Source organism: Dendrobates tinctorius, unplaced genomic scaffold (assembly GCF_039654945.1).
Source record: "Dendrobates tinctorius isolate UK_male_01 unplaced genomic scaffold, ASM3965494v1 ptg000270l, whole genome shotgun sequence".
In the NCBI taxonomy this organism is placed as follows: Eukaryota; Metazoa; Chordata; class Amphibia; order Anura; family Dendrobatidae; genus Dendrobates; species Dendrobates tinctorius.
Window position 1 is genome coordinate 11,240,904 of NW_027361937.1, and position 144,179 is coordinate 11,385,082.

At 44.7% G+C, this 144,179-nt stretch overlaps 1 protein-coding gene across 1 annotated transcript; it reads left to right on the forward strand.

The window, feature by feature from the left end:
- The first annotated feature begins 33,423 nt into the window (after positions 1 to 33,423).
- On the forward strand, positions 33,424 to 84,952 carry LOC141069662 (TLD domain-containing protein 2-like). Its single transcript, XM_073559437.1, has 6 exons — positions 33,424 to 33,566; positions 62,746 to 62,916; positions 68,878 to 69,030; positions 79,214 to 79,309; positions 84,251 to 84,327; positions 84,435 to 84,952. Exons 1-6 carry the CDS (start codon positions 33,534 to 33,536, stop codon positions 84,568 to 84,570), a joined length of 666 nt encoding a protein of 221 aa, XP_073415538.1. The 5' UTR covers positions 33,424 to 33,533; the 3' UTR covers positions 84,571 to 84,952.
- Positions 84,953 to 144,179: the final 59,227 nt, after the last annotated feature.

Sequence of the window (144,179 nt, forward strand, 5' to 3'; positions counted from 1 at the left end):
TAGATCGATTAAATATGAGGTACCGGTTACAAACAATTTGTAATATAACCACCAATTGGAGATAATTATGGTATGAACAAGAAATTGTAGTGCACTTGCTTGGATGAAGGAGTGCAGTTGCTGCTTGAGTTAATCCAGTGTGTAGCGTGCATCTAGCACATGGATTGTAGGCTGGAGTAGCTATAGAGCTGGAGTAGCTGTGAGGAGATAGTACAAATGGTGGCGCTGCACCAAGGGGGCGTCCCCCCTTAACTGGTGCGATGGTGCCTCCTGTGCTGATGGCTGCTACGTCGGGTAGGCAGTGGTGGCGAGCTCCGGCTGAGAGACGCCGCCCGTGAGCATCGGGGATGAGGAGGCGGGGTCAGGGTGACGTCACTGCTACTAGGGCATGGAAGGGAGCGTAAGTGGGCCAAACAAAGAGCCAACGCATTTCCAAGGTACTCAGACCTTCTTCGTCAGGGCTGTCAGCCCCTGCTGCATCCAACCCTTTATATAATATGGCCACCACCTCCTCCATCTGGCGCCACCATAGAAAGATCAATATTGAAAGGTGAATGGTAAGCGTGCCCTATGCTGGTATATAAACATAGGATTGTGCACAATAAAGCTAAAGGCATGTGGGTAATCTAAATGGTGCTAAAAGGGGAGACCATAGTAAAAGAAAGGGGGATAAATCCTTTAAAATTTACTACGCTATTTAAATTAATTAAGGGCAGAGCAGAGTACTGCAGTGCGCAGGTGCTGGGAAAGATCAGAGAGGTCCAGCGCCTGCGCACTGCAGTACTTTACTCTGCCCTCAACAGGGCAGAGAATTAAGCCTGCGCAGAAGCCACGACAGAAGTAAGAAGGCAGACGTCATCGCTAGAAGATGGGAGGCGCCGAACTGGACCGCAACACCCATCGGACCGGACCAGACCCTGGGGTGAGTATAATGTAACTCGTTTTTTTTCCTTCAGGTTGCATCGGGGGCTTATCTACAGCATTACAGAATGCTGTAGATAAACCCCTGATGGCGGTGGCCGGATCTCATAAGGGAAAAATGAGGTGACAGATTCCCTTTAAGACATTTTACATGTGTGTGAGAGTCAGTATTTTGTATTGAACTTCTTCACAATCATTATATACTTATTCTTATAATAAAAGAAATATTGCCTTTCTCTTGATTTTCACATTCAGTTGACTAGATAGCTCCTCCTCATCATCACTAATGGTGTAAAAATCTTGATGAAGATTGCGGTGGAGTAAGATGCCCCAAATTCATTAAGAGGTGCATCTTTTAGCTGCTATTCACCATGACAAGAAATGTACCCCAGTCAATTATGCTTTTTTTGGCATAAATTCTGATGAATTTGTTGGCCGTTCCCAGTCACGCTCCCTCACAGCAAAGCTTCACCCACTGTTCAATAAGCTGTTCAGGACTGGCGTAAAAGGAACATGATAAAATTGCAGGAGGCAATGGTTGTACTGAGACTGGCATCGACATATTGCAAATTAATACAAGCTGAAATCTTGCATAATTCCTTACACTTTACATTAAAAGTACTTTATAAAAATGAATATAAGAAAATTAATCTGATAGAATTTGTATTAGCCAACAAGACTCCTGACTGTTACCATTAGCAATCAACAGTATTGTGAATGTAACGCATTGGAACAGCAATTTGTGAGTTCTGTTGTTTAACCTAAATACAATATTTGAAATATTTCAAGTTTGCTTCTCATCACATGCAGATATTGCCTGTGGCTATACAAAAAAAGTACCTAACTAACCTTTAGTTTATTTGCTTCCAAAAAATACTTTTATACAGGTTCCATTTAATTCTACCTATGGATGGTGTCATATTAATAGCCTTTATAGTTAGCAATCTTGGACTGGAGATCCAGCTAATTATAATCTGCTGCCACCTAGTGGAATATAGTTAAAGTAAATTCAAAAATTGGCCTATTTGTAGCTATGGTAGCAGCCACTACATTGTGGGCCATTTATATGGATACACCTAAATAAAATGGGAATGGTTGGTGATATCAACTTCCTGTTTGTGGCACATTAGTATATGGGAGGTGGAAAACTTTTCAAGTTGGGTGGTGACCATGGTAGCAATTTTGAAGTCGGCCATTTTAAATCCAAGTTTATTTTTTCAATGGGAAGAGGGTCATGTGACATCAAACCTATTGAGACTTTCACAAGAAAAACAATGGTGTGCTTGGTTTTAACGTAACTTTATTCTTTCATGAGTTATTTACAAGTTTCTCTTTGTTTACAGCCATTGACATGTCGCAGACATAAGGATAGAAACTGTGTTGATGTCTGGTGAACGCAGTACCCGGGTCATTGCAGCAGATTTCAATGCAAGACACCCTACGCAAGAAAACTGTCACCATTCACATTTTATTTAGGTGTATCCATATAAATGGCCCACCCAAAAAAGTTTGCCTCATCACTGAACATAATGTTCTGTGTAAACTGAGGGTCCTGTTCCAATTTTTGTTTTGCCCATTCTGCAAATTCAGCGCACTGATCTGGGTCACCAACCATTCCCATTTTATTTAGGTGTATCCATATAAATGGCCCACCTTGTACTTTATTTCTGTAGATCTGGCCTAATGAATTTATAAGCTAAAGGAAGTCTAAAGCATGTCAATGTAGAATATATGAAATTTGAACAGCAATACAGCTATAAAGTACTAGATTATGGCCCGATGCTATCGCATCGGGAGGATGCGATAGCATCACACCTCTTGCCATGTTAACCCTCAACACACACACTCCTCAACACACACTCCTCTCACCTTTCACCATCTCCACTCACTCTTTCACTCCACATACGACCCCTTCTCTCACTCCGTCTCTCATACTCACGCCGTCATCGCCGCTGCTCCACGATCCCCGACATCTTCTTCCGCCGGCGCCATCCTGGATCCAGACGTTGTCCACGCCGGCGACATGTTCTTGCGGCGACGCCATCTTGAGTATCGTGAAATCCCGCAATAGTCAAGATAGCGTCGCCGGAAGAACATGTCGCCGGTGTGGACGACGTCGGGATCCAAAATGGCGTCGGCGAAATCTCGCGAGTTTTCGCCGACGCCATTTTGGATCCCGACGTCCTCCTCGCCGGCGACATGTTCTTGTGGCGACGCCATCTTGACTATCGCGGGATTTCGCCGATCCAAAATGGCGTCGCTGCAAGAACATGTCGCCGGCGTGGACGACATCGGGATCCAAAATGGCGTCGGCGTAATCTCGCGAGATTTCGCCGACGCCATCTTTTTGGATCCCGAGTCGTCCACGCCAGCGACATGTTCTTGCGGCGACGCCATCTTGAATCTCACGTGATTTCACGAAATCCAAGATGGCGTCGCCGCAAGAACATGTCGGCGGCCTGGAGAACGTCTGGATCCAGGATCGCGGCGGCGGAGGAAGATGTCGGGGCAGCGACGATGACGGTGTGAGTATGAGAAATGGAGTGAGAGAAAGGAACGTATGTGGAGTGAAAGAGTGAGTGGATGTGAGTGGAGGTGAAAGGTGAGAGGAGTGTGTGTTGAGGCGGTGTGGTGTGTTGAGGGTTAACATGTGCGTGTGTGTGGTGACGTCACCGGTTACAACTGGACGGAAGTTGTTACAACCGGAAGCTGCTTAGGGCATTTATTATTATTGATTAGGAAAAAATATGAGACGCTTAGCATATAACTTGGCCAAATCATATCTGCCCATCAACCAACATCAAGGTGGCCTCAAAATCTGATGGTTACCTACACTGTGTGAATACCTCTCTAAGGCTGATGTCTGAATTCCTGGGTGAATGAGGACACCTCTGTCAGCAATGCCTGCATTTATGGGTAAGTAGGGACCTGCTATAGTTAAAATCACCACCTGGTGGAGGGCGGAGTGCTCAGTCAGTCTTTTGTATATTAGCTTACTCCGCCCTCCACCAGGTGATGATTTTAACTATAGCAGGTCCCTACACGGTGGGCTCTTCACTCACTTCATTTGTTAGAAGGGTCTACGTGCATCAGCTGAGATGTGCTCCTCTTTGTAGTGGAGCTTCATGGATAAAGGTCCATATAGCATTTTGGGGCTACACATTGATATAGAAGAGTTGACTTGCTACGTGTGGCCGCCCGTAGATATGGTTAGGCACACTAGAGGGGCATTTCAGAATAAAGGTGAGCTGTCTAAAGTTGAAGTAGCCTTCCCACAACAATCCTTGGAGCTGGGCTGGAAGGATGCAGGCCTGTTCCTATTCTAGCCAGCTGATCTAACGGGTGAGAGGCAGAGAGCCTTCCCGCTACATCCTGTAGGTCTACCGGGTGAGAGGCAAGGAGCCTTACCGCTACACCTTGGCAGGCTCGCTCTGACTTGCTACGTGTGGCCGCCCGTAGATATGGTTAGGCACACTAGAGGGGCATTTCAGAATAAAGGTGAGCTGTCGGTAGAAAAAGGTTGAAGCCATGGCAACTTTTTCTGTGTACAGTCGGTGCCCCCAATGGGATCCAAGACAGCTATGCAAATTGTAAAAGACAGAGAAGAAAGGAAGCAGTAAAAACAAGTGGGACCAATATTGAAAAAGGCAAAAATACCAGAGTGTGAATGTTTGGATGTACAAAAAGGCACAGACAAGGGAAGAAAATAGCAAGTGAATAAATGATATTTGAGAATGTGCAGCAGTATGGAAGGTGTATTATGAATGTTTTGATTGACAAAGTGTAACCAGAGACCCAGACAAAACAGATGGACTTGTAAACACTGTGGTCAGACTCAGACAAACCCAGACTGAATAGCTACTTGTGTGACCTGTGCTACTGACCTAAGCAAATTGCACTAAATCCTATCCTGACAAGATCATAATAAGCTGGGTAGTGAGGACATAATAAGCTGGGTAGTGGGGACATTGACCTTTGAGGAGTAAGCTGACAGTAGACATCAGACGATCAACCACATCAGGACCTAGAAGGGCAACTAGAATAAGAAAGATGCAGGTGTATTATCCCTGGAGCCCCTCTGACCAGCTAGCTTTGTTGAAGCAGTTGCCTGACCCTGAGGACCAATCATTCCCGTTTTACAGACGCATAAAGGAAGTACAGCAGACATATAAGTGTACCTGGGCAGACCTAGAGAGGTTGGTGAGTTTAAAGGCAGGTGACGCACTAGGACATATAATTAAGACACACACAGATGTGACAAAGAATCAGGCTTGGGGCATGGATGATAAATCTGCACGATCTGGGGAGACATACTGTGAGTCACTAAAACAATGGGCTATAGTGAAACAATCAGAGCAGTCCGTTCTCCTGACTGACGTGACACAGCAAAAAGGAGAGAGTGTAGAAATGTACTTTGGACGGTTACAGCTGAAATGGGCAGACATGGGGTACATTTGCATAAACCCACTTGATGTTAGAATACTGGTGAATGCATTCATTGACGGTATGAACAAAGACTTACGAGACGCAGTACAGACAGCCAGACCTGAATGGAGATATGTAGATCCGAAAGACCTCCTTATGGTAGCTAAAGGAGTTGAGCAAACAAGGACAATAAGACGACCTGTCATGTATGCTGGAACACAAGGAAAAAAGTGGAGACGTAATAAGGGACCTAAGGACATAGAAACAGTGAGGTGCTGGAATTGTGGTACTTACAAAACTTATTGTTAGTGACAATACCCCTATAAATTTACTGGCAGCAGATGTGCTGAGTGCGATCCCGGCCACCATACAGTACTCTCCTGAGGGTATTACAGTCACAAGTCCCCTCTCAGATAAACATTTGTGTAAGATTGCGGCAATGGTGTATATGACAAAAGCAGTGAAACTAACACCTGACACCAAAATGCCTGAGGATGAAGAAATGGGACAGGTGCCCGACACTGTTTGGGCAAGGGGGGGAAAAATGATGTGGGTCGGTTGCCCATTCCCCCTGTCATGATTAACTTGAAAAAAAAAAAGGAACCACTCCTCCTTGTTTTAAGCAATACCCCTTGACCCTAGCCAAATCAATTGCCCCGAGCAGAGATATTAGAGAGTATGTTAAGGCAGGGATTCTGGTGCAAAGAAACCCCCCTGGACTGCAAAGATCTTCCCCCTGCAACACCACTTTGTATCCCATTAGGAAAAAAAGGACTCAAGGGTTTGCTGACACTTACAGAATGGTTCATGACTTAAGGGCTATTAATGATGTTACAGAGAGTGTGACCTCAATCGTCCCTGATCCACACACTATACTGTCACAGATCCCAGTGATGTCAAAATGTTTCACAGTCATTGATTTAGCAGGTGCATTCTTCTCTGTACCCCTGCACCGTGACTGTCAGTATCTTTCTCCTTTACTCATAAAGGTGAACAATATTGTTGGACAGTCCTCCCACAAAGGGGGAAAGAAATCCCCTGCCATTTATTCAGCAGTGACGGCAGGGATCCTTGAGTAGTGGCAATCACCTCATCCGCTGATTGTACTATTAGAGTATGTGGATGACCTTTTGCTGCTCTACCTGGACCAGAGGTCCTGCAGGGAAGCTATGGTTTCCTTGCTATGTTTTCTTTTTATTTTTTTGTTTATCAGGAAAGGGTTGCAAGGTCTCACGTGACAAATTACAGTATTACAAACAAAAGGTGACATTTGTTGGGACATTATATTGCCGAAGGTACCAGACACCTGACAGGAAACAGGCAATTCAAAATCTCCCTCTACCCAGGTCACATCAGCATCTATGCACTTTCCTAGGTTTAGTGACCTACAGTAGGCCTTGGATAAGGTCCGCTTCACAAATATTCCAACCACTTTATGACTGCTTGTCATCAGACCCGGGACCTCACACAAAATTGATTGTGTCTGTGCGGTAGGAGCAGCTGCACTACTACTAGGAAAGGCATGTGAGATCACACTGACGTTTCTTTTGACAATCTATTCCCCACTTGACATCCATGCCATACTCGTACAAGTTCAACCAAAACATCTGTCTATGGCCAGACAGCTCCGACTTGAGTGTGCTCTACTAATTCCTGAGTATGTCACCCTCAAAAGATGTAACGTTCTGAATCCAGCCACCCTCCTGCCTGTGGATTCAGAAAAGGGGGAATTGGTGACCATATTAGTAAGTGAGGAAGGATACTTTGACATGACGCATGAACATGTCTGCATAGAACTGAGACAGTTGGGTTTGCACACGTTCATGAAAAACCTGTTCCTAATGCAGACTTTGAGTTTCTTTTTTGTAGATGGCTCCAGATACCACCAGGATGGATGATTCTACACTGGATATGCAGTAGTATCCTCACATGAGGGAATCCGAGCGGAACCACTCTCTCCTCACATGTCGCACAGGAGGCAGAGTTGAAGGCACTCAATGAGGCGTGTAGAGCAGCTGCAGGTAAAGTCGCTAATATTTTCACAGATTCGAAGCCCATTAAAAATGCAGAGCTGGTGAAACAATTGATGGAGGCATTGATGTTACCAGTCCAGGTTGGCATTGTCAAGGTAAAAGCACACACAAAGGTGACTCCGTGGAGGTAGAGGGCAACAGAAGGGCAGATGAGGCTGCTAAAGTAGCACAAGGCGGCCTAGAGAGTCAGCGTATTCCAGCCACATTAGGTCTAGATGTCCTGAAATCCCTCCGGCAAAAGGCTGCCCAAACAGAGAAGGTACACCGGGGGAGACTGGGAGCTGAGCTGAACTCAAACGGAGTATGGGAGAATAAGGATAAATTGTGCCCACCAAAGTCCCTGTTCCCAATCATGGCGCAAGCAGCACATGGCCCCACTCACACCTCAAAAAGTCACATGTGTGCCAGGGTAGATGCCTTCTGGATCGCTCCTGGTTTCAGTCACGCAGCCGCGAAACTTGTACAATCATGCCTCATCTGTGCACAGCACAACCCAGGTAAAACAGTAAAAGTCCCTAAGAAAGCGACACCTAGGCCTCTCTACCCGTTTCAGAGACTGCAGATTGACGACATACAGCTACCAAGGTAGGAGTGTATGCAAATATCCTAGTATGTGTAGATCTCTTCTCTGGTTGGCCGGAAGCCTATCCGGTAAAATGTGCAAATGCTAAAACAACTGCAGACAATCTGATGAAAGAACTGATCTGCAGGTATGGTGTCCCAGAAGCCACAGAAACAGATAGGGGTACACACTTCACTGGAGAAATAATGAGGGAAGTCATGCAGGCCCCGGGTGTACAGCAAGCATTTCATACACCATACTTCATACAAGGTAGTGGGAAAGTGGAAAGACTAAATGGGACACAAACTAAAAATTAAAAAAGGCCATGGCAGACACAGGAAAGAGCTGGGTAGAGCCATGGCAGACACAGGAAAGAGCTGGGTGGAGTGCTTGCCTCTTGCACTCTTTGCAGACACACTCCAAATAGAAAGACAGGCTTGTCTCCCTTTGAAGTTCTGTTTGGTAGTGCACCAAAGACCGGTCTGTACTTCCCACAGGTGCTACAAATGCAACACGGTGCTATGACAGCCTATATCCAGGCCTTGCAGGAAAGACTTAATGTGGTGCATAAACATGTGTTCTCATACATTCCAGATCCTAATGCCAGTGCAGATGTGTATCAGCTGAATCCAGGTGATTGGGTGGTTATACGCAGACACGTGAGAAGGAGCCTGGACCCACGATTTGACGGCCCCTTCCAAGTCCAGCTGACCACATCCACCTCAGTAAAACCTGAGAGAAAACCCACCTGGATCCACGCCAGTCACTGCAAGAAGGTCCTTTCATCAGTAGAATGACTGTACTCCTCATCACCTTGCTGGCAGTGACAGGATTACTGCACTCTACAGAGACACAGGACAAACTCTTAAATGCTGATTGGGACAACAAACTTATTCGGCATCATGCTCTTCTTTTAAAGGACATGGAAGGACAGAAACCGAAGGACTGTTGGATCTGTACACACAGCCCTGTATCTGCGAGGACTATGCCGTACTTAGCCTTACCTCTGGAGCCATGGGAGGTATTAACCCCACACTGCATACACAATGAGACTTGGACTCAATCTAGGTGTGCCCCATGATATATCTGCCTCATTGGCTATAGTCGAATGGGCCGCTAATCCCTGGTTTCAGTTTAATATAACCTAAAGGTACAAATGTGGTGGCGGGAATATGACTCAGATGTCGGAAATATAGTCACCAGGAGGAGGACTGAAATTCCTCACTAAGACCCCATTCCCAATGATGGACTGTGGTTCAGTCTTCAACACACTGGAGCAAATACATGTGGTGAGGACAATAATTGCTTCCGTATATACACTCATGATCAAACACAGGTTAATGATATGGTGTACCAAGATGGTGTTGAAGGCTGTAAATCATCTACGGGTAAAATAATAAGGAAAGAAAGGGGTAAATGTACATCTGGTATAAGTGGAAAACAAATTAATAATACTTGGTGTGCCCATAAGCCTACAGTAGGTCAGGACTTTTGAGTTTATACCAATGTATACAGACCCCTGGTCACGTTTGTGTTCTCCCTGACGGAGTATTCTTGGTTTGCGGACATCGTGCCTACAGGTGGGTGAGCCCGGACATAACAGGGGTTTGCACTCTTGCCAAACTGACACCAGCCACTTTCATAGTTCCTCATAGTAAAATAGACACAGCAGCAGTCCCAATTCATACTTTGTATAGAAGGGCTGCAGACAATAAGCCCCGGCCAAATGGTAGGCCGCATCTAGTAGAAATGGGGATAACAAATAAAATATTCAGTAGTATGCTAATATACCCCTTCATAACACAACTGTGGGATAAATTAGTGGAAGCTACCGACTAGCTGGACAATCAGATTTTCCAGATTCTTGAAGTTCTTAACGAAACTAATACAATACAGAGACAATTAATCGTAGTTACTAACCAACATACTATAGTACTAGATTACCTGACCGCAAAAGAAGGAAGAATATGTCAAATAATTGGTCCCACCTGTTGTAATTATATCGGCCCTGCTGGCAATCTCCAGATCAGGGCCAGTATAGACAAAATAGGTGAACTTAGAGACCAATGGTTAAAACAACACAGTGCAAACAGATACTCCTGGTGGGGTAACACATTCTCTTTTCTAAATCCAGCAAATTGGTTTAACCCCTTCACTACCAAGGGTGGTTTGCACGTTAACTCCCGGGCCAATTTTTACAATTCTGACCACTGTACCTTTATGAGGTCATAACTCTGGAACGCTTCAATGGATCCCGGTGATTCTGATATTGTTTTCTCGTGACATATTGTACTTCATGTTAGTGGTAAAATTGCATTCAAATAACTTGCGTTTATTTGTGAAAAAAACGGAAATTTGGCGAAAATTTTGAAAATTTCGCAATTTTCCAACTTTGAATTTTTATGCCCTTAAACCACAGCGATACGGCACACAAAAAACTTAATAGATAACATTTCCCACATGTTTACTTTACATCAGCACAATTTTGGAACCAAAATTTTTTTTTGTTAGGAAGTTATAAGGGTTAAAAATTGACCAGCGATTTCTCATTTTTGCAACACCATTTTATTTTTAGGGACCACTTCACATTTGAAGCCACTTTGAGGGGTCTATATGATAGAAAATACCCAAAAGTGACACCATTCTAAAAAATGCACCCCTTAAGGTGCTTAAAACCACATTCAAGAAGTTTATTAACCCTTTAGGTGCGTCACAGGAATTTTTTGAATATTAAAAAAAAAATGAACATTTAACTTTTTTTCACAAAAAAAATACTTCAGGTTCAATTTTCTTTATTTTACCAAGGGTAACAGGAGAAATTGGACTGCAAAAGTTATTGTGCAATTTGTCCTGAGTACACTGATACCTGATATGTGGGGGGGAACCACTGTTTCGGCGCATGGCAGACCTCAGTAGGGAAGGAGCGCCGTTTGACTTTTTCAATGCAAAATTGGCTGGAATTCAGATCGGACGCCATGTCGCGTTTGGAGAGCCCCTGATGTACCTAAACAGTGGAAAACCCCAAGTGACCCCATTTTGGAAACTAGACCCCCCAAGGAACTTATCTAGATATGTGGTGAGAACTTTGAACCCACAAGGGCTTCACAGAAGTTTATAACGTACAGCGGTACAATTAAAAAATCATATTTTTTCCACAAAAATGATCTTTGCACCCCCAATTTTTATTTTTCCAAGGGTAACAGGACCCTAAAAGTTATTGTGCAATTTGTCCTGAGTACGCTGATACCCCACATGTGGATGTAAACCACTATTTGGGCGCATGGCAGAGCTCGGAAGGGAAGCAGCGCCATTTGACGTTTTTGGCTAGAATTGAGATCGGACACCATGTCGCGTTAGGAAAGCCCCTGATGTACCAAAACAGTAGAAACCCCCCACAAATGACACCATTTTGGAAACTAGACCCCCCAAGGAACTTATCTAGATGTGTGGTGAGCACTTTGAACCCCCCAGTGCTTCACTGAAGTTTATAACGTCCGGGCGTGAAAATAAAAAAATCGTATTTTTTCCACAAACATCATCTTTTAGTCCCCATTTTTTTATTTTCCCAAGGGTAACAGGAGAAATTGGACCCCAAAAGTTGTTGTCCAATTTGTCCTGAGTACGCTGACACCCCATATGTGGGAGAAAACTACTGTATGGGGACACGTCGGGGCTCGGAAGGGAAGTAGTGACGTTTTGGAATGCAGACTTTGATGGAATGGTCTGTGGGTGTCATGTTGCCTTTGGAGAGCCCCTAATGTACCTAAACAGTGGAAACCCCCCACAAATGATCCCATTTTGGAAACTAGACCCCCTGAGGAACTTATCTAGATGTGTGGTGAGCACTTTGAACCCCCAAGGGCTTCACAGAAGTTTATAATGCCCAGGCATGAAAATAAAAAAATCGTATTTTTTCCACAAACATGATCAATTAGTCCCCAATTTTTTTATTTTCCCAAGGGTAACAGGAGAAATTGGACCCCAAAAGTTGTTGTCCAATTTGTCCTGAGTACGCTGATACCTCATATGTGGGAGAAAACTACTGTATGAGCACACATCAGGGCTCGGAAGGGAAGTAGTGACGTTTTGGAATGCAGACTTTGATGGCATGGTCTGCGGGTGTCATGTTGCTTTTGGAGTGCCCCTGATGTACCTAAACAGTGGAAACTCCCCACAAGTGACCCCATTTTGGAAACTAGACCCCCTAATGAACTTATCTAGATGTGTGGTGAGCACTTTGAACCCCCCAGTGCTTCACAGAAGTTTATAACGACTGGGCGTGAAAATAAAAATATCGTATTTTTTCAACAGACATCATCTTTTAGTCCCCATTTTTTTATTTTCCCAAGGGTAACAGGAGAAATTGGACCCCAAAAGTTGTTGTCCAATTTGTCCTGAGTACGCTGATACCTCATATGTGGGAGAAAACTACTGTATGGGCACACGTCGGGGCTCGGAAGGGAAGTAGTGACGTTTTGGAATGCAGACTTTGATGGATTGGTCTGCGGGTGTCATGTGCGTTTGGAGAGCCCCTGATGTACCTAAACTATTGAAACTCCCCACAAGTGACCCCATTTTGGAAACTAGACCCCCCCACGGAGCTTATCTAGATGTGTGGAGAGCACTTTGAACCCCCAAGTGCTTCACAGAAGTTTATAACGCCTGGGCGTGAAAATAAAAAAAACATTTTTTTCCGCAAAATTATATTTTTGCCCCCAATTTTTTATTTTCCTAAGGGTAACAGGAGAAATTGGACCCCAAAAGTTGTTTTGTAATTTGTCCTGAGTAGGCTGATACCCTACATGTGGGGGTAAAACACTGTTTGGGCGCATGGCAGAGCTTGGAAGGGAAGGAGGACCATTTGACTTTTTCAACGCAGAATTGGCTGGAATTGAGATCAGACGCCATGTTGCCTTTGGAGAGCACCTGATGTGCCCAAACAGTGGAAACCCCCCAATTATAACTCCAACCCTAACCTCAACACACCCCTAACCCTAATCTGAGCCCTAGCCCTAACCCTAGCCCTAACCCTAGCCCTAACCCTAACCCTACCCTAACCCTAACCAGAGCGGGAAAATGGAAATAAATACATTTTCTTTTAGTTTTATTATTTTTCCCTAACTAAGGGGGTGATAACGGGGGGTTTGATTTACTATTTATGGCGGTTTTTATGTTTGGCAGCTGTCGCACGCTAAAAGACGCTTTTTATTGTAAAAATAGTTTTTGCATCACCACATATTGAGAGCTATAATTTTTCCGTATTTAGACCCACCGAGTCATGTGAGGTCTTATTTTTTGCGGGACGAGTTGACGTTTTTATTGGTACCATTTTCGGGCACGTGACATTTTTTGATCGCTTTTTATTCCGATTTTTGGGACACAGAATGAACAAAAACCAGCGTTTCATGAATTTCTTTTGGGGGGTGCGTTTATACCATTCCGCGTGAGGTAAAATTGATAAAGCTTTTTTATTCTTCGGGTCTTTTTTTATGTTTTGTCGGTTTTTTTGCAATGAAAACAATTTTATATAAAAAATAATTATTTTTGTATCGCTTTATTCTGCGAGCTATAACTTTTTTATTTTTTTGCACATGATGCTGTATGGCGGCTCGTTTTTTGCGGGACAAGATGACGTTTTCAGCGGTACCATGGATATTTATATGCGTCTTTTTGATCGCGCGTTATTGCACTTTTTGTTCGGTGGTATTATAATAAATCATTATTTTTTGCTTCGTTTTTTATTTTTATTTTTTAAGGGGTTCGCTAAAGGGGTTAACTAATGGGACAGTTTTATAGGGCAGGTCATTACGGACGCGGCGATACCAAATATGTGTACTTTTATTGTTTTTGGGTTTTTTTATTTTGAAAAAATGGATTTATTGGGGAATATTTTTTTTTTTTTTTACTAATTTATTTAGCGATTTTTTTTAATTATTTTTAACTTTTTTTTTTTTTTTTTTTTTTTACTTTATTACCTTGTCCCAGGTGGGACATCACTGTCCTGTGACAGATCGCTGATCTGTCACATCACAGATCACTGTGACAGATCAGCGATCTGTCACAGGCACTGCTGCAGACTTCCTCATGCCTGCGCTTTGCAGGCAGTGAGGAAGTCAGCTCCCTGCAGGCCCCCGTCGCCATCTTGGATCCGGGGGCCTGTAGGGAAAGAGCCCTCCGCAGCAGCGCTGCACAATTCGCGCCGTGGGGGGCTCAGGGAAGCACGGAGGGAGCCCCCTCCCTGCCGATGCTTCCCTTTAACCCCCGGTACACCGCGATCGCGTTTGATCGCGGTGTGCAAGGGGTTAACGTGTCGGGGGCGGTCCGTGACTGCCCCTGACACATTGTGCCGGGTGTCAGCTATGATAATTAGCTGACACCCGGCCGCGATCAACGGCGCTCACAACGTGGGCGCCGCTGATCGCTGGGACGTAATATTCCGTCCATGGTAGTTAGGTCCAGGGTCACATGGACGGAATATTACGTCCTTTGTAGGTAAGGGGTTAATGGCCTTGCAGGATGGATTTTTTATTTTTTTTTTGGCATTATATAGACTTGTATGCAAAGTTTGTTGTTTTGCTTATTGTTTTATGTAGCCGTAAAAGCGCTAATATATGTATTACTTAAGCTACTGAATAATGTACCCGTAAAAAAAGAATCTAAGGCTGAACCTTCTGAAGTGTATCATAGACCCCAGGTAGCCATTGCTGATGGGGAAAATGAGTGTCCACACTGAGGGTGGATGGGCGAAGCAGGTAGGAAGCCCCCTTATGGGTACTAGACCCATGAGACAGTAGCTCCTTTATGGACATCAGCTGACCCTGTGGCAAAGGTTATACCATTTACAAAAGGGGGAAATTGATATAGAAGAGTTAATGGTTTGCTTTTATATCCCTTTAAATGCCTTTAAGACTTCAATTGCCTTTTGCCTTATTATTGCTAGAATTATTCTTATGTAGACTAGTAGTCTCTGTCTTCAAGGAAACTATACTTGTTATCATATGTGTTCTCAACAACGTGTTCTGGGTACATTGTAAAAAAGGTACGACCCTGAGGTGATGGTGGGGGCCAAATGAGCTCCATAGAGTCACATATTGTTGTAAATGGTATAAAAACATGTCTTGTATTTCATTACGTCAGATAAACTGATTTGACCAGGGCTTGTGTGTCGAGTCCCTTTGTCTCCAAGCGCTTGTCATCAGAAGGGCGAAAAACCTCACAATTCGGACTCACTGGTGGTCTGGCGAACTGACTTTGGTCAGAACGAAAACAGCTACGACAACACGCAAACACACACACACACACAGGCATGTGCTCCTGAAGTTTATGATATTCTGGGTAAGCAGCTCAGACGTGCCACTAGAGTCTGCTGCAATTTGAAAGGACATTCATGGACTAGCAACTAATCTAATAAGCTGATTATGGACAATTTCTTTGTAACTACCTCACCTATTTAATGTTTTGCTGCAATGATTATTTTGGTGGATAATCCAATAAATTACTATATTTTTAATAAGAATTATCATGAGACTTTCTTTGCAGTATCGCATCTGGTAAGAAGTCCTGAATAAGTAAATACACAAAATAAGTATATTTAGCTTGGAGTCGACCTGAAAAGGGTGTGTGCAAATACTCTAAGGCAGTGGTGGGGAATCTTAGGTCTGCGGGATGCTTGCGGCCCTCGATGACTTTTTATCCGTGCCTCTGGCACATTCCTGGGGACCGCAGTGTTTGGGCTGGCAGCTGTATTTTGCTGGTCACTGGCCCATTAATTTTTTTTTACTCTGTAGGCACCTGCTCATATACAAAAAAAATCAATCCTTAAAAGATACTTTATTAACCAATCATTAAAAAGTTTTCAAAACTTCAAAAAACAGGCAAACAAAAATAGGCTTATTGCTGATTTTCAAAATCCAGCCACAAACACTAGAGAGTCGTTCCAATGTCAGGTAGAGGGTCACAAACCTATTTGTCCCTATAGGGCCCTATATCTCTCTCCTACCTGACAGCGGAGGTTGGCACCCTCTTGATACGCAAATGGCGCCCCCGCTCCTCGGCGGCTCTCCCTAATCACCCTGTTGACTCCTATCTAAATGACATCAGCTTGGAGTACAACAGATGGCCGGGGACAAAAATATAATAAATAATAACCCCATGCCACAAACCACCAAGACAAAAATGTAAGGAATAGTAACTGGAAAAAACTCTAATTTTTGGCAGATTTGTAAACATTTGCTTTGGGAGGAAAAGGGGTCTAAATAACCCTATTTAGGTGTCTCCCTGCCTGACAGCGGAGCTTTTACACCCTACGTTACTCTGGTGCCCCCGCTCCACGTGGGCTGATCCTTACTGACCCCTACACTTCTCACCCAGAAAGAGGAAAGAGGGTGTCAGAACATATGGCCAAGGGAGACAGGGGTAATAACTTAGAATTATCCCTGAAAAGATCCCCCCCAAAGACAAAAAATGATCAATCAGAACAGATACACAATCATTTAAATGTTCTTAAGCAGCATTAATGTACATTTCTCACATCACAAAACGCTGCTATTGCCTCTAATCCCCAACAACACATTTTTCATATTGCATCATGCCCAAAACAATGAGCCATTGATCGCTCAGGCTCAAAATTGCACTGTCCCAAAAAAAAAAAAAAAATCAGCAAATTAACAAATATGTAGGAACTTAGCTCATGGCCACTGAAAAATCACCTCAATATATATAGTGGGCGGGGTGATAGTACTTTGACAAAGGCAGTTTCAAATAAAGGGGGTAAGGTATCAATCAAAACAGATATACAACCATCTGAGTATTCTTAAACAGCATTAATAAACATTTCTCAAATCACCAACCGCTGCTATTACCTCTAATTCCCCATAACAGCATATTTTCATATTGCTTCATGCCCAAAAACAATAAGCCATTGATCACCCGGCTCAAATTGCACTATCCCCAAGTATTATATCAACAAAATTGACAAATATGTAATAACGCGTTTCCCTCCCGTAAAAGGAGTTCATCAGGAGGCCCATGATGTATTATGAATGCTCCCTCCGAGCATCAGATGTCATGCCTGGTTGCAGGTATCAATTTTGTTGATTTGGGCATGAAGCAATATGAAAATATGCTGTTATGGGGGATTAGAGGTAATAGCAGCGGTTGGTGATTTGAGAAATGTTTATTAATGCTGTTTAAGAATACTCAGATGGTTGTATATCTGTTTTGATTGATACCTTACCCCCTTTATTTGAAACTGCCTTTGTCAAAGTACTATCACCCCGCCTACTATATATATTGAGGTGATTTTTCAGTGGCCATGAGCTAAGTTCTTACATATTTGTTAATTTGCTGATTTTTTTTTTTTTTGGGACAGTGCAATTTTGAGCCTGAGTGATCAATGGCTCATTGTTTTGGGCATGATGCAATATGAAAAATGTGTTGTTGGGGATTAGAGGCAATAGCAGCGTTTTGTGATGTGAGAAATGTACATTAATGCTGCTTAAGAACATTTAAATGATTGTGTATCTGTTCTGATTGATATCTTACCCCCTTTACTTGCAACTGCCTTTGCTAATGCACTATTATCCCATACACTGTACACATCAGTTTGCAGATACATTTTTTTGTTATTATTATTAAAACATTTTTTGTCTTTGGGGGGGATCTTTTCAGGGATAATTCTAAGTTATTACCCCTGTCTCCCTTGGCCATATGTTCTGACACCCTCTTTCCTCTTTCTGGGTGAGAAGTGTAGGGGTCAGTAAGGGTCAGCCCACGTGGAGCGGGGGCACCAGAGTAACGTAGGGTGTAAAAGCTCCGCTGTCAGGCAGGGAGACACCTAAATAGGGTTATTTAGACCCCTTTTCCTCCCAAAGCAAATGTTTACAAATCTGCGAAAAATTAGAGTTTTTTCCAGTTACTATTCCTTACATTTTTGTCTTGGTGGTTTGTGGCATGGGGTTATTATTTATTATATTTTTGTCCCCGGCCATCTGTTGTACTCCAAGCTGATGTCATTTAGATAGGAGTCAACAGGGTGATTAGGGAGAGCCGCCGAGGAGCGGGGGTGCCATTTGGGTATCAAGAGGGTGCCAACCTCCGCTGTCAGGTAGGAGAGAGATATAGGGCCCTATAGGGACAAATAGGTTTGTGACCCTCTACCTGACATGGGAACGACTCTCTAGTGTTTGTGGCTGGATTTTGAAAATCAGCAATAAGCCTATTTTTGTTTGCCTGTTTTTTGAAGTTTTGAAAACTTTTTAACGATTGGTTAATAAAGTATCTTTTAAGGATTGATTTTTTTTGTATATGAGCCGTTGAATAATTAATCCAGAATTATATTTATTAAGAATTTTTGTTTCGCTCTGTAGGCACCTGTATGCAGTGTACACTGAAAAGCTGAGGGGCGTGCAATGAAAGATTACGTCCTGATATCAGTGCCAGTGTCAAGATGTACTTTATGAGTGGAGTAAGCAATTTGTACAGCCCCCGAAGGATGCTATAAATATTCAAATGGCCCTTGGCAAAAAAAAGATTCCCCAACACTGCTCTAATGGATCATTCAGACACCCATGCCAATAGGTCAGAGCACAATCAAGGCCCGCTAATACACATTCTGTCCGCAGCTCTCCCAACTCAAGCATGACAGCTTTATATATTTCCACGAAGCTGTCACGCTTGGGTCAGGAGACCAGCGGCCAGTCCATGCATTGTGGTGTGATTCTGGACAGGCTTGCATGAATGTCTGAATGAGCTTTTATATTTTGGGTTTCTCTTCCAATTCAGAAGCACAAAATTTTAATATAACTGATAAGTTGAACAAGCCATTGACTGTCAATGGGTAGTTTGAGGTGAAATGGTCAGTATGGGTCTGTTTAGCTTAGTTTGTTTCTTTAGACTTTTTAAATGGAAAAAAATCCCATTTTCGCCAGTAAAAAAAAAAGAGAAATAAATGAATCTGGAGGCTTTTCACTTAGGATTCTTTTTTAAGCACTATGGCAAACAGATTTTAATGGAAATCAGTTTGTGTCATGTCTTGTTTTAGTTATTCCATAAACCAAAAACTGATCTTTTAAGATGGAAATAATCGCCAGTGTGAACCTAGCCTTACTAATATTTCAGTTTTTATAGCGGCTTTTGTTTTAAAGGAATGCATATATTGTTTGCGACTATTAGAATGGGAAAAATATATTTCTTTGTATATTTTAAATTAATCATTTTAGTGAGCTACAGTTAAAAAAAAAAATTACTAAAATCCCTCATCACTTTCTTTGTCCTGGGGCCTTCACCAACTTGAATCCTGCCTTGCAAATGCTCATGTGTATGGGGGAGTCAGAAGAGGTAGATGTCAGCTATCTCATGTGAATGCCCAGCTCACTATTTGTACTATCTCGCTGTCTTGGACTGTAATTGCTCTCCCCATAGTCCCTATTTAAACAATACACCAACCTCTCCCTTCCCCCCTCATCCCTACTCACTGAATTAATTTAAGAAAGAGATGGATGCTTTTCTTGTGAGTAACAGTATAGAAGGTTACAAATAGCATAATATTATAGGTAGATGGTTGACCCAGCTTAGGAGTCGGGAAGGAATTTTTTTCCCTATGGAGAAAATTGGCTTCTACTCTGTGGGTTTTTTGCCTTCCCCAGGATCAACAATGCAGAACAGCTGCACCAAAAATAGGCTGAACTAGGTGGACATAAGGTCTTCCTTCAGACTTCAAAACTATGTTACTATGTTACTATAAAACATATAGCAAATAGAAAAGTTGGTCCAGTTGTCCAAAAACCCAAAATCCTCATTCATGTACAAATTCCTCAGCTACTTATCTACCTGCCTATGTTCCTGTGGCTTCTTTGTTGTGGTGCATGACACATGAATCACATCACTCATACATGCCTAGGTGGCTGTGGAGTTCAGGTCAGGAGACCCTCGGCTGATCTGAGCATAGTGGTCTCTACTAGTGGTGAGCGAATTTGTTTGGAAATCGGTCGCCAAACATAAATTCGGCACGAATATGGCACATTCGGATTTGTGATCGAAAACATGAGCAAAATATTATAAAATTGGAAAAAAACGGTAACATTCGGTAAAAAGCACGGTAAAATATTTGCGTTGCCACAAAAGTATTTTCAGCACTTTAGCAACAATAATGGTGGTGCATCTTGAGCGTTTGACACGTGTTTGAGGGAAGTGGGTTAGCAGTGCTCAGAGGCGCGGCGTTCTTGTAAATAGTCATTATTTTTTTTTCTTCCTAACTTTATGTGTGCACATTGAGACTAGCTAATCAGGGCGCAGGAAACACCCACAATATCCTGACACAACGGCTTGTGTCATTGGCTGCTGAAATCACATGTCCCTCTCCATTTAAAGAGTGGACATGTTGTTTTAGTGCCATTTGGACACAGTAATAGCGCAGAGAGGCTGCTCCTGACACTGGCACTGTTAGCAGCAAGATTTTAGCTAATTAGATATGCGGTTATATATCAATCAGATAGTTTGGCTAGCTTCTGTCCAGTGCAGCTGTGAAATTGACCTTCCATCATATTTTTGCCATTACTGAGGTCCACAGACAAAGCCAGCAGGGCATATGTAGGTACGTGTGCTAACTGGGGGGGTGGTCCCTTTTTCGCCGCCGAACAGACTTGAGACAGAACCTGAGGTGCGTTCAACAGGTCCTCTTTATTGGTTGTCCTCTCAACGACCACAGCACCACACAGCAGCCGCACGACAAACTTCGCACACAGGCCCGGGTGTTGTGAGTTCATTTTCCCCTTCACCGTCGAGGTCTGATGAACTCCCTCTTCTGGTGAAGGAAGGTAGTGAGGCTGATTACCAAACACCTGATCTGGTAGATGATGACTGGAACTTCTGACTGGATATAAGGCAGCCGACGCCCTTCTGAGTCGCTGGTGATTTCTCTGCTGGATTCTTGGAGACCAGTCTGATTCCTGCTTCCCAAAGATAAGTTTTTGCTCTGCTATTGAACTTATTAGTTTTGTTTTGTTTACCTTGTTTTTTGGAGTTCAGCCATCCCCGGTCAGGGGTGTGCTGAGTTCCATTTTTGTCTCTGATCAGTTTTTGTCTTTGCTCTGTCTTCAGAACATACCTGAGTGCTGATATAGTCATTTTGAAGTCCTAGCGACTTCAGGGCCTGTTTTTCCTATCAGACGGTTGGGACATTTTTTGGTAGGGTTTTTTTACGGATTGCAAACAGCAGCTTTCCTATCCTGTCCTTTTTAGTTAGCTTGGGCCCCATCGTTTGCTCAACCTATCTTTCTATCTGTGTTAGTGTTTTCATCTTGCTTCACCGTCATTATATGTTGGGGGCTGCCTATTGCTTTGGGGTCTGCTCTGGGGCAGTTTAGATTTCCCCTTTCTTTCTTTAGGCCTATTTAGTTCTCCGGCTGTGATCGAGGGGTCTAGGGCATCGTAGGAACCCCCCACGGCTACTGTTAGTTGTTGTGGATAGCATCAGGGGTCTGCAGTCCGATAGCTACCAACCTCTCCGGTTTTCTGGACTTAGCTGGTATTTTTGTTTTTTCCTCCTTCGGTGAATCATTCATAACACCTGGGTACCTTTCACCTTCTTCTCTGTCCTGATTGACGTCCCTCGCAGCTCTTTCACTGTGGCTGTCCTAGGCCTACCACCACAGTGTTTCACCTGTCCGAGTCCATCCGTCTCTGCTACCCCAGGCACTTTCTGTCCTGCGGCTCTCCTGTCAGGGCCACCCCCACTGATCGTCTCTCTCTCCTCAGTCCCTTCTGGAGCTTCCTCTTCTGTCCGTCTCTCCCCTCTGTCTTCTCCTGAGCTCCTCCTGGACTGGCTTGCTTCTGGAACTCTCTACCCCTTCTTATATCCCCCTCCCTGGGAATTCCCCTCTAGAGCTCCTGTAACTCCCCCCCCATGACTCTGCAGTTTCGTAGCCTTAAGCTGATGTTAAGCCCTTTCCTCACTGCTCCCTGCTTCCATCTTGTGGCCAAATTACAGTACTACACTGTCTTCTTTTCCTGCTGTCTCTGGTCTTCCCCTAGTGTGAAACCCAGTACTTCACCATCCTCTACTGTCTCCCACATTCATATACAGCAGCCCACGTCAAGCACATTGTACCTTTACCTACCCACTGCAGACAGGTCCATAGGTCAATCCACTTCCCCTACACATATGTCATACAAGTGAGTTGTGCCCTGCTTCTATTGTGCTCCATGCAGAAGCATAGCATTCTAAAACTTTTTTTTTCACTAGCTAAATGTGAAACAGCCTGCTGTGTCCCACCTTTGTCATTTAGCGCTGTGGTGATATGAAACTGTCTGCAGACCTAACGCACATTAAAAAAAAAATTCTGTTGCAAAATGTTATACAGCCCGCCATATCCCACTTTGTCATTTTGTTGGGTTGAAATTAAGCTGTCTGCAGATCTCATGCACATAACCAAAACATTTTTTCTGGTGCTAAACGTCATACAGTAGGGGACATCTCACTTTCAAATTGTTTGTAGCATCTAGTGTGTTACAGAGGCCTGATCCAGAGACCATCAAAAAATTATTCCGCTACTAACGTCATACAGTGGAGGACATCTCACTTTTAAATTGTTTGGAGCATATCTTCTTTGTCATGCAGGCCTCATCCACACACAAACAATTCTTTCTCCTGTGACTAACACGATACAGCATGCCGTATTTCACCTTGTAATTTACTGCCGGTGAAATTTAGCTGTTTGCAGAGCTGTTGCAGAGATAAATATCAAATTTTTGTTTCTAATACTTTGCTCCTACCAAACTATCTGAGCAACATAACTAGGAAAAAGTGAGGCCGTGGTGGAAGGGGAATTAGTCCTGGTGTTCAAGGTGTACGGGGAGTAGGTGGTAATGTTTGTGAAAGCACTAGTGAAGCAACGTCACGCCCTATGCAAAGAGAACTGACAACTTATGTTACTGGATGGGCTACTCCACTACCTTTTTTTGGCAGATGCACAGCGGTACACATTGTTGATGAAGCCCAGAAAGAGCATGTGCTCGAGTGGATGGCAAGCGCAGCTTCAATGGCCTCTGCTCCTCTTCCTCCACCTCAACATCACACCCAGTACAGTCTACAGAGATGGCACCCAAATTAACCTTGCTTCCCGCCGCATTCCAACTTTCCAACTGTATAACTGACTGTATGGAACCACAGATGGATGAGTCTGACGAGCTGTTCACACATTCTATACCATGGTCATCAGAAGTGTACTCAAAAGCTTCACAGAGTCAAGAGGAGGAAATCTGCACCGATGCACAATTTTTTTTTTGCTTGGATCCGGGGCAGGACGAAGTAGGGTCCGAGCAGCATCTTGACCCTTCATCATCAGACGTTAAACCCCTGGGGGAAGGTGATCCTGATGAGACTCAGATAGCTGAGGCTAGCATGGACTGTATTGTGCTGTCAGGGCAGGAACAGGAGGAGGGAGACTGCAAGGGCGAGGAATGTGATAATACAGAGGATGATGATGATGAGTTGTTAGTGTCATGATCCCAGTGCAGGTTTTTGACCTGCACATCAGGAGTTAATGTCTTGAGCTCAGTGCAGGCTTTGACCTGCATGCCTGGGGTTAATTATTGTGGCCTCTCTTTGGTTTAGGGAGAGCTTTTTATAGCCCTGAGAAACTCCAATCCCTGTCAGTTATACTTTTGCCTTTGGCCGAGTGTTTTGACCCCTGTGTGCCTGTTCGTTGTCTTATAGCTTACTTATATGGTTCTGATCCGGCTCTGTCCCCTGTTGTGAGTTTGCCTGTTGATTCTGTACTGTATATCTGCTTCTCTGGTTTCTGACTTCTTGGCTACATCTTGGCTATCCATTCTGTCTAGCCCTTTGGTAATTGTCGTGCTATCTCGTGCTTTGACCCCGGCCTGATCTGGTTTATGTCCCTGTTTATGCCAATTAGCAACGTTATTCCGTAGTTACCATTCTAGCAGCTCCTAGCTCCCTGGAGTTTAGGCCACACCCCCAGCAGTCACATTCTTCAGGTCCTGCGGGTCTGAAGCACCCATATTCTCTGCTGCCCGCTCCACAGGTATCTCTGAGCACAGTTTGCCTTACTCAGGACACGCGCACTGGCTCAGTGAGCAAGTGCAGTGCGGTGTTCCTGACAGTTAGATCCCAGTTGGTGTGAAAAAAAGGCACGTTGCTTAGTAGGTCATCTGAGGAGGAAGACGAGGAGGTTACGTTGTGCCGTACGTCGCAGACACACATCCTTTCTGAAAGCTGATGACTGTCGCAGTCCCACAGTACCAAGTGACCAGTCGCTATTACTTTTCTAAGAAAGCTGCGCTTGCGCTACACCAGCATGTCTCAGACAACATCACCCATTATTTGACTAAATCTATGTCTGCCAGGGTGCATTTCACCAGACACTTAGACAAGTAAGCATGGCCAAGGGTGTTACATCTCACTGACTGGGCACTTGGTGCCTCTGGTGGCTGTGGGGGCAGGCGCTGATCCACAAGTCTTGGAATCCCCAAAGCTTGCAGGACAAATCTCTACATTTAACACTTCCTCCACTTCTTCTGCCTCGTCCATCTGCTCTCTCAACCTCTGCCTTAATGAGACATGCGTTCCAACAGTGCAGAGCGAATCCCCACCTCCATACTGCATAGCCAGGGCTCAACACATTCAGGCAGTGTTAAAATTTATATGCCTTGGAGATCGCAGTCATATTGCTGAAGAGTTGTGGACAGCTCTCCAGTCTGAGTTTGATCAATGGCTGTCTCCGCTGAACCTGCATGCAGGAAAGGCCATGTCTGATAACGGTGAAAACTTGGTGGTGGCCCTACGGCGAAGCAAGCTCACACACGTGCCTTCGATGTCTCACGTCCTCAACCTGATGGTACAGCATTTTCTCCGCCACTATCCTGTTTTGGGTGAGCCGCCCCCGAAAGCACACAAGCTGTGTGCTCATTTCCGCCGTTCGCACCCCTCTAATCTTCGACTTGATTCTATACAGAGGTCTTTGTCCATGCCAGATAACAGGTTGATATGCGATGTGCCGACACAGTGGAATTCCACTGTGCACATGTTGCAGCGACTGTTGCAGCAGCAACGAGCCATGATGCAGTAAGTCATGTCGTTTAGCCTGGGCCAATGCAGTACGGACATGGCGCATATCACGTTTTACAGAGTGGGCACAGATTAAGGACCTCTCCACCCTTATACACAGTTTTGAAATGGCTACTAAGATGGCTAGCGCTGACAACGCCATCATCAGCATCATTATTCCGGTCATCTATATGTTGGAGCAAACTTTGAATAGCCTGCAGGAGGAGATGGTGGTCCCAGAACAAGAGAAGGAAGCAGAGGAGGATGCGGAAGGGATAACATTGTCTCTAAGTTCAAGACTGTCATCACACAGGTGGGTGCCAAGGGAGGGTGGATTACTGCGATCAAGGGGGGCTGGTGATAACAAACTGATAGTGAAGGTGCAAGATCCGAGGAACAAATGGAGGAGGAAGAAGTGATGGGAGAGCAACTGTCAGGAGATGAAGAGGATAGTCCTCCCCTCTCTGTTCGTGGTTGGCAGGAAGGGATGGAGGAAACAAGCATCAGTGTTACCCAGCCACCAATACAGCATCGGTTTGGCCTCATGGTAGTGTGGCGCCCCTGAGGGTTCAGCCGCCACAGAGGTACTGCACCTCCTCCTGAGGTGTGGTACCCCAACATCCAGGTAAGGTGGAGACACCTGAACACACTCCAACACCTGCACCCCACACCACAAAGTAGTGTAGCAAAGCACCTTTGGCGGCTCCCTGCTTGGAGTGTAGCATAGCACCCTTTGGTGGCTCCCTGCTTGGAACATGAAACGTGCTGGGAGGTGGGTGGAGCTGAGTTTACATAAAAGAGCGGGAAGAGTTGAGTCAGTCATTCATTCAGTCAGTGAGTGAGGATGTAGAAGGACAGAGAGTGAGACAGAGACGATCCCCGGGAGAGGGATGGAAGAAGGGAGTGCTGCAGCAGGCCACAGTGATCTGGGTCTGCTGGCACAGGAAAGAGACAGAGAAAGGAAGCTTGATTCTCCATTGGGAAGAAGGATTAGCATGGAACGTAAGGAGAATAGGAGGACTAAGGATCAGGGTTGGAAGAGAGACCCCTTCCCAAGTTCACAGCGCCAGGCCGGGGTTCGGTCCCCGAGGTTGTATGGATACTAATGGTCCTGCAGCAGATACCGGAGGAATAGAAGCTGTCATCACTTTATTCCCACACAAGACTTGGGGGCACAACAGCAACATAAGAGAGAGCTGGGACTAAGCAGTAAGGAGTCCCTGAAGTAGGCTACAGCTGTCTGCCGTACAAGTAGAGTTCATAGGAACATCTGATAGGAGTAACTCCAGTGTAACTCAGTACTGTGAGTACTTCACTAAAAGAGCTAAGAGGGAGACGTTCAGAAAAGGCACATATGTTGGCGGAGTGTTGGAAAGGAGTTCTTCATCTTGCCTGGAAGTTGGCTGAGCTCCTGACCCGGAGGACACGGCACGGATGCGGGCACCTGTACCTGCAACAGACTGTGAGTAAAGCTTTGGAACTACATGCCCTGGTGTCCTCCACTTATTCCTGCGCCAACCCGCCCAGCACTGCTACGTCCCTTACGCCCGACACTACACCATCTAAGTGTCACTTCACCTACTCTGCCCTGGGACTACAGCCCTGCCTGTGGAGGGCTATAACATCATTGCTGCACCACACCATCTGTCCCAGAGGATCTGTCTGCAGCGTCGGCTTAACATCTTCATTGCCAAACACCACAGGTGGCGTCACGAATCATTCATAAACTTTCCCCTTTTACAATGGGCGCCCAGGGCCACGGGCCGGGTCCCAGCTACCGTGACATCTCCCACTGAAGCTCATCGGGCCCGTACCGAGTACCCCAACAGCCCTGGGAGGGCGACCAGTAGAGCCTGACATATGACCCCCATATAGTTATGATTATAAATAGTGCTGACTACTGGGTTGCCACTCTAGTAGATGCACATTATAAAACCAAATTTTGGCAGATCCTTCTCACCCTGGAAAGGGACTCACGAATGCTGGAGTATTGAAACACGCTTTTACACAACCCAAGACAGCAGTGAAGCACACAGTTCGCATCATAGCTCTAGATTTCCAACCTCCGGCAAATGCCAAAACAATAGAAGCAATAGTGTAAGTGACAGAAGCAATTTCTGTGAGTCCTTTGACACTTTTTTTTAGACCAGCTCATGCACCAGCACAACCAAGTCCAAGTCTTACATGTGGTGAACGAATGGAGAGGATGGTGCAGGAGTATCTAGAACTGAATATCAATACCATCAGGGAGGTTTTGGACCCTTTCACATTTTGGTCTTCCAAAATGGATAAGTGGCCTGAGCTCGCCTCCCTCATACGCCTTAGAGGTTTTATCATGCCCGGCAGCCAGCGTTTTCTCACAACGTGTCTTCAGTGCTGCTGATGGTATCCTGATGGATAAGCGCAGCCGGCTGTCCCCTGAAAGTGTAGACCACCTAACTTTACACAAGATGAACAAGTCATGGATCTCAAATGTGTAGTAACATGGGGACAGTGTCACCGGGGTTAAACCCGGGGACGCTAACAGGGAATGTGCACCAATAGAAATGGTGTGTGGAGACTAATCACAGGGGGCTGAGCTAGCTGGTCACATGACCACAGGGGCGGAGCTACCCCGTGCGAGGACAGGGAGCTGGCCGAGGGAACTGAATGCAAGGCACAAAACCAATAACGTAGTCAGAGAGCAAAGCCGAGGGTCAGAAGCCAGACGGGAACGAGGTAACCAAGGACAAGACAGACCAGTAACCAGAGGCAAGCCGAGAGGTCAGATTATCATGAGGGACGAATGAGTACTGAGCAGAAAGACAGAGACAATAGTCAGGGAGCAAACCGGGTCATATACAGCAAACATACACACGCGGAAGAACAACAATACAGAGAGTAACCTGGATCAGCTACCTCAAACCAAGTAGACGGAAGTATCACCGACACTGGACCCAGGAACTACCAACATTAAATAGCCAACCCAGAACCAAAGAGAGGCAGACAGGCTTAACCCTGACCTGACCAGGACTGAGCCAGATGAAGCCAGAACCACAGCGTCCTGAGTCATGACAGTACCCTCCTCTCTACGGTGGGTCACCGGACCCCCCCAGGTTTCCCAGGAAATCGAGCATGAAAGACCGCACCAGACAATGCACAAGATACTGAAGGGAATTACGGACCATCCGATGAGCTCCACCTCATACTCCTCTTGCCTATCTACCAAAACGGTTGGCAAAGGATTCACTGACCCTTTCTCAACAGCCCCCAACAGTTTCAACAGGGACCTATGAAACACATTGGGGATCTTAAAAGATAAAGGAAGAAGCAACCGAAACGCCACCAGGTTAACCACTTCGTGATCTAATAAGGGCCAATAAACTTAGGTCCCAATTTCACTGCAGGAACCTTAAGCTTAATGTTTCTAGTTGACAGCCAAACTTTATCCCCAACCCAGAGAGTAGGTCCTACAGCCCGTCTCCTGTCTGCAAAAACCTTGAATTTCCTCTGAGTCTCCTCAATATTCCTCTTGACCTCCCGCCACATGTCCCGCAACCGCTGTACAGCTACATCAGCCCCAGGGCAACCGGAGTCCAAATAGGAGAACTCCCCGAAGTGTGGATTGAACCCGTAATTACAAAAGAATGGAGAAATGCCTGTGGAGTGATTAAGATGGTTATTGAAGGCAAACTCCGCTACAGGTAATGCATCACACCAATCATCCTATCTGGAAGTGCAGAGAGCGCAAAATTTGCTCCAACGACTGGTTGGTCCACTCAGTTTGGCCGTTGGTCTCCAGATGATAGGCAGACGAAAAGGACAACTCAACACCCAGCCTTTTGCAAAATGCTCTCCAAAACCTGGACACAAACTGTATTCCACGATCAGACACCACATTCAAAGGCACACCATGCAAATGAACCACATGCTGTACAAACAACCTGGACAAAGTTTCCACAGAAGGCAAAGCCACCAAGGGTTCGAAGTGTGTGTTTGGAAAATCTGTCCACAACTACCCATATGACAGAATTGCGCTTGGAAGGGGGAAGATTGGTGATAAAATCCATGGACAAATGTGTCCATGGTCTATAAGGAACTGGCAAAGGCACCAATTCCTCGGCCGGCCAGTTATGAGAGCTCTTAGTGCGGGCACAAATTTCACAAGCAGACACAAACTTCTTAACATCAGATGAAAGTGAGGACGACCGAAATACCCTTGTGATGGCCTCTCACATAGCCAAGATCCCAGGATGACCTCTTAGAACCGAATCATGGAACTCTCAAAGGACCCTGAGGTGAAACTGAATTGGAACAAACAGTTTATCAACCGGTTTGGATGAGGGAGCTTGAGACTGAGCTTCTGAACCCCTGGCTGAAGAATGGAGGGTGGAGTTTCAGAAGGAGAAACTGGATCCAGACTTCAAGGCATCGGCCTTCACATTCTTGGATCCTGGACGAAAAGTGGTCGAAAACTGGAACCGGGAAAAAAAGTGACCAGCGGGCCTGCCTCAGGGTCAATTTTTTAGCAGACTCAATGTACATCAGGTTCTTGTGATCATGATCAGTAATCGATGAGCAGCCCCCTCCAAAAATGTCTCCATTCCTCAAAAACCAACTTCACCGCCAGCATTTCTGATTGCCCACATCGTAATTTCTTTCTGCCGGGATGAATTTTTTAGAAAAGAAGGCGCAAGGTCTCAGATTGGTCAATGTGGCAGACCCCTGGGACAATACCGCCCCCAACCCCACCTCCTAGGCGTCAACCTCCACACAAAAGGTTCAGATGGATCTGGCTGATTCAGGACAGGGGCAGTCATAAAGCAATTTTTCAAAGTCAGGAACGCCGTTACTGCTGAAGCAGACCAGTTTTTCACATCAGCCCCCTTTTGTATCAAGTCAGTTAGGGGCTTGACCACCTGTGAAAACCTTTCGCTAAACCTCCGGTAGTAATCGGCGAATCCCAAGAAGCGCTGAAGACCCCTAAGGTCCCGGGGCCGCACCCAATCCACAATGGCCTGAACCTTTTTGGGATCCATGTGGAAACTCTCACCAGAGACAATGAACCTAAAGAATGACAGTTCTTAAACAAAAAACAAGCAATTCTCTAATTTAGTGAAGAGTCTCTGGAGAACAGCCCGAAGATGACCAATGTGTTTATCAGATGAATAGATTAAAATATCTATGTATATGACTACATACTGCCCAATAAAAACACAATTAATGAACACAATTAATGAAGTTTTGGAAGACCGCAGGAGCATTGGTCAAACCAAACGGCAAACAAGATTTTCAAACAACCCTTAAGAGGTAAGAAACACAGTCTTCCACTCATCCCCCTCCCATACCCGGATGAGGTTACACAAATCGGCAATGAGTGGGAGGGGATATGTGTTTCTGATCGTGATTTTATTAAGTTCCTGAAAGTCAAGGCACGGGCGAAGAACAACAGGAGACACAGAAGGCTGAATATGTCCTTTGCGGAGGCTCTCCGATATATATTCCTTCATGGCGACCCGCTCAGGACCAGAAAGGTTGAACAATCGAGCCTTAGGCAATTTAGCCCCTGGCACCAGATCAATGGAACAATCAAAAGGACGGTACAGTGGCAACCCTTCAGCCTGACATTCGTAGAATAGTTAAAAAAAAATCACTGCACACGTATGAGTTGGAAATTATGCTTCAAGTGAGGATTTATTAATAGTAATTGCTGAAGCGACAGGCAAAATGACGTTTCTGCCAGTTAATAGCCTTGATCACATAGTCGCCCATTTAATGAAGCGTCTTAGGTCAAAGATAGTTATTGTCCCTGTGGTGTAGTATTTCTAACCGCCAACAGATAGTGACAGCTCCACACCAGAACCTACTGTGTGGAACCTTCTTTTGTCAGCACCTGTGAAAAAATCCCTGTCCAATATAGAACCCATTACTCTGGGTACCTCACCTTAACACAGGTCCAGTCTTTACCAGTGGGGATACACCATATCATATTGTATGAAATGACACTGGCTAAAGGTGTGTGGCTAGCTTTTAACCCTTAGCTCGCCCCCTCCCATATTCGCCCCTCTGGGCCAAACTGAAATCTCCCCTGACCTCCTAGCTGAAATAATTCCCAATATCAAGGATGGGTCATAACTTCCTAGTGAGAAGTCCAAACGGAACGACTGATGTCTAAACGATAGCTCAGTCTCGATAGCTCAGTATCTGGGACAGCTAGAAAACGATGAGACATAGATGTGTGCGGAGGGCTCCCAGGATTCTGGTGGTATATTGGACTTAACCCCTGGATGCATGGTACTCTCATAATTCACCTCTAGGTGTCGGTGCCTAGCCATTTAGGGCATCCAGTGTTAGCTTACAGTCCTGCACAAAAGACAGCAGAGGGTCCCAGCTCTGTTCCTCCTCGAATTAATTGACACGGGACCTCTAGTTCTCTGGCCATATGGCACGTTCCTGTTCTTTTGGGAATTTGTGAATTTAACCCATGGATGGGGGCCACAGTTCGGGAGCAGAGGGAGATCTCTGGATAATATATTGGGCCTTAAATTAATAAATCAAAATACCATATATACTCGATTATAAGCTGACCCGAGGCACTTAATTTTGCCATGGAAAACTGGATAAGCTTATTGACTCAAGTATAAGCCGGGTATGCATTGTCCCCTCATCCCTGTCCTGGTATATGTGGCCCCCCCTGCTGTATCCATTGCTCCTCCATCCTCCCTCTGCTGTATGCATGGCTCCTCTGTCCTCCCCCTGCTGTATGCATAGCTCCTCCTTCCTCCCCGTCCTCCCCTTGCTGTATGCATGGCTCCTCCGTCCTCCCACTGTTGTATGCAAGGCTTGGCACGGCTCCCCCTCCTGGCGCGGTCTCTGCACTTCCCTGCTTCTCCGATGGTCTCCAGCGCTGGCAGCTTCTTCCTGTGTTCAGCGGTCACGTGGTACCGCTCATTAAAGTAATGTATATGCGCTCCACGCCTATGAGAGTGGAGACGCGTGCATATTAATTACTTTAATGAGCGGTACCACGTGACCGCTGAACACAGGAAGAAGCTGCCTCGCTGGACAAGAGAGATGCAGGGAGGAGTGGGTGAGTTTAATGTGACAGCCTCCCTCCCCCGCCGATCCCCTGGGACAATGACTCATGTAAAAGCCGAGAAGGGCACTTTCAGCCTAGAAAAATGGGCTGAAAATCTTGGTTTATACTCGAGTATATGAGGTAGTCTCCCTCATCCTTCACATACTCATGTTACTATCCTTAGATTTTTGTGAAAATAGTAGTCTACAAAATTTATATGATATTTGTGCCACCTGAGTGTGGCTGGGCATGAAAGCAGGTTGAGGTGGTGCATGTGGTATCAGGGCTCCTAGCACAGGAGGCCTACACCGATCCCTCACCCACCTCGTCTTACTGTGACGTTCAATTGAAAGCTGTAAATGCTGGCGGAGACCAACTGTGGGTGAATTCAGGCCACTTTCCTGTTGTATCCCCATAATTTGATGTGTTTTGGCAGCTTTTGGGGCCTCACATTGACTTAAATGGTGTTTGGCTATGTTGAGCGAACATTCGATGAATAAATAATTTAATATTGCAAATTTGGCGATCGTAATCTGAATCGAACATTGAAATATTCGCTCATCTCTAGTCTCTACTCTGACCGCGGTATATGGACGTGTGAATCCAGGCCTAAAGGCTTATTCAGATGTCCGTACAAATCGGTCCAAGGTCGGTCCTCATTACAAGGACTGGCCATGGCTCTCCTGACCCATGCTGGACAGTCTCATAGAAATGGCTAACACTGTCACGCTCAGGTAGGGAGATCGGAGGCCAGTCCGTACATTAGCGGTCCGATCTCAGACTAATGTGAACGGACGTCTGAATAAGCCACTAGGCTGACAGCATTAATCTAATTAACTAATATGCATTTTATTTCTAATTAAGAAGGAAAGACTGATTTAAAAAATGTTATGAAAAATATAATTTTTAACTCTGTACAGTTGGTCAGTGGAGGAATAACTGCTGAAACAATTTACCTTCAGTCAGATGTAAGATATAGACCTTTTTAGCTTCAACCTTAAACGAACAGTAGCTAGTTAGTGTACTAGCTACCAATTTTAACCCCTTAATGAGCAGACGTTGTTTACATTGGTATGATTTCCTTTGCTTTAGGGCATTGGGCATTTTTTATTCTTTTGCATGGTAAAATGTATTCTGGCAGATTTTGTTGTCTTAAGTTGCTTACCGTAATCTCAGGGGCTACTTCTAGCACAGAGCGCTTGTCTAATCAGGGCCATTTGACTGGTGCACTTTAAAGGAATGACATAAATTTCTTACGTGCTTCCAATACTGCGCTGACTGATCTGATTGACGTTATATGATCATAACTGAGACAGTTTGGGCAAAGGTCTGGGTGTGCATAGGTGCCCTTGCTTATGATAGGTGTAGAGTGTGCACAGTGGGTAGTGGGTGTGGACACATGTCACACAGCTCCAGTCAGCCAGCTGGCTCTTCTGGTTACACAGCATTGAGCAAAGCCTTGGGAGGATGAGAACCATTCGCTGCTCCTACACCCCTCTGGTGAGTGACACAATACAGCATGACCAAAAACTACAAATACCAGCATTGACTATAATAGCTGATGCAGCTAGATGCATGACTAGCTATTGTTAGGAATTACTGTGCCTCTCGCTCGCTGTCATGTCGATGCCTTGCAGTCACTATGTCAACAAGGGAATAGGAATGAATCTGGGGTATTGAGCGCAGTCTATAAGATCTGTACTCTGCAATATGGCTGAAAGGCAGAGCACATGGCAAATATAGTCCTAGACCAGAGCTACATGACAGATCAGAGTACAACCTGGACATACGTCCTGTTCGTATTGCCAGCATGTGTATAAAGGTACATATATACTCCATCAATGGACCAGCACCTGTAAACCTCATCCTGCAGCCCCATGTGCCATAGATTAAGACTACGGGGAGAATATTAATAATTATTGATACATGTTTTCAGTAATTGAGTCATAGAGATGTAAGGCCACATGCACACATTTAAGAATTTGCGTTTTTACCTCATTATTTATAAGCCAAAAGCAGGAGTGGAACAATCAGAGGAAAAGTATAATAGAGACATGTCACCACATCAGGATTTGTCACCCACTCCTGGTTATGGCTGGCAATTTCTGAGGTAAAAAACTGACCCAATCCTCAGTGTGTGCCTGTTGCCATACATTTGCAACCGTTTTATCAATAACATTATTCACTTGCTGTATTCTGGTTGTTGAATGTTTTGATGATAATAACTTCTAACTGCTGGGACTCTCACCATGTTCCATAATGGGGGTCTGGAATCCCCTGTGAAAGTGGAGCACTGGTCCATTCTCCATTCATTTCACGAGTATACCCCGTAAGAAGGATTTTTGAAAGAAAAGAAATGGTGAATATGCTTGTATTACTCCTGTTCATGTCAAGGAGGAGGAACTGTATTTTTTTTTTCAAACATTGGTATATGATATCACTGTAGTAATACAGGGTAGAAGAAAATTATTGTAGGCTAGGTGGCACATAAGCAGCGAAGGCATAGCTCCGGAGATCTGAGGCATCATCTGTAACAGGACCAACAACTACCACATGCCATCCTATAGAATTCATGTCTTCCTATGGGACAGAAATATACATGGGCACCCCCAGGTACCACTACAACCCTTAGGCTATGTGCACACGTAGTTTTAGGTCCTGCAGATTTTTCCACACGGATTTGGAAAAATCCGCAGGTAAATTCTCAGGTCAAAAGACCTGCAGTTTACCTGCGGATTAGCCTGCGGTTTAGCCCTGCGGTTTCACACCTCTGCAATGGAGAAGGTGTGAAACCGCAGTGGATTCCGCACAAAGAATTGACACCCGCAGCAAATCTGCACGGAAAAATCCACAGCATGTGCACAGCGTTTTTCAGTTTACCATTGAAAACAATGGTACTGTACAACGCACCTAAATCTGCTGCGGACCCGCAGAGCCTGAAACACTGCGGATCCGCAGCAGAATCCGCAACGTGTGCACATGGCCTTAAGCAGCTATTGCTATGTTTCTGCTTGTCCGTGAGAGACAGGAAATGGTTAATGTAAGGAATTTTTTGACCATGCCTGTGAACGCAGAATTTTGGGAAGCATTTTCATTTCTCAATCGCTTCAACATCATTACAGTTATGAATTTACAAGGAAAGCTCCTGCATCATTTATTTTACTCCCTTATATAGTGCCATCAACCCCTTGGTGGTATTTCCTGAAGAAGAGGTTGCAAAAAACCTTGAAACGCGTAGAATAAACCACTGTCAAACCTTATTAACCTTCTGGACTTTCATCATTTGGGCAGCGCGGACGAAATCCACGTATTCCTTTGCAGAGCTCTGTTTCAGATAGTCGGTGACCGACTTGTGGATCTGCAGCAGCCCTTATCTATACATGCTTTGAATACCTACTACCAGGTGAGCAGTTTTTTGTCAAACCGCTTACTTTACTTGTGGGATAAGACCCTATATTGCGCTTGTGTCTCCCTCTTTCCTCACAATACTAATCACCCCCTTAGTGACAGAGCCATTTTGCAGTTTAATGACCGGGCCAATTTTTATAATTCTGACCACTGTCTCTTTATGAGGTTATAACTCTGGAATGCTGATTCTGACAATGTTTGTTTTTTCGTGACATATTTTACTTCATGTTAGTGGTATAATTTCTTCTATATGACTTGTGTTTAGTTATGAAAAAAAATGGAAATATGGCAAAATTTTTGAAAATGTGCAATTTTCAAACTTTAAATTTTTAAAACCAGAGAGATATGTCACACAAATTTCTTAATAAATAACATTTCCCACATGTCTACTTTACATCAGCACAATTTTGTAAACAAATTTTTTTTTTGTTAGGAAGTTATAAGGGTTAAAAGTTGACCAGCGATTTCTTATTTTTACAACAAAATTTACAAAACCATTTTTTTTAGGGACCATATCATATTTAGGCTGTGTGCCCACATAGCGATTTTTAAGCGTTTTTGCCACGATTTTCGGCGCAAAAACATTTAAAAATCGTGTACAGAACGCACCCCATGCATTCCTATGACATTCCGCACATGCTGTGCTAATACTGCGCTTTTTTCCGCGGCGGAATCACATCGCGGAAAAAATCACAGCATGCTCATTCTTTTGTGCAGAATCGCAAAGAATTACCGCGATTCCGCACCCATAGGAATGCATGAGAATCGCTTACTTCCCGCATGTGGCTATGCCCACCATGCGGGAAGTTAAGCGTCTCATGTGCGGTTGGTACCCACGGTGTGGAGGAGAGGAGACTGTCCTCCAGGCCCTGGGTACCATACCCCTGTAAAAAAAAAATAAAAAATCGGGGTATATTTACCTTCCGGCGTCCCGCGCTGCCATCCCGGCCTAAGCGTTCCCAGTAATGCCTTGCGCCACAGTCCTGTGATGACGTAGTCTCGCGTGACTCTAGCGGTCTCGCAAGATCGCTATAGCAACGCGAGACTACGTCATCACAGGTCTCGCAAGGCATTACTGGGAACGCTGAGGCCCGGGATGGCAGCGCGGGACGCTGGAAGGTAAATATACCCCGATTTTTTTATTTTTTTAGCATTTTAACATTCTATCTCTTACTATTGATGCCGCATAGGCGGCCTCAATAGTAAAAACCTGGTCACACTTGTCAAACACTATGTTTGACGAGTGTGACCAACCTGTCAATCACTTTCCAAGCAATGCTTCAAATCGCTTGGAAAGTGCTTGAATATCGCACACGAAAATCGCGGCAAAATCGCGATCATAATCGCGGTAAAATCGCGGTGAAATCGCGCAGAAAAAAACGGGCGATTTCTGGGAAGGAGTCCGTTTTTTGGTGTGCGTTTTAACACGCACCGTGGGCACATAGCCTTCAAGTCATTTTGAGGGGTGTACATGACATGTACATGACAGAAAATACCCAAAAGTGGCACCATTCTAAAAACTGGACCCCTCAAAGTGCTCAAAACCACATTCAAGACGTTCATTAACCCCTTACATGCTTCACAAGAACTGAAGCAATGGGGAAGGAAAAAAATTAGCATTTAACTTTTTGCAAAAAATTTTCTTCAGAACCAAATTTATTTTTATTTTCACAAGTGTTAAAAGAGAAAATGAACCACAAAATGTGTTGTGCAATTTCTCCTGAATACGCCAATACCCAACATGTGGGGGTAAACCACTTTTTGGGTGCATGGCAGAGCTCGCAAGGGAAGGAGCGAAATTTGACTTTTTCAACGCAGAATTGGCTGGAATTGAGATCGGACGTGTGGTGAGCACTTTGAACCCCCAAGTGCTTCACAGAAGTTTATAATGCAGAGCTGTGAAAATAAAAAATCTTTTTTTTCCACAAAAGTGATTTTTTTAACCCCCAGTTTTTTTATTTTCCCAAGGGTAACAGGAGAAATTTGACCCCCAAAGTTGGTATGCAATTTGTCTTGAGTACGCTGATGCCCCATATGTTGGGGTAAACCACTGTTTGGGCACACGTCTGGGCTCGGAAGGGAGGGAGCACCATTTGACTTTTTGAATGCAAAATTGGCTGGAATCAATGGTGGCGCCATGTCGTGTTTGTAGACCCCCTGATGTGCCTAAATAGTGGAAACCCCTCAATTCTAGCTCCAACCCTAACCCCAACACAACCTTAACCCTAATCCCAGCCTTAACCCTAATCCCAACCTTAACCCTAATCCCAACCCTATCCCTAATCCCAACCCTAACCCTAATCCCAACCATAACTCTAATCCCAACCCTAATTCTAACCCTAACCCTAATTCTAACCCTAATGGAAAAATGAAAATAAATATATTTTCTTTATTTCATTATATTTCCCTAACTAAGGGGATGATAAAGGGGGTTGTTATTTACTATTTTTTTTATTTTGATCACTGTGATAAGGTTTATCACAGTGATTGATCAAAATGTACATTGAATGAATGAATGGAATCTGCCGGCCAGCAGATTCGGCGGGCACACTGCGCATGCGCCTGCCATTTTCTTCCCGGACCAAGATGGCGGTGCCCACCTGAGGAGGCAGGAGGGCCCGAGGACCACTGGGGGAGGGATCAGGGACCCTATTTATCTCTCCTCTGATGTGCGATCACATTAGAGAAAGTGAAAGCAAAATCGTGGCTTTTTTTTCCGGTTGCAGTTATACGGTTAATAACGGCGATCGCAAAAGCGGGGTCGGTAAAAACTGACCCGAATCATGTTCTCTGGGGTCCACCCCCGGCAGCCGGGACCCCGGAGAAAATCCCACTCTTGGGGGCGCTATACACTTTTTCCACAGCGCCGTTTAACGGCGCTGTGCATTAAGTACCCTTAACTACTGCCATTAAAAGGCGTATCGGTGGTTGTTAAGGGGTTAATTCTACAGCGCTTTACACACATTATTATGGCTGTCCCCAATGTGGCTTACCAGAGACATAGCTAGGGTTTTGGTTCGGTGGGGGGAGCTTCTGCGTGGGACCATAACCAGGTGACCCTGATTACAACAATGGTGGCTTCCCATAATAGTGGATGTAGGAGAACCTCAGCAGATCACCTCACTTTACTAATAAAAGTCCTTATACAAAGATCAACACTGATATTACCTGATATCACTGATGGAGTCACTCACTTTTCCTGTCTTTTACATCTGGTCCAGGACTCGGCAGCAGAGATTACAACAAAGACACACCTGACTTCTATCATTTCAGGCACCGTCCCCATCTATCCCCAACCTGCATAAACTCCTTATCCCACTTATACCCCAATACTGAACCACTAATGCCATATGTGTCCCTATTACTGCACCTACAGTGTGGTATTGTGTGCTCTCTAGACAGTAAAGCAAACCTAGTCTAGAATATATTCTTGCCCTGTGAAAGTGCACTAGAAAAATGTGCCCACATTTTGCCCCTAGAAAGTAATAATGCCCTCTGTGTGCCCCTTTGACAGTCATAGTAACCTGAGTTCCCCTATAACAATAAGTGCCCACTTAAAATTTAATATTGTTCTGAGTCCCCCCGTACAGCTCCCCTCTACACAGTATGATGCTCCCCTATACACAGTAGACTGACCCCTTAGTAGCACCCAAGCTGTTTGATGGCTCCAACACTGCATCATGAGCACCACACTGTACAAAAACCCCACATTAGCTTCCACACTGATTGTTGTCTCCCTCACTGTAATCCCCACATTGTCTGTCGGCCCCCTAAATAGTCTCCATATAGTATACTGCACTCCCCACAGGCCTCCATATAGTATAATGCTCCACCCATAGGCCTCCATATAATATAATGCACTCCACATAGGCCTCTATATAGTATAATGCACTCCCCCTAGGCCTTCTCCATATAGTATAATGCATTCCCCTTAGGCCTCCTCCATATAGTATAATGCACTCCCAATAGGCCTCTATACAGTATAATGCTCTCCCTATAGGCCTCTATATTGTATAATACACTCCCCATAGGCCTGCATACAGTATAATGCACTCACCATAGGCCTCTTTACAGTAGAATGCACTCCCCATAGGGCTCTATATAGTATAATGTATTCCCCAAAGGCCTCAATACAGTACAATGCACTCCCCATAAAAAATACAATACTAATTTCTCCTCCCTCTGCTGATCCGAGCACCAGTTCACCTCAGCACAGCTTGCGCCATGTACTGATGTCATCACCCTGCTGCTGAGTGCAACTGTATGGGCACACTGCGCATGCCGATACACTTAACAGTAACATAGCTCGTGGTTGCCCCTCAGCATGAGGCTCAGGTGCGACCGCCCCCTGAACTCCTCCGGTACCTATGCTACCGGGGTTCACAACCTAAATTCCCTGTTAGAATGTGTTTGGGGTGTGGGATGAAGCTGGAGCACCCGGAGGAAACCCGCGCAAACACGGGTAGAACATGCAAACTCCTTGCAGATGTTTTTCTTGGTGCGATTTGAACCCAGGACCCCAGAGCTGCAAGGTACCGAGTCACGATTTGTATTTAGCAGGATATTTTGGTGCAATTGTTTTAATTTACACTGTAAGAAAGTGAAAACTTCTGAACTTCATTCGAGCACTGTGAAGATGTGGTCTTATAAAGTATGGAATTTTATAGCATATTTCTTCTAATTTACATCAGTGTGAAAAAAGTAAGCAACAACAGTGCACATTTTATATGTATAGTTGTGGCCAAAAGTATTGACACCCCTGCAATTCTGTCAGATAATACGCAGTTTCTTCCTAAAAATGATTGCAAACACAAATTCTTTGGTATTATTTTCTTCATTTACCGTAATTTGTCTTAAATGAAAAGCCACAAAAGAGAATGAAGCAAAAAGCAAAACATTGATCATTTCACACAAAACTCCAAAAATGGACCAGACAAAAGTATTGGCACCCTCAGCCTAATACTTGGTTGCACAACCTTTAGCCAAAATAACTGCGACCAACCGCTTCTGGTAACCATCAATGAGTTTCTTACAATGCTCTGCTGGAATTTTAGACCATTCTTCTTTGGCAAACTGCTCCAGGTCCCTGATATTTGAAGGGTGCCTTCTCCAAACTGCCATTTTTAGATCTCTCCACAGGTGTTCTATGGGATTCAGGTCTGGACTCATTGCTGGCCACCTTAGAAGTCTCCAGTGCTTTCTCTCAAACCATTTTCTAGTGCTTTTTGAAGTGTGTTTTGGGTCATTGTCCTGCTGGAAGACCCATGACCTCTGAGGGAGACCCAGCTTTCTCACACTGGGCCCTACATTATGCTGCAAAATTTGTTGGCAGTCTTCAGACTTCATAATGCCATGCACACGGTCAAGCAGTCCAGTGCCAGAGGCAGCAAAGTAACCCCAAAACATCAGGGAACCTCCGCCATTTTTGACTGTAGGGACCGTGTTCTTTTGTTTGAATGCCTCTTTTTTTTCTCCTGTAAACTCTATGTTGATGCCTTTGCCCAAAAAGCTCTACTTTTGTCTCATCTGACCAGAGAACATTCTTCCAAAACGTTTTAGGCTTTTTCAGGTAAGTTTTGTCAAACTCCAGCCTGGCTTTTTTATGTCTCGGGGTAAGAAGTGGGGTCTTCCTGGGTCTCCTACCATACAGTCCCTTTTCATTCAGACGCCGATGGATAGTACGGGTTGACACTGTTGTACCCTCGGACTGCAGGGCAGCTTGAACTTGTTTGGATGTTAGTCGAGGTTCTTTATTCAACATCCGCACACTCTTGCGTTGAAATCTCTTGTCAATTTTTCTTTTCCGTCCACATCTAGGGAGGTTAGCCACAGTGTCATGGGCTTTAAACTTCTTGATGACACTGCGCACGGTAGACACAGGAACATTCAGGTCTTTGGAGATGGACTTGTAGCCTTGAGATTGCTCATACTTCCTCACAATTTGGTTTCTCAAGTCCTCAGACAGTTCTTTGGTCTTCTTTCTTTTCTCCATGCTCAATGTGGTACACACAAGGACACAGGACAGAGGTTGAGTCAACTTTAATCCATGTCAACTGGCTGCAAGTGTGATTTAGTTATTGCCAACACCTGTTAGGTGCCACAGGTAAGTTACAGGTGCTGTTAAATTAGACAAATTAGAGAATGATTTTTCGAACAGTGCCAATACTTTTGTCCACCCTCTTTTTTATGTTTGGTGTGGAATTATATCCAATTTAGCTTTAGGACAATTCTTTTTGTGTTTTTTCATTTAAGACAAATTAAATGAAGATAATAATACCAAAGAATTTGTGTTTGCAATCATTTTCAGGAAGAAACTGAGTATTATCTGACAGAATTGCAGGGGTGTCAATACTTTTGGCCACAACTGTAGCAGTAGTAATATATCACTGCTTCTTTAACAAGTGTTTTGCAACCAATCACAATGTGCTCTGCCTTAAGTCCCTCTAAGTTGGCTGCTGGACACATAGTGGATAGGAGATATGTATCACAGAGGTGCATGTCCTTTGTGATCTAAACCTAGAGTAATGACTCTGGTACACTTAGTAGTATGAGGAGTTAATCTGCCATGTTAGGGTCAGGTCTTATTGTGAACAGCGAAAGATTTTGGGCTGGGTAGCTGCTCATCATATCTCCACTGTTGCGTGTGGATCACTTTGTAAAATCTGTTTGTAATCTGTTACATGCTTCTGTGTATGGAGGTGTGTAGACCTCCTGGTGTCACGGATTCGAACCCAGCAGCCCTTGTGCACCAGGTGGCAGCTCTCCCCTCTGAGCTATTCAGCTAGCTGGACAGTTCCTTGCTAAATCAGATACTTGTACTTGTGTTGTTTCTGATGTCTTCAACCTGAGTTCCTGGTATCTACACCCCAACTTCCTGATTGGCTCACCCTGCGATCTACTGATTGAGCACCCTACTTAAACCTGGCATTGCACTTCCTTCATTGTGAGATGATTGAGCTTCAGTCTAGCTTCTTTCCACCTGCTGCTTATCCTCAAGATCCTACTGCTGCTCCGTGTAACGTCCTCTGGCTATATCCTGACTACGATTCCTGCTTATCTGCCCAACAACACTGCTGCTCCATGTACCGACCTCAGACTATATCTTGACAATGTTACCTGTTGGTTCTGCCCCTAGTGGTTGCAATATCACTACTCCAACTCAGGTCAGGCCTTTAACATCTGGATTGTGTGGCTTTGCTAAATGACTAAGAAACTGGACTCTAAGCCAAAATGGTGAACCCAAATTATTGTATGGACTGTTTACTTTTTGTTTCACTTTGAGCCAGGCAAGGGCTGTATTTAATTTTTCCTGTGATTTAGTTTATGAGGATTGAAATAAACCAGCTGGACATTTAAATGGAAATGGTTCCTGTGATACCTCATATCGCTCCCAAGTGAATAGCATTGTTACAGCCCATATATACATTAGGCTATAGTTGGACAAACCCATCTATCGGTAGGATCGGACAACAGTCTAAGGCCTTCTTCATTCGTCCGTTTATGTCCATATGCGGTCCATTTTTAAAGTGTGTCCGTGTGAAAAACCTGCAGACATGTCAGTTTTTATTCCATAGCACGGACAAAACGCGTGCCATATAAGTGCACACTGATGACTCACAGATGACATGTACCGGCACCTGGGAACAAGCGGTACAATTCACACTGTTCTCAGGCGCTGTTCCCAGTAGAGTCCACGCTGGTCCAAAGCGCCGACTGCTGAAGGCAGCTCTCATCATTTTCACAAACAGAAAAACTGATTAGCACATCCAAACTGATGTGAACAGGTGTTAGCTAACATAACAATTCTAAGAAAAAACAAAGCTGCACTTTGGTATGTTAAGAATAGTAAATTGGAACTGCATTACTGCCATAGAAAATAGGCAAGTGCTATATTATGCACATATGGAATTTTGGAAAATTGAAACTGCTGTATTGCTATAGGAAGATTTACAGTAAAAGAAGGTACTTGGCACATAAATTGGCCAATGTGTATGAGCTCAACAGCCACAATCAAGGCATACCTTATAGCTGGGACCCTGTCCTGATAGGAGACCTCTCTTGGAGTAAAAAAAACCTACAATTTATGGGACAGGAAGGAACCAGCTAATTAAAGCCACCTGAGGCTGATGGGAATGCACATGTGACAAGAGTTTGCTACAAACAGAAAAACTGACCAGCACATCCAAACTGGTGTGAAAAGGTGCCAGCTAACATAACAATTCTAAGAAAAAACAAAGCTGCACTCTGGAATGTTAAGAATAGTAAATATAGAAACTTGGAACTGCATTACTACCACAGAAAATAGGTAAGTGCTACATTATGTACATATGTAATTTTGGAAAATTGGAACTGCTATATTGCATTCGGAAAATTTACAGTAAAAGAAGGTACTTGGCACATAAATTGGTCAATGTAAATGAGCTCAACTGCCATTGTCGAGGCGTACCTTTATAGTGGGGCCCCTGTTCTGATAAGACACATCTCTTGGACACACATGACAGTTTTTTATTCATAGCAGAGACAAAATGTGTGCCACACACATGCTCACTGATGACTCACGGATGACATCCGTATGTCATGAGCATGACACGTACCGATGCCTAGGAACAAGCGGTACAATTCTCACTGTTCGCAGGTGTGGCGGCACTGAGGGTTCAGTCGCCACAGAGGTACTGCACTTCCTCCTGAGGTGTGGTACCCCACCATCCAGGTAAGGTGGAGACACCTGACCACACCAACACCTGCACCCCACACCACAAAGTAGTGTAGCAAAGCACCTTCGACGGCTCCCTGCTTGGAGTGTAGCATAGCACCCCTTGGTGGCTCCCTGCTTGGAACATGAAACGTGCTGGGAGGTGGGTGGAGCTGAGTTCACATAAAAGAGCAGGAAGAGTTGAGTCAGTCAGTCAGTCTTTGATTCAGTCAGTGAGTGAGGATGTAGAAGGACAGAGAGTAAGACAGAGAAGATCCCCGGGAGAGGGATGGAAGAAGGAAGTGCTGCAGCAGACGTCAGTGTCCTGGGTCTGCTGGCACAGGAAAGAGACAGAGAAAGGAAGCTTGATTCTCCATTGGAAAGAAGGATTAGTATGGAACGTAAGGAGAATAGAAGGACTAAGGATCAGGGTTGGAAGAGAGAACCCTTCCCAAGTTCTAAGCGCAAGGCCGGGGTTCAGTCCCCGAGGTTGTATGGATTCTAATGGTCCTGCAGCAGACACCGGAGAAATAGAAGTTGTCACCACTTTATTCCCACACAAGACTTGGGGGCACAACAGTAACGATAGTGAGCCGGGACTAGGTAGTAAGGAGTCCCCAAAGCAGGCTACAGCTGTCTGCCATACAAGTAGAGTTCATAGGAACATCAGACAGGAGGAACTCCAGTGTAACTCAGTACTAGGAGTACTTCATTCAAAGGCGCTATAAGAGGAGACGTTCAGAAAAGGCACATATGTTGGTGGAGTGTTGGAAAGGAGTACTTCATCTTGCCTAGAAGTTGGCTGAGCTCCTGACCCGGAGGACACAGCATGGATGCGGGCACCTGTACCTGCAACAGACTGTGAGTAAAGCTTTGGAACTACATGCCCTGGTGTCCTCCACTTATTCCTGCGCCAACACGCCCAGCACTGCTACATCCATTGCGCCCGACACTACACCATTTAAGTGTCACTTCACATACTCTGCCCTGGGACTACAGCCCTGCCTGTGGAGGGCTATAACATCACTGCTGCACCACACGATCTGTCCCAGAGGATCTGTCTGCTGCGTCGGCTTACATCTACATTGCCGAACACCACAGGTGGTGTCACGAATCACTCATAAACTTTCCCCTGTTTACAATGGGCACCCAGGGCCACGGGCCGGGTGCCAGCTGCCGTGACATCTCCCATTGAAGCTCATCGGGCCTGGTACCGAGTACCCCACAGCCCTGGGAGGGCGGACCCACAGGCGTCGGCAGCTTTCTTCATTGTGTCCTGTTCTCGCTGATTTCAGTGTGTTCAGGAGACAATGATGGAAGTTGTATTTAGCCGGTCTGTTCTATAAAGATATGTAATACAGTATATCCAGGGACAAATCTAGATCTGTCAATATTCTATTCATGTCTGTTAAGCCATGTGTTAGTCCAAAAATATAAATGCAAGTGGCTCTTGATATGGTCTTAGTACTACGGTGACATTCTCTACTACCAATATTTCTTCATTCTTGTCCTCATTCATTTAAAATCTGCATTGTACATACTTTATTGTTTGAATTGTTATTAGACTCTTTTTATTGTTTTACACTGACTGTTGGGGATGGGGAGTTAGGAGAAAGCCACTGCCAGAGGAGTATCTCCTTGAAAACAAATGTCCTGGGGAGAGTCAGTAGGCACAAAAAAGATTGTATGATCAGCTGGTCCCACCGAAATCATGCGGGTCTTGATTACTTTTTTCTAATATGTATGGGGATCTTTACACCTGTCTGGTGAATGTCTCTCTATTCAAGTGGGAATTAGAAAATTAGGTGAGCAAGACACCAATTATACATTAAGACTGGGGCTACCCGGCAATGTGTCATGTGACATTGAAATCGCAGTGATGCATTCAAACAATGGATGTAGTGACTTGGATGTAGTGACTTTCTATGGTGTCGCTCTGTGACCTGCAACATAATGCAACCATGACAGTCGCTAATGTTTCCAAATGCGTTGGATTTAGGCTGTGTTCACACGTAGCTTTTTTTTTTAGTTTTCGCGGTGATTATAAACGCATGATTTTACCGCGAAAACACAAAAAAAAGCATGTTGTGCTAATGCTGCGTATTTTTCCGCGGCTGAATTGCATCGCGGAAAAATATGCAGCATGCTCATTCTTTGTGCGGAATCGCAGGAAAATACGCACACATAGGAATGCATTGTTCTGCTTACTTTCCGCACGTGGCTATGCCCACCATGCGAAAAGAAAGCAGAACATTTGCGGATGGTACCCACGGTCCGGAGGAGAGGAGATTCTCCTCCAGGCTGTGGGTACCATATCCCTGTAAAAAAAGAATTAAAATTAAAAAAATTGTCATATTCTCACCTTCCGATGTCCCTCGCAGCGTCACCAGGCCTCAACGATGCTCCCGGCAGGTCCCGTTCCCAGTGATGCATTGCGACAATGACCTTTGCGAGACCGCAACGTCATCAAAGGTCATTGTCGCAATGCATCACTGGGAACGGGACCTGCTGGGAGCATCGCGATGATCGGGAACGCTGCGCGGGACGCCGGAAGGTGAGAAAAACACCATTTTTTAATTTTTTAAAATTATTTTTAACATTAGATCTTTTTACTACTGATGCCGCATAGGGAGCCTCAATAGTAAAAAGTTGGTCACACTAGTCAAACACTACTGTATGTTTGACGAGTGTGACCAACTTGTCAATCGGTTTTCCAAGCGATGCTACAGATCACTTGGAAAACACTAGCATTCTGCAAGCTAATTACGCTTGCAAATCGCTAGTTTTTCCACGGGAAATAGACGGGAATTGAAATGCGGTTTACTTGCATGTTTCCCGCGGAATGGAATTCCGGAATTCCAGCGGAAATTTCCGCGGCAATTCCGCAACGTGTGCACATAGCCTTAGGCTACTTTCACACATCAGGTTTTCGGCGTCAGGCGCGTTCCGGCGTCGTGCCGGAGCGCCGGATCCGGCAAATATTTCGTAAAACCGGATGTGACGGATCCGTTTTTCTGCCGGATCCGTCTTGTTCTTGACAGACAAAACAGGATCCGTCTCATCCGGTTAATCCGGTTTTTGTTCCGTTTTTTGACGGATTACGCCGGATCCGGTTTTTAAAATTGACCCTTGTGGCCTTCCGAACGGGATTGGCTACTGAAAAACTATATATAGCATGTTCCTACAGCCCTTCTTTGACAGGTTGTAGAGGAGAAAGTGCAGGTTGGAGAGAAGAGCAAGTTACTGGCGAAGATGGATGTTGTGATTGGAAATATTTTGAAGAATTTGGCGGATTTTACAGCGGAGGCTAATCGTTTGAGGGTGATTGTTCTGGAGAAGGAGAGAGCGAGACAGCAGCGCATCAGGCATCGTAGACGACGTTTGTGGATCCACCCCATCACAGCTAAGAGAATGACGCGTGGGGTCTATTCTACACTCTGCATGGACCTTAGACGAAACCCGGATAAATTTTTTGGATATGTTCGGACGAAAATGGAGAATTTTGATTACTTGGTGGAGCGCATTGCACACCTCATAAGAAAAGCAGACACCTATTGCCGCTTCTCTGTTTCACCCGCAGAGCGTCTGATGGTGACTTTAAGGTAAGCCACATTTATTGGATATGCTCGCATCAGAGCACACTTTCACTGCAATCTTGTTGGTGGTAGTTTGTATCTCCAAGTGTTATAGCTGAGTTTTGGTATGTAATGCTGTGATTTTAAACTAATTGATTGTTTTTTAATTCCCCACAGATTTCTTGCAACTGGAGAATCCCTTTCGTCACTGCATTTCCAGTACAGACTCGGGATTTCCACCATATCTGGAATAGTGAAGTACACATGCCGTGCACTGTGGGACTCCTTAGCTGAAGAGTTTTTACCAGAGCCCACAACAGAGAGGTGGATTGAAATTTCAGAAAAGTTTCAACAGATATGTCAGTTTCCGAACTGCTTGGGCGCTGTGGACGGGAAACATATCCGCATTGTAAAGCCAGCCGGATCGGGATCGGAATATTTCAATTACAAGAAATATTTTTCCATTGTCCTCATGGCCATCGCTGACGCGGAATACAAATTTATTGCTGTTGATATTGGGGCCTATGGCCGCTCCAATGACTCTCAAGTTTTCAAACTGTCTGCCATGGGGCGTAAACTGTATGGAAACATCTTCCAGTTCCCACCCCCTAGACCGCTGCCGCAAACATCTGGTCCACCTATGCCATTTGTCTGTGTAGGGGATGAAGCCTTCCAGCTGTCAGAACACCTTTTGAAACCGTACTCTAGCAGAGGATTGACAAGAACAAAACGCATTTTTAATTACCGCCTCACAAGAGCAAGAAGAATGGTTGAATGTACCTTTGGTATTCTGACAGCCAAATGGCGGGTCCTATTGACTGCGATCAACCTCAAGACAGAAACTGTGGATGAGGTGATCAAAGCTTGCGTGGTACTCCACAATTTTGTTATCTGCAAGGAACCCATTTCCATTGAGGACACCTCTGAAGAAACCACCTTGCAAGATTACCATGACATTACCACTAGAAGTTCTGTGACGGTTTCAGTAATGAGGGACAATTTTGCTCTATACTTTATGTCACCTCAAGGCAGAGTACACTGGCAGGATGACAGAGTGTGAAAGATTTGTGCCCTTAACCAAACTTGTGTACCTTCTGTACCAACAGTATATACCTTTGCCAACCAAAGTTGGCTATCTTGTCATGGTCTTACTATTTTTACCTTTAGGCCACAGGTGTGTACCTGGTTGTGTTTTATGCAAAGTATTTCACCTTGTAACAAAAGTTGTGTACATTGTTAGGAAATCACCAACAATAAACACAACTTTTTAGGTGAAATACTTTGCTTCAAACACAACCAGGAACACAACTGTGGCAAAAAGGTAAAATGTACCCACAGTTATATACCTGGTTTTGAATACCTTTTTACCTTTGAAATACCCTGTATTTAACCTTTTTTTTAAACATAGTTCGCCGCAGAAAGAAATGACAGACAACCATTGTGAAACGATAATTTAACTTTTATTTAAAATATTTTTTTTTTTGTAAAATGTTTTTAATGTGCAAAAAACTTTTTTAATAAAGGTTTTAAAACCAATAGGCATTTTTTATTAAAAAACACATTACAAATCTGTGTAGTGTGGGGTGGAAATACTGCTGGAGGGTCTGCGGGACACTTCGACACTGGGAGTGTGGAGAGAGGACTGGGATCGTGGTGGGGAAGGAACAGTTAGAGGTGAAGGTGTGGAAAAAGCTACAGAATGGGTGGACATGTGGGAGGCAGAAGAGGTGGTGGGCGGTGGAGTGGAGGGTTGGGCAGGGACAGATGATGTTGATGGCAAGTTGTATGGGGAAGGAGTTTGGTAGGGGGAAGGAGTTTGGTACGGGGCAGGTTGCTTGAAGTGGGGAGATGTCTGGTACTGGGGAGGTTGCTGGTACTGGGGAGGTTGCTGGTACTGGGGAGGTGGCTGGTGCTGGGGAGGTGGATGGTATGTAATAGGAGGGGGAGGATGGAAAGTGGCTGGAGGGGGTGCAGGTGGAGGAACTACTGTGGTGGGAGGAGGAGGTTGGGAGGTAACGTGCTGGAGAGCACCGTGGCATGAATGCATTACATGCATCTGCTGGGTAGGAGAGAGCGTTTCCATGCGCTCCACAACAGACCTGAAAAAGGTGTGGTTTGGCGAAGATCTTGCTTCTGAATGCATGGTTTGCAGAAGTGTCTTCACCTCCAGAATGCTGGAGTTGATCTGCTGAAAGCCTGCGGAGATTTGCTCTGACAAGACTTTTAGACAGTTCTGGAAAGATGCATTCAGATGCAAGAACTCTGGCGCATAAGTCTTTTCCTGACCCCTCTGCCGCTGCCGCCCAGTACCTGCAGGTGTACTAGAGGTGGCAGGGGCAGAAGGGTGGGGTAAAGGGAAAGCGATCTCCTCACCAGCAGCTTCATGTAATGTAGGCGGCCACGATGCTACTGTGCTGGTGGATGGGACAGATGGGTCGAATGTGTGGGAAGGCTGGGAAGGTGCAGATGTACCGGGGCGGTCGAAGTGTCCCTCGGTGCCGGTCTCCTCAGGGATCACCTCAGAAGGGTCCAATCGTGCAGGCTCCCGAGTGCTGCTCACCGTGCTGTGGAATAAAGAGAAAAAAAAACAATTAAAATAGTGACATGGTATGGCCCTGGCTGAAAAAAAAAAAGTTACATAGAAACATTTTTTTTCACATGTGCTGTGTAATATTTACCTTCTGGTGACCATTGTTTCCCGGAGGAACGACAGGGCTTGTGCGTACTTGTACTTGCTCCTGCGTCCTCCAGATCCACTCGGGGCCCGCATCTCTTTATTGAACTCCTTCTTGAAACGATCCCTCACAGACCGCCACCGCTTCACAATTCTGTCCCCTGAAACGAGAAAGGAGTGGTTAGTATACAACATCAGTGTTTCCCAAACTCCAGTCCTCATGGTCCCCAGGGGTCATGTTTTCAGGATTTCCATAGTAAATGGAAATCCTGAACACATGATCCGTGGGGACCACGAGGACTGGAGTTCGGGAAACACTGGTTTACATCAAGCAACTGGTACTGTATATACTTACGCTCTTTAATCTGGGCCCGAGCATCGAGGTCCTCCCAGCGGTCCACAAGGAGCGAACAGATTTCCTCCCAGAGTCGTCGGGTAACGATCAGGTCAGCATGGCGGCGGTCAGCCATATTCCATAGCGGCTCCCTTTCTCTGACGAGATCGATGAGGTGTTCCACATCAATCCCTCCATCCTCACCGTCAGAGTTGGGAGCACGCTGTGAAGGCTGTTAAAGAAAAAGACAAAAATAACATAATTAGCCTCCACAAAAGAAATGAAATAAAAAGTGCAAAAAAAAAAGCAAAAATATTTATACTTACACGCTGGTGACCGCCGCGTTGCTGTCGCCGACGACCCTTGGAGGCACTGCGAGGACCTCTTGGCCGAGCACCAGATTGGGAAGACTAGAGAAGAAAACAAAAAATGTTATGTCTTTGGATGTAGGCATTTGTTTGCTGTGTGTGGTCTGCAGAACATTGTTTTCTATGTGTTGTGTGTAGTGTGATGTTGTGTTTCTGCGTTTGATGCAAAAAACTTACCAATTGTGAGCCCACTCCAGGTGTCTGTCCACCTCTTCCTTCTTCTTCTGGGAGCTCCTCTTCATCTTGTGATTCCTGTTTTTAAATAAAAGGCAATGAATAGACATATATTACAGAGATGATGGATTTTGGAAATAAAAACTTACCGTCAAACGCTGACGATGCGAGGGAGGGCTCCCAGAAGATGATGTGCTGTCTTCCTGCTGGCCAGACTCCATGCCTGTGGGTGGTGTTACTGCTGCTGCCAGTGCTGCCAGTGCTGCCACTGTTGCTGCTGCTGTCCGGCTTTTTTCGCCGGAGACAAAAAACGTTACAGTAGCCATTTTTTCCAGACGCCGGATCGCGACACATTGCCGGATCCGGCGAAAACCGGATGTAACGCATGGCCATCCGGCTCGATCCGGCTCTAATGCAAGTCAATGGGGGGGAAACCGGATCCGGCATTGCATTTCGCCGGATCCGGTTTTTGTCAAAACTGCCAGATCGCGCCTGACGGCGAAAACCTGATGTGTGAAAGAGGCCTTAATGTTGCTGCTCACAAGTCGCATGCAACTCACTTGCCATAAATTTTAATGCAAACATGCGACTTGTCTGCAACATTACTATTTCTTTATAGCAAAATTAAAACTGTAAAATAGTTCCAAATAAGTAGCACAAATGTTTTTGTCTTGCAACTTTTGCATGAAATTTATGCCACTTGGAAAACCTCACTAAAAGGGATTGTCCAGGAACAGAAAAAAAGTTTTTTGAATCTATTCCAAATAGAAATTACGGTATTTGAACATACAAATATACTTTAATTATATTGAAACCTGATATCTCAAATTCAGACTGTGGTCCCAGTAGCTGTATTTCCATTTTGGTTCCAGCCCAGTCAGACAGCCACCCCCTTCTCTGTGTCAATTAAATGACTAAACCAGCATCTTTCTCAATGATGGTTGATGCATAAATGGAGAAGGGGGCTGGTGAGAGGATTTAAATTGTCTTTAGAAGCTAGGAGTAGTCTCTGGAAATGGAAAAGATAAGAAAAAGGTTGGAAAACAATGCAAAGAGAACGTGACGTCCTGTTGTGAGAAAATGAATAGTAAGAATGCCCTTCTTAAAGTTTTTTTAAGTTGTATGTTCAGAGGTGGTGCACTCTTAAGCTGGAGTCACATGCAAAGGATCACTGGGACCGGGAGCGTGGAGAGAGGCGGGATGGCTGCGCGGGATGTCGGAAGGTGAGAATAACAATATTTTTTATTTTTTTTATTTTTTTTTACAGCTGATCGCTGGTCTCCCGCCTGTCACATGCAGCGATGCATGCTGGCCAGCGACGAAAAATATGTCCAGAGGTTTCTTGCAGCGATCAGCGATACCGGCAGGGGGGCCGGTCGCTGATCGCTGTCACACACAGCGATCTCGCTGGTGAGATCGCTGTTACGTCACAATGCGAAAAGTAAGCAGAACATTTGCGGATGGTACCCACGGTCCGGAGGAGAGGAGACTGTCCTTCGGGCTTTGGGTACCATATCCCTGTAAAAAATAGAATTAAAATAAAAAATATTATTATTCTCACCTTCCGGCGTCCCGCGCAGCCTTCCCGCCTCTCTCCACGCTTCCGGCATCTTCCGGTCCCAGTAATCCTTTGCGAGAATGACCACGATGACGTTGCGGTCTCGCGGGAGCACAACGCCTCGTGGTCATTCGCGATGACGTCGTTGGAGCGCATCGTCTCGCGGTCATTCGCGCAAAGGATTACTGGGACCGGAAGATGCCGGGAGCGTGGAGAGAGCTGGGAAGGCTGCGCGTGACGCTGGAAGGTGAGAATAACAATTTTTTTTTTTTTTTTTTACATCCTATCTTTTACTACTGATGTAGGCAGCATCAGTAGTAAAAAGTTGGTCACACTCTTCAAACACTGTTTGACGAGTGTGACCAACCTGTCAATCAGTTCTCCAAGCGATGCTACAGATCGCTTGGAAAATGCTAGCATTCTGCAAACTATTTACGCTTGCAAATCGCTAGTTTTTCCGCGGGAAAATCGCGGGAATTTAAAATGCGATTTTTTATTTATTTTTTTCCCGCGGAATGGAATTCTCGCGGTACCTTCCGTGAGAGTTCTGCTACGTGTGAACGTAGCCTTAAAGGGTATATAGGTGGATATTAGCACAGCCAGTGGGGGAGGTGCCAAACAGTAGGTTCCCAAACCTTTAGAATATCTATACCAAATACTGGGCACACTCATGAGATTCTGATGTGAGAAAGTAATTTTAATACATACAGTAGCCACTGTATAGCTACTATATGTATTAAAATTACTTTCTCACATCAGAATCTCATGAGTGTGCCCATCTTCAAGCGATGACGTCCTCTTCATTACTTCTGCTGCGGCTCCTGCGCAGGCGTACTTTATCTGCCTTGTTGAAGGAAGAGCAGAGTACTGCAGTGCACAGGCACCGGGAAAGGTCAGAGAGGTCCGATGCCTGCGCACTGCAGTACTTTACTCTGCCCTCAACAGGGCAGATAAAGTACGCCTGCGCAGGAGCCTCAGCAAAAGTAAGAAGGAGAACGTCATCGCTAGAAGATGGGAGGCGCCGGACCGCAACAACCATCAGACTGGACCCCCGGGTGAGTATAATCTAACTTGTTTTTCTTATCTTTCAGATTACATCGGGGGCTTATCTACAGCATTACAGAATGCTGTAGATAAGCCTCTGATGGCAGTGGCATCTCATAAGCCAAAAATGAGGTGACAGATTCCCTTTAAATGCCGCTGTCAGAGATTGACAGCAGCAATTAACAGGTTAACAACCGCGGGTGGGCATATGACCAAGGGGCACATGTCAGCTGTTCAAAACAGCTGACATGTGTCGGGAAAGATGTGGGTTCAGCTCCCAAGAGAATGTGTTCATTTTCTCCTGGTAGTCAAGCTTTTAGTAAGGAGGTCGGGCAGCACTTTAACATTATTTACCTGCAGAATAGTAAATGTAGGTAAATAGCATTTCTATTGTCAGGTTCCCTTTTATAACAGTATTATAGCTATTCTTCTCTGCAGCAGTTTATACATCTATGTTCATATTTGCTCCACAGTTTCCATGCCTGCGCAGCTGTCTATGATAACAATAGTGTGATTATCAAACTGCACGGCAGCTATTCCATGTCTCGTAACCCAGGAGCCACAGGCAATGCTATTCTACATCTTGAAAGAAAACTGGCACATCTACCTTTGAATATTATATTACACTTCCTTTAGTCACTTCTATTATTATTATTATTATTATTATTATTTCTGTTATTGCTGTTCAGGAATCATCATGTCAAGCATTCATCCATGGTGGCCTTGTGATAATACATCACAGCCTATATGATCACACAGAGCTGCAGTAAAAAGGCAGGGAGAAAGGAACTGAGCAAAAGACACAAATGAAGCCCATAAATCAAAATATATTGTGAAAACCAGGGCAACAAAGCAGCCAGATACATTTTAAGGCCGGGGTCACACTGGCGAGGAATACGGCTGAGAGGCGCTAAAAGCACGCATTAGACACGGACCAATGATTCTCTATGGGGTCCCTCGCACCAGGCGTATATTTCTCATCCGTATTCTACGGTCTGTGCCACTCGCTGCATGCTGCGATTGTCAGCGTACTACAGCCGTAGTATGCCAATGCAAGTCTATGGGTGCGCTAAAAATACGCATTACACACGGACCACACATGTGACTTGCAAGAAATACGCACCAGGTGTCTTTTAGCAAAACCGGCAATTCAGTGCGCTATACAGTAATCTCACACTGACACGTTTAATAAAGAAAGAAAGAATAGATCTATACACACAGAATACATACATATATATATATATATATATATATATAAGTATATATCTCTATGCATTCTATGTGTCTATATCTAATCTTTCGTTTCTGTTATAAACCCTCTCATTGGGCTCCATTATATGTCCATTTTGCAAGCCTGCGAGAAAAACTCGCCATACGGATGTCATACGGATTACATACGGATGCTTACATGCGCAAAATACGCGACCACACCTTGATTACAGATGACATACGGAGCACTGTTTAGGGGCCATTCATCCGTATTACGCATGTAAAATACTGACCGTATTTTGCGTCGGTTAGTGTGACCCCGGCCTCAGAAGTTTTTACTGATTACTGATCAACCTGACTGCTGCTGCCTCTAGGAAGGTCCAATCCATATAGAGTAGACTTATACACAGCTCCTCTTATGGTCAGTAGTTGGCAATAACTGGAGGTACAATTGACTGAACATCATCAGATCATCTTTTAAGAAAATAAGTGACATCAGTTTAATGAACCATTAAATGTCTGTTTGACCCAATGGTCCAAAACATTGACTAGTAATCTTTCTGTTTTCCACATAATGATACTGTTGCCACTGAAGTAATGGCAGACCTGTCAAGCTTGTAACTGGAGCTCAGGCTAACATTACATGTAGCAGTTTTGTATAGGGTCAGTGGGTGGACTATTTACACTACACAATGGGATGTGTTTAGCCAACATCATAGCATTACAAAAATGTGTTTATATCAACAATATGACAGGTCATTGTGCCAGGCGGCAACATGGTGATATCACAAATAATTCCACATCCAGTGATGCAGGACAAGGGAGCAGTGTTGTGCAAACCTACTGTGGAGACACAGGGGTCGGCGAGCGCCCCAGTTGGCTAAACCGTATAGACCAGGGATCGTCCCACCAAAAGCCCACTCTCCCTTTAACGTGGGCATAACGCTACTCAGACAACACAGGGTGAGGGTAAAACAGTGTGGCAATGCTTTACTGAACTACAAAGCAGGCAGATAACACGTAGAACAGTCCCAGCAAAATACCCCAAGATGGCGCACATTACAATGTCTCACCCTTCCGCTGACTCGCCGGGATAATGGCAGCTGTTACTTCAGCGCTCCCAGTGTCGACCTCCCCACCTGTGGCACACACAGAGAAGAGGTAACGACAAGCCTAAAGGGCCTGTCACACTAAGCGATATCTCTAGCAATATCGCTATAACGTCACTGTTTTTTGTGACGTAGCAGTGATATTGCTAGCGATATCGCTGTGTGTGATACTTACCTCCGACCGCTCCCCCGCTGGTTATCGCTGATCGCGCGAGAACGTCCTGGGCTGTTTCTCGTCGTCAGCTTCCTGCTGGGCTTCCTGTTGTGACGACGAGCGACGCGTGGACGCGGGCGGGAGGATGTCAGGATCGTCTCGTCTGACAGGTAAGTAGCGACCCCCGACCCGTGCGATGTCGCTGGTGAGATCTGCCTGTGTGGCAGCTCACTAGCGACCACTTAGCGATGCACCAGCGATCCTGACCGCGTCATATCGTTGCTGCATCGCTAAGTGTGACAGTACCTTAAGAAGAGATGACAGTCCATTCATTATTCCCAGCACAATAGCCACAATCAAATATCCAAAGGTATAGTATAGGAGGACAAAAGCAGAAGATAGGGGGGGTGGAACAAAGATAAAGTTTTCCCCCAAATGCAAACTGAAAACTCTTTAAATGGGGAGGAAGGGGAGAGCATAAATCAATACAAATCCTAAAATTTACACTAAAATGCCAGAGAATAAGTAAAGTGAATAGGTTACAAAGAACCAAACATAACTACTATATTACCACCATGACCTCGACGCGTTTCTTTATGATAATACTAGTTCATCAGGAGGTATGTTTTCACATTGGTCATTAGCACTTTATTTGCCATTTATTTTGAATAACCTCTGCATGTGGTGTGTAGTTATGTTGTGTTTTCATGTACAATTTACTTGCTATTCCATATGGTATGAATATGCATTTTGTTATCTCTCATTGGGGGAGTTTTTATTAGGAAGGGTTGATTAGTTAACATAGGGCCTGTTCAGTGTCTCCTAGGGTGAGAAGACATGGAGCAGGGGCGCCAAATTGCGTTTTTGATCTAGGTTGCCAACCTCCGCTGTTGGGTAGGGAATTTATTTAGGGTTGCATTTGAGGGAAAGCTTTATCTTTGTTCCACTCCCCCCTACCTTCTGCTTTTGTCCTCCTATACCATATCGTTGGAGATTTGATTGTAGCTATTGTCATGGGTATAATGAATCTCTATCTCCTACCCCTTGCTTTGAGTCTGTGGTTTTTGGGGGGTGGTATTGTTTTCATTTGTTTCAGCTTTTAATTAATATTAATAAAATATATATTTTTAAATATTGGATTATTTTGCTATGTGAGATATTTCTTAACATCCTCCAGATACAATTTTTCTTGTTAACCAGACTGTTATGATCATCTGGTAGGACAACCCATTAAAGGCCCGTATACACATTTAACTAAAGTTGGCCGATCTTGCCTATTTTAATGTTTCATGTGTATGGGGGCCTCACAAACCTCCACTGACAGAAGATGCCAGGGGAAAAAAGGCTTCAATCTTACAATTGTCGATTCTTTTTATTTTCCGAGAGATAACCCCTTGAGTAGTCTGCTAGCAGCTCTCTCATAGAGACCACATGAAAGACTGGCCAAGCTGACCATTCCTGTCTATGGAAGTCAGAGGCAATCCTGTTATTGGTGTAAAACTACTGCTAGGTAAAATGCTTGTTCAGCTAACGGCTCTCCTACCTGACTTCCCTATGAACATGAATCATCCATGTGTTTATTATTAATGATATAAGGGACCTATGATGTCAGACTTATGGTGTCACTTAACTCATGTATAAACCAAGGATCAAACAGGTAAACCACAGAAAATATTTTTTTCATTCACTTCAACGGGGCAGAGATGTAGTGATCTGGCGCTGAGAAAATATGAAGGCGGCAGGTGAGTATGAGACAGGGCAGGGGACTAAAATTTAAGACACCACTCCAGCGGTGAAATAAAAAAAAAACCCGCTGGCCTGGTGCTTTAAGACTTATCAAAAGATCAGAAGTTTTCAGGTCATCAGGTTGTTGATTTCTCAGTGTATGTATTTCACAGATAGTAGTTTATTAACTACCATGAGACCGAAGAGAGAAGAAATGACGCAGAATTACAGACATGAAAGGACAAGTAGATAATTTTTGTCTCCACCCTTTGTCATAATTTTCTGGTGAACTGCCAGAGAAGATGAGCAATTGAGCAATGGCCTATTTTTTTTATGATGTCTGAAAAGTTATGTTTTACCCAATACACCGTCAACACTTCAAGGCCATATGTAGAAGGATCCTCATAATTCTTTTTATTGTGACTTCAGCATTCCTGCTTGGTGTAATATTAAATAATTTGTCCCCAGTATGACCTTGGGGGTTATGAATTGGACAATACTGTATGTCTTAGGTCAGGCTGAAATCTTCAGCGCAGCAGTAATCTATATATATAAAATTGTATGTATGTGTGTATCACCAACCAATCATGAAACATCTTTCATTTCACCAGATCTGTTTAAATGAAGCTGAGCTGTGATTGGTTGCTATGAGCAACAGTTTTCCTTGCAACCAATCACTAAGCATTTTTCATTTCAACAGAGCTGTTTAAAAGAAGCTGAGCTGTGATTGGTTGCTATGAGCAACAGTTTTCTCACTCGACAACACCTCAGCAAACACTGACATGGTGGGAGAAATCTAGCATCCCTGGGAACATAAGCTCCCAGGCATTGTCTGCCCCCCAGAAAGAAGCACATGACAGAAATGAATCACCCCCTCCCGTGCAGATATACCCATCACACATCCTCCATCCCATAGGCGCATCTTCCCTCTTAAAGGGATCTCAGTTATGGAAGTTAGGGCAAATCCCTCAGCCCTCTGATACTGACCCCAGGCCTCTCTTAAAGGGATCATTGGCATGGAAGTTAGGGCAAATCCATCCAGCGCTTTGGTTTTGACCCCAGGCCTCTCTTAAAGGGATCCCCGGTATGGAATTTGGACCGTTCCACTCAGCGCCGTGGTTCTGACCCTAGGGTCTCTTAAAGGGATCATTTGTATGGAAGTTAGGGCAATTCCATTAAGCGCTCTGGTTCTGACCACAGGGTCTCTTAAAGGGATCCCCGCTATGGAAGTGAGGGCAAATCCACTCTGCGCTTTGGTACTGACCCCAGGCCTCTCTTAAAGGGATCTCCGGTATGGAAGATAGGGCAAATCCCTCAGCACTCTGATTCTGACCCCATGCTTCTATTAAAGGGATCATTGGTATGGAAGTCAGGGCAATTCCAATCAGCGTTCTGGTTCTAACCCCAGGCCACTCTTAAAGGGATAATTGGTATGGAAGTTAGGGCAATTCCACTCATCGCTCTGTTTCTGACCCCAGTCTCTCTTAAAGGGATAATTGGTATGGAAGTTAGGGCAAATCCACTCAGCGCTCTGGTTCTGACCCCAGGCCCCTCCGGTATGGAAGTTAGGGTAAATCCCTCAGCGCTCTGATTCTCACCCCAGGCTTCTATTAATGGGATCATTGGTATGGAAGTTAGGGCAATTCCACTCAGCGCTCTGGTTCTGATCCCAGGCCCCTCCGGTATGGAAGTTAGGACCGTTCCACTCAGCGCTGTGGTTCTGACCCCAGGATTCTATTAAAGGGATCATTGGTAAGCAAGTCAGGGCAAATCCACTCAGCGCTCTGTTTCTGACCCCAGTCTCTCTTAAAGGGATAATTGGTATGGAAGTTAGGGCAATTCCACTCAGCGCTCTGGTTCTGACCCCAGGCCCCTCCGGTATGGAAGTTAGGGTAAATCCCTCAGCGCTCTGATTCTCACCCCAGGCTTCTATTAAAGGGATCATTTGTATGGAAGTCAGGGCAATTCCACTCAGCGTTCTGGTTCTGACCCCAGGCCTCTCTTAAAGGGATAATTGGTATGGAAGTTAGGGCAATTCCACTCAGTGCTCTGGTTCTGACCCCAGGCCCTTCCGGTATGGAAGTTAGGACCGTTCCACTCAGCGCTGTGGTTCTGACCCCAGGATTCTATTAAAGGGATCATTGGTATGCAAGTCAGGGCAAATCCACTCAGCATTCTGGTTCTGACCCCAGTCTCTCTTAAAAGGATAATTGGTATGGAAGTTAGGGCAATTCCACTCAGCGCTCTGGTTCTGACCCCAGGCCCCTCCGGTATGGAAGTTAGGGCAAATCCCTCAGCCCTCTAATACTGACCCCAGGCCTCTCTTAAAGGGATCATTGGCATGGAAGTTAGGGCAAATGCACTCAGCGCTCTGGTTCTGACGCCAGGCCTCTCTTAAAGGGATCCGCGGTATGGAATTTAGGACCGTTCCACTCAGCACTCTGGTTCTGACCCCAGGCTGATGGGATGATGTGGGATATTAAGGGTAGTAGTCCGGTGCCTCTGGCTGACGGGATGATGTGGGATATTTGGGGTAGTAGTCTGTGGCTCTGGCTGATGGGAGAGATTAGGGGTAGTAGTCTGGTGGCTCTGACGGAATTATGTGGAATATTAGTGGTAGTAGTCCGGCGGCTGTGACGGGATGATGTGGGATACTAGTGGTAGTTGTCCAGTGGCTCTGGCTGACTGGTTGATGTGGGATATTGGGGGTAGTAGTCTGGTGGCTCTGGCTGACAGGACGATGTGGGATATTAGGGGTAGTAGTCTGGTAGCTCTGGCTGACGGGATGATGTGGGATATTATAGTGAATGTGGCTATGTGGAGTGGGCGGGGCTATACACAGCTTTATATTATACAGTGGGGCAAAAAAGTATTTAGTCAGTCAGCAATAGTGCAAGTTCCACCACTTAAAAAGATGAGAGGCGTCTGTAATTTACATCATAGGTAGACCTCAACTATGGGAGACAAACTGAGAAAAAAAAATCCAGAAAATCACATTGTCTGTTTTTTTTTCATTTTATTTGCATATTATGGTGGAAAATAAGTATTTGGTCAGAAACAAAATTTCATCTCAATACTTTGTGATATATCCTTTGTTGGCAATGACAGAGGTCAAACGTTTTCTGTAAGTCTTCACAAGGTTGCCACACACTGTTGTTGGTATGTTGGCCCATTCCTCCATGCAGATCTCCTCTAGAGCAGTGATGTTTTTGGCTTTTCGCTTGGCAACACGGACTTTCAACTCCCTCCAAAGGTTTTCTATAGGGTTGAGATCTGGAGACTGGCTAGGCCACTCCAGGACCTTGAAATGCTTCTTACGAAGCCACTCCTTCGTTGCCCTGGCGGTGTGCTTTGGATCATTGTCATGTTGAAAGACCCAGCCACGTTTCATCTTCAATGCCCTTGCTGATGGAAGGAGGTTTGCACTCAAAATCTCACGATACATGGCCCCATTCATTCTTTCATGTACCCGGATCAGTCGTCCTGGCCCCTTTGCAGAGAAACAGCCCCAAAGCATGATGTTTCCACCACCATGCTTTACAGTAGGTATGGTGTTTGATGGATGCAACTCAGTATTCTTTTTCCTCCAAACACGACAAGTTGTGTTTCTACCAAACAGTTCCAGTTTGGTTTCATCAGACCATAGGACATTCTCCCAAAACTCCTCTGGATCATCCAAATGCTCTCTAGCAAACTTCAGATGGGCCCGGACATGTACAGGCTTAAGCAGTGGGACACGTCTGGCACTGCAGGATCTGAGTCCATGGTGGCGTAGTGTGTTACTTATGGTAGGCCTTGTTACATTGGTCCCAGCTCTCTGCAGTTCATTCACTAGGTCCCCCCGCGTGGTTCTGGGATTTTTGCTCACCGTTCTTGTGATCATTCTGACCCCACGGGGTGGGATTTTGCGTGGAGCACCAGATCGAGGGAGATTATCAGTGGTCTTGTATGTCTTCCATTTTCTAATTATTGCTCCCACAGTTGATTTCTTCACTCCAAGCTGGTTGGCTATTGCAGATTCAGTCTTCCCAGCCTGGTGCAGGGCTACAATTTTGTTTCTGGTGTCCTTTCACAGCTCTTTGGTCTTCACCATAGTGGAGTTTGGAGTCAGACTGTTTGAGGGTGTGCACAGGTGTCTTTTTATATTGATAACAAGTTTAAACAGGTGCCATTACTACAGGTAATGAGTGGAGGAAAGAGGAGACTCTTAAAGAAGAAGTTACAGGTCTGTGAGAGCCAGAAATCTTGATTGCTTGTTTCTGACCAAATACTTATTTTCCACCATAATATGCAAATAAAATGAAAAAAAAACAGACAATGTGATTTTCTGGATTTTTTTTTCTCAGTTTGTCTCCCATAGTTGAGGTCTACCTATGATGTAAATTACAGACGCCTCTCATCTTTTTAAGTGGTGGAACTCGCACTATTGCTGACTGACTAAATACTTTTTTGCCCCACTGTATATATATATATATATATATATATATATAATCATTATAATTTGTTATAACTAACCGTAGGTAGTTACTATGCCCCGGCAACGCTGGCCTCTTCAGCTAGTAAGAATATAAAAAGAAAATGTGTCAAACTGTCAAGTGTGCTCAAAACTGACATAACATACACAAAATCTGAAAATTTATTACATCTTCTAATAGAAAAATAACCTGCAAGAAGCAATCTCCAGTGATGACGATTCAGATTATGAGATTATTGAAGACTCCGACACCAAGAAACAAGAAAAAGTATGTGGGAAACCAAAAGAAGAGGTGGACGAGCCCATTTTAATTGGAAGTAGTCAAATTTTAGAGAACGATCATGTCAAACAGGTGAGTAGTCATTGTGTTAATGCTATAGATTGTTCTTCTTAATGTCATTGGGTGAAGATTTATCTAGTGCATGGAAATGTTGAGTCGAAAATATTTATTGTGGCTTTAATTATTTAAAGTACTTCTAAAAACTGAGCCGCAATCTAAACTACAGCTATGGGCAACCACTTAATTGTTTGAAAAATCTTCCTTAAAGGGTTATTCCCTTCTTTATAGATTGGTATTGGATCGTGCTTGTAAAAACAAGAACTTTTTCAATTTACTGTATCTTAAAATTTATAGTCATTCTTGAGATGTGAAGAATTTTCTTTTGCATACAGTTCATTGCCTGGACAATCAACCTCCACTGCGGACTAGCAGCAGTGGCCGATCATGCACAGTACTCATATTAAAGGGGTACGCCACTACTCGAACAAATTTTTCTCAATCCCCACAGATGCCTAGATACCCCACGTAAAATAATATACTCTCTTCCGGGCGCCGTTCCAGTGATACCCACTCCTGCTCTCTCGATGCTTGCATTACACTTATATTGCGAAAGCTCTGCAGCCAATCTTCGGCCATTTCCTTATCATTTCCTTCAGATGAAAGTGACACCCGAAAGAAACGAGAACATTCTGCTACGCTCTGATTTCTTTCAGGTGTCAGTTTTGTCCAAAAGAAATGAGAGTGAAGCTGCTGCTGTTTGGCTGCAGGGCTCGCATGGCATAATAATGTGACACGAGCCTCGAGAGGAGGTGTCAACATCGCTAGAATGGCGCTGGAAACAGAGGTGAGTATAGCTGCAATTTTTTTACATGTTGGAACTATTGTGATTGGGAAGGCGTTGTCCAAGAAGTGGACAACCCCTAAGTTATTTACATGTACTATTAATACTTATTCGCTTTTTTACTGCAGGGTATTTGCTCATTGTTTTCATCCTAAACAGTAAACTGCAAAAATGCTTGTTTTTACAGGCACTATCTAACAAGACTCGGGTATGAAAGTGGGAATAAACTTTTAAAGAAGTTGTATTTTCTAATATTGGCGAATATGATCTGCAATTGTCTTCCTGGTCCTGTCAGGGTTTTAACGTTAGCTGAATTGCATTGATATTATCTCTTTAAGGGCACAGCAAGACTGCCGTATTACTCATGCCAGGATTGCATCGCATTGCAGTGCAATCCTTGGACTGGCTGTCGGCTCTCCTGACCTGAACGTGGCAACTGCACAGAAATACATGCTGTCACGCTTAGGTCAGGAGTGCCAATAGCCAGTCTGAGGATTGCGATGTGAGTAATACAACCGTCTGACTACACCGTTAATTTTCATAATCAAGCATTTCATAAATCCTAATTCTCACTCAGATGTAGCCACTGATAAGCGGCTGATGCTTCTGGCGCTTCTGTAACTAGCACTGACAAAACTAGGAGATCCAACGTTGCACCTCACATTGCCAGCAGTTAAAAAACCAGTTGGAAGCATTTTAACATTAAAGGGCTTTCCAGGATAGAAATTCTGTGTTTGGCCTCAAAATTTCATCAATTTGTTTTTTTCATCATTTTTTATGTTTTGTTTGTCTTTTTTTACCGTTCTTGTGTCATCTTTTTTTCCACGATCGTCTACTAGTCACCAGTCCATGAAAAATGTACAGCACACACAGACTGCATCCTCGTTCTATTCTTATAAGCAGACCCATTAACTTGAATACATTTCCGTAGCCCCATGGCATAGAATGTGTTCAAGTGCTGCCTGAGGGTAAAATACACTACTATACAGATGACAAACACTGACTTGTGAATTATTCAGATTCTGTGACATTTCTGTAATATTTATTCCTGTGAAATCACTTTGTGGTGTGCACTTTCAGGGGCATATCTATATGAAAAAACGGGTTGAAGTTCGACCTGGAAATTTATGCCTGAGGGGTCACTGCCACATAAGAGCAGGTTCAGATGGCAATATGAAAAATTGGGCCAGTCAAGTCTGCAGATTCAGAATATGAAAACAAGGAGGAAAAAGAGTCCAAAGCTACATGAAAAATAATCATTTTATTGAATATTCAAAAGCACAAGAGAACAGGGTAAAGTCAAGCAAAAAGACAGTCAAAAGATGATGGTAACCAATGTACCCAGAACAATAGCAGCCTCATTAACAACAAAGGAGGTTACTCATATGTAACAGGTTGGAGGTTGAGATGGCTAAAATAACAATATGTACCTGAGATACATAGCGTGTTTAGAACACTAAAAGTGTTGAAAATCCCACAAAAAGGAGCTAAATGGAAGTAATAAAAAAATAAACAAAGTGCCATATAGCTTACTCATCCAGCAATAATAGCAAGGGGATCGTCAAGCACACTGCACAGTAGTGAGACCAAAATATTGCACACTAACCCAATACAATGAGAAAGGTAAAGGCTCAATGCCTCACAAACGTACCCATCATGACAGACCGCGTTTTGTATAGATCAGGCGACTAATATTAACCAACAGGCCAGACCTTATATCAAATATAAGGGTTGAGGGTCACTTGGGTAATAGTGATCACAAAATAATAAGTTTTCATGTATCCTTTAATAAGATGTGTAGTAGAGGGGTTACAAGGACACTAAACTTCAAGAAAGCAAATCTCCAATGGATGAGAGATGATCTTGGTGCAATTAACTGGGACGATATCCTGAGACATAAAAATACACAAAGAAAATGGGAGACGTTTATTAGCATCCTGAATAGGACCTGTGCACAATATATACCGTATGGGAATAAGCATGCGAGAAATAGGAAGAAACCACTATGGCTAAATAGAGCTATAAGGGGTGCAATAAGAGATAAAAATAAAGCATTTAGAGAATTAAAGCAAGTAGGTAGTGATGAGGCATTAAATAAATGCAGAAAATTAAATAAATTCTGTGAAAAGCAAATCAAGACGGCAAAGATCGAGACAGAGAAAGTAAAAATAATCCCAAAATATTCTTTAACTACATAAATAGTAAGAAACTAAAAAATGATAGTGTTGGCCCCCTTAAAAATAGTCTGGGTGAAATGGTGGATGAGGATGAGGAAAAAGCCAATATGCTAAACGACTTTTTTCAACAGTATTTACACAAGAAAATCCCATGACAGATAACATGATCAGTGATAAAAATTCTCCATTAAATGTCACCTGCTTAACCCAGCAGGAAGTACGGCGGCGTCTAAAAATCACTAAAATTGACAAATCCCTGGGCCCGGATGGGATGCACCCCCGAGTACTGCAGGAATTAAGTAGAGTCATAGATAGACCATTATTTTTAATCTTTAAAGATTCCATAATAACAGGGTCTGTACCACAGGACTGGCGTATGGCAAATGTGGTGCCAATATTCAAAAAGGGGACAAAAACTGAACTTGGAAATTATAGGCCAGTGAGCTTAACCTCTAGTATGGGTAAAATCCTGGAGGGTTTTCTAAGAGATGCTATACTGGAGTATCTGAAGAAGAATAACCTCATGACCCAATATCAACATGGGCTTACGAGGGACCGTTCCTGTGAGACTAATCTGATAAGGTTTTATGAAGAGGTAAGTTCCGGACTGGACCAAGGGAATGCAGTGGACGTGGTGTACATGGACTTTTCAAAAGCTTTTGATATAGTGTAAGTGGGTTAAGAGCTGGCTCAGGGATAGGAAGCAAAGGGTGGTTATTAATGGAGCACACTCGGACTTGGTCACGGTTAGCAGTGGGGTAACACAGGGGTCAGTATTGGGCCCGCTTCTTTTTAACATATTTATTAATGACCTTGTAGTGGGCATAGAGAGTAGAATTTCAATATTTGCAGATGACACTAAACTCTGCAGGGTAACCAATACAGAGGAGGACAATTTTATATTACAGGAGGATTTATGTAAATTAGAAGCTTGGGCTGATAAATGGCAAATGAGCTTTAATGGGGATAAATGTAAGGTCATGCACTTGGGTAGAACGAACAAGATGTATAATTATGTGCTTAATTATAAAGCAATGGACAAAACTGTCACTGAAAAAGACCTGGGTGTATGGGTGGACGACAAACTTACATTTAGTGGCCAGTGTCAGGCAGCTGCTGCAAAGGCAAATAAAATAATTGGACGCATTAAAAGAGGCATAGATGCTCATGAGGAGAACATAATTTTACCTCTCTACAAGTCACTAGTGCGACCACACTTAGAATACTGTGTACAGTTCTGGTCTCCGGTGTATAAGAAAGACATAGCTGAACTGGAGCGGGTGCAGAGAAGAGCAACCAAGGTTATTAGAGAACTGGAGGGTCTGCAATACCAAGACAGGTCATTACACTTGGGGTTAATTAGTTTGGAAAATCGAAGGCTTCGGGGTGATCTTATTACAATGTATAAATATATGCGGGGACAATACAAAGACCTTTCTAATGATCTTTTTACTCTTAGACCTGTGACGGGGACAAGGGGGCATCCTCTACGTCTGGAGGAAAGAAGGTTTAAGCATACTAACAGATGCGGATTCTTTACTGTAAGAGCAGTGAGACTATGGAACTTTCTGCCATATGATGTTGTAATGAGTGATTCACTACTAAAATTTAAGAAGGGACTGGATGCCTTTCTTGAAAAGTATAATATTACAGGGTATATACACTAGTTTCCTTAATATTGCGTTGATCCAGGGAGCTAGTCTAATTGCCGTATGTGGAGTCGGGAAGGAATTTTTTTCCCCAATGTGAAGCTTACTGTTTGCCACATGGGTTTTTTTTGCCTTCCTCTGGATCAACATGTTAGGGCACATTAGGATAGGATATGGGTTGAACTAGATGGACTTAAAGTCTTCCTTCAACCTTAATAACTGTTACTATGTTACTATGTTGCAGTGACCAAAAAAACAGTCATTCTGGAGTTTTGATTTTTTTTTTTTCATTATGCCATTTACTCATCTTAATAATTCTTTTTATATTTTCATCATGAATTTCTTAATACAGTGATACCAAATATGTGTATTTTTTATTTTATTTTTATTGTTTTATTTTGAATGAGGCAAAAGGGGAGTGATTTGAATTTTTAATTTTTTATATTTTTAAAAATATATATATTTTTTAAATTTACTACAATTGTCTCCTTAGGAGACTTGAAGCTATGATCTTCTGATCGCTTGTGCTACGTAGACCTGCTATATGTAGCAAAAATCATCTGCTATGCATGCCAGCCAAGGACCGGCATTCATAGCAGATCAACAAAAACAAGCACAGGGATCATATGCAGACCTCCAATTGTCATGTCAAACCCATCAGTGCCCCGCGATCATTTGAAACGGGCAGGGTTTGTGACGCACTTCTGGCGAGATCATGTTACATGCTGCTGTCAGAGTTTGACAGCGGCATTCAACATGTTAACAGCCATAGGTGGATCGCGATTTCAACCTCAGCTGTTAGGGGTACGTGACTGCTGATCAAATCAACTGTCATGTGCTGGAAAAAATGCGGGCTCAGAACCTGATCCCACCTCAAAGGGGAATGCACATCCTATGACGTACCCATACATCGTAGGTCTTGAAGGGGTTGAAAAAGATTAGTTCATGCATCATTTTTTTTCCCCATGCGTACCATCATTCGGTGTGGAAATTAGCCTCCTAGTGCTTTAGCTACTACAACTGGTCTGGTGTACACATAAATGCGGACAGAAATGGCACTCGTCTGAACGAGCCTTAAATGGGTATCGGTAATATAAATTGCAATTTTGCTATGTAGGTTTTTAAAAATACAAAAATTAATGGATATATATATCTCTGTCTCCAGTATCTCCTCATTATGGGAGTATTTAATGTTTGGCATGTCTAGATGAATTATGGCAAAGTGTTTCTCCACATACAGTGTGCCATGTGTTATTAAGACATTGTTGTATTGGAAACAGCTTTCTGATAATTAATACTGAATGCTGTCATTAGTGTCTTCATTTATTTTTATCTGTGTAAAATATAGTGATATCATTGTTTTTAGATTGCTCAACAATTGCCACCTAAAGTCATCGGTCACAACTGGAAGCTGCAATACAGCACAGACAAACATGGCTGCAGCCTGAGGACTATGTATCGTACTATGAATGCAACCAGCTCACCAGTGTTACTAGTAGTCAAGGATAATGAAGGAACGGTAAGATTGTTCTCATAGAATGCTCACTGAGAAATGTGTTGCAATACAATGTGATGCCATAACATGAGTTATCAGCACATCTATCAGACATACATTGCCAGGCTTGCCTTCTTACAGGTCAATGCTCCTGTATTTATTAGAGTAGCTCTAGGTGGGAAAGATGTTAGGGTCACACCCAAAGGCTTCAAAAGCTATTCTTTTGTGTGTAGTGGAATACCTGTGTCACAGGTTTACCGCGTTACAGAGGAGCCAGAAGACCACAGCGCCTGATTTCTCCTACTCCTGCACTGATTAGAATCACTTCACTTTCATATCCATTTCCTATATAATCTGGGCCCTGGCTATCACTGATTGTCATAGCTAGCTTATGCTGCATGGCTGGAGGTTGTCGTTAGTTGTTGTTGGAGAAGGTGCTTGGTGGATTTATCTGTGACTTGCTAGGTTTTGAGTGTGTGATAATTCCCTTTCTTCTCCTACTTTGGTTTAACCTCTTCCTCCACTCCCCGGTGTTTACCTCTGTTGTTTAGGAGTGTATATTTGTATGATTGGTATTTTCCTTTATCCCTGTTCATAGTACCTTGTTAATCTGGTAGCTGTATTACGTTACACTACCACACAACTCTTCCCTGGTTGGGGGAAGGGTACAGACTGAGGGCGGATTCAGGAGCTAAGACAAGGTACTGGGAAACAGTGCGAGCTACGGCGCTCCTAGTATTAGGGACAGGGAAGGCGCCCTTGGTCCTGGGATACCAGACATCAGAGTCATGACAACCTAGACATGAAATTGGAGATTCATAGCAAAGATGTAATGTGCTCACATGGTAATGGTGCTGCTCCCTGCCACAACATCACCACACTATGCGAATACACCCTAACACCTGCAAAAAAATTACCATTTTTCATTAGCGTGCTAAAAGCAATTTTCATCCTATTTTGCTCCATGTGTCGATTTTTAACATCCATCTTTCTCACAAGCAAAACAAAAACTAATAGAATTAGATAGATGAATTGGTTTACATATTTACCCAAAATAGAACAGGTCTTTGTTTTTTTTTTATATTGAGACCAGAAGCCTGACGTATATGGCTTCATAGACTACAATTTGTCAGTGTGCTGGTAATGTAAGTCATTAACAGCATGTGCTCAGATCATGAAACCTGTGGCCTATCTGGTCATCACTAGTGTTGAGCATTCCGATACTGCAAATATTGGGTATCGGCCGATATTCGCTGTATCAGAATTCCGATACCGAGTACCGATATTTTTTCAATATCGGATATCGGAATCGGAAGTTCCCATAATGCAATGAGCCACTGTTGTGGCTGTGATTGGCTGCCGAAATGACGTCATCATGATGCGTGGTCTGTGCGCATCATGATGCGCCGTCAGTTCGGGCCTTCCGGGGGGTCTGTGCCGACTGCCGGGGGGGTCTGTGCCGACTGCCCGGGGGTCTGTACCGGCCTGCCCGGGGGTCTGTGCCGGCCGCCCGGGGGTCTGTGCCGGCCGCCCGGGGGTCTGTGCCGGCCGCCCGGGGGTCTGTGCGGCCTACCGGGGGGCTGTACCGGCCTGCCGGGGGGCTGTGCCGGCCTGCCGGGGGTCTGTGCCGACTGCCCGGGGGTCTGTGCGGACTGCCGGGGGTCTGTACCGGCCTGCCGGGGGGCTGTGCCGACTGTCCGGGGGTCTGTGCAGGCTGCGGGGGTCTGTGCAGGCATCGTCCGATGGGACTACAAGTCCCATCGGGCGATGCGTGTTACCATGACGGTGATTAACACATTAGCCAATGATGGGACAGTAGTAGTCCCATCATCCGGCTAATGTGTTGAATGTAAAAAAAAAAAAATACATACATGCAACATACATGCTACATGCTACATACATACTACATATATACTACATGCATGCAACATACATACAACATATATACTACATGCAACATGCATACTACATATATACTACATGCATGCAACATACATACTACATATATACCACATATATACTACATTCATGCAACATACATATATACTACATGCAACATGCATACTACATATATACCACATATATACTACATGCATGCAACATACATATATACTACATGCATACTACATATATACTACATGCATGCAACATACATACTACATATACCACATGCATGCAACATGCATACTACATATATATCATATGCATGCAACATACATATATACAACATATATACTACATGCAACATACATATATACAACATATATACTACATGCAACATACATACTACATATATACTACATGCATGCAACATACATATATACTACATGCAACATACATACTACATATATACTACATGCATGCAACATACATACTACATACATACTACATATATACTACATGCATACTACATATATACCACATGCATGCAACATACATATATACAACATATATACTACATGCATGCAACATGCACACTACATATATACCACATATATACTACATGCATGCAGCATACATACATACAACATACATACTACATGCATGCAACATGCATAGTACATATATACCACATATATACCACATGCATGCAACATAAATATATACTACATATATACTACATGCAACATGCATACTACATATATACTACATGCATGCAACATACATACTACATATATACCACATGCATGGAACATGCATACTACATATATACCACAAATATACTACATGCATACTACATATATACCACATATATACTACATGCATGCAACATACATATATACTACATATATACTACATGCAACATGCATACTACATATATACTACATGCATGCAACATACATACTACATATATACCATATGCATGCAACATGCATACTACATACTGTATATACCAAATATATACTACATGCATACTACATATATACCACATGCATGCAACATACATATATACAACATATATACTACATGCAACATACATACTACATATATACTACATGCATGCAACATACATACTACATATATGCAACATACATACTACATACATACTACATATATACTACTTGCATACTACATATATACCACATGCATGCAACATACATATATACTACATGCATACTACATATATACCACATATATACTACATGCATGCAGCATACATACAACATATATGCTACATGCATACTACATATATACCACATATATACTACATGCATGCAACATACATATATACTACATGCAACATGCATACTACATATATACTACATGCATGCAACATACATACTACATATATACCATATGCATGCAACATGCATACTACATATATACCAAATATATACTACATGCATACTACATATATACCACATGCATGCAACATACATATATACAACATATATACTACATGCAACATACATACTACATATATACTACATGCATGCAACATACATACTACATATATGCAACATACATACTACATACATACTACATATATACCACATGCATGCAACATACATATATACTACATGCATACTACATATATACCACATATATACTACATGCATGCAGCATACATACAACATATATGCTACATGCATACTACATATATACCACATATATACTACATGCATGCAACATAAATATATACAACATGCATACTACATATATACTACATGCATGCAACATACATACATACTACATATATACCACATGCATGCAACATGCATACTACATATATACCACATATATACTACATGCATACTACATATATACCACATGCATGCAACATACATATATACAACATATATACTACATGCATGCAACATACATATATACAACATATACTACATGCAACATACTACATATATACTACATATATACTACATGCATGCAACATACATACTACATATATACTACATGCATACTACATATATACCACATGCATGCAACATACATATATACTACATGCATGCAACATGCATACTACATATATACCACATATATACTACATGCATGCAACATACATATATAAAACATATATACTACATGCAACATACATACTACATATATACTACATGCATGCAACATGCATACTACATATATACTACATGCATGCAACATACATACTACATATATACCACATATATACTACATGCATACTACATATATACCACATGCATGCAACATACATATATACTACATATATACTACATGCATGCAACATACATATATACAACATATATACTACATGCATGCAACATGCATACTACATATATACCACATATATACTACATGCATGCAACATACATATATACTACATACATACTACATATATACCACATGCATACTACATATAAACCACATATATACTACATGCATGCAACATACATATATACTACATACTACATACATACTACATATATACCACATGCATGCAACATACATATATACTACATACAATACATTCATACAATACATACATATAGACATACAGTACATATAACATAGAGTACATACTCACCATCACTTTGTTCCCCGAAGCCATTGTCATCTGTAGAATAAATATTAAAATAACAAACCACCAATATACTTACTCCTGATCCGCAGAAGTCCACGAGTGTCCCACGACGATCTTGCGTGGAGAACAGCAGCATCAGCTGATGCTACCGTTCTCTACCGGCTCCAGGAATCCAATGACGGGAGGTAGGTATCCTTCCACACTGTATTCCTCCGCCACTGTAAAAAAAAAAAGTTGCATGCATGTAGTATATATGTGGTATATATGTATGTTGCATGCATGTGGTATATATGTAGTATGCATGTAGTATATATGTGGTATATATGTTGTATATACTGTATGTAGTATGTATGTTGCATGCATGTGGTATATATGTAGTATGCATGTTGCATGCATGTAGTATATATGTTGTATATATGTATGTTGCATGCATGTGGTATATATGTAGTATGCATGTAGTATGTTGTATGCATGTAGTATATATGTAGTATGTATGTTGCATGTAGTATATATATGTAGTATATATGTATGTTGCATGCATGTAGTATATATGTTGCATGTAGTATATATGTTGTATATATGTATGTTGCATGCATGTAGTATATATGTAGTATATATAGTATGCATGTTGCATGCATGTGGTATATATGTAGTATGTATGTTGCATGCATGTAGTATATATGTAGTATGCATGTTGCATGTAGTATATATGTAGTATATATGTGGTATATATGTTGCATGCATGTAGTATATATGTTGCATGTATGTATGTTGCATGCATGTAGTATATATGTTGCATGCATGTAGTATATATGTAGTATGCATGTTGCATGCATGTAGTATATATGTTGAATATATGTATGTTGCATGCATGTGGTATATATGTAGTATGCATGTAGTATATATGGTATATATGTAGTATGTATGTTGCATGCATGTAGTATGCATGTTGTATATATGTAGTATGTATGTTGCATGTAGTATATATGTATGTTGCATGCATGTATTATATGTGGTATATATGTAGTATGCATGTTGCATGCATGTAGTATATATGTTGTATATATGTATGTTGCATGCATGTGGTATGTATGTAGTATGTATGTAGTATGTATGTTGCATGCATGTAGTATATATGTAGTATGTATGTTGCATGTAGTATATATGTATGTTGCATGCATGTAGTATATATGTGGTATATATGTAGTATGCATGTTGCATGCATGTAGTATATATGTTGTATATATGTATGTTGCATGCATGTGGTATGTATGTAGTATGTATGTAGTATGTATGTTGCATGCATGTAGTATATATGTTGTATATATGTATGTTGCAGGTAGTATATATGTTGTATATATGTATGTTGCATGTAGTATATATGTAGTATGTATGTATGTTGCATGCATGTGGTATATATGTGGTATATATGTAGTATGCATGTTGCATGCATGTAGTATATATGTAGTATGTATGTTGCATGCATGTAGTATATATGTAGTATGCATGTTGCATGTAGTATATATGTTGCATGCATGTAGTATATATGTGGTATATATGTAGTATGCATGTAGTATATATGTAGTATGCATGTAGTATATATGTTGTATGTATGTATGTTGCATGCATGTAGTATGCATGTAGTATATATGTAGTATGCATGTAGTATATATGTAGTATGTATGCATGTTGCATGTAGTATATATGTAATATGCATGTTGCATGCATGTAGTATGCATGTTGCATGTAGTATGTATGTTGCATGTAGTATATATGTAGTATATATGTTGCATGCATGTAGTATATATGTGGTATATATGTAGTTTGCATGTTGCATGCATGTGGTATATATGTAGTATGCATGGTGCATGTAGTATATATGTAGTATATATGTATGTTGCATGCATGTAGTATATATGTGGTATATATGTAGTTTGCATGTTGCATGCATGTAGTATATATGTAGTATGCATGTTGCAAGTAGTATATATGTAGTATGTTGCATGCATGTAGTATATATGTATCATGCATGTTGCACGCATGTAGTATGTATGTTGCATGCATGTAGTATATATGTTGTATGTATGTAGCATGTATGTAGTATGTATGTTGCATGTATGTAGCATGTATTTTTTTTTTACATTCAGCACATTAGCCGGATGATGGGACTACTACTGTCCCATCATTGGCTAATGTGTCAATCACTGTCATGGTAGCAGGCATCGCCCGATGGGACTTGTAGTCCCATCGGACGATGCCTGCACAGACCCCCGAGCAGTCCGCACAGACCCCCGAGCAGTCCGCACAGACCCCCGAGCAGTCCGCACAGACCCCCGAGCAGTCCGCACAGACCCCCGGGCAGTCCGCACAGACCCCTGGGCAGTCCGCACAGACCCCCTGGCAGTCGGCACAGACCCCCGGCAGGTCCGTACACACCCCCGAGAGGCTGTACAAGGACAGAAAAGGGTTTTTCTTATTCCGATACCGGAAGTCCCATAGACTTGAATGGGACTTCCGGTATCGGATCGGCGATACCCGATACTTTTTTCGTATCGGGCCGATACCATCCGATCCGATATTTTAGGGTATCGGATGGTATCGCTCAACACTAGTCATCACTGTCCATACTTGGACCAAGTTTTACAGATGTCAGAATTTGGTTTCATAAGGAGATCCTAAACATTTTACACTTACTGATGGTTGGGAGTCATATGCAACTAAAAAAAAACCAAACAAACAGAAAATACACCTATTACATGTAGGTAAATTATAAGACCACAACTTTATACAGTTCTGCAGACATTTCAGTGATATAGGGAGTAAAAAAAACCAACTCAAATCAAACCATTTATAGCTGCAGATTCCATTTTACATAAAAAACGTATTTCATATGTGAATGAGGGGTCCTCACTGCACCCTTGATGTAGCCAATGGATGACTGCACCGTTACATCCTTAAGTTACAATCCTCTGCCTCTAACCTTATGTTGATTGACATCTCTAGCTTTTGGAGCACTGCCTGAATTGAATCCCCAGTGCTGCATGCATTGACACTATAGGAGCTGAGAGGCTACACAGTGCCAGTGCCGGTGAGCTCTGATCCCTCTCCCCTGTCCGCAGCAGTCACTTGCTGCATACAGGATCACATAGTAGCTTGATGCTGATAGCACAAGGAGCTGTGAATGCGTTCATTCTGATATTGCAAGGGATGAATGTGCGCTCTAATCTACCTCTCCTTTCAGCATTGGCCGCCTGCCACTGTGTAATCCTGTGTGCAGCAAGCAACCGATGCAGACAGGAGAGATCAGGGCATGCCTATCTGTACTCACGACTCCTGCAGTATCTGTGTGTGCAGAGCTGGGGATACACTTCAGACAAGTGGTCCAAAGTGAGTGCTGTCTATCAACATAAGGGGAGGTGAAGATGATTGTAATTGAGGGTTCGGTACAATGCACTAAGCCCTTGGACAGCATCAAGGGTGCACCCAGGTACTATCATTTAGTAAAAAGCTTTTATATACAACACAATAAGTAAAATCTACATTATAAGTATGGGTTTTATGGCGGCTGAGTCCTGTATATAAATTTTTGCGTAGTTTGATTTCAGTTTTTGGTCTTATAATGTCACCCCAATTGGCACTGATTAGGTGAGATATTTCTGCAGTATTGTCAGACAGGATGCTATATTGCATCCAGAGGATATGGTTAAAAATGAGGGCTCAAAGCTAGAGATTGTGAGCTACACGGTGGTCGTGTGGGGAGGAGGACTCCCAGACAGTGACTGGGCAGGTACCCAGGGGACCGCCATCAGGGTTCCTGAGGGAACGATACTGGGAGGACAGTAAAAGGAGAGACTTGACTGAAGTTGTCAGGGAAACAGGGGGCGGGGCAAGGATAAAAGGAGCAGGGGGCGCGCTGAGGTGGCAGTTGGGAGAGAGTGTGGCAGGAAGCCGGAAGCTGGGTGACTTGGAGGGACACCGACAGGAGGCTGTGAGGAGGATACTGCGCACTCACCGACAAGGGAGACGTGAGAGACTTTTACAGGAGGCCACTTCCCGCCCCCGTTCGCAGAGAGCCACGCCCGCCACCCCCTGCCTTTGTGAGACAGATCCCTTACCTCAGGTCGCAGCTGTGACTACACGTATAACGGCCACAGAGGCCTGGACACTGCCCCCCCGGCCTTCTCCCACCGCGACGACCCTGTCATCACTGGCCTCAGGGGACACCACCTCGTCCTAGGCGTCCTTAGAGGCCCACTTCCCGGCTGTGGAGGGACCCTTATCAGAGGACAACTACTGGTCATTTGGGGAACTGCGTCATTACCGCGCCCCACAGACATAGTTTCTTCAGGGCCTGTTGCGCCCCACCGGCATCGTTTCTTCAGGGCCAGTTGTGCCCCACCGTCATTGTTTCTTCAGGGCCTGTTGCACCCCGCCGGCATCGTTTCTTCAGGGCCTGTTGTGCCCCATCGGCATCGTTTCTTCAGGACCTGTTGCGCCCCACCAGCATCGTTTCTTCATGGCCTGTTGCGCCCCACCGACATCATTTCTTCAGGGCCTGTTGCGCCCCACCGTCATCGTTTCTTCAGGGCCTGTTGCACCCCACCGTCATCGTTTCTTCGGGGCCTGTCGAGCCGAAACCTTCCCGGGATATCGAGGCGTCAAGACAGCCGCATCCACGATCTCTAAGTGGCCGCATCTGCGATCCCGAGTGACGCAAGGAAGGATAAGTGGATAGCCATAATTACCATAGTTTGGCCACGTTCCGGCTTTCTACACCCGGAATAGCCGGGGTACTCCCAGTTTCCTTAGAAAAGTGTTGTTTATTTTATTGAGTCCCTGCGAGGACAGATTTGTGTTTATCCATGTCTGCCTGTTCAGCATAGCCCTAGTGGCTCCAATTCATAAAAGTTGATTATGCAAGTTATACCCTGTCTCGTGTCTCGTCACTGCATCCTGAGAATCTGCTGGTCACTACACTCGTAAGTCACAGTGTCACGTAGTCACAAGAGACTGTTGATCACCTACCCAATCCCTTGAACTAAAGGTGCCATAGTCTATCCTTGTCCCCTGGATTACTCCTGAAGGTGAAGACGCCTGGTTCTCGTACCTATGTATGCTCCTAACTTACCCTTATCTAATCCCTCCCCCATCCATGGAGGTGAGGCGCTGACGTGTTTAGGAAAACTCTGACCAGACAGACAAGGATAGAAGAAAACTACAATCATGCAAATACACTCACAAAAAAGAGTGGAAGACTGTGGAGGTATAGGAAGGGGAAATAAATGTGAGAGAATAAGGAAAAACACGCAAACCAACTTCACGCAGCAATCTCCAGAAAAACTCTCCAACCGCCAACTCCAAAAACTGAACTTTCTCCTTCACCACCCAACCAGGAAGTAGAACTATCACTGGCAACTCCCAAGTGCCAGTGGCAACCATATATACCAGAGGAGAGTGGCCAACACTGAACAGCTGAGACAATTCAGGATGGATAGCTCCAGGAGATCAACTGAACTGATTAACCCTTGCCATGACAGCAAGGCAACCTGCTCTTTTTTATAGGATGGTGAAGCAGTTCTAATAAGTGCAGGAGTTCATGTATCCAGATGCTCCAATCTTCTGGCCCCTCTTTGTCGTGGTATCCCCGTGACACACGGTTTGGAAACCATTAATCTAATATATATTCTCTTTCAGGTGTTTGGAGGCTTCTGTTCCAATGAACTTAAGGTTAGCCCCACATTCTATGGCACAGGAGAGACCTTCTTGTATAGCTTTTCACCACAATTAAAGGTATGGAAAACTCATATAGTTCTAATTATTTATGCTACATCAACATTTTTGGGAACTAGAACATTGTACAACAAGAAAAAAAGATAATGCCATAAAATAGTCCTTACAATGGAAGGCTGGGGATTGTATCCCCTTTTTGATACTATCCTACTGCTATAGAGAATCAATATAGAGAGTCTTGTTATTGTATAATGGACTTGAATATGTGTGGGTTTCATTGATTTATGTTTTCATTCTGGTGGACAACAGGATTTCTTTTTCACTTTATTGCACTATTAGTATTAAAATTATTTCAGTGAATTGCTTTAAAGTGATATAGAATTAATGTTCAAACCAAGTACAGGCACTAGGCGCTTCATGGCGGTGGCCTTCCTACCTGCCTGCTTTCCATCTAGTTCCATCTTTCTCCAGCACTATGAAGTCAGAGCTGTCATTCAAAGAGGGGGATTGGAGATTGAGGAAAACAAATAGGTAGAAAGGTCTGTATAAATGATTGGCCCCACTAGAGGCAGATTAAGAGTAGCCATGGACCCGGGCAGTTTAGAAGGCGTGCCTCCCCTCCCCCAGGTACCCAAATTAATCATGTGACATGTCACATGATCCCCTTTGATAGATCATGAAATAGGTCATGTGATTAACACACAGGTGCTCTGGTGCACATTTGTAGATGGAAAACGACAGCGTTCGCAAGTTTTTTCCTATACTAACATAGCACTATACATAATAGAACAGGGGTGGGAAATTAATTTTTCCAAGGGGCCACATGAAAGACCATGACTCTTGTGGAGGCCAAACCAATAGGCTGAAATTCTAATTCTGCCCAATATTAACATTAACATATTAATTGTATTTTTTATATTAATTAAATCACTTATTATTGAGCACAATTAAGTATGCTGAAATCCCCTATACATATGAGCACCCACACAGTGTCCTATATACAATATGAGCCCACACATAGCCTCCTATATATAGTACAAGCCCTCACATAGCCCTATATACAGTACAAGCCCTCACCGAGCCCCCTATATACAATAGGAGTTTGCACAGTCTTCCCTAGCTACATTATGAGCCCCCACATAACCTCCTAAATACAGTATGAGCCCACACATAGTCTCCTAAATACAGTATCAGCCTCCCACATAGCCCCTATATACAGTACGAGCATCACATAGCCCCTCTATACAGTATGAGAAATCACATAGCCCCCTATATACAGTTCAAACATCACATAACCCCCTATATACAGTAGGAGACTTCACATAGCCCCCTATATACAGTATAAACCCTCACAAAGCTCCCTATATATAGTATAAGCCTCCACATAGCCTCTTATAGACAGCATGAATCACCACATAGCTTCCTAAATACAGTATGAACACCCACATAACTTAGTATATGCAGCATGAGCCCCCACATATCTCTCTATATACAGGATGAGCCCATACATAGCCTATATACAGTACGAGCACTCACATAGCCCCCTATATGGAAGATGAACCCCCACATAGGCGCTATATACAGTACAAGCCCCCACATACAGTAGGGAAAAAAGTAGTCAGACACCAATTGTGCAAGTTCTCCCACTTAAAAAGATGAGAGAGGCCTGTAATTGACATCATAGGTAGACCACAACTATGAGAGTCAAAATGAGAACACAAATCCAGAAAATCACCTTGTCTGATTTGGCAAGATTAATTTTGCACATAATGTTGGAAAATAAGTATTTGGTCACCTAAAAACATGCAAGATTTCTGGCTCTTACAGACCTGTAACTTCTTCTTTAAGAGGCTCCTCTGTCTTCCACTCACTACCTGTAGTAATGGCCCCTGTTTGAACTTGTTATCAGTATAAAAGACATCTGTCCACAACCTCAAACAGTCACACTCCAAACTTCACTATGGTGAAGACCAAAGAGCTGTCGAAGGACACCAGAAACAAAATTGTAGACCTGCACCAGTTTGGGAAGACTGAGTCTGCAATAGGCAGGCAGCTTGGTGTGATGAGATCAATTGTGGTAGCCATAATAAGAAAATGGAAGACATACAAGATCACTGATAATCTCCCTTGATCTTGGGCTCCACACAAGATCTTACCCTGTGGGGTCAAAATGATCACAAGAACGGTGAGCAAAAATCCCCAAACCACACAGGGGGACCTAGTGAATGACCTTTATAGAGCTGGTACCACCGTAACAAAGGCTACAATCAGTAACACAAGACGCCGCCAAGGACTCAGATCCTGCAGTGCAAGATGTGTCCCCCTGCTTAAAACTAACCTGTCACCTGTTTTGGCCACTATAAGATGCGGCCACTGCTTTTCTGGGCTTATGTACAGCATTTCTATAACACTGTAGATAAGCCCCCGATCCGACCTGAAAGATAAGAAAAGTAAGTTTTATTATACTCACCCGGGAGGGCGGTCCGGTGCGATGGGTATCGCAGGTCCTCCCCTCCTGCTTGCTTCATCGCTCCCCGGTATCGTGCTCCTGCGCAGTTATATGCCCTGTTGAGGGCACAGAAAAGTACTGCAGTGCGCAGGTGTCGGGAAAGGTCAAAGAGGCCCAGTGCCTGTGCATTGCTGTACTTTGGTCTGCCCTCAACAGGGCAAATAAGTACGCCTGCGCAGCAACGCAATGCTGGGGAGTGATGAAAAAGCAGGAGGGCAACAATCACATGAAGATGGGGTCATCTGACCTTGACCTGCGACACCCATCGGACGGGACCACACCGGAATGCCCCCCTGGGTGAGTATAATAAAACTTATATTTCTTCACTTGCAGGTGGGATTGGGGGCTTATTTACAGCATTATAGAATGCTGTAGATAAGCCCTGAAAGGCAGTTGCCGCATCTTATAGCAGTCAAAACAGGTGACAGGTTCCCTTTAAGCCAGTACATGTCCGGCCCCGTCTGAAGTTTGCTAGAGAGCATTTGGATTATCCACAGGAGTATTGGGAGAATGTCATATGGTCTGATGAAACCAAAGTAGAACTGCTTGGTAGAAACAAAATTCATCGTGTTTGGAGAAGACAGAATGCTGAGTTGCTTCAAAAAACACCATACCTACTGTGAAGCATGGGGGTGGCAACATCATGCTGTGGGGCTGTTTCTCTGCAAAGGGACCAGGACGACTGATCCATGTACATTAGAGAATGAATTGGGCAATTTATCGTGAGATTCTGAGTGCAAACCTCCTTCCATCAGCAAGGGCATTGAAGATGAAACATGGATGGGTCTTTCAGCATGATAATGATCCCAAGCACACCGCCAGGGCAACAAAGGCGTGGCTTCGTAAGAAGCATATGAAGGACCTGGAGTGGCCTAGCCAGTCTCCAGATCTCAATCCCATAGAAAACCTTTGGAGGGATTTGAAAGTCCGTGTTGCCCAGCGACAGGCCCAAAACATCACTGCTCTAGAGGAGATCTCATGGAGGAATGGGCCAACATACCACCAACAGTGTGTGCCAACCTTGTGAAGACTTACAGAAAATGTTTGACCTCGGTCATTGTTAACAATGGATATATAACAAAATATTGAAATGAACTTTTGTTAATGACCAAATACTTATTTTCCACCATAATTTGAAAAATAAATCTTGCCAAATCAGAGAAGGTGATTTTCTGGATTTGTTTTCTCATTTTGACTCTCATAATTGTGGTCTACCTATGATGTACGGTAAATTACAGGCCTCTCATCTTTTTAAGTGGGAGAACTTGCACAATTGGTGGCTGGCTAAATACTTTTTCCCCACTGTAGCTCCTTATATACAGTACAAGTCCTTTTATATTGACACACATCCCATACATATTTAAAGGGAATCTGTCACCTCATTTTTCGCATATAAGCTGCAGCCACCGCCATCAGGGGCTTATCTACAGCATTCTGTAATGCTGCACATAAGCCCCCCAATGTAACCTGAAAGATAAGAAAAACGAGTTATATTATTCTAACCGGGGGGGGCAGTCCGGTCCGGGTCCGATGGGTGTCGTGGTCCGGGTCCGGAGCCTCTCATCTTCTAGCGATGACATCCTCCTCCTTGCTTCCTGTCGCGGCTCCGGCGCAGGCGTACTGCTCTGCCCTGTCGAGGGCAGAGCAGAGTACTGCAGTGCGCAGGCGCCGAGAAAGGTCAGAGAGGTCCGGCGCCTGCGCACTGCAGTACTCTACTCTGCCCTCGACAGGGCAGAGCAGTATGCCTGCATCGGAGCCGCGACTGGAAGCAAGGAAGAGGACGTCATCGCTAGAAGATGGGAGGCACCGTACCTGGACCCAGTCCAGACCGCCCCCCCCGGTGAGTATAATATAACTCGTTTTTTTTATCTTTCAGGTTACATCGGAGGCTTATCTACAGCATTACAGAATGCTGTACATAAGCCCCTGATGGCGGTGGCCTCATCTTATATGCGAAAAAACAGGTGACAGATTCCCTTTAAAAAGAAAACACATACTCACTTCTCTCCCGTTTCTGCGGCACACTGCACCAGTCCCCGAGGCTCCATTTTTATTTGTGGCTAATGTGTACATGCCAGTGCTGGCTGATGACGTCACCGCGCTGGCACATCACAGCAGAGGCGATAGGAGCTCCCCTGGAGTTGCGCTGCCATTCTGATTCGACAGCATTGGAGCTTCAGGAAAGCCTTGTGCCGAGATGTTACGCCGATGGCGGCACACCAAGAATTATAGTTCAGTTGATCTAGTCCCGGAGCCTCGGGCAGTAGCCAAGATTGCCCTCATGATCTGTTGTGAAGTACCGAGCGGCGGGACTTAGTTTGAACATCATTCTGTGCTGACAGAGTCCCTTTAATTCTGTCATCTGGATAAATGCCTGATTGTGCTATCCTGCTACGTTACTACTTTTATTAAACTGAAACACTGATAAAATATTTAGATCCTCCAACACATTCTATTAAAAACCATTCAAGGATAATTCTGTTTCTGTTTAGGTTTTTCGATGGACAGGGGACAATAACTTTTTTGTTAGAGGTGATGTCAAGTCGTTAACTTTTGGAGGAAGCAAATGGTATGTAATATGCCCAGTCCTTTCTTTGTTTGACATGCCAGCATATTTATGTCTCTTATTAATTAAACTTTATGTACTACTCTATTATATTTTTTTTTTTCCCACAGTGGTAACTTTGGTCTTTGGTTGGATGAAGATTTATATAACGGAAGAAGTCAATGGTGTGAAACTTTTAATAATACCGTACTGTCCAGCAATGAGCAATTCCGTGTCCACAGCCTTGAAGTGTGGGCATTCACTTGAGTTTTGTCTTATTTTTGCAACCCTTAAGAGACTTGGACCAATTTCTGTTAAACAGATGGCCTGGAAGATGCAGATGATTCATCGAACTACGAACAACTTGATTTACCGTACACCTTTTATCTCCTGGTGACTAGACTGGCTAAATAATGAATTGGCAGCAGCACCCAACTGAGAATTTGTGATACTCGTGAAAGGTTGATGAACAAGGGATGTCCATTAAATCTATGTATAAACATAAGTGTTTGACCTTTGTATTATGCATCAAAAGGTACATTAAACCAACCATAAAAATGAAGGTCTGGAGTGCTAACCCCATGTTAACTTATTTCCTACTGTATGTGAATCCAGATTACTAATAAAGAATACAGATATTTAACCGAAATACAGGAGAATGGTGATCGGTAATATCCGTGTTATGTAGGCGTCAAAACCTTATATGCCTGGTGGTCCTGAGGGCTCAATAAATATTAACCCTTGTGCCCTAGAGTGGTTTATGGATCAGCATTAACACATTAATGACCTCAACAGTACCCTAGATCACCAATGTCCGGTTGTGTAGTGTAGATAGGAATTCATATCCTTGGTGGTGTTGGCTATCAGAAAGGAAATCTCTCATTATGGTTTCATGGCTATAGTGGTATGGCTGCATCGGCCCTGGGACAACAATAAAATTATACATAACAATTATACCTGTTTTATAGTAGTCTAATGTGTCAGCGATGAGAAATGGTACTTTGAAGCCGCAAGCAAATTAGCCTGGTAGTACAATGGGGTGTTTCAGTCTGTATTGCCATGCCAAAATACACTTCCAGGCTAATTGGCACATGGCTTCAAAGCTTGATGTTCTAAAAAGGGCATATATGACCCTATAAGGGTCAGTATTTAAAAATATCACAGTATAAGGTGGGTTAAGAATTGATGTGATTATGACCAGCATCCTTAAAGGAGTTGTCCAAGAATTGTCAAGTGACTATCAGCTGAGCAGCTATTGTTGGCAGCAGCCACAAAACAGGGACGAAGTTGCGCTGATCAGTTTTGTATATTGTTTAGATCTGACCACCGCCAGAACTGATAACAGCTTATCAGTGGAGATACTGGGTGTCGCTACTGGTCTGATAATGATGACAGTTCACATTGACAGGTCATCAATACCAAATTAGTGGTGCAGGAGGGGGTGTGGGTGTTCATTTTTAGATCCATTTTATTAATAATAATAATAATAATAATAATAATAATAATAATAATAATAATAATAATAATAATAATTTTATATAGCGCCAAGATATTCCGCAGCACTTTACAGTTTAAATTTTAGCAGTGATATTAGGGGTTGATGTTGATTTACCTGGTGGTCTCTGCTGATGTGTAATCAAGCTGCTCAGGATTAAGCAACGGTAAGAAGAGAAGGTCAAAAGGATCTCTGAAATTCCATGATGGCGCTATATGTAGTCTTTTAGATTTTCTTTAGAGTTAAGTTTTGCGTTATTCATGTTAAAAAGTGTCATATTTCGTCCATCCCAATCCCATCTACAAATTGAAAGAAATCTTGACAACACTACCTTTCTTGAAGAGATGCAAAAGTCAACTAAACAACAACCAGGTCATAAACTGCAATAGGTCACCACTCCAATTCTTCCAAGCAGGAAAAGGTCAGCCATTGACTGACAGACACTGAAGGGAGTCAAGTCCCCAAATGAAAAAGCTCCATTACTAAATAATTCCACCTGCTCTCCCGTGTGGATTTGGGATGCGTTTTGGACGTGGTGTGAACTCCAGAGGTCAGATTTTTACATAGCTATCAGGCTATGTGCGCACATTGCGGATTTGCTTGAGGAAATTTCTGTGCGGTTTCTGCATCTCTTGGCAGGAAATGCAGTGGAAATTCCGTGCATTTTGTGCAGATTTTATGCGTTTTTGATTCAGATTTGCATTTTTTATTGGTTTTCAGATTTGTTAGCTCAATAAAGATATATTATTTTAAAAAAATGATGTCATTTTCAAGTTCAACCTCCATTGTTGATGTGCTTCAACCAAGATAGGCTCTATTCTAGATTCTCCGCCCACACATTCTTCCTCCTTCTGACATTTCCTTTGTCTAATCTGCTGCATTTTTGGCACCAAATCCGCAAACCGACATCTGCGTTTTTGCTGCATATTTGAGTGACTCACTAGAAGTCAATGGGTGAAAAACGCTGCAGATCCGCGAAAAGAACTGACAAGCTGCGGAAAACAAAAGGCTGCAAATAAGGACAGAGTTTTCCAGATCATGTGCACAACAATTCTGGATTCCCATTGATTAACCTTGCTTTAGTAATCCTTTGCTTTTTTGGTGCATTTCCGAGCAGAAAGAAGAACACAACAAATCCACATCGTGTGCACATAGCCTTATTGTTCTCATTGACATTCTCAAAGTAAGAAAGGGCTGAACAGGATAACTTTCTTAATTGGTAATAAAAAAAAATCCATGGTAGGGTATCGATAACCTGCTGATTGTTGGTTTCTATTTGTGATTCTGAGATCAGGGAGCTAGAACTCTCAGCGCGGGCTCTGCCGCTTTGTCCCTAAGACCAGGGTCACACTTGAGAGAAACTTGTACGAGTCTCGCGTCTCAATACCCAGCACTGCTGCCGGCACTTGGGACCAGAGTGTGCGGTTGCATGTATTTCTATGTAGCTGAGTGCTCCGGTCTCGAGAGAATGTATGGGCTCCTTCAAGGCCCTGACTACAGCCAATACATTTTAGCTGTCTCAGTAGGGAATGCACTAGAGCAGGGGTGGAGAACCTTTTTCTAGGTGGGGGCTATTTGGAAACTTCTACCATCATTCGGGGGCCACACAAAAATGATCACCTTGAAAATTACCCCGGTATATTTAGTCAAACAATCAATTACGGTAACTCACCCTTAATGTGACGGCTGGAGCTGCTTCTCTTTGGTGCAGCTGTGATGTTAGGTGGTATTGTTCATGCTGCTTCTCACAGCTGCTTTTCCAGGTTTGTGACCGCCAGGAGAGCAGTCAACTTTTTGCTATAATAAGTTTTGTAAATCATACATCGCATAGGACAGGGGTCCCCAACCACAGGTCCGTGGCACAGGACCAGGCCATTGCAGTTCTGTTGCCGGTCCGCGGCTCAGAATGCTGGACACAAGGGGAGCTGGTGGCTGTAGCACTGTAGTGACAGCTGCAACCGCCAGTTCCAGAAGACATCTATATTCACCCTCAGTTCCTGCATCCCTGTCGGGTGCGGCAGCTTCATGCAGTGCTGAGCGGTCACGTAGTACCGCTCATTAAGGTCATGAATGAACCCATAGGCGTGGCATCCATATTCATGATCTTAATGAGCGGTACTACGTGACCGCTCCGCACAGGAAGAAGCTGACGTGCCAGGATAGAGATGCAGGGAAGTTCAGCGACGGTGTGAGGGTAAGTATGATAAGGCAGCCCAGCCATGCATTCATGGGTGGGAGCAGAGTCATGTATACAAGGGTGGGAGCGGAGCCATGTATGCAAGGATGGGAGGGTGGGAGCAGAGCCATGTATACAAGGATGGGAGGGTGGGCGCTGTTAGGGTCGGCGGAACGCACCAGATATAAATAATAGGAAGTGCGTTCGCCGCCCGGGGTCCACCGTGCGGTAGATGGTAAGACCACTGCTGGACAATGGCAGGTGCACCAGAAGGTGAAGTACTGCGCTCGGGTTAACGTCACCCGAACACTAAGGGCGGTTCTGTTCAGACACAGTCGCTTGGCAGAAATAAATATAAAGCCGCTGGCCCTGTTAGCTTCACAGGAAGCTCAGCGGGTGGCGTTGCAGCCGCAACCACCAATAGACGCTGCTAACGCAGCGCGGCAATAGCTAAAGCCGCAGGCGTCGGTACCGGAGAACCGGGTACCGACGGACGCTAGTGTAGGTGCGGAAAGCACAGTGGCGTGTAGTTTGCCACAACCTGGAGCTGACTAACCCAACACACAGTCACCAATCGTATTATCCAAGGGAAGGGGTTTCATAATAAGTCAGTCACCAGTCCATGCATCCATCACCATATACACACAGCATAATATGCTACACTAGCGCATGGCCGAGCCGCCATGCGGGCTTTTTATAGCCATGCGCTTCCGGGACCTTCCAGTACCCTGGAAAGGACCAATCAGATCTGACACAGGACCTGAACATGTGACCCCTGCTCTCCAGTGGGAGGTCACCTTGCGGGCATGCCCAGTAGCATGGCATGAGGACTTAGCCTCTGGAGCGGTTCCCTGCAGAGCAGGTTGCGCTACCATTGCTGCACCAGAGGTGGCAGCAACATCCAGGCTGTCAGACCGAGTCTGAGCAGTACGCTTGGCTCGCCGTGATTGCTGCGCAACACCCGAAGCGGTCGGAGGAGAATGGGAGACTGCTGGATGTCTGGCTCTGGATTCCTGCTGTGCAGAGTCAGGAATCCGACGCCTAACATTACCCCCCCGCCTCACTGTGCTCAAAAGCCGCGATCAGGAGCGGTGCGTGGATGTTTTCTACCGGCTCCCAGGTTCGATCCTCGGGCCCATGACCCTTCCAATCCACTAAATAAATATTTTTGCCACGGGCAAACCTGCGCCCTACGATGGCATTAACCTCAAACTCGTCAGATGATAAGTCTGACGACCCGGCCGATGACTCAGAAAACCAGGCCATGTGAACTGGTTTGAGGAGGGACACATGAAACACGTCCGAAATGGCTAAATGTGGAGGAAGAGCCAGGCGGTAGACCACCGAGCTAATTCACTCAAGGACCTTGAATGGTCCAATATATCGCGGCGCGATCTTAGGGGACTCGACCCGTAGTTTGATGTTTCAGGTGGAGAGCCACACCATGTCACCAGGGGAGAAGCTTGGAGCGGGTCGCCGATACGTGTTGGGGGACGCCCTCATCCTTTCTTTAGAAGCACAGATAGTATCCTGAGGGCGATCCCAAATGTCCCGGGTCTACACTGCCCAGTCTGCCACCTTGGAGTCAGTAGAGGACACTGGCATCGGAACAGGAACGCGTGGATGTTGACCGTAGTTTAGGAGGAAGGGCGTCTGACCAGTGGAATCAGCCACCGCATTGTTTAGGGCAAATTCAGCCCAAGGTAGCAAGGATGCCCAGTCATCCTGCCTGGCAGAGACAAAATGCTGCAGGTAGGTAACCAAGGTCTGTTTGGCTCTCTTGACCAAACCGTTCGTCTTGGGATGGTAGGCGGAGGACAGATTTAGCTCGATGCTGAGTAGGCTGCAGAGCTCCCTCCAGAACCGAGATGCAAACTGGGGACCTCGGTCACACACGATTTTGTCCGGCATGCCATGTAAACGGAACACGTGCTTTATGAACAAAGTGGCAAGACCACGGGCGGAAGGCAGCCGTGCAAGTGGCAAGTGGCCCCGCCGGCCTCTGTCTAGAGGGTCTGTTCCGAGCACACGAAATGCATGCTTGCACGTATTCCTTAATGTCTTGAGCCATATGTGGCCACCAATATGACCTAGCCAGGAGTTCGGTGGTCCGTTTTTTGCAAAAATGATCACCTACCCTGGAGGCGTGTGCCCAGGCGAGGACCTCCGGCTGTAGCTGAGGAGGAACCAAGGTCTTGCCCGGTGGCACTGACTCGAGTGAAACTGGAGCCACGGTTGTAAAACTCTCCGACGGGAGAATAAGCCGAGGCTCAGCCTCTCCCTCTTCCTCTGAAACCACTGAGCGTGAAAGAGCATCCGCACGGACGTTCTTCTCTCCGGAGTGATAATGCAGGGTGAAGCGGAAGCGGGAAAAGAAAAGCGACCACCTAGCCTGATGGGAGTTCAGGCGCTGGGCTGTTTGCAAATAGACCAGATTCTTATGGTCCATGTATACCTGGAAGGGAAACCGAGCCCCCTCCAGGAGATGTCTCCACTCAGAAAAGGCCAACTTTATGGCCAGCAGCTCCCTGTCACCGATGGAGTAATTCTTCTCTGCCGGTGAGAAGGTCTTTGAGAAAAAGAAGCAAGGATGCTTCCGACCTTGAGCATCCTTCTGGAAGAGGACTGCTCCTGCACCGACGGAAGAGGCATCTACCTCCAGAATAAATGGCTTGTTCACATCGGGACGATGTAAGATGGGAGCGCCAGCAAAGTGGGATTTGATAGACAAGAAGGCCTTGGAGACCGGTTCTGACCAAGCATTAGGGTTAGCTCCTCTCTTGGTGAGAGAAACCAAGGGAGCCACCAATGTGGAGAAGTGCGGTATAAACTGGCGGTAATAATTTACGAACCCTAAGAAGCGCTGCACCGCTTTGAGTGAATGGGGTTCTTGCCAGTCCATCACCGCTAGAAGTTTGGCCGGATCCATAGCCAATCCCTGGGCCGAGATGATATAGCCCAGGAACAGCAAGGACTCCTGCTCAAACTGACACTTCTCCAGCTTAGCGTATAGAGAGTTCGCCCGTAAACTGTCGAAGACCCTGCATACATCTCTCCGGTGAGTGGTCAAATCTGGCGAGAAGATGAGTATATCATCCAGACAGACCACCACCGAAGTAGACAGCATGTCGTTGACGAAGTCTTGGAAGACAGCTGGCGCATTACATAGGCCAAAGGGCATGACCAGATATTCATAGTGGCCATCCCTGGTGTTAAAGGCTGTCTTCCACTCGTCTCCCTCGCAAATGCGGATCAGGTTGTATGCCCCCCGTAGATCTAGTTTTGTAAAGATCCGGGCCCCTCGCAACCTGTCAAACAGTTCAGAGACCAACGGAAGAGGGTACTTGTTCTTCACTGTTATGGCATTGAGACCTCTGTAATCAATGCAGGGACGTAACTCTCCGCTCTTTTTCTGAACAAAAAAGAACCCTGCACCAGCCGGCGACACCGACTTCCTGATGAAACCTCTAACCAGGTTCTCCCGGATGTATTGTGACATAGCTTCTGTCTCAGGGAGTGATAATGGATACACACAGCCTCTAGGAGGTTCTGTGCCTGGCATGAGATCTATCGGGCAATCATATGGGCGGTGTGGCGGGAGCGTCTCCGCACATATTTTGGAGAAGACGTCCGCGTACTGATGGTAGTGTTTAGGAAGTGCAGAGAGATCCGCAGGCACTTCAGTGGAAGCCACCTGAAGACTGCCCTTCAGACACTTTCCCTCACAATTTTTGCTCCAGGCCAGTATTTTCCCTGATGCCCACTCAATATGAGGAGAGTGACAACGGAGCCAGGGAAGACCAAGTAGCACCTGGTCAATACCGTCTGGCAAAATGAGCAGGGATAAGATCTCTCAATGGGACGGAGAGATAGAAAGCCCGAGTGGGACTGTCTGATGGGTCACCTGGGTAGGCAAATGTGCCCCATTAACCACCATGATGGTCAGTGGTTGAGGCAGCAACACCTGAGGGATAGCGTGTTTCTGGGCGAAGGTTGAGGACATAAAATTCCCTTCGGCCCCGGAATCCACGATAACCTCCGCCTCCCAGGTGAGGGGACCACTGTCTAAGGTACCCCGGAATACCGGTTTGGGTGAGAAGGGTTTCATGCTGGACTGATCACCTCCTATGACCACAGGACGTGGGCGTTTTTTCGCCCGCAAAGGACACGTGCTGGCCGAGTGTCCAAGTTGTCGACACTGGTAGCAACGTACATAACTACGCACCGGTGGTGGCTTGGAGTCGGTGCGGGACACCTCCATAGGTTCGGAGGTTACGTGCTCCTGTGCGGGGTATCTCAGCGGCTCGGTGAAGGTGGGAGCCAAATTAACCCTTCGTCTGGATTGTGCACATTCCAGCCCGCGCCCCGTAAACTGGAGGTCAATGCGGGTGGAGACTGCAATCAATTCCTCCAGACTTGTGGGAACCTCCCTGGTAGCTAGAGCGTCTTTAACGTGCTCAGCCAACCCTCTCCAAAATACCGGGACTAAAGCTTTGCCCGGCCACTCTAATTCGGAAGCCAATGTCCGGAACCGGACGGCATAATGGCTGACCGAGAGTGACCCCTGTGTTAGGGAGAGTAATTGTAAAGAGGTGTCGTGCGTGTTCTGTGGTCCCAAAAAGACCTGCTTCAGGGCTGTAAGGAACTGGGCAGCACCCTGAACCACCGGATCATCATGTTCCCACAAAGGTGTAGCCCACTGTAATGCCCGGCCAGACAAGAGTGACACAATAAAGCCCACCTTAGCCCACTCTGTAGGGAACTGTGTGGCCAGTAGCTCGAGCTGAATTTAGCAAAGGCTCACGAATCCCCTACAGGTGGCGCTGTCACCCAAAAACTTGTCGGGAAGCGGGAGGCAGGACAGTGTCGGCATGGGCAAAAGAGTAGGCACACGTGAGACAGCCTCAGTGACTGTCTGAGCAGCAGCCAGCGCGGTATTCGCAGCTGAGTTGGCGCTCTCAATAGCCGCCAACTTGCTCTCCAGCTGCCGAATATAGCGCTGCAACTGCTGCACGTCTGCTATTGCCAGCCAGACCCTGGCGCTTGTGTAATGTTAGGGTCGGTGGAACGCACCAGATATAAATAATAGGAGGTGCGTTCACCGCCCGGGGTCCACCGTGCGGTAGATGGTAAGACTGCTGCTGGACAATGGCAGGTGCACCAGAAGGTGAAGTACTGCGCTCGGGTTAACGTCACCCGAAAGCTAAGGGCGGCTCTGTTCAGACACAGAGTCGCTTGGCAGAAATAAATATAAAGCCGCTGGCCCTGTTAGCTTCACAGGAAGCTCAGCGGGTGGCATTGCAGCCGCAACCACCAATAGACGCTGCTAACGCAGTGCGGCAATAACTAAAGCCGCAGGCATCGGTACCGGAGAACCGGGTACCGACGGACGCTAGTGTAGGTGCGGAAAGCACAGTGGCGTGTAGTTTGCCACAACCTGGAGCTGACTAACCCAACACACAGTCACCAATCATATTATCCAAGAGAAGGGGTTTCATAATAAGTCAGTCACCAGTCCATGCATCCATCACCATACACACACAGCATAATATGCTACACTAGCGCATGGCCGAGCCGCCATGCAGGCTTTTTATAGCCATGTGCTTCCGGGACCTTCCAGTACCCTGGAAAGGACCAATCAGATCCGACACAGGACCTGAACATGTGACCCCTGCTCTCCAGTGAGAGGTCACCTTGCGGGCTTGCCCAGTAGCACGGCATGAGGACTTAGCCTCTGGAGTGGTTCCCTGCAGAGCAGGTTGCGCTACCATTGCTGCACCAGAGGTGGCAGCACCAGAGGTGGCAGCAACATCCAGGCTGTCAGCGCGAGTCTGAGCAGTATGCCTGTCTCACCGTGCTTGCTGAGCAACACCTGGAGTGGTCGGAGGAGAATGGGAGACCGCTGGATGTCTGGCTCTGGATTCTTGCTGTGCAGAGTCAGGAATCCAACACCTAACAAGAGCAGAGCCATGTATACAAAAATAGGAGGGTGGGAGTGGAGCCATGCATACAGGATGGGACAGGGGAGTCATGCATACAACAATGGGAGCTGGACAGGACAGGGGGAACCACACATGCTGGGATAGGAATGAGGGGACAATGCATATCGACTTATACAAGAGTCAATAAGCTTACCCAGTTTTCTGTGGCAAAATTAGGTACCTCAGCTTATACTTGAGTGTATGTATATATCAATCAGTACTTTGTGGGGCCATCATACTATACATGGAAGTATTATATGTGTGGGACTATATTGCTATACATGGGGGCAGTATATGTGTGGGACCATCTTTCTTTACATGGGGGATTATATGTGTGGTGCCATCTTGCTATACATGGTGGTATTATATGTGTGGTGCCATCTTGCTATACATGGGGAATTTTATGTGTGGTACACCTTTTGAATATTTGTCAAATTTTCTTACACCATGATTAAAAAATAATCAGCATGTACAGTACTCTAGTAAAATTTTTTCTAAGTGCTCAATGCTGTAGCCATCTTTCAGTGTTAAGAGCCCACTACGCCTCCGCCTCAAACTCTTGTAAAATGAGTAAAAAACAAACATTGCTAGAGAGCTTCTTTGAAAAGGGAGAAAGACCTAATTATGAGAGAGATGAAGACTCCATGACTACTATAAAAAAAGAAAGCTGCATTTAAAAGAAAATACAATGAGTCCTACCACTCTGTGTGATATGTGGTGACCGGCTATCCAATGAGGCCATGAAGCCTTCCAAATTGGTTCGCCACTTACAGACAAAGCACCCTGCATTAAAAGACAAACCTTTGAAAGAAAAAAGTGTGAATATGAAGGACAGAAGAAATTATTGAAGGTCACTGTGGCGCCCCCAGGAGTACGGTCGCCACAGTGGCATTACCTTCCTCCTAGGGAGTGTGATGTCATGCTTGGAAGCAATGAAGGATCTCTCTATCAGGTAAATCCAGCACACAGCACAGTTCCCACTCCAGGCCAGCAGAGGGAGCTCTGAACCAAACTGCTGAAGAGCTGCTCTCTGCTGCCAGGAAAAGGAAGTTAGTCAGTTTGTGTGGAGAGAGGGAAGAGTGTAGACGTGGAGGGACGAGCTGGGAGGATTGAGCTGAAGTCAGGCTCACTCCTAGCTGAAGCGCATCGTCCGGGCGCTGGTATCCGAGGTTGTATGGATACTAATGATCCTTCAGCAGTAACCGGAGGAATAAGAGGATGTAAATGCTCTGTTCCCACCTAAGACTTGGAGTCACAGCAGCAACGTGTGAGCCAGAGAGAGAAGGCTACAGCTGCCTGCCATACGAGTGGAGTTCTAAGTGAGAGCAAGCAAGAGGAACTTAAGTGTAATTCAGAACTGCAAGTACTTCAGATTAGCGCTAGAAAGGAGACTACACAACCCATCTGCATAGAGAGATTTCCAAGCTGCTTCCAGGCTGACCAATTCCTGTACCATCTGTGATCTGAATCATGGACTATACCTTCAGTAAAGGTAAAAGAAACTGCACTCTGTTGTGTTCTTTGAACCCTTCCTGCAACCCTTTCAGCACTGCTACATCTCTGTGCCTAACACTACACCATCAACCTCAACACCTATTATTTATTACTGCCCTGGGACTACAGCTCTACCTGTGGGGAGCTATTACATCTTTGCTGCTTTACACCATCTGTCCCAGAGGATCTGCACTGCAGCGTCAGCTTAACACCTTCATTGCCGAGCACCACAGGTGGTGTCACGAATCATCTACCTATAAACTTTATTCAGCTACATTTCACCCATTTTACATGGACACCCAGGGCCACGGACCGGGTCACCGCCACCGCGACCTATCCCTTTAGGACATCGGCCCGGTACCGAGTATCCCACAGCCCTGGGGGTGATCCATTTTGGCATCGCGAAGAGGATTGCGAAGCTCGGTGCCATCGGGTCCTGTGTGCCAGAAACTGTACTGTGTACCATAGACTGTGATTGCACAATTGCCGCCATTACCCCACCACTTGGCGCGCGCGGGAAGCCGAAGGCGTGTGCTGTCATGGGCGGAGCCAGCGAAAGACCACGAAAAGTGAAGTGCTGCGCGAGAAGAGACCAGCGGACGGGAAGTGAGAAGTTAAGGCCTGCAGTCCCGGCATGCCCCGATCATCCAGCCTGAGGAGCTGCAACCTGGTAAGCCAGCGGAACACGGAGCCTGGCCAACGTTAGCTAGAGGGGGAAGGGAATGTCTGAGGCAAGAGAAGATGCAGTAGTGAATGCCACCGTACCCCCCACAGCACCACAAGATGCAGGGGAAAACGTAGCTGCGGCTCCAATAGCACCGCTGAATCCAGCGGCCAGCGTTGCCTCCAAAGCGCAGCAGGATCAAGCGACCGCTGCAGCAGTCCCCATAATGCCGCTATCCATGCCATATATACCGGGAGTGGCCTTGCTACCGCAGTACTCAGGGGAGTCACATACCCTGAGCGATTTCAAAGAGAGACTCTGCAATTTGTTTGAAGTGTATCCTCTGTCTGAAAGCCAATAAGTGAACATCCTTATGGGGCAGCTAACTGGTGCAGCGCAAAGAGAAGTAAAGTCCTGGCAGGACACTGATAAAGAGACTGTTAAAAAAGTTCTGGCTAAGCTAAGGAGCACCTTTGACACCCGCGCTGCAGCTGAAATAAAAAAGAGATTCTTTGGGTGTAAGCAAAGAGTGCAGTACAGTATATGGGACTATGCTCTTAACCTGCAGGAGGCGCTGTGAGCCATAAAGCAGATTGATCCAGACAGTGTGAAAGATAGAGACAGACTGTTAAAGGAGCAATTTATTGAGGGACTTCTATCCAGTACCCACAGAGCACAGCTGCGCATCATAGCCCTACAAAACCCTGATCTAGACTTTGCAGACTTTAAAGACAGGGTTATCCGGGTGCTGCATGAGCCAAATTTCAGACATCCAGCGCCCCCTAGGCGCCCAGCAATTACATACCACCAGGAGGCAGCATCTTTCCCTCAGAGCTGTCAGAGACACCGCATTACACTTGCTCATAGAGCCAGTGCGCGTGTCCTGAGTACAGAAGCAGTGCTAAAAGTTACCTGGGGAGCAGGGCAGCAGAGGTGACCAGGCGTGCTTCAAGCTAATAGTGTCAGGGTCCAGTCAGCGCTGGAAAGTAAAGAGGCACAGGACCTGCGGACACTGAAAATGAGCAAGCTGGCACAGGACCTATGGTCTTGTGACTGCAAGGGGGCGGGGCTTAGCGTCCTGCTTTCAGATATGACAGGACACCGTACAACAGCTCAGAGTCAGGCAAAACGGAGGTCACAACAGTACGGGCAAACGAGGTACAGGAGGGACAAACAGACGGGTAGTCAGACAAAGCCAAAGGTCATACACAAGAGGGCGACGTGATACCAAGGGGACAAGAAGAGAGAAGTTGGGTCACAAGCAGAGAGTCATACACGAGAGGTAGCGCAGTACAAGAGGGTCAGGCAGAACTCGTAACATGGACAGAACCAGATCACAACCAAGCAGGCAACAAGTTATCAGGCACAAGGCACACGTATACAAGAGGTCACTTAACTCAGCCGAGGGCAGGAGTGTAACTGACACCGGACCCAGGTCCAGTGAGCACTAAATAGCCTCCTTCTGCCAGAGAGAGGCAGCACAATTAACCCATAGTCTAACCAGGACAGGTCAAAGCGAAATCCCATCCTGGATCATGACAAGAGCCCTGTGGAGGCTGACGCACAGACTCTAGATAGTGATCCATCTGCAGAACTACGCCTTCAGGTCCAAGAGCTGACCAAAAATATGGCTGCACTTGCCAGAACTGTGCAGTCCATGCAGGTGTCCTCAAAGGAGAAGATCCAGCTGGCCTCCAGTCCAGAGGATGTACCGTGGCAATGGAAGAAGAGGATCCCGCTGTCACGCTCACCTCCCCGGCTCCCACTGTCGCACTCACCCCTTCGGCTCCTGCTCGTCCTGCAGCGTCAGCAGCCACCGCTCTGACCGCCGCTGCAGCAGCTCTCCCTGGCCGTGCTTCTGCCACTGCTGACCTGTCTGCCTCTGCTGCGCCTCCTGTCGTCATGGCGCCGGCAGTCCCCGCTGCCTCCCGTGCCTCCACGTTGCTCAGGCACTTCTGGTCCTCTCGGCCCGCCCCCACTGCTGACCTATGTCTCCCAGCTCTCCATTTTTCTGGACACCTTTCGGAAGGTGTTCTGTTGTGAGTTCATTTTCCCCTTCACCGTCGATGTCTGATGAACTCCCTCTTCTGGTGAAGGAAGGTAGTGAGGCTGATTACCAAACACCTGATCTGGTAGATGATGACTGGGTAACAGGAAATGCTGACTGGATATAAGGCAGCCGATGCCCTTCTGAGTCGCTGGTGATTTCTCTGCTGGATTCTTGGAGACCAGTCTGATTCTTGCTTCCCAAAGATAAGTTTTTGCTCTGCTTTTGAAATTATTAGTTTTGTTTTGTTTTCCTTGTTTTTTGGTGTTCAGCCATCCCCGGTCGGGGGTGTGCTGAGTTCCATTTTTGCCTCTGATCAGTTTGTCTCTTTGCTCTGTCTTCAGAATTTACCTGAGTGCTGATATAGTCTTTTTGAAGTCCTAGCGACTTCAGGGCCTGTTTTTCCTATCAGACGGTTGGGACATTTTTTTGGTAGGATTTTTTACGGATTGCAGACAGCAGCTGTTCTATCCTGTCCTTTTTAGTTAGCTTGGGCCCCATCGTTTGCTCAACCTATCTTTCTATCTGTGTTAGTGTTTTCATCTTGCTTCACCGTCATTATATGTTGGGGGCTGCATATTGCTTTGGGGTCTGCTCTGGGGCAGTTTAGATTTCCCCTTTCTCTCTTTAGGCCTATTTAGTTCTCCGGCTGTGATCGAGGGGTCTAGGGCATCGTAGGAACCCTCCACGGCTACTGTTAGTTGTTGTGGATAGGATCAGGGGTCTGCAATCCGATAGCTACCAACCTCTCCGGTTTTCTGGACTTAGCTTGTATTTTTGTTTTTTCCTCCTTCGGTGACTCATTCATAACAGAATCACCAGCCTGTTATGAGTTCATTTTCCCCTTCACCATTGAGGTCTGATGAACTCCCTCTTCTGGTGAAGGAAGGTAGTGAGGCTGATTACCAAGCACCTGAGCTGGGAGAGGATGACTGGGCGACGGGGATCTCTGACTGGATATAAGGCAGCCGACGCACTTCTGCCTCGCTGGTGATTTCTCTGTGGAGTTCTAGGAGACCAGTCTGGTTCCTGCTCCTCAAAAGCTAAGTTTTCTGCTTTGCCTTTTTGCATTTGTGTTTTGGTTTTAGTTTGCCTTGCTTTTCTGGATTCTGCCATTCCCTGCTGGGGTGAGCTGAATTCCTTTTTGTCGGTTTGCTCTGTCTTCAGAAAATACCTGAGTACTGACATAGTCTTTTTGAAGCCTAGCTTCTTCAGGGCCTTTTTCCCTGTCAGTCTGTTGGCTCTTATTTTGATAGGGTTTTTCGCGGATTGCAGACAGCAGCCTTCCTATCCTGTCCTATCTAGTTAGCTTGGGCCCCATCATTTGCTCAATCTATCGTGTTTTTTCTTCTTGCTTCACCGTCATTATATGTTGGGGGCTGCCTATTGCTTTGGGGTCTGCTCTGGGGCAGCTTAGATTTCCCTTTCTGTCTTTAGGCTAGGCAGTTCTCCGGCTGTGATCGAGGGGTCTAGGGCATCGTAGGAACCCCCCACGGCTACTGCTAGCTGTTGTTGATAGGTTCAGGGGTCTGCAATCCGATAGCTGCCAACTTCTCTGGTTTTCTGGACTTAGCTAGCATTTCTGTTTTTGCCTCCTACGGTAACTCATTCATAACAGAATCACCAGCCTTACACAGATCCTAGGGTACTCAATAGCAGGAAAGAATTAAAAAAAAAAAAGTGTGTATATTTTTTCCTCTATATCTCTGAGGCCGTAGGGGGAATTTTTTGTCTCTCAATTTAGATAAAGCAATTGTCTGATCGTGTGGAGCAGCTCGCTGCGGAAGTGCGGGGAATTTCCGCCTACCTTGCTCATTCACATGCTGCTGGACCAAAGATCCCTACTCCTGATGTGTTTTTTGGGGATCGGTCTAAATTTTTGAATTTCAAAAATAATTGTAAATTATTTTTTGCCTTGAAGCCTAACTCGTCAGGGAGCTCCGCGCAGCAGGTTAAAATTGTCATCTCTTTGCTGCGTGGCGATCCCAAGGATTGGGCGTTTTCTTTGAAATCTGATGATCCTAGTCTGACTAATGTGAACGCATTTTTTCAAGCCTTGGGGTTGTTGTATGACGAACCTAATGCTATTGATCAGGCTGAAAAGACCCGGTTGGCATTGAGCCAGGGTCGAGATTCTGCAGAATTGTACTATCAAAAATTCCAAAAGTGGGCGGTCCTTACTGCCTGGAATGATAATGCCTTGGCAGCTCTCTTTCGGAAGGGTTTGTCAGAAGCCGTAAAAGATACTATGGTGGGATTTCCTGTTCCCTCTGGTCTGGACAACTCTATGTCATTAGCCATTCAGGTTGATCGGCGTTTACATGAACGCAGGACTGCATGAGAGGTGTGGCCACCTGTTGAACAAGTGTCTGAACCTATGCAATGTGATAGAGTTTTGTCCAGGGAGCAACGTCAGGAGTTCAGAAAGCGTAATAAGCTGTGTTTTTTTTGTGGAGATGCCTCGCATATTATTTTTGTCTGTCCTAAACGAGAGAAACGTTTTGCACACACGTTTTCTGTGGGTGGTGTTCAACCTAAGTTTCTTCTGGCAATTACTCTGATCTGCTCCTTGTCCACATTTTCCGCCAAGGCTTTTGTGGATTCGGGAGCAGCCCTAAACCTAATGGACTTGGATTTTGCTAAACGTTGTGGATTTCCGATGACACCTCTGCAGACGCCTATCCCTTTGAGGGGGATTGATGCTACTCCTTTGGCTAAAAATAAACCTCAGTTTTGGACCCAGGTGGTAATGCGGGTCGCCCCAGACCATCAAGAAAATTGCAGATTTTTGGTGTTGCATAATCTGCATGATACTATTGTTCTGGGGTTTCCCTGGTTACAAATTCATAATCCAGTTTTGGATTGGAAATCTGTGTCTGTGGTGAGTTGGGGTTGTCGGTGTGCCTTTAGTGAGGCTTCGGTGTTTTCCACCTCTCCTCAGTCGCATGATGTTCCTGATTATTTGGCGGACTTTTATGATGTATTTAGTGAGAATGAGTCTGCGTCTCTGCCTCCTCATAGGAGTTATGACTGTGCAATTGAACTGAGCCCGGGGTGTAAATCCCAAGGGTCGGCTCTTCAATTTATCTGTACCCGAGCACGAGGCTATGCGATCCTATATTAAGGAGGCGTTGGAGAAGGGTCATATTAGACCATCCTCGTCACCCTTAGGTGACGGTTTTTTTTTTGTAGCCAAAAAGGATGGATCATTAAGACCTTGTATTGATTATCGTGCCCTCAACAAAATTACTGTTAAATATCAGTATACGTTACCCCTGATTTCTGATCTATTCTCCAGAGTTAAAGGTGCTTGCTGGTTTACCAAGCTTGACCTCAGGGGGGCGTATAATCTTATTCGCATTAAGCATGGGGATGAATGGAAGACGGCGTTTAATACTCCGGAGGGACATTTTGAGTACCTGGTGATGCCTTTTGGGCTCACTAATGCCCCTTCTGTCTTCCAGTGCTTCATGAACAATATTTTCCGAGATTTTGTCGATAAATTTTTGATTATCTATCTGGATGATATTTTGATCTTCTCCAAGGATTGGGATTCTCATGTGGAACATATTCGGACTGTGTTCCGGATCTTGAGGGAGAATTCCCTGTATGTCAAAGGATCTAAATGCCTTTTTGGAGTACAGAGGATTTCTTTTTTGGGATTTATTTTGTCTCCGTCAACTATTAACCAATCAAAGGACCTCTTAACCATGAAGAACCAGACAGGGTGTATTTATTAAATTATATTTTATTTTATTTATACAAGTGGTTACATTAAAACCAATTAAAACCAAAAAGAGTGCACGTATAGGAACAGTTTCCACAAAGTTGTAAAATAATGAGACCCAGTTTATATATATATATATCAGATATGCATACCCCACATGTTATAGAATAACAATTTGAAAAGGATTGTAAAAAAGGTGCAAAGATTACATAAAAATCATTATAATACATAAAAAATAAATAACAAAAAAAGTGCAATGTGCAATGTGCAAAAATTGTCACACTGTGAATCATATATAAGAAAAAATATTTTAAAAGGGAAAACACATAACCGCATATGCTTTTAAATATCAATTGTGTATATTCACAAAGCGATTTGAGATGTTTTATTTCCGCTGATCAGGATGATTGGGTTTCATTTTTGCCCTTGGCTGAATTTGCTTTAAATAATAGAGCTAGTTCTGCCACTTTGATGTCACCTTTTTTTTGTAACTTTGGGTTTCATCCTCGATTTTCTTCAGGGCAGGTGGAGCCTTCTGCCTGCCCAGGTGTTGACACTGTGGTGGAGAGAATGCACCAGATCTGGGACCAAGTGGTGGATAAGTTATCTCTCTCCCAGGAAAAGGCCCAGCGGTTTTCCAACCGACATAGGACCATTGGTCCCCAGTTTAAGGTGGGTGATATGGTTTGGTTATCATCAAAAAATATCGCTATGAAGGTAGCTTGTCCTAAGTTTAAGCCTAGATTTATTGGGCCTTACAAGAATTTGGAGATCATTAATCCGGTCTCTTTTCGGTTGGCTCTTCCTGTCACATTTAAAATCCATAATGTGTTTCATAAGTCCTTGTTGAAGAGGTTTTTTGAACCAGTAGTTCCTGGGGTGGCACCTCCGGACCCTGTATTGGTTGAAGGTAACATGGAATATGAGGTAGAGAAGATACTGGATTCCTGTCTAGCTAGACGGAGACTCTAGTATTTGGTTAAGTGGAAGGGTTATGGTCAGGAGGATAATTCCTGGGTCTCTGCCTCTGATATTCATGCCAAAAGATTGGTGCGTGCCTTTCATCGGGCTCACCCTGATCGCCCTGGTGGCGTGGATGAGGGTTCGGTGACCCCTCCTCAAGGGGGGGTACTGTTATGAGTTCATTTTCCCCTTCACCATTGAGGTCTGATGAACTCCCTCTTCTGGTGAAAGAAGGTAGTGAGGCTGATTACCAAGCACCTGAGCTGGGAGAGGATGACTGGGCGACGGGGATCTCTGACTGGACATAAGGCAGCCGACGCACTTCTGCCTCGCTGGTGATTTCTCTGTGGAGTTCTAGGAGACCAGTCTGGTTCCTGCTCCTCAAAAGCTAAGTTTTCTGCTTTGCCTTTTTGCATTTGTGTTTTGGTTTTAGTTTGCCTTGCTTTTCTGGATTCTGCCATTCCCTGCTGGGGTGAGCTGAATTCCTTTTTGTCGGTTTGCTCTGTCTTCAGAAAATACCTGAGTACTGACATAGTCTTTTTGAAGCCTAGCGTCTTCAGGGCCTTTTTCCCTATCAGTCTGTTGGTTCTTATTTTGATAGGGTTTTTCGCGGATTGCAGACAGCAGCCTTCCTATCCTGTCCTATCTAGTTAGCTTGGGCCACATCATTTGCTCAGTCTATCTTTCTATCTGTGTTAGTGTTTTTTTCTTCTTGCTTCACCGTAATTATATGTTGGGGGCTGCCTATTGCTTTGGGGTCTGCTCTGGGGCAGTTTAGATTTCCCTGTCTGTCTTTAGGCTAGGCAGTTCTCCAGCTGTGATCGAGGGGTCTAGGGCATCGTAGGAACCCCCCACGGCTACTGCTAGTTGTTGTTGATAGGTTCAGGGGTCTGCAACCCGATAGCTGCCAACTTCTCTGGTTTTCTGGACTTAGCTAGCATTTCTGTTTTTGCCTCCTACGGTGACTCATTCATAACACCAGCCATACCGCAGATAGCTACCAACCTCTCCGGTTTTCTGGACTTAGCTTGTATTTTTGTTTTTTCCTCCTTCGGTGACTCATTCATAACAGTGTTTGATGAACCAGGTCGCTTGGTCTCTACTACCGAGGCGCTGTTTAATCTCCAGCAGGGCATGCTCTTGGTAGGTCAGTACGCCATTCGGTTTCGTACCCTGTCCTCAGAGTTAGGGTGGAACAATGAGGCCTTGGTAGGAGCCTTTTGGCAGGGACTCTCTGGTCGAGTTAAGGACGAGTTAGCGGGACATGATACTCCAACCTCCCTGGAGGACTTGATCTCCCTGGCCACCCGCATCGACCTACAATTTCAGGAGCGATCCCGCGAGGCTGCTAGAGAGAGAAGACATTGCGTTCTTTTAGCCGCTCATAATCCGCCCCGCTCCCACCCAGTGTCGTCTTCTGCGGCTCCTGCACCGGAACCCATGCAAGTGGATCTTCTCAAACCGGTGGAGGAGCGTCGGAGAGAGAAGATCGAACAGAGGCTCTGCTTCTATTGCGGGAGTGCATCCCACTTCCTCCGCTCCTGTCCTATATGCCCGGGAAATGCCTTCACCTAGGACAGGTAAGAGAGGCCTCCCTAGGTAATTGTGATTCCTCTCTACTAGAGTTGAGCGACTTTTGGTTTTTTATGGTCGAGTTTCGTTTCGTGAAACCCGACTTTTCCAAAAGTCGGGTCGAGCAAGATCGGCCGATTATAGGGAAAAGTCGGGGTCGTCCCGAAACACGAAACCCAATGTAAGTCAATGGGGAATAAAAGTCGGCAGTGAGAGGACAGGAAACACACCTACAGTGCTCATTTGAATGCCAAAAACATCAATTCTTCTTACTTAAGCTGGTCAACCTTAATTAACTTCATAATACAAGTTACACACTGAAAAATGGGGGTTATTTGGCTAAAGTTGTGGGGGGGTAGGGCTGGCTCCAGGTTTTCATGTGCCCTGGGTGAAAGAGCGCCCCTTTAACACATACCACAACTCATCATGCTCCGATACGGCAGAGAAATAGCGGTATAGTACAATGAAAAATACTACACTTTTTACATCTCATGACGAGGCCCATCTATTTCTCCATACAGAATCATTGGTCCCATATAATGTTTGAAACAGTATATGATGCGCTCCACATAATGCTACAGTATATGTTGGTCCCCATGGATGAAGCTCCACTGTCTTATGGGCCCAAATAATGCTCCAAACATAATGGGCCCCATTTCTAATGCTCTAGTGTATAATGGGCCCTGTAAATGCTGCTCCAGTGTCTGATGTCCACCTTTGGAATGTTCCAGTGTATGGTGGGCCCCATCTATCATTCTCCAGAGTATAGTGCTCCCCAAAAATTGCTGTCCCAACATTGAAAACAATGAAATAAGTCTCCTCGCTAGGGAATCCCTGTACTAGTCTGGACTCCTCGTCGTCCCCATCTTCCATCTCACTGCACAGTATTTCAACCTTGCAAGTGCTGTGATCCTGAGCAAGCAGGGGGGGCCCACTCGTTGGCGATGGCACTGGCACAGGGCCCCTGATAGTACGGTGGTGTGTCTGATGGCGGGTGGGCCGAACCTGCACTTTCATCTGCAGCTTCCTCTTTGTCACCGTGTAAGATGGAACTGTATATGGGAAGGGTAACCTGAGTTTCATCAGGGTCAGATTCAGGCCGTGTAGCGTGCGAGGGGAATGTAGTGGTCTGGGTCAATGTACCAGCAGATTCATCGAGCAGTGGCTGGGCATCAGTGCACTTGTGTCGCCCCCAGGAGTACGGTCGCCACAGTGGCATTACCTTCCTCCTAGGGAGTGTGATGTCATGCTTGGGAGCAACGAAGGATCTCTCTAGCAGGTTAACTGATTGGGCGGCGTTATTCCCACGAGTCATGACCCTCCAAACAGCGTTCATGAAGGCAAAGTGTTTGTTTTACGTGGGCAGTATGGTTGCAAAGCTGAACCTTAAAGGAATGTCCAGAAGGGCACCACCAGGAGTGGAGCCTATGGCGTAATTTGACTCAACACGGGCAACCTCAACCATGCCAGCTACAGAACAGATGCACACATTGCAAGCTTAATTCCGTTAACGAACGAGACTCCGTTATGCCCCGCGGTCCGAGTCCGGCTTACTAGAGGGACACGTGAGGCTCTGGCACATGAGATTGGCCAATAACTGGTGTGTCATGCCCTTACATGTCCGTGGCTGCATGTGCGCTACACTGAAAAGGCCAGCGTTTGTCCCTTACAGGTGCAGATAACCCGCTGAACAACGTTAGTGATGGGGATCACTGATTACAATTATTACTCGCGAACGATGATTTCCCAGTAAGTGCAGGTCAACCGCAGTTCCAGAATTAGGCCTAACCGACATTCCTGAAAATGTGTGCAAACCACAGGTGCTGTAGCTTGCTTAACAGCTCGCCAGCCGTTCTCACGCCCAGTATGGATTACACGTGATTGCACAAAGGTGAGAAAGGGTACCGTATCCCCGGATAACATGTATGGATAGCGTACACATTCAAAAGATATGTCTATACATCAGGAGGCAGGCTCAGACGGTGTTAGGCCCAGTATGGCTTGCACGTGATTGCACAAAGGTGAGAAAGGGTACCGTATCCCCGGATAACATGTATGGATAGCGTACACATTCAAAAGATATGTCTATACATCAGGAGGCAGGCTCAGACGGTGTTAGGCCCAGTATGGCTTGCACGTGATTGCACAAAGGTGAGAAAGGGTACCGTATCCCCGGATAACATGTATGGATAGCGTACACATTCAAAGGATATGTCTATACATCAGGAGGCAGGCTCAGACGGTGTCAGGCACAGTATGGATTTGACGGCCCAGACTACACAGCGGAGGAACAGGGAGAGGTAAAGATTGCAAATGCTGGGGCCCTGCCCAAGCAAGGGGGGCCCACTCGTGGGCGTCGGTACTGGCACTAGGCCCCTCATAGTACGGCGGTGTGTCTGACGGCGGGCGTGCACCACCACCGTCAGAGACACTTGATTGCACTATGAGGGACCCTGTGCCAGTGCCCGCGCCCAAGAGTCGGCCTACCCACCTGTCCAGGGCAACGGCACTCGCACGGTGTCGTGCGCTAGGTGGTGACCCCGGCCATGGGGGGGAGGGAGGCTGCACAATTAGGGAGTTTTAGAAAGTGGCATATGTTGATGTTGGACATTCAGCTGATGCAAAAGGCGAAATAGGTCAAGTCCCAGGAAGAGGTGGACCAAAGCAAGCCATTTTTCTGTCACCCTATGTGTCATCAGGGGAAGGTGGGACAAAATCCTTGGAAACCCATGCATGGTTCATTTTAATGAAGGTTAGATCATCCACATTTTGGGTTGACAGACGGGTCCTTTTTTCTGTCAGGATTGATCCAGCTGCACTGAAGACTCTTTCCGATAGCACACTTGCAGCTGGGCAAGCGAGCTCCTGTAAGGCATATTGTGCCAATTCAGGCCAGGTGTCCAGTTTAGGCTGGTTTCACACTTGCGTTTTTTTTCGCGGTATTTTAGCGCTAAATAGCGCATGCGTTTTTTTTTCCTATACTTTGCATGGGATGCGCTTATGTGCGCATACACATGCGTTTGTACGCGTTTTTCCGCGCATGCGTTTTTTTGCGGTATGCGCTCGGGCGCACAAAATGCATCCTGTTGCATTTTTTGGGCGTCCGACTTGCCTCAAAAAAACGCATGCGCGCGCAATGCGTTTTTTTACAGCAAGACACCCATTATAAGTCTATGGGTGCGCATATGTGCGCATTGGCATGCTTATGTATGCGTTTTTTTGCACATGCGTTTTTTTTGTTAACCATGGAATTTAGGGGTTTGGGTTAGAGTTAGGGTTAGTTAAGGGGGTTTAGGGTTAGGGTCAGGGTCAGGGTTAGGGTTAGGGTCAGGGTTAGTTAGGGTTTAGGGTTTGGGTTAGGGTTAAGTATGGTTTGGTTAAGGGTTAGGGTCAGGGTTAGGGTTAGGGTCAGGGTTAGGGTTAGGGTCAGGGTTAGGGTTAGGTTTAGGGTTAGGGTCAGGGTTAGGGTCAGGGTTAGGGTCAGGGTTAGGGTTAGGTTTAGGGTCAGGGTTAGTTAGGGTTTAGGGTTTGGGTTAGGGTTAAGTATGGTTTGGTTAAGGGTTAGGGTCAGGGTTAGGGTCAGGGTTAGGGTTAGGTTTAGGGTCAGGGTTAGGGTTAGTTAGGGTTTAGGGTTTGGGTTAGGGTTAAGTATGGTTTGGTTAAGGGTTAGGGTTAGGGTCAGGGTTAGGGTCAGGGTTAGGTTTAGGGTCAGGGTTAGTTAGGGTTTAGGGTTTGGGTTAGGGTTAAGTATGGTTTGGTTAAGGGTTAGGGTCAGGGATAGGGTTAGGGTTAGGGTCAGGGTTAGGGTTAGGGTTAGGTTTAGGGTCAGGGTTAGGGTTAGTTAGGGTTTAGGGTTTGGGTTACGGTTAAGTATGGTTTGGTTAAGGGTTAGGGTCAGGGTTAGGGTCAGGGTTAGGGTTAGTAAAGTCATGGTTTGGGTTAGTGTGAGGGGCCACCTAATGTTTGGAAAAACCGCAAACTCGGTAAAAACGCACTAAAAACGCATACAAACGCATAAAAACGCTGCGTTTTTTTCATGCATGCTCATAAAAATGCTTGAAAAAAACGCAGCAGTTGTATGCTTTTGTATGCGTTTTTTCAATGCGTTTTTTTGCGGGAAAAACGCGCTGCAAAAAAAAGCAAGTGTGAAATTAGCCTTAGCGGCCCAATAGTCAAAGGGGAATGACCTGTGTGGGAGAACATCGATATGGGAGGAAAAGTAGTTTGTAACCATAGTTGACAACTGCTGTCTCCTGTCACTTTCCATCGATGCTGTATTACCAGTTGTGTGAGCGGTACTTGAAAAATCAGTCCACAACATTGTCATGAAACCCCTGTCTCCAACGCCACTTCTGCTGTGTGCACCATGAACACCTCTGCCAAGCTGCCCCCCGCCCGTACGGCTCGTGTGAGAACCATCACCGCTGCTGTGTGCTGGGAATGCCTCAAGCAACCGATTTACCAGAGTTGCTTGTTTATTAGCCAATATTAGGTCAAGGTTCTCCTGTGGCATGATGTTTTGTAATTTGCCTTTATAGCGTGGATCCAGGATGCTGGCCAACCAGTAGTCATCATCGTTCATCATTTTGGCAATGCGGGGGTCCCTTTTTAGGATCCGCAAGGCATAATCTGACATGTGGGCCAATGTTCCCGGTGTCAATGATGCACTGCGAGTGCTGGTTGGAGGAGCACTTTCTGGCAAATCCACATCCCTCCAGTCACGCACAAACCCTGTACCAGACCTTGCCATGCCAACATTTTCACTTGCCCCACGAGATGCATCCTCCTCCCCTAAGTAATCATCCCCATCATCAACCTCCTCCTCTTCTTCCTCCAACTCGTCCAGGAGAGGTCCCTGAGCAGACATTGGCTGAATGTCATCAAGAATTCCCTCCACCTCTTCCTCCTCGTCAACATTGGCTGCAGACGCCTGCTCCTTAAGGTGCGTCAAAGTTTGCATGAGCAGACGCATAAGTGGGATGCTCATGCTTAGGATGGCGTCGTCTGCGCTTACCAGCCGTGTGCATTCCTCAAAACACTGAAGGACTTTACAGAGGTCTTTCAGCTTTGACCACTGCACACCTGTCAACTCCATGTCTGCTCTCAAAGTGCCTGGCCGTGTATCCTCCCACAAATGCATTATAGCCTGCCTCTGCTCACACAGCCGCTCCACCATGTGCAGGGTGGAGTTCCACCTTGTTGCAATGTCGATAATGAGGTGGTGGTTGGGAAGGTGGAGCAATCGCTGCAGCTTCTGCATACGAACGGAGTGTACAGGCGACCGGCGGATGTGCGCGCACAGTCTTCGCACCTTATGGAGCAGGGCTGTAAACTCCGGATAATTTTTGAGGAAGCACTGCACCACCAGGTTCAAGGTGTGAGCCAAGCAAGGTATGTGGCTGAGTTTTGAAAGAGCTATGGCTGCCACAAAATTACGGCCGTTATCACTAACTACCTTGCCTGCCTCAAGATGTACACTGCCCAGCCATGACTCAGTTTGTCGCTTCAAGTACTCGGCCAGCACCTCGGCGGTGTGTCTGTCGCCCAAACACATCATCTGCAACACAGCCTGCTGACGCTTTCCACTAGCTGCTCGATAGGGGGAAACCTCGTGTGCAACAGTGGCAGCTGCAGATGGAGTGCTCGTACGACTGCGCTCTGTGGATGAGCTTTCGCTTCTGGAGGAGGAGGAGGAGGAGGGTGGAACGCCTAAAGCCAACTCTTTCCTATACCGTGGGCTAGGCAGCACTGTCCCACCACCGCTGTCCCCTGTGGACCCTGCATCCACCACATTAACCCAGTGCGCAGTGATGGACACGTAACGGCCCTGGCCATGCCGACTGGACCATGCATCAGTTGTGAGGTGCACCTTTCCACTCACTGACTGCTTGAGTGCATGGACAATGCGGTCTTTCACATGATGGTGGAGGGCTGGGATGGCTTTGCGAGAGAAGAAGTGGCGACTGGGTAGGTCATAGCGTGGTACTGCATAGGCCATGAGTTCGCGGAAAGCTGCGCTTTCCACCAACCGATAAGGCATCATCTCAAACGAGATTAGTTTGGCAATGTGGGCGTTCAAACCCAGTGTACGCGGATGAGAGACTGAGTACTTTCTTGACCTACTCATAGTGTCTGGGAGGGTGAGCTGGACTTGAGAGCTGCATATGGTGGAAGTAGCGGTGGACAGGGCGGACTGAGAGAGGGTTGATGATGGTGATGGAGTTGGTGTTCTTTCTGATGGCCTAGATTCAGTATTTCGTTGATATAACAGTGGGATTCCCTGACTGCTGTGGCCTTGCAACGACACCTCAACATTTGCTGCTGTGCTAACCGGTGGGCTTACAGTGGGGGAAACAATGTAGCGTTGCTGACTACCTTCTTTGTGATCAGTTGCACATGTGGCACTTGAGGTTTGGTGTTGTGTCCACGCTTGCAAGTGCATGCTGGTTAAATGTCTAAGCATGCAACTGGTATTCAAATTTTTCAGATTTTTCCCTCGGCTAAAGGTCTTTGCGCACTTCTTACAGATAACCTTGGCCTGATCATGAGGATTTTGTTCAAAAAAGTGCCACACTGCACTCTTCCTACTTTGGCAGACATTTTGCGGCCTAGCACGCTGTGATGTTTTGACCCTCTGGACAAGCTGTCCAGCAACTCTTTTGATTTTTGGAACCTGTCTTTGGAGTGCTCCGGGCCTGCCAGATAACAGCTGTTGCGATGTCGATGTCTGCTGTGGATGCTCCTCATCTGAGCTATTGGAAGCAGCACCCTCTTCCCCCAATGGATGCCAATCTGGGTCAACAACTGGGTCATCCATCACCTCCTCTTCAATGTCATGTGCACCTTCCTCTGTGTCACCGTGTATGGTGGTATAGTGTGCATCAGGGTCAGAATCTGGCTCTGTACACTGCGAGGACAATGTAGTGCTCTGAGTGAATGTACCAGCAGAATCATCTATCAGCGGCTGTGCATCAGTGCACTCCATGTCAGATTCATCTTGGCCTGGGTAATTCACCATTTCACTTGATAATCCAGGCATGGTATGTGAAAACAGCTCCATGGAGTAATCAGTAGTATGGCCTGCGTCATCCTTCAATCTTGGTTGGGGTGAAGGACACAAGGAAAGGTGTGGTTCATGAACATGAGCCTCCAATGACGACTCAGTGCTTTTACTTTTTACAACTTCAGAAGAGGAGGCGATAGAGCTGGAGGCTGAGTCAGCAATGTAAGACAAAACTTTTTCCTGATGCTCTGGCGTTAAAAGCGGTTTGCCAACTCCTAGAAAACTAAGCCTTCGAAGCCTTATGGAGCCAGACGATGACGCAGGCTCAACACCTCCTGCATTCGGTCCTATTTTGCTTTTGCAACTACCATCAGATCCACCACCAACACCATCATTACCAGCTGCCAACCCCCGCCCAATTCCACGGCCTCTTCCACCAGCCTTCCTCATTTTTGGTAGATATGTAGACAACATCCAACAAACTATATAGTAATGTAAAACAAGGTACAAGGTGTCTATAGGACAGGGGAGATTTAGATTTTCTGCAGACACTTGTGGACACTGGACACTTGGATTGTGTGAGGCCCACTGAATATCACAGCGCTATGTCACTGGCTCGATGGCACAGGTGTGAAAAAAGTGACTACAGGATAAGGGAGATTTTGAATTTCTGCAGACACTTGTGGACACTGGACACTTTTGGATTGTATGAGGGCCACTGAATATCAGAGCGCTATGTCACAGGCTCGATGGCACAGGTGTGAAAAAAGTGACTACAGGATAAGGGAGATTTTGAATTTCTGCAGACACTTGTGGACACTGGACACTTTTGGATTGTGTGAGGCCCACTGAATATCACAGCGCTATGTCACAGGCTCGATGGCACAGGTGTGAAAAAAGTGACTACAGGATAAGGGAGATTTTGAATTTCTGCAGACACTTGTGGACACTGGACACTTTTGGATTGTGTGAGGCCCACTGAATATCACAGCGCTATGTCACAGGCTCGATGGCACAGGTGTGAAAAAAGTGACTACAGGATAAGGGAGATTTTGAATTTTTGCAGACACTTGTGGACACTGGACACTTGAATTGTGTGAGGCCCACTGAATATCACAGCGCTATGTCACAGGCTCGATGGCACAGGTGTGAAAAAAGTGACTACAGGATAAGGGAGATTTTGAATTTCTGCAGACACTTGTGGACACTGGACACTTGGATTGTGTGAGGCCCACTGAATATCACAGCGCTATGTCACAGGCTCGATGGCACAGGTGTGAAAAAAGTGACTACAGGATAAGGGAGATTTTGAATTTCTGCAGACACTTGTGGACACTGGACACTTTTGGATTGTGTGAGGCCCACTGAATATCAGAGCGCTATGTCACAGGCTCGATGGCACAGGTGTGAAAAAAGTGACTACAGGATAAGGGAGATTTTGAATTTCTGCAGACACTTGTGGACACTGGACACTTGGATTGTGTGAGGCCCACTGAATATCACAGCGCTATGTCACAGGCTCGATGGCACAGGTGTGAAAAAAGTGACTACAGGATAAGGGAGATTTTGAATTTCTGCAGACACTTGTGGACACTGGACACTTTTGGATTGTGTGAGGCCCACTGAATATCACAGCGCTATGTCACAGGCTCGATGGCACAGGTGTGAAAAAAGTGACTACAGGATAAGGGAGATTTTGAATTTCTGCAGACACTTGTGGACACTGGACACTTTTGGATTGTGTGAGGCCCACTGAATATCACAGCGCTATGTCACAGGCTCGATGGCACAGGTGTGAAAAAAGTGACTACAGGATAAGGGAGATTTTGAATTTCTGCAGACACTTGTGGACACTGGACACTTTTAGATTGTGTGAGGCCCACTGAATATCAGAGCGCTATGTCACAGGCTCGATGGCACAGGTGTGAAAAAAGTGAATTGTAGAATTGGGCAGAATAGGAATCTCCCTAGAGTGTAGGTCTGTAAGAACAGAACAAGTCCTCCACTTATCCTTCCACAGTGACACACAGATAGCTTCACTGTGGCTGTGATAACAGCCGTTACACGGTACTGTGTGAGGAGGTAACACCGCTGTATGGTGTGAATAAATGCACGCTCAGTACCTTAGCAGGACAAAAAAAAAAATTGGGATTGCTTTTAAAAAAGCAGTTTGCAGAGCAGTGGGGAAACAGCAATGCAGCTGTCAGGAAGCCTTAGAAGGCAGCCTAACAACCAACACCGCTGATCCCCCACAATATAGCCTCACCTTGCACTGCACACACAGTGACTGGTGTGTTGCACAGGCAAAATCGCTAGCAGCAGAAGCAGTTTTTTTGTCTTCTTCCCTGCCTAACGCTCTCCCTACAGAATCAGCAACCTCTCCCTATGCTAAGATCGGCAGAAGTAAGATGGCGGTCGGCGTGCACGCCCTTTTATAACCCCTGTGACGCCCACCAAAGCAAGCCAATCACTTGCATGCCCTTCTGAAAGATGGTGGTGACCCCTGCCTATGTCATCACGTTGCCCACAGTGTCCGTGGATCCTGATTGGCTGAAAAAGAGCGCTAAACAAACTTTTGAAACGCGACTTTGGCGCTTAAGTCGCCGACCTCGTGGCCGACCTCATCCTAGGGTCGGGTTTCATTTCATGAAACCCGACTTTGCCAAAAGTCGGCGACTTTTGAAATTGTTCGACCCGTTTCGCTCAACTCTACTCTCTACCCTTGATTCTCTCCGCTCTGTTACACATAGGCTCCAAACGCTCCTCTGAGTGGGCCTACATTGATTCAGGGCAGCTGGCAACTTTATTCAGTTCGAGGCGGTTAAGAGACTTCGGATCCCAGTCCGATCCCTGGAGACTCCTCGGCAGATTGTTTTGGTCGAAGGTCGACCCTTGCGGATGTCCGTTACTCAGGTCACCGAAGAATTGGAACTTCGGATTGGAGCCTTACACCGGGAGAAGATAGTCTTTTATGTGCTGCCTGCGCTATCCCATAGCATCCTCTTGGGCCTACCCTGGTTGAGAACTCACGAGCCTATCTTGGACTGGTGATCCGGGGATATCCTGCGTTGGGGACAGTCATGTCAAGACAGATGTCTGTCCCTCGTTCAACCGAAGAACTTCATGCCTCCCACTTCGGTCTCTACAGACTTACCTTCAGCCTATTGGGCCTTTTCCGACGTCTTTAACAAGAAGGAGGCAGAGGTCCTGCCCCCGCATCGGCCCTATGATTGCCCAATCGATCTTGTCCCAGGGTCCACTCCACCTCGTGGTCGGATCTACCCTCTATCCCCCTCCGAGACTCTGGCCATGACCAAATATATCCAAGAAAACTTGGCCAGAGGCTTTATTCGCAAGTCGTCTTCGCCTGCAGGATCAGGGTTCTTTTTCGTCAAGAAGAAGGATGGATCCCTTCATCCCTGCATTGATTACCGGGGCCTCAATGATATCACCATCAAAAACAAATATCCGCTGCCTCTCAGTCCGGAGCTATTCAACCGTCTACGGGGAGCACGGGTCTTCACGAAATTGGATCTCCGAGGGGCTTATAATCTAATCTGCATTCATTCTGGAGACGAATGGAAGACCGCTTTCAATACCCGAGATGGCCACTATGAATATTTGGTCATGCCCTTTGGCCTGTGCAATGCTCCCGCAGTGTTCCAGGAGTTCATCAACGATGTGTTTCGAGACCTTCTCTACTCCTGTGTGGTAGTGTATTTGGATGATATCCTTGCATTTTCCTCGGATCTGGCTACCCACAGAAAGGACGACCGCCAAGTCTTGCTACGACTAAGAGAGCATCGGCTCTACGCCAAAATCGAGAAGTGCGCCTTCGAGCAGTCCTCTCTGCTGTTCTTGGGCTATATCATTTCTGACTCTGGCCTACGTGTGGACCCGGGAAAAGTGTCCTCCATGCTCAAGTGGCCACGTCCCCAGGGAATCAAGGCGATCCAACGACTCCTTGGTTTTGCCAACTATTCCCGGCAATTTATTCCACACTTTTCTACCTTGACCGCTCCTATCTCCACCTTAACCCGAAAGGGAGCCAACCCTCACCTCTGGTCCCTGGAAGCTGAAGATGCCTTTCAAACCTTGAGGCAAACCTTCGCTACAGCGCCCGTACTCCATCGTCCTGAAGTTAACAAGCCTTTTATCCTCGAGGTAGACACATCGGCCATCGGAGCCGGGGCGGTTCTTTCCTAGAGATCTTCCTCCGGTCGACTGCTCACCTGCAGTTTCTTCTCCAAGATGTTCTGCACCGCAGAGAGAAACTACGCCATTTGTGACAGAGAGCTACTTGCCATCAAATTGGCCCTGCAGGAGTGGCGGTATCTTCTGGAAGGAGCCGTACATCCGTTTAAAATCTACACCGACCATAAGAACCTGGCATACATCCAGTCAGCACAAAGACTTAATCCCCGGCAAGCCAGGTGGTCGCTATTCTTTGCCCGGTTCGATTTTGAGCTGCATTTCCGTCCCGGTGACAAGAATCTCAAAGCAGGTGCTTTATCCAGGTCCTTTCTGGTCTCCGATAATGAAGACGAGCCATCACACATTGTGGACCCCAGTATAGTCATCATGGTCACACCCGTTAGCTTGACTTCGTTGCCGCCGGGTAAGACCTTCGTGCAAGAAAGCGAGAGGAAGCGAGTGTTACGCCTCCAAGCTAGCCGGCCATGTGGGCCTCAAGAAAACGCTTCTTCTCATTTCTCGTTATTATTGGTGGCCATCTCTTCTTCAAGATGTCCTTAGTTTTATCGCCTCGTGCCCATCGTGTGGCAGAAACAAAGTTCCTCGGCACTTTCTCTCTGGACTCTTACACCCGCTTCCAGTTCCTTCGGCTCCCTGGCAGCACGTCGCAATGGACTTTATTACTGATCTGCCTCGGTCCGCTGGTCACACCGTCATCTTGGTCATGGTGGATCGATTTTCCAAGATGGCCCATTTTATTGCTCTGCCAGGCTTACCCTCCGCGCCTGAACTGGCGAGAATTTTCGTCACCCATGTTTCCCGGATTCACGGCTTCCCCGAGCATATCGTTTCCAACAGAGGGGTTCAGTTCACCTCGCTGCTTTGGAGGGCCTTGTGCCATATGATGGAAGTAATGTTGGACTTCTCCTTTTCTTACCATCCCCAGACCAACGGCCAGGCAGAACGTACTAATCAAATCCTTGTGACTTATCTCCGGCATTTTTCCAACGTCCACCAGAACGACTGGTCCAGCCTACTCTCGTGGGCCGAATTCACCTACAACAACCACGGACCGGGTCACTGCCACCGCGACCTATCCCTTTAAGACACTGGCCCTGTACCGAGTAACCCCACGGCCCTGGGGGTGCTCCATTTGCAACCAGACACATGGGTGAACTTGTAAATGTAACACTTTACTGATGATGAAAACAGCGTACAGTCTCTCTCTTAAAGGCAAAGTGGCGGTACTTCACAGTATAGGTTTACAATGCATATTGTGCGTATGAAAGAAGGAGTCTTCTTACGAAACAAGCAGGTTTAGGGCCTCTCAGGGCGGCTGGAGCACAGTTCTTTCACTTGCTATTGGAAGAAATATTATGCACAGACCAGGTAATGCTTCACTGATTGAGGGATCTTCATGGGTTGGCTCACAATGGTGACCCACTAGTGTTATGGAAGTACTCCCAGTTTTGGTCCTATTGTTCCATATTGCAGAGAGTAGGTCAGACAAGGTTCGTGGCATTGGAGACACATGGAACTGGTCCCGGCTGGAAACACATAAGAAAACTAGTAAGCAGGAGAGCAATTGTTCATCCTTATCTCTCCTGACTGTATGAGGCTTCACTCCTTTGTGAAGGAGATTATATGGAGAATGATGTCCCATCAGTGTGGACTGGACTGGATTCAGTGAGTAGTGCAGCTACCTTGCACTTCCTTGACTGGACTAAAACAGGACTGAAAAGGACTGGTTTGTACCAGCTCACAGGAAATGTGTGCGCTGAGCTGGGAGACTCCTCCCAGCCATTTCTATGGTAGCTTGTTGTGAGGAAATTGATCACCTAACTTTCATATGCATACTATAACCAGTAGATGGCAGGAAAGTACAGATTGCAATGCACATTTGTGAATCCTCAGTGTACGCACATGGAATGTATTATATTTTCTAACTCACAGTACCCAAAGTAGTTAAGGCACACTAGAAAAAATGTACTGCCACAAGGCAGCTTTTTCACTCAGCAGCAGTTGGGTCATCAATATCCAATGGGTCATCAATATCTGATCGGAGAGGTGCAACGCCAGGCACTCCCACCGGTCAGCTGTTCCTGGTGACAGTGGCTAGATGTAGGTGCTCAGTTGCAGAGCTCCATCTACTATAGAGTGGCTGGGTACTGCACATCCAACCCTTATTGAAATCAATAGAACCATGGATGTGCAGTACTTGGCCATGTCGACTATGCATTTGACCGAGATGTGTAGTTCCGCTTCACAACCGAGAAAATCTAGCTGTCACCAAGAACAGCTCATCTGTGGTGGTTCTGTGTGTTGCACCCCCACCAATCAGATATTGATGACCTGTGCTAAGGATAGACCATCAATACTGTTTAACAGTCCCAAAAGTCCTTTCAAGGCTTTATACTCCTCTACATTATGACTGCATGTAAGAGCTGTATATTTATTGCAATAAATAGTTTTAATACTTAGAATAATCCATTAAAGTATTTTGATGGCCTTTCATCCTGTCTTAGAAGTAAATGTACACCTCCATTCCAAAGGTATTATACAATTAGGAATAAGTCTTAAAGGAATCTGTCAGTTGGCTCAAAACTCCTAACCCGTCTATATGGACACGCAGGTCATAGAAAGTTGAATAAAATGATACCTTTATATTTGCGACCCAACTTCTTTTTCCAGAGAAGGCCACATTTGTTCAATATATAACTGAGCTGTTCCAGCCTATGAGCCCGACACTGATCTGCAGAGAACCTGACCTAAGAACTTGTTTTAAATGAAATGTTGAATTACCAATTTGAGACATGTAATAGCTTCTATATTGATCTTGCTTAATGTTGGGGCAGTCTAGCTCTTCTTGATAATCTGGAAAATGTGGATTTCAAATTGCAGATATTACTTTATTCAGCTTCCTATGACCTACATGCCCATATAGACGTCTTAGCAGGGCTGATCCTACTGACAAACTGCCTCTAAGGAAATGTTTACTAATCATTCTGCAGAACCACTATGTATAATACTGCAAAAATAAGATTTTTCTGATTTAAAGTGTAATGCGTGTTGCAATCTATTGGTACATGCAAATAAAGTCCGTGGAGCCTCATTTAAGAGTCTCAAACACGGGACTAGCCAGATCTTCCTCCAGGGAAGGACCCAGCCAAGGGTAACATACAAGATAAGAATTTTGTTTCCTGAAGTCAATTTTATCTTTACCTAGTACAACTAGTTAATAAATAGCCTTGGAAATAGGATTCCATGGATCCTTGCACCTTGGCTGGGTCCTTCCCTGGAGGAAGATCTGGCTAGTTCCGTGTTTGAGACTCTTAAATGAGGCTCCACGGACTTTATTTGCATATTCGTATTTCCCAGGGAGCAATGTACCTAGGATTTCACTGTGATTGAGCGCCTTTGCCGGCTGCCGCAGTGTTTTCTTTGACTGGTCTCCCTGAGGTCAGTGATTGTTTCAATCTGGAACTGAACTGAAAGTGACCGCGCTAAAGCACTGTGTAAAAAATGCAACCAAACTGGAAATGGCGGTAGGACTTTAAAATGTAGAATGCAAATGCATACAGCCAAAAAACAGATGACGTTACTCACTGTTATGAAGACTGGCTGTTGATGAACATAATGCTCTTGAAGTCACAAGTGGATAAAAAGAAGGGCCACTAAGCATAGAAGACTGAAGCAAATCCAGGGAGCGTCCTCCCATTTGCAAAAGAAACAGCTCCCCGCAAGGGAACGCGTCCCCCAGAGCGGCAGGCAGCCACGGCCGATGGCGCCGCCGAACAGTAGCATGGTGAACGAGGGGCGTGACTGGCGGGGGGCGTGTAGTGTGGGCAGTGACGTCACCGGTCCGTACAAGACGGACATGTGCAAGGGCCAATCCTGCCGCGTTTCGGGGGAACCGTCCCCTTCCTCGAAGGTATGGGTCTTGCACTACCGCCCACACTCTATATACCCCTGCCTTCATTTAATGAAAATGACGCAAGCATATCCCATTATTAACAGTGAAATACCCTCAGGCTAAATATTACTGCAAATCATTAAAAATAAACTTTATTAAAATGAAACAATTTAAACCGGGTGCAAACAATTAAAACCAATTGTATTGCAAATAAAACAAACTCTAAACACCCCAAAATATTTTATAATTTTTATTCTAACAATAAATTATGTCCAAGGAGGAAGTGCTTCTTTACTAAGGGAAAAAGAGATTTTATTCTCTCCTCTTCTTTCCCTTCTTTCCTCTATTATATAAATTAATAAAACATGACTAATAAAAAATTATTGTCCAAAAATAAAAACACCTACATACAGAAAGAGAGATAAAAAGGGGATTATATGGAGTGGGTCACAAAGCATAGAGTTTTTTTGGCTGTATGCATTTGCATTCTACATTTTAAAGTCCTACCGCCATTTCCAGTTTGGTTGCATTTTTTAGACAGTGCTTTAAGCGCGGCCACTTTCAGTTCAGTTCCAGTTGTGTTTTCTAGTGGCGGAAAGCACACTCACTCTGCCAGGTGTGCCAGCAGCTTTTTGATTGACTGTGAATTTGTAGCGCCAGTGTGTATTTGTTTATTCCTATTTTTGTTCTAGTGTGCTCCACACTTTGGCTGCTTTCTATGGCTACGTCCTGTCTGTGCAAAGACAGGGAATCCCGTCTCAAACTCATAAAAGAGCATGTTATCAATACTCACACTGAAGTGGCGGACTCTGTGAGAGGCGGAACTATTTTAAAATCTTTAGAAAAACTTCTGCATGACGAGATGAGGGACCTTTGGGAGGTTGCATCTCTAGAAAAATATTTAGAAGTAAACAAAATCCCTAGGGGCCTCAGGATATATAAAACCCTTGCTGGGGATTTTGGAGACCCCTCCATATTAGGCCTCTTTCACACTTCAGTTATTTGCATCAGTTATAATCCGCCAAAAAGGCAGACAAGCGGATCCGTTCTCAACTGATGTGAACGGATGGCACAGGATCCGTTTTTAGGCGGATCCTGAAAATGAGGAAATTTAAAGGAACCGCTGGCCGGGAAGGGAGAGAGAGAGAGAGAATTTGGGGTTAATGCAGTGTCTGGAGGATCCGCCGGCCAAAAAAACGTTGCAAGCTCCGTTTGGAAATCTTTGAGGATGTTGACGGACAGTAACATTGTGGCGGATCCTCACAAAAACGGATGCAACGGACGGCAATCAGTCAGGATCCGCCAATAATGAAAGTCAATGGGGAAAAAAAGGATCCGCAAAGAAAAATGGCGGATCCGTTTTTTTTCAAATTTGGCGGATCTTGACTGATTGTCAAAAACGGAAGTGTGAAAGAGGCCTTAAGAGAGTGGGATGATTTGTTTAAAATTTTCTCTAAAAAAAATGGTTCAATTCATCATTGACAAGAGAAGATTAAATCTCCTTTGTGTCAACAGAGAAATTACTAAGCATTTAGAACCTTTAAAAGATTTTGATCATCTTGATGAAATTCAGGAATTGGCAGCCAATATTACTAACAGACTTCAAATGAAAGAGAAGGAAATAAGACAAAAGAAAATGAGAAAATTTGAAAGGGATGAAGTGCCTATTTTAGGATATACTAATTTTAGACAGTCTGTCAACTCTTCTAATGACATTTCGTCACAATCCCTCTCAGCAACCCAGTTTTGGGTATTGGATGAATACAAAGGATCTTCATCCCAGATTCCAGCAAATACTTCACCTGTTTTCTCTACCTATGCTAATTCCAACTCCACCCAATATACCCCAATGTCAATTAATACAAGGAGTCAACAGTTACAGGATGATACTCCTGAACTTTCTGCAGATAGGGGGAAGGGGTCATCCAGCTCACGGCATACCACTCGGTTGTTAGATGTATATGCACCCACAGATACTAGTATCCTTATCAGCAACAGGTTAGCACCTTTATTGTCAGAAAGTGAAAACCTAGGAACTCCGTGTAGAGCAGGCCCTCCCCTAGTCACAGGCAGAGACCCACCCCCTCTGACAGACACCTCCAGGACATCCATCAGGGAGGTGTCGGGAGGCAAAGGGGGAAGCAGAATTAGAAATTCTCTGAATCATAATGCTGTGACACAAAGACCACTCTTAAGAGGTTTAGGATCCAATAGTGTGGTATCTAGGAATCTGGGTAACAACAGGAAAACCCAAATATTAAAAAACTTGAACAAAGGATCAGTGTTTTTTAAAAAGGGAGGGACCTCCAAAATCAATCCAAATTTTTTTCAGGCCCGAAATACAAAGTCAAGTGTGGTTAGAGAGGTGGGAGGAAACTCGCCAAAAAGAAAAAGAACATAATCAGTTGTAGTCAAAAAATTTTTAATCTCAGTTCTTATATTTTGTCTAATAAAGAAGAATCTCTCCTCCAAAAAGGTCTAAAATTTGCTCCAACCACAGAACCCGTTCCTTTCAACCTATATGTCAGCATGAAAAAATTCCTTCGGAATTTGGCCCTTAAAAAATATTTTTTAAAAAGGCAAATAGCCGGTTCCCATTCATCTGGTACGGTCCCTAGTGAGTATATTCACACTTCATTAGCAAATCCTTCAGTGTTCAACCCCATCAGTGAATATTCCAACGCTTTTCATACATTTGAGACACTGGTATCTATGGATATTAGAAAAATGAAGAGTAGGAACCGCAGATTTGTCCCTCAGAATCTCTCTGGAGAAGAAAAGAGGGCTTTAGTAAGCCTTCAAGATAATAATGATATTGTTATTCAAGGTGCAGATAAAGGGGGAAGTATTGTGGTCTTAGATCGCAAAAGTTACCATGAGGAGTCATTAAGACTCCTCAGTGATAATATTACGTATAAAAAATTAATTGGCGATCCTACTTCTCATTATGTCAAAAAACTGGATGTTTTGGCCCAAAGAGGTAAAGCTTTGGGCATTCTAAATAAAAAAGAATTTTATTTCATTAATAATAGGACACCTAGTTTAGCGGTATTTTACCACATTCCTAAGATTCATAAGAATCCCAGTCATCCACCAGGAAGACCTATAGTCTCCGGGATTAATTGCCTTACTGCAAATCAGTCAGAATATGTAGACACGCATTTACAACTTTGTGTGTCTAGGCTTCCGGCTTATCTAAAGGACACCAGAGATACTATCAAAAGTTTGGCTGTATGCATTTGCATTCTACATTTTAAAGTCCTACCGCCATTTCCAGTTTGGTTGCATTTTTTACACAGTGCTTTAAGCGCGGCCACTTTCAGTTCAGTTCCAGTTGTGTTTTCTAGTGGCGGAGAGTACACTCACTCTGCCAGGTGTGCCAGCAGCTTTTTGATTGACTGTGTATTTGTAGCGCCGGTGTGTATTTGTTTATTCCGATTGTTTCAATCTCTTGGTGTCACTCTTGCACCATCTATTTTCACATTTATGTCTATCTGTATGTTACTGGAACCTAGTATGATCTGAAGTCACCTTAAATCCCCTGTGCACAATGTACAGACATTAAATTTTCTTGTCTTTGAGACAAACAGTGTGCATGTAGGCAGGTTCACAATGCCACCCAAATGCTGTAAGTACTTTAAATTGGTAGAAGAACAAGATTCCTTTACAACTGCTAAACATATTTGTATGCCGGCTTTTTATAAGTATTCTTCCATTCCTAAATAACGGCGCATTGAATTTAATATTACATGCATAGATATGACTGTTAATATCTTTTATAAAATATACATAAAATGGTCATACATTAGCAGTTTATAGCAGAAGCTGTTGTGAATTCTCTTGCTCGGAGTTCTGAGCCGAAGCTCCCTCTGCTGGTTACTGAGAGTAGTGGAGCTGGCCAGGTGGATGGAAGATCCCCACCTGACGACGATAATTGGAAACCTGGGATTACTGGCTGGGAGCATATAATTGAGCTGGCTGCTCTTGGAGGTTGCTGGTGATTTCCTCCCTGTGCATTTGGAGTTCTTTTGTCCCCTGCCTGATCTGCATTGTTCAGCTAAGTGATTCTTTTGCTTATCCTTTGCATCTAATCTGGTTTTGCCTTTTTTTGCTTTCTGCTTTGTTGCTAGGTTTCAGCGTGCTCCCTGCTGGGGGCAGTGCTGGACCCTGCTTCATATGTTGCAGCTTGTTCAGTCCCCTGTTATGTTAGTATCTTTTTGCTTTGCTTCCAGTTCATACCAGAGTGCTGATCTAGCGGGAATGAGGTCCTATGACCTCAGGTTTTTTGTATATCAGAAGTGTTGGACTTTTTTAGGGTTTTGCGCGTGATTGCAGACAGTATCTTTTCTGTCCTGTCCTGTCTAGACAGCTTGGGCCCCACCGTTTGCTCAGTCTGTTCTCTGCCTGTGTTTGTGTCTCATCTTGTCTCACCGACAATATATGTTTGGGGGCTGTCTATGCCTTTGGGGATCTGATCCGGGGCAGTTTAGATTTCACCTTTCTGTCTTTAGGCTTAGTTAGTTCTCAGACTGTGACGAAGCATCTAGGGCATCGTAGGAATGCTCCACGGCTACTGCTATTAGGATCAGGGGTCTGCAATCCGCTTAGTTACCAACCTCTCTGGTCTTCTGGTGGCTTAACCTGTTCCTGCCATCCTCCTCGGTGACCCATTCATAAGAGAATTACCAGCCTAACCGCAGACTCTAGGGTACTCAAAAGAAGGAAAGAATTGGTAAAAAAAAAAAAAAGTGTCAGAATTTTTTAAATATATTTATTCCTCTTTTTCTCTGGGGTTGTAGGAGGAATTTTTCTTTAATGGAGACTAAGCAATTGTCCTATCGTGTTGAGCAGCTCGCTGCTGAAGTGCGGGGAATTTCTGTCTATCTCGCTCAATCATCTGCTGTAGAACCAAAGATCCCTACTCCTGATGTGTTTTCGGGGGATCGGTCCAAATTTTTGAATTTCAAGAATAACTGTAAACTATTTCTTGCTTTGAAGCCTAATTCATCGGGGAGCTTGGTGCAGCAGGTTAAAATCGTCATTTCCCTGCTGCGCGGCGATCCCCAGGATTATGCTTTTTCTCTGACACCTGGAGATCCTATTCTGGCTAATGTGGATGCATTTTTTCAGGCCCTGGGGTTGTTGCATGATGAACCTAATGCTATTGATCAAGCTGAGAAGACCATATTGGCGCAACGTCAAGAGTTCAGAAGGCATAATAAGTTATGCTTCTTTTGAGGGGGAGCCTCTCATGTTATTTCTGTCTGTCCTAAATGAGAAAAACGTTTTGCTCACGCATTTGCGGTGGGCAGTGTACAGCCTAAGTTCCTGTTGGCAGTTACCTTGATCTGCTCCTTGTCTGCTTTTTCTGCTAAGGCCTTTGCTGATTCAGGAGCATCTTTGAATCTGATGGATCTTGACTTTGCCAAGCGTTGTGGTTTCCCCATGGTGCCCCTGAGAACCCCTATTCCCTTGAGGGGGATTGATGCTACCCCTTTGGCGGAGAATAAACCCCAGTTTTGGACCCAGGTGGTAATGCGGGTTGCCCCGGCCCAATAAGAGAATTGTAAAGTTTTGGTGTTGCACAATTTACAAGATACTATTGTACTGGGTTTTCCTTGGTTGCAAACCCATAACCCTGTTTTAGATTGGAAATCTCTGTCTGTGGTGAGTTGGGGTTGTCAATGTGTTCTTAGTGACACTCCTGTTTTCTCCACCTCTCCCCAGTCTCAAGATGTTCCTGACTATTTGGCTGATTTTTCTGATGTATTTAGTGAGAGTAAGTCCGCGTCTTTGCCTCCTCATAGGAGTTATGACTGCGCAATTGAGTTAAATCGTAAATTGTAAATTTCATAAGGGTCGGCTTTTCAATTTATCTGTACCTGAACATGATGATATGCGATCTTATATTAAGGAATCATTGGAGAAGGGTTATATCAGACCATCCTCTTTGCCTTTGGGTGCTGTTTTTTTCTTTGTGGCCAAAAAAGATGGCTCATTAAGGCCATGTATTGACTATCGTTCCCTTAACAAAATCACTGTTAAATAGCAGTACCCGTTACCCCTGATTTCTGATTTATTTTCCAGAGTTAAAAGTGCTTGTTGGTTTACCAGACTTGACCTCAGGGGGGCATATAATCTTATTCGCATCAAACACGGGGATGAATGGAAGATGGCGGTTAATACTCCAGAGGGACATTTTGAGTACCTGGTGATGCCTTTTGGGCTCACTAATGCCCCTTCCGTCTTCCAATCATTTATGAACTATATTTTCCGGGACCTTGTTGATAAGTTTTTGATCTTTTATCTGGATGATATTTTGATTTTTTCCAGTGATTGGGATTCTCATGTGGAACATGTCCGGACTTTGTTCCGGATTTTGAGGGAAAATACTCTGTATGTTAATGGATCGAAATGTCTTTTTGGTGTACAGAGGATTTCATTTTTGGGATTCATTTTGTCCCCATCTGCTATTGAAATGGACCTGGCCAAGGTACAGGCCATTTATGATTGGGTTCAGCCCACTTCTCTGAAGGCTCTTCAGAAGTTTTTGGGTTTTGCTAATTTCTACCGTAAATTTATAAGTAATTTTTCTGGTATTGTTAAACCTCTGACGGATTTGATTTATCTTGAATCAGCCAAGCGCTTGAATCCTAGACAGGCTAGGTGGGCCTTGTTTTTCACGCGTTTTAATTTTGAGGTCTCCTTTCTTCCAGGCACTAAGAAGGTTAAGGCGGATGCCCTTTGTAGGAGTTTCTTTGTGGATTCTCTTGACGTGACCGAGCCTACGACCATTCTAAATGAGGGTGTAGTTCTTTCTGCCATCTCTCCTAATTTGATATGTGCCCTGGAGGAATTTCAGGAGGATAAACCTAAACGATGCCCTATGGGAAAATTGTATGCCCCTGACCAGTGGAGGAAAAGAGTAATGTCTGAAATTCATTGCTCCGTGTTGGCTGGTCATCCAGGTATCTTTGGTACCAGAGATTTGGTGAGTCGGTCTTTTTGGTGGCCTGCCTTATCTCGTGATGTTAGGAATTTTGTGCAGTCCTGTGACTTGTTCTCGGTCTAAGCCCTGTTCTCGTGCTAGTGGTTTGTTGGTGCCTCTGCCGGTGCCCAGGAGGCCATGGACCAATATCTCAATGGATTTTATCTCTGATCTCCCTGTCTCTCAGAGAATGACTGTTATTTGGGTGATCTGTGATAGATTTTCTAAGATGGTCCGTCTTGTACCACTCCCAAAGTTTGCCATCTTCTTCTGAGTTGGTGACCTTGTTTTTACAACAAGTGGTTCGGTTCAACGGGATTCCTGAGAACTTTGATTCTGACTTTTTTCCTACGGTCATTAGTTCATTCTCAGATCAGCCGGGGGACTCCCCGCAGCCTCAGTGAAGTCAGCGGGAGAATGAATTAATGACCATGGGAAAAAAGTCAGAATCTTTCCCACGGTAATTAGTTCATCTCCAGGCAGCCAGTGAGGCTGCGCAGAGTTGAATTAATTCATTCTGAAGCAGTTTAAAGTGAAGCTGGTAGCATTAGCACCGGTCCTCATTGTAAACTATTTAACACCTTCTGATGGATTGCTGCGTGGAACATGACTGAACGGCGGAGAGGTAAGGATATTGGTAATTTTTTATGTTAATTTTTTTGCAGGTCATTGTTTTTTTTGGGATTACCAGAGTAATAAAAATTAGTCAAAAACTTGGTGTATTTATTTCATTAAAAGACTTTATAATTAATGTCTGTGTGTGGTTTTTAACCCTTTCTTAGTATAGGGTTAATAATGGGTCAGTGTCTTATTGACAACTCTCCATTATTAATCGGCTTAATGTCCTTACAATCGAATGGTGACATTAACCCTTTGTTATATTAACCCATTCGCCACCGCTACAGGGCAATGGGAATAGAGAGGATAAGTGCCAGAATTGGCACATCTTATAGATGCGCCATTTCTGGGGTGTCTGGGGGCAGATTTTTGTAGCCGGGGGGGGGCAAAAACAATGGTCCCTCTCATGGCTATTAAAATCAGCCCTCACTCACCTGCTTTACCTCTCTGGTTGTCAAATTACCGCGGGAGACCACGCATTTTTTTACAACGAATTAACCCCTTAAATTAACACCCACACCTCCCAAATTTTACACACAAACTCTCATCTAATTACTAGTGAAAGACATATAAAAAAAAACATGAAATGAAATGGTTTACTGTATGTAAACTATGTGTCATTTCATGTCGGGTTGGGGAAAGATTTGACAGAAGCCGGGAATTGAATTAGCGGCTATTCTGCTATGAAGAACTATATGAAATATAAATATACAGTATATATACATTCTATGTGTTTATATCTATTCTTTTGTTTGTCTTTGAAAACCTGTCATAGGGCTCCATTATATGACAGTTTTGCAAGCCTGTGAGAAAAAAACGGTATACAGATTACATAAGGATGCTTACATGAGAAAAATACGCAGCCACACCCTGACAACGGATGACAAATTGAGCACTATTTAGGGACCATTTATGCGTATTACGGCCGTACAATACAGTCCATATTTTTCTACGTTGTGTGTGACTCCAGCCTTACTTACATAGATCGCATGCAGCATCCTCCTCTTCTGTGTGCAGATCTGTCTCCATGTCCGACCAGCCAGGAGGGGGAGGAGCATCAGGGAGCAGAGGAGCAACACAGAAGAGTAGGACAAGATGTCGAGGCAGCTGCCCTGTGTGCACACTGCCCTGCACATTCCAGGTAACCTCTCCAGGGGCCCATCTCAGCTTCTGCATTGCTGTGCTGAGCTAAGTGGGGGGGATTGCATTTTAGAAATGATGAATTAAATATGGCAGGTTAAAATGTGTTTTTTCCTATGCGTGTCAGCATGCATGTTTGATTTCCCATAGGTGTGAGCGTGCATATGTATTTTCCCGTGTGGGATGTGTGCATATTTTCCAATATGTGCGTGTGTTTTGCATTGTGTGTGAGCATGCATGTGTGTGAGCGTGCATGTGTGATTTCCCATGTGAGTGTGCATGTGTGATTTCCCGTGTGTGAGCGTGCATGTGTGATTTCCCATGTGTGAGTGTGCATGTGTATTTTTCCTGTCTTTGATCGTCTTGTGTGTGTCTTTTGCAGTGTGGGTGATTGTGCATGTCATGTGTGTGTCTTCTCTAATGTGTGTGAGCGTGCATGTGTGTTTTTATATATTTATATATGTGTGTGTGTTTGCAGCCCATAATTTCACTTTCAAATATCACATATGTAATGTGTGTGTGTGTATATTTATATGTATATACTAGATGGTGGCCAGATTCTGTCGCATCGGGTATTCTAGAGTCTCTGTTAAAATAAAAAATAGTTATATACTCACCTACCGACGGCCCCTGGACTCTTTCTCTCCTCTCACCACGCGCCCGGCATCTTCCGGTCCCAGTAATGCTTTGCGTGAAACACCGCTGATGACATCGTGCTCTCGCGAGAGTGACGTCATCTCCGGCCCTTCTCACTAAGCATTACTGGGACCGGAAGAGCGTGGTGAGAGGCGGGACAGAGTCCGGGGGCCGTAGGAAGGTGAGTATATAACTATTTTTATAACTATTTTTTATTTTAACAGAGACTCTAGAATAACCGTTGCGATAGAATCGGGCCACCATCTAGTGTATTATACTCCTGTTACACCAACTTGTAGTCTGCCACGAATGGCACCCATTTCTTCTTATACTAGAAACAGACTGGATAGATTCAATGTATTTGCAGTTTCCATCTCCTATGTGGCCATTGCCCTTGGTTCACATAGGTCCCTGTTCAAACAAGGTGGCTCTTCTTCCTATACTATTATTTATTACTTCCATACCATATTTTTTATATACTAGATATATCTGTAATTTCGCTTATTTTGTCTATATTTTACTATTGAGAAACCAGAGAAATCTTCAAATTATCTACAAGCTTATACAGCCTGTGCGGGAGTGTGGGCATTCCCCACTCCAATATGGCAGCTACATATAACTGAGTGCAGTAGACATGCACAGATTGAGGGCAGCTCCCTGATCTAATATGGCATCACACAACTTGATGGAGAGAAGAGAGAATGTGCAAATCAGTCAGTTAGTGCCGGGGTGTACACTAAGAGCTTGGGGCCCCTGTGCAAAAAAATGTTTGGGCCCCCCCTATGCTAACGGCAACCAAGCTACAGATATTTGTCTCCTCTCAATATGAATATTACTGTCCCCTATTACATGATGCCCTCCTATGTACAGCACCATCCCCTACATATCGGAATCTCGTTATTTAGAGCATCCTGTTTTTATTATAGTATCCACTCTTGTTATATAAAAACTGAAATGATTGCTGATGGAATCTGGTAAAGCTACTTTTCTGATAGCGAAGTATGATTGACTGGTGAGATGTTGCTCCATCGTCAGTCATGTTATATCTAACAAGAGAGGACACTGTAGTAAAGAGAAAGCGCTGTGATTAACAAAAATAACAAGAAAGCAATATGTAAAGGACGGTAGCAATAAGTAAAGGACGGTGCTATATATAAGAAGACATAATACTTTGTAATAATGGGACAATAATGTACATAAAAACAGAGGATGCTACAAAATAGGGGACTGACTCATACATAACGAAAGAGGATGGTACGTAATAAGGAATGCCCCTTCCTGGGATAATGTCCCCCATACTCGGACCATTCCTGGGATAGTGTGTTCTGTTCTCCAATACATAAAAAAAAATATACTACTCGTCTTCCCCTACGCTGCGTGGTGTTCACTTCTACAGCCGCTGCAGTTGACTTCAGCATCCTCGCCATGGTGCATGATGTCAATGCCATGTGTCACCAGTCACGGGCATGCCGACGTCAGCTGCCAGTCTCTGATAGGCCACTGGCATGTAATCCAGCTAAGGGAGCCGGCGGGTCCCCTGCACCACAACACATTTCAGCAGAATGTGGCTCCAAGGACTTGCATCCAGCTGATATAGTTGCTGGTGTTGTCGTGCACCCTCCACCTCTGGGCCTCTGGTGTAGTGAGTAGCAGGGATCACTGACATCACAGTTGAGCCTAGAGCACATACTATGTATATTACTACCCTCAAAAGTTATGTGAGCAATCATTAATTATAACACATGTGTCATCACATTATCTCTTTCAAGCAATTAAGGTTTTTTAATATTATATGCACAATACCTGTGAACTGGCACAGAATGAAAATGAATTATTGTTATATGCATAATGACTCATGAGGAGATTGATATTATTGCACTGTATTCATATGCAGGGCCAGCACAGCTCCTGGGTAAGTGTCAGGGCCCTGAGCAGGCTGGGGGGCCCACTCACCGTCGGGGACACCAGCACGCTATTGGGATTGGTGCCAGCACCTAAAAGTTGGCCCCTCCGCTTGCTTAAGGCCAAAGTCCTAGCAATACTTACCTCTCCCTGTTCATCTGCTGCAGTGTCTTCCACATCTTCTCACTCTGTGATGTTTCAGGTCAGATGATGCGATGATGTGACTAGTGTGCTCCCTCTTCTCTGAACAGTCACAGTGCAAAAAGCCGGACGACTGAGACACTGAGGAGTCTGGAGCAGAGCAGCGGTCAGCGAGGAGAGGTGAGCATTTCATTTTTTTTAAAAAACAAATTTTCATGCTTGGTGCAATATATGGGACTCATCATATACTGGAGCATTATATGGGACTCATCATATACTGGAGCATTATATGGGGCCCATCATATATTGGAGCATTATATGGGGCCCATCATATACTGGAGCATTATATGGGGCCCACCATCCTGTATGGAGAGCTATGTGGAGCCCATAATACTGTATAGAGGACTAAACTGTCCGGTTCCTGAGCTAAATAGTTATCACTCATGTAATGTAAGAAGTAAGTGAAATCTTTGGCATTGTTCTATACCTAGATTTCTCTGCCGTATCTGTGCATTATGTATCGTGGTATGTCTTAAAGGGCCCCACTGAGACTATTTCCCCAGGGCCCACGAAAACCTGGAGCCGGCCCTGTACATATCCACTATTCTTTCCTGATGTATATTGATTAATCACTGATTATAGAGTGCATCCTATATGTACTGTGTTTATACTCTGTGAATGTTGGTGGCTTGAGAAAGATTCACAGTTTGAAAAGCTGAAATGTCGCGCATATCTGGATGAATAAAGACCACAGTTTATTTCACTATCTCATGCCTGGAGTGCTGCTATTTTTTTTTGCCGTGTATCTACATCAATCTCTATTCATATGGTTACATTTCTATATGTAAAACCATAGCTGCATACATGTGTCCATATATATATATGTATATATATATCAGTGTATAGTACACAGACTCGATTATTCTGACACAAGCATCCTGGCTGAATGTGGCATGTAATACAAGAGTGTACTATTTCTTGACCAAATGTGTAACTTTCCATGACACTAATTGGATTCCCATGGAGTCCTGTAAATCTTTTTACCCAGCTTTACAGTACACTGTATTATATACTGATTCTGGGTTACACAATGATTTTGGCCATGGCACAAGTTGTGCAGCATAAAACCATTGTAAGCTGCTGCTACATGACATAGCAGCAGAAATAAAGTGATTATGGTAACAATACATCCCCTGGGTACCACGACAAGCAGACTGAAAAAAAATATCAGAACTTGTTCCACCACTGCAGGGGTCGCAATGTGACCCTCAACACCTGTATCAGAGGCATGAAGAGAAGTTTGGCAAGTTGATCTATGTTGTGACTAAGCATCATTTTGCTTCCAAGTGTTTATGGGATAACGTTCCAGCCGTGCACGTCGATGTCAGCTGCTGTCTCCGCGCTGCAACACACCTGGACGCACATACACCTGACGTGGGGGGTCCCCCTCCAGTATGGACCCGGTTGCACCCTCTGTGATTCCAATCATTACACCCATGAGTAATAGAGGACATGTAACAGCGCTATCACCATTGTGGTGTGAGGTGTAGTGATCGGTGCTGCACTGCCACAGATGGAAGCACAGGATCACTACTCAGTCAGTTTCAGTGCTGGAATGAAGGATAGTATCTGCCCCAGCACTAATCTTAAAAGCCAATGATGGTGTAGTGCGTGGGAAGAGGGCAGCACTGGATGAGAATTTAGGGGAAAAAAAGCAAAGCAATTTGCCTAGTGTGGGGAGCAGCATGTAATCAAACTGTGCAGGCAAAAAAGTGAAATTCAGGGTGACATGAATTCAATAGAGGAGAAACTAGCTTTATTAAAACATTACAATATTATTTTTAACCGGTATCTATATCTCTGGCTGGTGGTATAGCTCTTGTTGGTGGTATATCTCTGGCTGGTGGTACAGCTCTGGCTGGTGGTACAGCACTGGCTGGTGGTACAGCTCTGGTTGGTGGTACAGCTCTGGCTGGTGGTATATCTCTGGCTGGCGGTATATCGCTGGCTGGTGGTATAGCTCTGGCTGGTGGTATATCTCTGGCTGTTGGTACAGCTCTGGCTGGTGGTACAGCACTGGCTGGTGGTACAGCTCTGGCTGGTGGTATATCTCTGGCTGGTGATACAGCTCTGGCTGGTGGTATATCTCTGGCTGGTGGTATACCTCTGGCTAGTGGTACAGCTCTGGCTGGTGGTACAGCTCTGGTTGGTGGTACAGCTCTGGCTGGTGGTATATCTCTGGCTAGCGGTATATCGCTGGCTGGTGGTATAGCTCTGGCTGGTGGTATATCTCTGGCTGTTGGTACAGCTCTGGCTGATGGTACATCACTGGCTGGTGGTACAGCTCTGGCTGGTGGTACAGCTCTGGCTGGTGGTATAGCTCTGGCTGGTGGTATATCTCTGGCTGGTGGTACAGCACTGGCTGCTGGTATAGCTCTGGCTGGTGGTACAGCTCTGGCTGGTGGTACTGCTCTGGTTGGTGGTATAGATCTGGCTGGTGGTATAGCTCTGGCTGGTGGTACAGCTCTGGTTGGTGGTACAGCTCTGGCTGGTGGTATATCTCTGGCTAGCGGTATATCGCTGGCTGGTGGTATAGCTCTGGCTGGTGGTATATCTCTGGCTGTTGGTACAGCTCTGGCTGATGGTACATCACTGGCTGGTGGTACAGCTCTGGCTGGTGGTACAGCTCTGGCTGGTGGTATAGCTCTGGCTGGTGGTATATCTCTGGCTGGTGGTACAGCACTGGCTGCTGGTATAGCTCTGGCTGGTGGTACAGCTCTGGCTGGTGGTACTGCTCTGGTTGGTGGTATAGATCTGGCTGGTGGTATAGCTCTGGCTGGTGGTATATCTCTGGCTGGTGGTATATCTCTGGCTGGTGGTATAGCTCTGGCTGGTGGTATATTTCTGGCTGGTAGTATAGCTCTGGCTGGTGGTATATCTCTGGCTGGTGGTATATCTCTGTTTTCCTATGTAGAGTGGGGATATAACACAATTTTAAAGCCTATTCCAGCTATAAGATATTGATGTGCTATCCTCAGGACCTACAGTATATCACAAAAGTGAGTACACTCCTCACATTTTTCTAAATACTTTGTTTTCATGGGACAACAATGTATCAAGGTGTCAAATCTTCAAAGTAAAGTAGTACAGCTTGTATAAATGTGGTTTTTCCTCTACATAACTCAACACGCAGCCATAAATATCTAAATCGCTTTCAACAAAACTGAGTACGCCCCTAAGTGAAATGGCTAAGTTGTGCCCAGTTTAGTATTTTCCCTCACCGGTTTCACGTAACTCATTAGTGTTACAAGATCTCAGGTGTGAATGGGGGGCAGGTGGGTTAAATTTGGTGTTATCGCTCTCACACACTCTCACACTGGTAAATGGAAGTTCAACCTAGCTCCTCAGGGCAAAGAACTCTCTGAGGATCTGTAAAAATCAATTGTTGCTCTACTTAAAGATGGCCTAGGCTGTAAGAAGATTGTCAACACCCTGAAACTGAGCTGCAGCATCGTGGGCAAAACCATACAGTAGGTTCCACTCAGAACTGTCCTCGCCATAGTTGAAGAAACGAGTTGAGTACTTGTGCTCAACATCATATCCAGAAGTTGTCCTTTGAAAATAGACGTATTAGTGCTGCCAGCATTACTGCAGAGGTTACAGGAGTGGTGGGTCAGCCTGTCAGTGCTCAAACCATATGACGCACACTGCATCAAATTCGTCTGCATGGCTGTCATCCCAGAAGGAAGTCTCTTCTAAAGATGATGCACAAGAAAGCCTGCACTTTGCAAAAGACAAGCAAACTAAGAGCATGGATTACTGGAGTTAAGTCCTGCGGGCTGAGACCAAAATAAACATATTTTGTTCAGATGGTGTCGTGTGTGTGTGGCAGCAACCAGGTGAGGAGTACAAAGACAAGTGTGCCTTACCTACAGTCAAGCATGATGGTGGGAGTGTCATGGTTTGGGGCTGCATGAGTGCTGCCATCTGTGGGCAGCTGTAGTTCATTGAGGGAACCATGGATGCCAACATGGTCTGCTTCAGTATTTCACAGTACATGATCCCCTCTCTTCAGAAACTGGGCCGTAGGGCAGTATTTCAACATGATAATTACCCCAAGCACACCTCTAACATGACCACTGCCTTGCTAAAGAAACTGAGGGTAAAGGAGCTGGACTGGCCAAGCATGTCACCAGACCAAAACCCTACTGAACTTCTGCGTGGCATCTTCAAACGAAGGTGGAGGAGTGTAAGGTCTCCAACATCCACCAGCTCCCTTATGTTGTCATGGAGGAGTGGAAAAGGATTCCAGTGACAATCTGTGAAGCTCTAGTGAACTCTATGCCCAAGACAGTAAAGGCAGTGCTTGAAAATAATGGTGGCCACACAAAATATTGACACTTTGGGCACAATTTGGCCATTTTCACTTAGAGGTGTACTCACTATTGTTACCAGCGGTTTAGACATTAATGGCTGTGTGGAGTTATTTAGAGGCCACAACAAATTGACACTCTTATACAAGCTGTACCCTGACTTCTGTACATTGTATCAAAGTGTCACATCTTCAGTGTTGTCCCATGAGAAGATTTAATAAAAATATTTACTCACTTTTGGGCATATACTCTATCCTCAAAGATCAGCTGTTATGAGCTGTTCTAGGACCTGATCTGCATTGTCTGGTGATGACCACTATACAGTGACTGGTATGACATATTGGAACTCTGTTTATATTAAGCCGGAGCTTATAATAGCTGATCAGAGGTGGTGCTGGGTGTTGGACCCCCCCCCACACACACTAATCTGATATTGATTGCCTATGCTTAATATCAATATCTTGTGACATGACAGGACAACCCCTGTAACAGACAAGCTAAATTTTTATGTTTTTTAACATTTAACCATCCTGGTTAAGAATGAAGACATTATTCACTACATAATTTCTTAGAACTACAAGAACAACATCTAATTCTGAAACCATTACTGCATGTGCTGGCTTAGTGCTGTACGATTTTGCAGAAAAAATTAAGGAAATGTGTTTAAAATTATGTGGTCATTGATATCTGCATTCACTGTAAAAATATTTGTGCTTTACTAACCATTCACTAAAAAGGGTGCTCCCAAAATCATAATACAGTGGGGGAAAAAAGTATTTAGTCAGCCAGCAATTGTGCAAGTTCTCCCACTTAAAAAGTTGAGAGAGCCCTGTAATTGACATCATAGGTAGACCACAACTATGAGAGTCAAAATGAGAAAATAAATCCAGAAAATCACAGTGTCTGATTTGGCAAGATTTATTTTCCACCATAATTTGGAAAATAAGTAGTTGGTCAATAACAAAAGTTCATCTCAATATTTTGTTATATATCCTTTGTTGGCAATGACAGAGGTTAAACGTATTCTGTAAGTCTTCACAAGGTTGGCACATACTGTTGGTGGTTGTTGGCCCATTCCTCCATGCAGATCTCCTCTAGGGCAGTGATGTTTTGGGCCAGTCGTTGGGCAACACGGACTTTCAACTCACTCCAAAGGTTTTCTATGGGGTTGAGAGCTGGAGATTGGCTAGGCATGTAATAGTGACAAGAATATATGCTCTAGGCAGGAAATAGTGGAGAGAATATATGCATTAGGCAGGAAATAGTGCAGAGAATATATGCTCTAGGCGGGAAATAGTGGAGAGAATATATGCTCTAGGCAGGAAATAGTGAGGAGAATATATGCTCTAAGCAGGAAATAGTGGAGAGAATATATGCACTAGGCAGGAAATAGTGGAGAGAATATATGCACTAGGCAGGAAATAGTGGAGAGGATATAGGCTCTAGGCAGGAAATAGTGGAGAGAATATATGCACTAGGCAGGAAATAGTGGCGAGAATATATGCTCTAGGCAGGAAATAGTGGCGAGAATATATGCACTAGGCAGGAAATAGTGGAGAGAATATATGCACTAGGCAGGAAATAGTGGAGAGAATATATGCTTTAGGCAGGAAATAGTGGAGAGAATATATGCATTAGGCAGGAAATAGTGGAGAGAATATATGCTCTAGGCAGGAAATAGTGGAGAGAATATATGCACTAGGCAGGAAATAGTGGAGAGAAAAAATGCATTAGGCAGGAAATAGTGGAGAGAATATATGCATTAGGCAGGAAATAGTGGAGAGAATATATGCTCTAGGCAGGAAATAGTGGAGAGTATATATGCTCTAGGCAGGAAATAGTGAAGAGAATATATGCATTAGGCAGGAAATAGTGGAGAGGATATATGCTCTATGCAGGAAATAGTGGAGAGAATATATGCTCTAGGCAGGAAATAGTGGAGAGAATATATGCTCTAGGCAGGAAATAGTGAGGAGAATATATGCTCTAGGCAGGAAATAGTGGAGAGAATATATGCACTAGGCAGGAAATAGTGGAGAGAATATATGCACTAGGCAGGAAATAGTGGAGAGGATATATGCTCTAGGCAGGAAATAGTGGAGAGAATATATGCACTAGGCGGGAAATAGTGGAGAGAATATATGCACTAGGCAGGAAATAGTGAAGAGAATATATGCTCTAGGCAGGAAATAGTGGAGAGAATATATGCACTAGGCAGGAAATAGTGGAGAGGATATAGGCTCTAGGCAGGAAATAGTGGAGAGAATATATGCACTAGGCAGGAAATAGTGGCGAGAATATATGCTCTAGGCAGGAAATAGTGGCGAGAATATATGCACTAGGCAGGAAATAGTGGAGAGAATATATGCACTAGGCAGGAAATAGTGGAGAGAATATATGCTTTAGGCAGGAAATAGTGGAGAGAATATATGCATTAGGCAGGAAATAGTGGAGAGAATATATGCTCTAGGCAGGAAATAGTGGAGAGAATATATGAACTAGGCAGGAAATAGTGGAGAGAAAAAATGCATTAAGCAGGAAATAGTGGAGAGAATATATGCATTAGGCAGGAAATAGTGGAGAGAATATATGCTCTAGGCAGGAAATAGTGGAGAGTATATATGCTCTAGGCAGGAAATAGTGAAGAGAATATATGCATTAGGCAGGAAATAGTGGAGAGGATATGTGCTCTAGGCAGGAAATAGTGGAGAGAATATATGCTCTAGGCAGGAAATAGTGGAGAGAATATATGCTCTAGGCAGGAAATAGTGAGGAGAATATATGCTCTAGGCAGGAAATAGTGGAGAGAATATATGCACTAGGCAGGAAATAGTGGAGAGAATATATGCACTAGGCAGGAAATAGTGGAGAGGATATATGCTCTAGGCAGGAAATAGTGGAGAGAATATATGCACTAGGCGGGAAATAGTGGAGAGAATATATGCACTAGGCAGGAAATAGTGAAGAGAATATATGCTCTAGGCAGGAAATAGTGGAGAGAATATATGCACTAGGTGGGAAATAGTGGAGAGAATATATGCATTAGGCAGGAAATAGTGGAGAGAATATATGCATTAGGCAGGAAATAGTGGAGAGAATATATGCTCTAGGCAGGAAATAGTGGAGAGAATATATGCTCTAGGCAGGAAATAGTGGAGAGAATATATGCATTAGGCAGGAAATAGTGGAGAGAATATATGCTCTAGGCAGGAAATAGTGGAGAGTATATATGCTCTAGGCAGGAAATAGTGGAGAGAATATATGCATTAGGCAGGAAATAGTGGAGAGGATATATGCTCTAGGCAGGAAATAGTGGAGAGAATATATGCATTAGGCAGGAAATAGTGGAGAGAATATATGCATTAGGCAGGAAATAGTGGAGAGGATATATGCTCTAGGCAGGAAATAGTGGAGAGAATATATGCATTAGGCAGGAAATAGTGGAGAGAATATATGCATTAGGCAGGAAATAGTGGAGAGAATATATGCTCTAGGCAGGAAATAGTGGAGAGAATATATGCATTAGGCAGGAAATAGTGGAGAGAATATATGCTCTAGGCAGGAAATAGTGGAGAGTATATATGCTCTAGGCAGGAAATAGTGGAGAGAATATATGCATTAGGCAGGAAATAGTGGAGAGAATATATGCTCTTGGCAGGAAATAGTGGAGAGAATATATGCTCTAGGCAGGAAATAGTGGAGAGAATATATGCTCTAGGCAGGAAATAGTGGAGAGAATATATGCACTAGGCAGGAAATAGTGGAGAGAATATATGCTCTAGGCAGGAAATAGTGGAGAGTATATATGCTCTAGGCAGGAAATAGTGGAGAGAATATATGCATTAGGCAGGAAATAGTGGAGAGAATATATGCTCTAGGCAGGAAATAGTGGAGAGAATATATGCTCTAGGCAGGAAATAGTGGAGAGAATATATGCACTAGGCAGGAAATAGTGGAGAGAATATATGCATTAGGCAGGAAATAGTGGAGAGTATATATGCTCTAGGCAGGAAATAGTGGAGAGAATATATGCATTAGGCAGGAAATAGTGGAGAGAATATATGCTCTAGGCAGGAAATAGTGGAGAGAATATATGCTCTAGGCAGGAAATAGTGGAGAGAATATATGCTCTAGGCAGGAAATAGTAAGTAGAATATATGCTCTAGGCAGGAAAATGTGGAGAGAATATATGCTCTAGGCAGGAAATAGTGGAGAGAATATATGCTCTAGGCAGGAAATAGTGGTGAGAATATATGCTCTAGGCAGGAAATAGTGGAGAGAATATATGCTCTAGGCAGGAAATAGTAAGGAGAATATATGCTCTAGGCAGGAAATAGTGGAGAGAATATATGCTCTAGGCAGGAAATAGTGGAGAGAATATATGCTCTAGGCAGGAAATAGTGGAGAGAATATATGCATTAGGCAGGAAATAGTGGAGAGAATATATGCTCTAGGCAGGAAATAGTGAGGAGAATATATGCTCTAGGCAGGAAATAGTAAGGAGAATATATGCTCTAGGCAGGAAATAGTGGAGAGAATATATGCACTAGGCAGGAAATAGTGGAGAGAATATATGCTCTAGGCAGGAAATAGTGGAGAGAATATATGCACTAGGCAGGGATTAGTGCAGAGAACATATGCACTAGGCAGGGAATAGTGATGAGAATATATGCAATAGGCAGCGAATAGTGTGGAGAATATGTGCACCAGGCAGACAATAGTGTGGAGAATATATGCAGGGAATAGTACAGAGAATATATGCACTAGGCAGGAAATAGTACGGAGAATATATACTGTACATCAGGCAGGGAATAGTGCACATATTCATAGCACTGTGTGAGCAAGGCCACTTACAAACCTGGATCAGTTAAACCAGTTTTGTCAGGAGGAATGTGCCCAAATTCCAACCAACTATTGTGAGAAGCTTGTGGAACGATATCCCAAATATTTGACCTAAGTCATTCAGTTTAAGGGCAATGGTACCAAATACTAATTAAATGTATATAAACTTTTGACTTTGCAGTAAGTAATAAAAATGCCTTAAAGGGAACCTGTCAGCAGGATTGTGCACATTAACCTACAGACAGTGTCAGGTCTTCACCGTTATACTGAATAAAACGAAACCTTGATTGATGAAATCCGTCTCGTGCTTCTTTTTGCCGTTTAGATTGCATAATGAATATACTAATGTGTATATTAAAAAAACATGTCACTTCATCAAAATAACGGCGCCTACGGGGCCTGTGCACTTGTCAATTAGTGCCTATTATTTTGCTGTGTTGAAAAACAAAAATTCACCATCAAAATGGCGCCGTTGGCTGCACCTGCGAATTGGCATCTATCGCATACCGATAGATGTGAATGCGCAAACGCCTCCACCCACCCCTTGTTGCTACAGCCAAAAAAATTTTACACTACAACAAAATGGCGCAGGATTCGACTCTTGTACAGTAGTATCTATGGGTACGCGATAGATGCTAATGCACAGGTGCAGCCGACGGTGCCATTTTGATGGTGAGTTTTTTTTTCTTTTCAACACCGCAATATAATAGGCACTAACTGACAAGTGATAATGTGCAGACGCCGGAGGCACCGCCTTTTTGATGAAGTGACATGTTTTTTTCAAATACACACATTAGTATATTCATTATGCAAACTAGGGGGCAGGTCTGTGAGGGATCAGTGACCTGTCAGCAGTCTGCATTATGAATACGTATCAGAGCACCACAAACACCAACCCCGCCTTAGAGCAGGAGCATATCATAAACAAAACTAAAAATAAGGATTAAAAAGTACAAGATGGATTTCATCAACCAAGGTATCATTCATTCAGTATAACAGCACCGACCTGACAGTGTGTGTAGGTTACTCAGCACAATTCTGCTGACAGGTTCCCTTTTAAAGCATTCTCTCTCTCTCATTATTCTAACATTTGGCAAATATTAATAATTACGGTAATCCTAATTGACCTAAAACAGGAAAAGTCTATTCTTATTTCATGTTAGATATTGAGAAAAATATGTATATGTGCCTTTGTATATAGTGTATGTAAACTTCTGGTTTCAACTGTATACTCATTTATTTATATATAATAATTGATCTGTCAATATATACATAATAAGATATATATATATATTTATATCTATATATATGTATATACACATACACACTCATATTATGTATATCTATGTATATGTGTGTATATGCATCTATCGTCACGGCGCATGTGTAGATTCCCGATGAACAATGCGCAAGCATGTGTAAGAAACACACTGCGCAAGCGCAGCTCCACTTTCTGACCCAGTGGGGGTCCGACTACCATTCGTCCTCCCACAGATCCTGAGAGTGGAGGGTCCACAGTGCTGGTCAGTGCCGCATCCTATTATTCCAGGTACCACAGTGCTCTCAGTCATGTCTGTATTGGGGGCAGCACTGCCTCAGTCACCTACATGGTGATGTGGTTAGCCCCCTTATAGTAGGGGGTTTTCATTGAATCTTGCTGGTCACTATTGTTCTACCCAGTCAAGTTCTGATGTTTCCCTGTAACTTAGTGTAAAGTGTAACTAAGCCCCCAGTAAGTCAGTCCCCAGTGGGAGGCAGTAATTCTATATATCACTGTGTAATCTGTGAGGTTTGTTGCTCAATAAATCTCAGCACTTACAGAGTCAGATGTATTATCTCCATCTCCATGATCTCCGTGCTAACCTCTTCCTCCTGGCACTGTATGGTCTGCTCCCTATGGTACATGGAACATATATATCTCATATTGAAAGGCACAAATACCATTAATTGTTAGGATGTTCAATACCATTAGTGATCATGACAAATGTGGCTTCATTCCTCCCCTCCTCCCTTCATTCTAGGTACTTTCTTTACCAACATTTTACATTGACTACATTCCAGAGATACAAAAAATCTGTCAGCAGGTTTCTGCTATTTAATCTGAGAACAGCATGGTGTAGGGGCAAAGATCATGATTCCAGCAAGTTGTCACTTACTGGGCTGCTTGCTGTAGTTTCAATAAAATTATTGCTTTATTAGCAGGATATTATCATTAGAGGACTAGTTGCCTCATGCCATGTAGTCTTCCTGCTCTGTATAACTCCGTCCCCACCACTGATTGGCAGTTTTCTGGCAAAGTATAATTTACCTAGAAAGCTGTCAATCAGTGGTGTGGGAGGGGATATTCAGGGCTCAACATTCAGAGCACTGATAGATCTGTACCAGAGAAAAAAGGGATTTTAATAAAACTGCACCAAGAAGCCCAGTAAGTGGCACATCACTGGAATCATTTTCTCTGTCACTACATCATACCGTTTTCTGATTATTTCTGATTATGTAGCAAAAACTTGGCAACAGAATCCCTTTAAAGAGAATTTGTCACCAGGATTTTGCCTCCTAATCTGAGAGTAGCATAACGTAGAGCTGGAAACCTTGCTTCCAGGGATGTGTCCCTTGTTGGGCTGATTGCTGTAGCATAGGCAGGAGAAAATCCATCTCAATGAACTTGTGAACAAACTTCTTTCTTTATTCACCAAAAGTGCTCAATAGAGGATAAAGCAGAATCAGCGACGCAAGTTACATGATATGTGACATCGACACGTTTCTGGTGAATGCGCATCCATAATCATGGAGCTGTTTGCTGTAGCTTTGATAAATTTATCAGCAGAAGATTATCACTAGAGGACTAGTAAACCTGCTGCCATGTAGTCCTCCTTATTTATGAGCACTGCACCTACCCCTGATCGGCAGTCTTTTGCCTATGCACAGTGTACATTGAGCTGCCGATCAGTGGTGTGGGCGGAGTTATACAGGGCTCAGCATTCAGAGCACTGCTAGATCTGCAGCAGATAAAATAATTTTATCAAAATTGTAAGCAGCCCAGTAATGAGAAACATTGCTGAAATTGTTGCTTTTAGATGCGGCAGCAAAAACCTGGTGATAGATTCTCTTGAAATCCTCAAATTCTGTCTGGCAGCAGCTGCCAATCATTCTGTACGGGGATACCTAGAGAACTAGAAGATTATTGGCAGAAAAAGATCCCATGGCCTTTCTTGTCTTTATTATTTCCCTTTTTAAATTTACAATAGATGATTATTCCAAACATAATGAATTTAATTTAGTGGTGATTTTCTAACTATACACTGTTCATTGAGAAAACTGTCAGATGAGCTCTGTATACAGATCCCTAGAGAAGGTGTACGTCCTTCCTTTCTAAGAAGCCATACTACCATAATGGCTCCTGTGTTTTCTCCTCCTACCATTGAACAAGTGAAATAATAATCCCTGTGTTGTGGCATCTTTGTGCTGTAAGATACGATCCATGAGTGCTGCCCAATACATGGCGGCTCTCTGTGTAGACAGATATTGTGTGCAGACTGGATCTACAGGGGAACATCCCTCCCAGAATATAATGACTCAGTCATCAGAGATAAGGAGACAGCTCCATCATTATGGAATCCAGAAGGTTGGTTTATATTACAGCATTACATTTTTATCACTTACAAAATTGTGATCTTTTCAATATATTTGATCTTCTGTGATGTAATTTTACAGAATCCCGTGAAGTCCATCCTATAGTACAAGGAAATACATCAATGCATAGATTAGGTAAGGGTTAACTAGAAGGTATGGTAACACTAGTAATTGATGGGCACTATTAAAATAGATGTTCCCACTTATTTATCCCCAATCCACAGTATAGGGAATAGGCCGCTGTTTGCTGGGGGTCCGTCGGCCAGACCCTCCAGCCCTGAGATGCCCCTGTAGGATGGAGCCGAGGTGGCGCATGCGCAACACACACTGTACAATGGTGAGAAAGACTCTTACCTGCGATTTACACCTTCAGC

Excerpts from the sequence above, each read along its gene's own strand:
- LOC141069662 (XM_073559437.1), top strand. The coding sequence starts at position 33,534 with ATGAGAACCATTCGCTGCTCCTACACCCCTCTG. Across the intron at positions 33,567-62,745 it reads GCTGCTCCTACACCCCTCTG|AAAAATAACCTGCAAGAAGC; the intron begins GTGAGTGACACA and ends ATCTTCTAATAG. Across the intron at positions 84,328-84,434 it reads ACTTTTGGAGGAAGCAAATG|TGGTAACTTTGGTCTTTGGT; the intron begins GTATGTAATATG and ends TTTTTCCCACAG.